Raw genomic sequence first — 129,861 nt, 5'->3', positions numbered from 1 at the left:
ACTCGATACTAATGTCTCTCAATTAGGTCATAGGTTTAGTAGCAGATCTTGTAGAAAATTGTAATATGAAATATGATGAAATATACGATTGTAGTTTCTTTGGTATTATTTTTTATGCATGTACTTAATTCTGTAACCTTGTATGTTCCTACCGTGCTGAGTACAGAAATATAAATATACATTATTTGCAACGCTTAAAAAAGAAAGTGAGACAACTACAACAAATCGAAAATACGAATAAGTAAATAAATAATAAACTAATTTCACCTAGTTAATTAAGAGAAGGCGGGCAGCTATATTTGTAACACTCAATATTAATCAGCATGTAATGTTAAACCAAGTAACCAAAAAGGTACAGTCACGACACTTCTTGGTTGTAACGATTCCATTGAGAGTCAATAAGAGTGTTACAACCCAGAAGTGTGCGTTACTGTACAACTTCATAACCATTATAAGTTGCAAAATATTTCAGGTGAGCACAGACCATCTACCACTCTAATTCCAAAGCAAATGATATTTCTTTGGTGCAATTATCTCAACACACAGCATAATGCGCAAAATACAATAGCCCCAGCTTCAGAAAGGGACCTGCTAAAATTATATGCCCACTTAGCAGCGTCTTTACATGAGCCCTACCTAATAACAAATAAACTAAATATAGCCTATAAGTTTTTTAACTAGAGAATCAAAAATCATACTAATATAACAAATTAAATAATTAATATTTACATAATAAAATATAAAATAAATATTATATTGTATTTATTATTAAAAATATAAAAACAATTAAAGGGGCACGGAAGCTTGTAATGTAGGCAAAAGCAAGTATACTTTAACGTGAAAATCTCCCCCTTGATATCGCAACCCTAAGATTAAAAATAATGTTGGGATCAAAGAACTTGCAACAATAAATTAAGTAAAATATACTAATTCTCATAAAAGTATTGATAATGATAATAATTAATGAAAACATAGAGCCCACAAACATAAAATGAAGCAGATATTACAGCCTTCCAAGCAAACACCATTAAATAATAATTCAAGTACCAAGTAAAATCAAAGAATACGACATATTTTTTCGTACAAAAAATTACCAATCCTCAAAAACGTATACCATACCATCTTACAATAAACATGAAAACCACCAAAAATAATTTTAAACTGAACTATCGACCACAAGGACCTCAATGGAATTAAAAAAAATACATAAAATATTCTTGAACATTTCAACATCACAAATGCCCAAGCAAATCCTCACAAACAAAGAAAAGAGATCAGAAACAAAAGTAAATCTTCTTGTTTACTAATACAACAATAATTAAAACGTAAGTTCACAATTAATACAATAAATTCAAGACTAAATGAAGTTACTAATAAATGCTTACGCTAAGATGCAAGACACCAAAATCTTAATAAATAAAATAATAAATTGAAAAGAAATCCTTACCATAAGTTTGTATACTTTAAAATGAAAAAAGTGGTAGTTTAAACCACTAATGAATAAATATATACTTAAAACTTCATATAATGTCCCCCCTATTTATTGACATTAAAGTACAAATTGCATTTATTACCATTATGTTAATAATAACCAAATTGAAACACCCACTATCAATAGGAATTTAACTATTCAAACAATTAAAGCTTATTTAATTATGAACGTTTTTAGAATCCATATATGGCCTCGTTTCACATCTTCACGTCTGCTTTACGTTTTACATTATTTTGCATTGAATGTTTAAATTTTATAAATAGAAAGTAAATATGCACTATCTGAAATAAGTCTACTTTTAATTTTCTCTTTGATATCGTTAATATTACTCCCAACTTGATGTGCAAAGTGAGAAATGATAAAGAAGTAAAGCATTGAAAGATATGTTTCCAATTAGCGAAAACCAAAGGAAATTATAAATATAGGTACGCATACATTATTTTTTATGTATTATTCGTTATTACTAATGTTTAAGAATACATGGTTCTTTAATTTGTTTGCAGCAAAGACGTTGAAGCGCAATTCAAGCGTCTCAAGAAACCTCGATACTTCGTTACATGATACACCCCTGGTGTGTGGAATTCGCATTCAATGGGTAATGGGATGTTCAGGCAGTGGCAAAACAGAAGACCTTTGTATGAGTTGACGCAGTAGACAAAACAATATTTCAAAATGAACGCTGGCAGGATGTCCACACTGGACACGTCATACGAAAGTATCTGCCCCCAAGTTCAGCCCCGGTGCAGTGCCAATGCACAAGCTAGAGCAGTGAGGTTGGACAGATCTTCCTTCTGCAGAACGCCACGGTAAGTAATTATGAATCTTCATATTTTTACATGTGGTGTTAGTGCGTATTTCAGTGAAAGTTGTTTTTGTTTATATTGCGAAACCAGCGAAAGCATGTGGATGAGCGGTTGAGGTGCAGGTCTCCCCGTCCGGAGGTCTCGGTTTCAAATCCCGGAGTCGACGCTTCAGAACTTGATAATTTCGTCCTCTCAATCACATCGCAAGTCGGCGATGGACAGCAACTGCGGGGAGGGCAAGGTGGGGGCGAGGGCTATCCTTCCACCAAACTGCATATGATCCTCGGGGAAAAGGGGGGGGGGGCAATCTCGTGGTGACGAAATGACGGTAAGAGGTGAATTTCACGAAACGAAATGCGCTAGTGTTGTAATATGGAGATTGCAAAAAATGTCAAAAACTGAACACATGGATGTGCAGTGGCGGCACCAGAATTAATCATCTGGGGGTGCTGAGCGGGTGCGGAATGAAATTTAGGGGGTGCGATGGTGAAAATAAAGAAAACATGAAACACGCATGCAACCTTTAGCCACTGCATCAAATACCAATACACTTTTGGTAGGTATCTCTAATAATATGTCAATGAAACTGAAGAATACTATTGACTTGCTTAATTATCGCTTGATTTTAGCACAGCAACGGCTTGTTTGGAAATTTCAAAGGAACAGCTTGTTGAAGCAAAGACAATGACATGTATAGGTTTTCAGAGAATTGTTTTTTCAGGGAGAGGTAATCAAGGTACTTTTTCGTGTGTGGAGGGGGTGGGGGGGCAAACGAGGCGCATTCGTCCCTAAAACTGTTGCCTTCTGAAAAAAATTATTACACTCCTTCAGTTTGAAGTTTACTTTTCTGTACTGGCGGCAGTCTCTAAAAAGCCTTTTCTGTCTTTCGTCGGCATTGTTGTTAAGAATTTTATCTTCAAGTGATCTGTTTGTGGTTTTCGATAATTGCCTGTAGCCCAATGTTCTTTAAGCATTGTTTATAAACACGGCTTCCCATGAAAAATGAATAGGTCTATTAACCTAAAATTACATACTTCACACAAATAATTTAATTTCAATCACAGTAATTTATGATATTTTTGTAAGTGTTTTTTAGCGGCGGCGGTGGCTCAGTCGGTAACTCGTTTGACTACCATGCTAAAGGTCCCGGATTCGATCCCCGGCCGGTTCAAATCCGGGAACTTTTCTAACGTTGGCACCCAGCGTCGAATGCCATGGGTACCTGGGAGAAATCCTGGGGAGTACATTACATCACCCCCAACCACGACCGGATCAAGAAAGTGTGGGGCGTTATCCCCACACCCCCTATACGCCTTCATGGCGTGGTGCTAAGCACAGGGGAGCACTTTATTATTATTTTTTTTTTACCAATTTGAAGTTATCATACTTCTGCAACGCTCTTATAAAAATATCATAAATTACTGTGATTGAAATTAAATTATTTGTGTGAAGTATATAATTTTAGGTTAATAGACCTATCCATTTTTTATGGGAAGCCGTGTGTATCAACAATGCTTAAAAAACATGAGCTACAGGCAATTATCGAAAACCACAAACAGATCACTTGAAGAAAAAAAATCTTAACAATAATGCCGACGAAAGACAGAAAAGGCTTTTTAGAGACTGCCGCCAGTACAGAAAACTAAACTCGGCTCCTCTTCCAGAGTAGGATGTTGCATACCATAACAGTGGTCTCATATGAAAACCTAAATTCGGAGCTCAATAGGCCATGACATAATATGACACTGTAATTGTGCGTCTTTTCGGTTGAATATAGGTTTTGAAAAAGGATTGCTGAAGGGGGTGCGGAAGGAAATTAAGAGGTGTGCAAGCACTCTTTCGCAGCCCCTAGCGGCGCTCCTGTAATCCTGATGTACCTACATACGATACTTTCTCATTTTTTAAGCAATAAGCCCATGTACAGTTTATGGCTTGAGATAATATTAATATACTGACGGGTAGCAGCTACTTATTATACATAACGTGCGATAAAAAATATGACCGATGTTTAAAATGAGCAATAGGATTTTTTCTGTTTCAACATTGGTTGGTCGATTTGATGTTTTAAGTCCACTTTATGCACAGTAAGTCTAATCGGGACTGGACCTACAGTTTAAAGTGGGATCCGAACCACTGTGTGTCTCCACCAGGTATCGAACCCTGGACCCCTTTCTGTTTCAATATGTTACAATATAGACACAAAATGTAATACAAATAATACACCCTACCAGTGGCGGCGATTTGATTCCAAAACTGCAAGACTGGGGCGGGGGTGTGCAAGTACAGCTTATTCTCCTTGGTAGATAAGGTTTAGCAGAGTGCGAAGGCAAAAGCGGTAAAAGTGGGGGACAACTGCCCCCATGCCCCTTACTCGCTGCCACTGCACCATACAATGTAATTTAATGAAGTTTAGTAAATCACTCTATGAATTTCTTGAGCCGCGGTCAATGACTTTGTTAACTTCAAGTTTCCGTCCAACCATTTGACGGTGCATAGTGGTTATTATCGCAACCCCTTTTCCACAGGCAAACATTTTTGCCAAGAGATTGTTCTTGTTTCGGTGTTTAATATCTGCATATTGCAACACTGTTGTTCCGTCCTTCGCGTGGCTTCATTCAAGCGATATATTCACTTTACTGCTAACACGCCATTCCATTCAAAAACGAGAAGTGAAACCTTGGTTGACCGGGGCTGATGTGACTCTATCGTATTGAAAATCATTGATACTCGAATTTGAACTATAATTAAAACTTAGCCAGTAGATCTACATAAAAACGAGGTACATCAAAATTTAACTTATTCAATTCTGTTAACCAATTTTTTTTTCGAGTGTGTCTTGTATTTTTTATTTATTTATTTATTTTTTGATAGAGCTCAACAGGCTGAGCCCAATTATAGTGCTCTAATTACATAATATTACTACAATTGATTCAGTGTTCCAGTAATAGTATTTTTAAAATTGTATAAATTCATTGCAAAAATATCAATTGTGTTATTTACACATGAAATTATGTTGAAAGAGTTGCACGCTCTCCACACCGGAGAGGTAGAAAGAATTGAAGTTTTCGCTCTCTGGCAATGAAAGATTTTGTGCTTGGAGCGTGTTTTGGAACTGGGAACATTAAACGATACGGCTGACAATAAGTTGGAATCATCTATTATACCGTTAATTACTTTATACAGAAAGAGCAGGTCATTTACTTGTCGTCGGAGTGCTAGTTTGCTGAAGTTGGTCTCTGAGACTAGATTATCGTATGAATCGAATGTTGGATATTCTCCACAGGCTTTGAATTTGAGATATCTAAGAAACTTTGACTGAATACGTTCTAGTTTATGAATTAAGTCTATTTGAGTGGGATTCCAGATTACTGACGCATATTCTAGTTTTGACCGTACGAGGGAATAGTAAAGTATTTTCACTGGATCTATTTTCGTGAAGTCGTGGCTTGACCGGATTATAAAACCTAAGTTTCTGAAAGCGTCGTTAGTAACAGTTTCAATATGCTTATTAAATTTGAGCTTGGTGTCGAAGGTCACTCCGAGGTCTTTAATTTCATTTTTGCGTGTGATTTGTACATTTTTAATACGGTATGGAAACACACAAGGAGCTTTGCGTTTTGTGTAAGTGACTACGCTGCATTTTGTTGGGTTAAGATCCAACTTGTTATGTTTACACCAAGAAATCACTCTGTCTACATCTTCCTGTAGTTTCAAGCAGTCGTCAGAGGTAGTTATTTCGTGGAAAAGCTTAAGACCGTTGGCGAAAAGCAACTTTTGAGAATTTTGTATGCAATTTGGTAAGTCGTTGATAAGTAATAAAAACAAAAGCGGTCCAAGATTGGACCCTTGGGGAACACCAGAATGTGGAGTGAAGGGACGACTTTTGATTTTCCTGTATATTACAGTTTGCGTTCGATCGGCTAAATATGAAGCGAAGAAATTTAAAGTATTAAGTGAAATTTTGAATGATGTAGTAATATATCATGGTCAATTTTGTCAAATGCCTTAGTAAAATCGGTGTATATTGCATCGACTTGTCCTGTGTTATCTAGTACATTGCATGCGTAATGGGTAAAGTTAGCTAAGTTTGTTACGGTAGACCTGTTTGGAGTAAATCCATGCTGATAAGGAGAGATAACTGGATTGACGTGTGCTAACATCCTCTTGTAAATGATTTGTTCAAATACTTTAGCAAGACTAGAAAGGATTGCTATAGGTCTATAATTTTCTAAGCTTGATCTTTGGTGAGACTTGGGGATAGGACAGACTGACAATGTTTTCCATCTTCAAGGAAAAGTATTGGTATCGAGGGAAAGGTTAAAAATTTGCAGCAAGGGATATTTTAAAATATCGCAACATCCTTTTACTATATATGGTGGTATGTTGTCGGGGCCGGTCGTTGATTTGGATTTCAAATTCTTAATGGCAGCTTCTACTTCACTTACGCGGATGTTGCGCAAAGTGAAAATACCAAGTTGTTCGTTAGAAATTGATATTTTCAGATTATTTACGTCATATTTAGCACTTTCGGCTGCGTACACAGAATGAAAGTAAGTTGCAAAGGCATTCGCGATATCATTTTCGTCTGTCAATATGTCTGCGCCGACTTTAATAGCTTGGCAGTTTTGATGGGACTTTTTACTTTTGATATAGGACCAGAATCGCGAAGGTTCGGCACTTATCTGGTCTTCAGACTGTTTCATGTAATTAGTGTGAGCTACAGTTATGTCTTTCTTAACCTGTGCGCGGAGCAGAAGGAATTTTTCCCTATGGTATTCTTTGTTTGTAATACTTTTTTTCCATTTTAACCTGTGGTAAGATTTAGCATTAATTTTTTTCACTATAGCAGGCGTAAACCAGCAAGGGTACGAGGGTCACTATTTATATTTTGAGCCTAACAATGAAAAAACAGGAATTTGGCATTGAAAACTGCTTTATTGTTTTTCGAAGTATTCTCCTTTATGGTCAATACACTTTTGCATTCGTTCGAACCATTTGTCAAAGAAGTTTTTCCAATCTTCTTGAGACACCTCCATAATATGGTTTTTGAACGCATCAACGGCGTCTTCCGCCGACGAAAATCGTTGTCCACGCAATTTATTCTTGACATTCGGGAACAAGAAGAAGTCATTGGGTGCCAAATCAGGACTGTACGGCGGATGACCCATCAATTCGATTTTTTGACTGTTCATAAAGTCGGTTGTTAGACGAGATGTGTGACAGCTGGCATTGTCTTGATGAAGAATGATCCGACGGCGTTTGTTTGTTTTCCGTATTTGACCGAAGACCTCTGGCAAACAAATTGTTGTGTACCATTCAGAGTTGACCGTTCTACGTTCCTCTAAAGGCACAGTTGCCACATGACCAGTTTTCCCGAAAAAACAAGCGACCATTTGTTTCGATGTGCTTCGAGCGCGAACAACTTTTGTTGGATTGGGTTCATCTTGAAACACCCATGCAGTCGACTGCTGTTTTCGTTCCGGCTCATATGCATATATCCATGATTCGTCACCTGTTACAATCTTATATACGTCTCTTGAAGCACCATTGTATTTATTGAGCATTTGTTTGCACAATTGACGCGAGCGTCTTTTTGAGTTTTTGTCAAATTGTGTGGGATCCAACGAGAACATACCTTTCTCGCAGCTAAATGATCATGTAATATTTTATATATGCTGGTGGAACTAATGCCTATGGTTGCCTCAATCTCACAGTATGTCACATGACGATCTTGCAGTATTAGGTTTTGCACAGCATCAATGTTTTCTTGAACAACAACTGATTTTGGACGACCTTCGCGAATCTCGTCGGTGAGCGAATGGCGGCCACGATTAAATTCGTTATACCAGCGTTTCACAGTGGCAAAGGATGGGGCTTCATCGCCAAATGTGGAAGTAAGTTGATCGATGCACTCTTGTCTTGATAATCCACGTCGAAAATCGTAAAAAATCATCGCACGAAAATGTTCACGAGTTAATTCCATTTTATTGTTGTCGCGCAATCTCCAAGGCAACATAAACAACACAAATAAAGCTATTGACAAAACATTTGAAGTACGTTATGGTCAATAATGCCAGACGATTCCGTGCAAACGTCAAATCGCGCCTAAATTCAATCAGTGTTGCCAAGGCTCAACATATAAATAGTGACCCTCGTATGTTGAGTTCTGTATTTTTTTAAGGGGAACGCACTCATGAAATATGCCATACCTTTTATTTGATTTTACGGAATGGCATTGGATCTCAGGTATTATTGAGGGGTGATGTGTGCTTCTGGTAGGAGAGGGTGCAACTCTCTGCTTACATCTACATTACTAACATTCGTTAATATAAGGTCAAGTAACCTATTGTTTACATTTTGAATATTTTTTGCGTTCCTGAGAGCATGGTAAGATATAAAAAGTTGTAGATCTTGACACACTGGTGTAAGACTTAATAAATCTGCGTCTCTGGTAAATTAAAGTCACCACAGAATAGTATTTTGTCTCCTGGTTTAGTATGGGTTTCAACAAAGTCATAAAATTTGTCATATAATGCCTTAGTTGATTTGGGGGGAAGTACACAACACCAATATAGATAGGAAATTTCTTCGTGAGAACAAAAAAGGGCCGGTTTTTAAATTTTTTCAAACGATCGCTCTCTTCTTCCTCTTTTCCATCCCCTAATGCCCCTAAGCGTTGGGTTCCATCATCCACTTCCTGTACACTTTTCGGTCCAAGGCTAGTTTTCGGACTTCCGGCATAGTTTTCCCTTTCTTCTTTCCTATCTTTTCCACATACTCTTCCCATTGAACTCTTGGCCGTCCTCTTCCCCTCTTACCTTCTGGTCTGGCCTCCAGCACCTGTCTAGGCTTGCGATCCTCCTCTTGTAACATGTCCAAACCATTCCAGTGCCTTTCTCTCTATTGTTTCCAATATTGTTTTTTGCTGTAACTGGTCTCTAATGGTGGTATTTCTAATCCTCTCTCTTCTAGACTTTCCTACTACTTTTCGTAGGTATCTCATCCCTACTGCTTGAAATCTGCTATTCTGTTTTGGTAATAATGTTAAGCTCTCTGTTACATACAGCAATGTGGGAATGTAGATTGTCTTGTAAGTCATCATCTTCGTTTTTTTCACTTATTTCATTTTTACCAATTAAAGTGTTGTTGAGTTGATAGTACACTTGGTTTCTCTTTTGTACCCTATTATAAACTTCTTCATCCATTCTTCCATCTGACGTTATGATTGTTCCTAGGTATGTGTATCTGTTTACTTGTTCCAGCTGCTTCTCTTTCCACTGTATATTTAGGGGTGCAGTTTCTCTTTCTTTTGTCACCACCATCACTTTACTCTTATCTATGTTCATGCTCATTCCTTTGTCTTCTATTGTACTTGCCCATTCAATTACCGCCTTCTGTAGCTCCTCTCTATTCCTAACCGCCAGGGCAATGTCATCAGCATATACAAATGATTGTACTTGTACTGGTCTCATCTTTCGGTTTCCTACTTTGTATCTCCCAGTTCTTAGTTTACATTGTTTGACAATCTGGTTCATTAGGATGATAAACAGAAGGGGGCTCAGGCTGTCTCCCTGTCTTACTCCTATTTCTATCTTAAATTCATCTGAGCATTTCCCTGCTAATCTGACTGTTCCTTTCACTCTTTTGTATACACTTTATATTGTCTGTACCAGTGCAGGAGATGTTCCACCTTTCACCAGTGAATCCCATAGTTGTTTTCTTGGTACCGTATCGAAAGCTCCTCTCAGATCCAGAAAGGCCACACAGGTTTCTCTTTCCTTATTTAATGCCTTCTCAATGACTTGCCGCAGTGTCTATATGATATATGATCCTGTGTCTGACGAATCTTTCTAAATGCAGCTTGCTCTTCTTCTAGTCTGTTTTCCACTTCGTTTCGTAATTTCATTTCCAGAATCCTTTGTAGATCTTTATAGCTACTGAGGACAGGCATATGGCTCTGTAATTCTCACACTTGATTGTACTACCATTCTTGTAAATTGGTATTATTATATTTTTATCCCAGTCTGTTGGTACATTATTGTTCTCCCATGCTTCTTTACATATTCTCCCCATCCACCGTATAACCTCCTTTCCTCCATATTTGATAAGCTCTGGGGATATTTCATCTGCACCTGTTGATTATTCAAGCTTTATCTTTTGCCAAGTCTACTTCAAACAATTCAATTCCATGTCTATCTTGGCGCTCACCCTGTACACTCTCTTCAGCATTACCTCTCTCTTCCATTTCTTGATTCTGTTTGAACATTTCTCCATAATATTCACTCCATACCTTTAGTACTTCCTCTTTTTCTGTTTTGATATTCCCTTCTCTATCTTCTATATTCCTTATTCTCTTTCCATATTTCCCTTTAAGGTTTTTGACTGTTTGCCAGAATTGTTTAACATTTCTTTGATAGTTCTCTTCAGTCTCTTTTCCAAAATCTTTCCAAGCTTCCAACTTTGCTTGTTTTACTGCCTGCTTGGCACTATTTCTTTTTTTGTACATATTCATTTCAGTTATTTTCTGATTTATTTCTGATATAGTTTTTCCAATCTTCTTTCTTCTTTTCAATTTCCTCTTTAACAGCATTACCCACCATTTTGTTCTTTTCTTTTGTCCTTCTATTGTGGTAAGTCCGCACACCTCTTCTGCTTTCCTAAGCAGAGTTGTTCTTAACACATTCCATCTCTTTTCCAATGTATATTCCCCATTAATTTCTTCTTCTCTTATGCTCAATTCTTCTATCACTCTTCTTTCAAATTCTAATCTTTTCTCTGGGATTCGTAGTTGGGGTACTTTTATTTTTGTATTATCTTTCTATTTTCTGTCTTCTTGGTTCTTTAAATCCTGTCTTCATGATGAGTAGTCTATGTTCTGTGCTTAGCTCTGCACTTCTATATACCTTAACATCCTGTACTGCATATCTCATTGTCCTAGTGTATGTAAAGTAATCTATTGTACTTCTGGCTCCTCTATTTCCAGCTTCAAAAGTTATTTTATGAATCTGCTTGTGAGGGGAAAATGTGTTACCTATGAGCAAGTTGTTATCTATACAAAAGTTTATCATTCGCTCTCCATTTGTATTTACTGTTCTTTCAGCTCCATGTCTTCCCATACTCCCATGTCCTCTTTCTTCTTCATTTTCTACCCTACCATTCCAATCTCCCATTATCACAATATGCCTTGTAATATCTCTGGCTTTATCCACTGTCTCTTGGAGATTTGTGTAAAACTGGTCTTTTTCAAATTCTTCTGCATCTTGGGTTGGGGCATATATTTGTATAAGTTCTACTTTTTCTTCTAGATCTAAATTTACTCTTATTATTCTAGAGCTTACTGGTTCCCAGTTTATCACTTTTACTCTATAGTTTGCTTCTAAAATAATTCCTACTCCTTCCTTAGCCCTGTTTTTTTTTACTTATTCACGAAGAAAAGTGCGTAATTCTTATCCAGGATCTTCTCCCATTTCCTTTTTTCTTAGTTTCACTAACTCCTAGTATCTTCATATTATATTTCCACATTTCTCCAACTATTTCAGTTTTTTTGCCTTTTCTTTCCTTTGATTTCTCTGAATATTTGTTGTTTCACTCTGGGTGGATTATTGGCCCTACGCCAGGCTATCCTAATGGAGGGGCTTGGCCTCTAGGCTTGCCAGATTTTCTTTTGGGGTTTCTTCCCCTAGTCTTTGAAGATCCTTCTTCCATCTGCAAGGCAGCAGATCCTTACTTTTAAACTCTAGTGAGATTGAGTTGCCTCTTCCGCCATCCGTGCTGAGAGAGTTTCTTCTCCGCCACTTCCGCCGTTGAGGACTTCACCGTAACCCTGGCAAGGGGCCCTTACAAGGTGCTACCATCCGGAGCCAGATGGACCAAGGTTTTTTTTAAAGAGGTATTACTCCTCTAGGTTCCTCCGCCTCCTCAGCCGTTGAGATGACCATCCATCTTCTTCCGCCTTTGGAGCCGTTGACCAGGCCAATAGAATAGGGTAGGAATATTAGAATAGGATATATAGGTAAGATGGGACGTTGCAGAACGCCTTAGTCTGGCTTCTCTTCTGAGACCTGTCCAGCATGGGTGACCCTGCTGGTAGAAAAATCTTTCGCTGGCATAGCTCTCAGCCTCAACAAAGCTCGCAAACCCCTCCTCCCGCACGGTCAGTGCTACTCTAAGACGGCGTTCACTGGAGGGGCGATCACTCTCTTTGAAATTTTATAAATAAAAAACGGGTTGTCCAATCGTTATGAAATTTTAATAGGGTGTAGGCAGAAACATTTTAAAACACAATCATTAATTTTCAAGTTTTCAAAATTTGTAAAAAAAACACGTTCTTTTCAATTTTGACAAACAACCTTTTCTTAGTATTCGCTAGTCCTACAAATACAATCTTAGTCTTGTTTTGAAGCTCTTTGCATCTGCTTTTAAAATGAATTATCATTGTCAATTCACACTTTGAAACAGATTTTTATTGAGCGGAGTAAATCTGTACGTGGAAGGTGGCAACACCGCAAACATTGACTCGTAGCACCCGCTGTTAGTACCCACTGTTCGACGGGTATTGCTATGTGTCGTGTTGCCACGTTGCGCGAACAGCTTTACTCCGCTGAATAAAAATCTGTATAAAATCGGTTTCTAAGTGTGAATTGACAATGATAATTCATTTTAAAGAAAGATGCAAAGAGCTTCAAAACAAGACTAATATTGTATTTGTAGGACTAGCCAATACTAAGAAATAGTTGTTTCTCAAAATTGAAAGGAACGGTTTATTTGACAAATTTTGAAAACCTGAAAATTAATAATTGTGTTTATAACCTTTCTGCCTACATCATACTAAAATTTCATAATGATCGGACAATCCGTTTTTGATTTATAGAATTTCAAAGAGAGTGATCGTTTGAAAAACTCGAAAAAGCCTGACCTTTTTTTGTTCTCACGAAGATAAAAAAATACAGGACACACTCGAGAAAAAATTGGTTAGCATAGGTTAACGCAGAATTGAATAAGCTAAATTTTGATGTAACTCTACTGGATAATTTTTAATTGGAGTTCAAACTTTAATTTTTAAACCGACTTGTCCGGTGTGACTGCCCCGCGTTAGGATCTTTTCAGTACATGTCCCTTCATAAAACGGCTCTTGGACTCGCCCAGCCTCTAACCCTGGAGAGAAAAGGCAGTCGGAGCAGGGGAGGGGGAAGGTGATAGCATCACCTTACTATGGCGAGATCGAGAATGTGCATAGCCGTAGTTCCACATCCCTAAGTGCCTTCATATCGCGGTCCAATGAGGGAATATAACTTTCTTGACCTTTGTAAGCTTTGACATTTTTTTCGTTCATCGTACGGACATGAAATTATTCTAAGCATCTTTCGAAAGTTGCACAACACAAACTTTGTTGGCTTGTAACATGAAAAGGGCTGAGCGGATACCACCATTTTCCGATACCGATCCCAATTCCGATACCTTAACCGATTCCAACCGGTACCGATGCCGATAATAATACTTCTATAATTCAAGGTTAAAATATCAAAGGCTAGTTACTGAGTCACAAAACGCATCACATCACATTATATCAAATACTCCAAATTATTCTCATATAACATTATATCACTTTAGATGTTCTGTAACATTTTATGTGAACTTCTTTCACCCCCAGAGGATGCAAAAGCAGAAGAAGAAGTTTTTGAAATATTGCAAGCATTGTTAAAGTGTTGCAGATACACCGAAAAAAATGGTTTATTATTATAAGTATCCCTGTCCTTATTTCATGATCCCAAATTTCATCATACATGTCTTTAAGGGGAGGGAAAGTAATACTGTGTAAAATAAAATGTGTGTAGTGCGCGCAGGGATGCAAAATAAATACAAATGTAAACAACATTGTTATCGTTTGAATTAACCTGGGGATGGAGGAAAACCACGTCAAAATATGCACAAATACAGATATCTGTATATTTAATTCTCTTCCCGTTTTTTGCGTCAGCTACTCTCTCGTGTAATTTCGCGTCTCTTCGTTTAGCTCCGGCAAGCGCCACGCTCGGCTCAGCTGTAGCGTACAACAGGTGTATTGTGGATGTTGTGTGATGTAGTGGTGCAACCACGGCAGGGGGGAAGCCCCCGTGAAAATATTTGGGCCCTATTCAGTCAATATTGTTTTTAGTTTTCAAAAAATTGGATAGCTCGCAATAAAATTGCAATTGTCATACGTACAAAAAGAAAGAATTAACACGTGCACCGAAATCACTGTGCTCTTCCTGGTTCGGTGCGGTATACGTGTATGTGCGGAAAGTCAAATTGAAGTTTCCACTCGGAGGTTCCGGGTTGCGCGGTTCCGCGGTCTCAGTGTGCGACAAGCTTAACGCCCATTGAGACGCGGAGAAACGCAGCAACAGGAAATCAAATGGTGTAACGTCCACTACAGGGAAACGTCCGAAACCGAAGCGGGAATTTCCGTGCCATACGTCTGCAAGTTATGTTAAAGGTTATCGCCCACTGAAACGCCGGAAACGCGTCTGTTGCGTTCTGTTGCCACCAAGGTGAATTGATTTCAATCAAGTGATTTTTTTAAAAAAAATTAAACAAAATATATGTATTGATGATATGAAGCTCATACGAAAGGAAATGTAATATGTAATATGTAAACACACGTATATTTCTCTTGAAATAAATTTCAATAATTTTTATGGGCAAAAAGAGCAAACATTTTGTGCAGAAAAATATACAAAATACTAATCATAAACCATAAATAGTGTCATTATTAGAGGCTCATATTTTTGGTAAATTAAAAAACAAAAGTTCGGTGCAAAAACAGAGTCGATTTCGGGATCAAAATCGGTAAATAAAATAAAATTTCGGTGTTTTAACGGTGAATAATCACATCAAAAGTGCTATTTAAAGTGACATTTTGGTTTTAAAATTGTGAATATAATCCTAAATGTGATTTAAAATCTGCACTTATTACACAAAATAAACTTATCCCTTCTAATAGCACATTTATGTTGTTACCAGAGTTTCCTGTGTAAAGGGGTCCATTTTTGCTTCTCAAATATTTACAGCAGTATTAATCAATTTTCCGTGAATTGCATAACACACGACCGGATCAAGAAAGTGTGGGGCGTTACCCCCACACCCCCTATACGCCTTCATGGCGTGGTGCTAAGCACAGGGGAACACTTTACCTTTTTTACAGGATACTTCAGACTACAGAAAGTGTTGCGTCGGTATATAAATGGTAAATTTCGTGTTTAAGAGTCTATTTCGCATTTTGCAGTTCATTTCGCGACGAAACAGGGCAGGAAAATGCACCTCACGCCTTTCAGAAACATGAAAAATGAACATTACAGTATGTTATTTCATATTTCGTGTTTTCGTCGAAAACGAGATTGGCATGCCTCTAGTCGTTATCATTAAACTATAAACATAGTAGCTGATATTTTGCAAACTATCATTAAAGAAATTGCCAAAATTCAGCTAAAAAGAATGTAAAAGACATTTTAAGTTACAATTATAGAGCACATCCAGAATGTTTCATTTTCAGTAGAAGAAGAGTTACTGAAATTATTATAGTTTCACTAACACACTCAACAAATATTTCCATAGTAGGTCCATATACAGGGTGATTGGTAATTCGACCTATTCCTGGAAAGGGGTAATAAATACTAGAACACATTTGCAATTAACCCTATGCACCGGGGGTCGAAAATCAATTGGTTTCGAGTTATTGCAGTTTAGATTTTCGTGACATATTCCGACTTCCGAACAAAAATTACTAATTGTGAAAAACTACTACACTCTGGGCACTTAATTGACACGTTGCCAACAGCTGACGAATGAGTGACTACTGGAAAAAAAAACCATGCCCAAAATTCCTATACCCACAGAAAAAACAGTCATTAGATCACACGTCATGTACAAATTTGGAAACTATCGTTTAAATCGAAGAGGATTACTCAAATAATGATAGCACACTTAGCGTAAAAATTACGGAAATAACTTCCTCGTTTCATAAGCTCTCCAAAGAGATATAAATGTTGTCCACTGTCACATGGGTTGGGGAAAAAATCTGGATAAAAACCAAAGGCGCGTTGTAGACCTCTGTGTAATGTGAAAAAAAATGTCGGTTTTGTGTAATAAATGAACTAAAATGAGAGAAGTAATAATGTTATTTACCATTCTCATGATTCCAGGTTGTCAGAATTAACTGTTACAAAATCTACAAATCCTGTTATAATTGCCTCCCCCGGTTACGTATGCAAGCGCGAAACCTACGGCGTACTTCAGACACAGTCACTCGCGTTGACACACTGTCTCTTATGTATTGGGTGGCTGCCACAATTCTGTCTCTCAACTCTTCTTGTGAGTGCACTAGTGTACTGTAGACTAACTCTTTCATGTAACAATTTTTTTTCACTTTACAAGGAGGTCTACAACGCACATCCTCCGCTTTGTATTCAGATTCCCCCCCCCCCAACCCGTGTGACAGTGGACAAAATTTGTACCTTTTTGGAGAGCTTATGAAACGAGGAAGTTTTTTCCGTAATTTTTACGCTAAGTGTGTTATCATTTCTTTGAGTAATCTTCTTCTATTTATACGACAGTTTCTAAATTTGTTCATGACGTGTGATCTAATGATTGTTTCTTTCTGTGGGTATGGGAATTTTGGGCACGATTTTTTTTCTCCAGTAATCACTCATTCGTCAGCTGTTGGCAACGCGCCAATTAAGTGCCCAGGGTGTAGTAGTTTTTTCACAATTAGTTGTTTTTGGTCGGAAGACGGAATATGTCACGAAAATCTACAAACTGCAATAACTCGAAACCAATTGATTTCCGACCCCGGTGCATAGGGTCAAATTTGTTGCAAATGTGCTCTAGTATTACCCCTTTCTAGGAGTAGGTCGAATTACGAATCACCCTGTATATAGTATGAGGAGCAGAAAAATATGTTTACATAACATTTTAATTTACGTTAATAAAGCTGAAATATTTTACAGGGTCGTTTACTAGAAAAAGCCTACATCTATATGTAATGTATAGTGCTGAAAACCATGCAAGCAATTTTAAGTGTTCTTTTAAATCGATTTAAATTTTAAAAAATCATCAAAAGTGATATTTTAAAATTAAAATCATGATTTTAATCCACCCTGGTTGCCGCGTTTCTCCGCGTCTCAGTGGGCGTCAAGCTTTATACTCTGTCCCCGGAATCTGTAGAGCATGGCCGCGCATAACGGCAGAGAAGGGGAGGGGGAGATCGAGTGGGCTGAGCAAAGCAGAATACGGTGCTGCGAAGGTTGGTAACTGCAGTCACTCCCCTCTCCACGCAATCCCATTACCTCTCACGTGTTCACAGGTGGAGAGTCTCGTGTCAGTACTGCTCCGGAGATAACCGAGACAGAGTATAAACAAATCTTACTGTAACTTCAATGTAACAACTAATGCAAAGTCAAAAGAATGTCAGATCCACCACATTATCAACATAACTTTATGAAAAACTAAATATGCTGACCAAGGCAGAAATTTATTTTATTATAAAACAAACTAAACGTAACGTTTCAACCTTCTAGCAAGGTCTTCTTCAGACTCTGCACCAAATACAAATGTAACAAGGTACAAAACAGGACGATATATATACACAAAAGTAACTCCCCTCCAGACTATTAGAAAGTTGTTCTGGAACATTCTAGCAGGTGGCTTTCCCTTGTCAACTGTATTTTCACCTGAAAGGCTAAACATATTTTCTTCCATCTAGAATGTGATTGGACTTTTTATCTCACACTCTTTTTCCTTCACTCTTCTTCCTTCTTCTCTCCTCTTTCTCTGTTGTCCTTTCCACTCTTTCTAACACCTTCTTCCATTCTTTGTTGATCTTCAGTCCCCCATTCCAGTTCATTGTGTCTTCTTCACCTTTCTTCTCTATTTCCTTGGCCTCTTTCCATTTTCTCACTAGTATTCTCTTCTCCCTTCCTATCTGCTTATCCTCGTCCCACTCTATGTCATGTTCTGTTTCTCTCGTGCGTTTAAATATCGCATTTCTCTCTCTCTTAAGTCGTACTTCATCCCTATGTTGTCTCAACCTGTCTTTCAGCCTGTTTTTCGTTTCTCCTATGTAACACTCTGTTGAAATGTAGTTGGCCATTATTTTTACATAATTTTTGCTTCTTAGGTGGTGAGAAACAAGTGATTAGTAACAAACTACATAACACGTCCCCACACTAATCCGGCATTGCAAGAATATATTCAAAACTGTGTTGATGGAATTTCACAGCAAACGTAAAGAGTATTTTAAAACATGATTCACCGTATTCACTTCTCAGAAGGCGACCACTTCCAGAACTTACTGTAAATATTGTATAATAAATCGTTTCCCCATGAGGTTGCGTCCCATTTTGATCACACTGTATAATAATTATATTTTGTTTAGTTTTGATAGATTTTGATGCTGTATTGAATTTACCTAGGTACGTGTACATTGTTTTACATTAAGAAATGCTTTCACTTCATGGTCTCACTCTATAATGAAACGAATACTGTATGTTAAGTATTTTCGATTGGACTTTTTAAACACTACTTTTATGTAGTTCTTTGTTTCAGTTATGATTTCAGTAATTTCGGATATTTAAAGTATGACAGAATAATCCGTGAAACCAGAAGATATGAGGTTAGATGCTTAATTCAGGGTTGTTAAAAGTCCAGGCATTTTAAATGAATTCAAATCCGGTCCAGGAGAGAAAATCAGCAAGCGCAAATGGGTACCGGACCGTAAAGAACCTTTTTATCTGTAAAGTACAGGGTGTGCCACGTCCTCTCACGTGGGCATCTGCCAGCTTAGCACAGGGTAGAAACAATGAGATACCTCTGGGCACAGATCAGAGTGACTAACACTACAAATATATGGGAAGAAACAATAGATTTAACCCACTACGGAGGGTACAATTCGTAATATATTATTGAATAACATGTACAAATACTAGATAACTTTGGAAATCTTTTCATACAATATTTTTTCTTCTATTTTTATTTCTTATTAATTGCAGCCAATCTTCTTCTTTGGGCTTCTTCTTCTTCTTCTTGTAATTACTAAGGTTTCTTCTTCTTCTTCTTATAATTACTAAGTCTTCTTCTTCTTCTAATTACTAAAGCTTCTTCTTCTTATAATTACTAAGACTTTTTCTTCTTGTAAATACTAAGGCATCTCCTTCTTATAGTTACTAAGGCTTCTTCTTCTTGTAATTACTAAGGCATCTTCTTTTTATAATTACTACATACTGTATATGTATATCCTTAATTACAAATTCCTGATGCTACTTACTCCCTCTGTACCATAATTATAGTCTGGTATGCCAAAATGGTAGTACAGGAATGACAGACGAAGAAGCGGATGGAATGCACAATTTGTACTGATCCTTGAGTAATAAAGTTGTATGACTCATTCCCGTGTTTCACGTTCTTCTTCTGTTTACACCAGTGTCACAGTTTGAATATCGGGCAATTATTATGAGACAACAACAAAAGGTGTACCGGACAATAATTATGGGACAGAGGGAGTAAGTTTTTTCATCTATGTAACATCATTCTTTCCTTATTCTTTATTTACATCTTTTGGTTCATTCATTGGTCTTGCTAATGAACCTTTTAGATCCTGGCGGGATTGATTTTTGCTTGCACGTGGATAATTAGATACGCTTTCCTTTGGATCTTTGTATATACTTCCTGGAACGCTATGTATATCTAGGTTCTGCAGCTTATATACACGTTCTAGTTTGGAAACGTCGTGCAATAGACCCAGTGGATCATAGTTGATGATTGGAGGTTGTATAATTTCTCCTCCTTCCCTTTTTCGTCTTGCCAGAATAGATTATCTTGTTTTCCTTCCTCCTCTCTTCCCTCGTTTCTTTCGCATTACCTTATCCAAATTGACGGAAATATTTAGAAAATCGATCTTCCAGACAAACAAAGAGAAAGGGGTTAGTTAAGCATCGCCGCCTGGCCAGCGCTAACCTTAACTTGGAGCTGCAATAGATGCGCCTACCAAAATTGCTTGGGTGCCTGCCGTGAAATGGCGCTACACCTAGGAAAACAACGCAAAAGCCACACGAAATTCTCAGTTTCGTGAGAACCGTAATAGACTCAGAATCGTAATTACAATTCGACTTCTTTACTTTTATATAATGATCACTTATGCTATTACTGAATATTAATTACCATTTCCACCTTATTTATATCCTGTTATTGTACTAAGTTCATATATTTCTTTCATTATAATTAGTATTAATATCTACAATCATTATTTCACCACACCAGCGCTTTCCTTTTTCTCCCTTTACAATGATAGAAGTTTTTTTGAGTGCTGCCATCTCTGGCCCACTTTCTAAACTGCTTTATGCATCATCAAATATAAGCGTCGTTGTTTTTGCATGCTGCCATCTACGATCCTCTACCTCAAACAACAACAATGCAGTTTGTGTACAGTCTAAAACTTTAGTAAGGCCTCACAGAGACCACACCTTTTACAAACAAAACAAACAAAAACTGATATTGAATTGGAAACACTGCATCGTCAATGCTGAAACTCTATGCAAGATAAGGAAGAGCTGCACAGGTGTCAGTCGTGAACACCACACAGAAAAGAATGTTAACCATGAGTCATCAAGGAATTAGCACAGAGTTTCTCTCTGTGGTCATTCGGGCTCAGAAGAAATATTTGTTGTCCATTTTGAGCTCTCAAGAAATCAGATTCTGAGCTGGCGATTTATTTCCTTCATTAATGAAAATAGGTTGTTATTTTTCGTTCTTTTCTCTCTTTTGTTATTGTGGTTATCATTAGCTCTAAAACAAATATAAAAAGAAAACGAGCAAAGAAGGTCGTTTCTTTCGGCACGTGACAGGCATTTGGTAACTTTGCTATTTTTACGACCATATTATTTTATATCCCTTTTGTTTAATTTCAACGATAAGCACAAATGTTGGAGTGACTAGAAAAAATGAACGACCACAATAAGCTCTTAAATATTACCCAAGGTTCGAACATAAGAGGCCGGCCTCAGTGACAGAGTGGTTATCACATCGCGCTATGACGCCAGGCGTCCCGCATTCGAATCCTGGCCTGGGCATGGATTTGTGAGTGTCCATTCATCAATTTCATCATATCGTCACTCATCCCCATATTTGTAACTTAGCCAAAAGTGGCACAAAAAGCGAAGTAAAATAAACAAATCAATCAATCGAACATAGGGTCTCCGGTTTCATAGAGCAGTATGCAAAGCACTCGGTCGACCCTCAAATTGAAATAATACTTGCAACAGAAAACATGATATGAGAGTATTTTAAGAGTTGAAGCAGATCAACATACAATTATTTCACCTGTATTGTGTGATATATGATTTTGCCCTAATAATTGAACGTGCTCTTGCCATAATAGTTACACATTTTCGTCTTGAAACACACAACCTCGACTCGGCACGGAATGTGCATTTCCTTGCCCCTTTTCTGTATTTTTTTCTATTTAGGATATAATATGTTGCCTGTTTGCCTCTTGGTTAATCCGTGACGATGAGGATGAATGACCAATTGATAACATGGATGTGATGATGCAAACATACATCCATGTCTTAATCATGGTTCGAACTTAAGATCTCTGTCTTCAAGGCACGTTACAATTTGCACTCAAGCAAATTGTATAAACAAAGACACAAAATATTTCTATGTCTAAGTTATAAGAAAATGAGGAAATGTCAGTTTTACTCGTTCGTTTTAACTTTTACAGTAAGACATTACACGGAATGGACATATAGTATGGTATTCTACAAAAATAGCGCCAATAAATAATGCGTGTGCGCATCATACGTATATACATATTTTGTGTGAACTGAGCAATGTTGTGATCTCGCCACTGAAGTTCCCAATTTCGAATCCCAGCCTAACGTTAAGCGGGGGGGGGGGGGGGGAGGGAGGTTCTTTATCAGCATCGGTTCATCAATTGCATCTAATCATCACTCATCCTCATCGTCGTGACTAGCCAAAAATATCAGAAAAGCGACGCTAAATGACAAAAATACAAACACAATACAGTGCATAGAGTCAGGATTTGCGCATTTTGTATTTCTATTTGTTTTCTTCTATATTAAGTCACTTTTCCCTCATTTGCCTAATTGCAACAATCAGGATGAAGCTTGATAAGATAAATTTACGGTGGAACTGTCACAAAGTAACACGTATGCTCAAGTCGGAACTCAAATTCGGATTCCTGATGGCAAGATTGCTAATGACCGCTCAAAGAACTCGGCCACCGAGGAGCCAATGTGACTATTTGCAATGTTCTTGGCATTTTGTTTCGCTTGGATTCATCACAAAATGATGTCGCAGGCATTGAAAGAGGTTAATCAATAAGAACGTTGACATATTCCATTCACAATTGACCAAAAGTAGGTCAATGAAATGTAAACGTTTTCATCTCACCGCTAAAATTAAACCACAAGCAATGACAGCACCAGAGAAAAATGAGTGAAGAGTCAGAGATTTCGTGGATATTTTCTAAGGGCAGATACATTTAGTAGACATCTAATTAACACACACAAAATCACATTTATGCTAAAATTGCATTTATGTATCCAGCTTTCTTGTTTTTTAAGGGGTTGCTTGCTCTTTACTCTTGGTGCCTTGACTCACCACAGGCTCGTGATGTACCTGTCCTATGCAAGGATTACTTGCAAGTAAGTTGTGAAATCCAAGCCCTATTCAACGGGTTATAGCGATGCTGGCAAACGAGAGGCATCACTACACAGAGATCGCTCTGTGTATTTGTGAAGTCTTCACGAACACTGCCGGTTGTGCTGCGTAGTTACTGCGAGAAAATGCCGTATACATCTGACGTAACCCGTGGCCGTATTATTGGAATGCACGAATGTGGACGAACAGTTGCACAAATCGCCGCATCCCTTGGACAAGACAAGAAATGCGTGAGACGCTGGATTCGGCGTTTTCAAGAGGAAGGGGAAGAAGGTTTGAAGACTCGAAAAAAATCAGGACGCCCAAAAGTTATTACAGCCGAGCAAGAAGCCGCTATGCTGGAGCTTTTTAGAAACAATCCGTTTACTCCCGCTACAACGGTCGCTCGCCAACTCCATCTCTCGTGCTCTGCTCTAACAGTGAGAAGACGGTTACATTCCTTGGGAATTCATCACAGAGTTCCAGCTAGGAAAGAAGAGCTGAAAGAAGTCCATCGCGACAGTTGGCTTGGATTCGCACTACAATATTTGCCCATGCCCAGTGATTTTTGGAATACCGTGATATGGACGGATGAAAGGTATTTTCCTCCGACGCAGATGGGCAACTTTATCTGTGGCGGCCACAGATGATGCGGCACGATCCACGTTACGTTCTCACTCGCAGGAGAAGTGGAAGGGTGTCGGTGGCATTTTGGGCGTGGGTGAGTGCAGCGGGTGCGGGAGAAATAGTGCAAATCTCATCCCACATGAATTCCGAGGAATACGTCGATGTTCTTGAAGAATGCATGCTACCAACTGTGCGTGCTGTATATTCCCGCGAGGACATGCCAGTGATAAACTTTGTGCACGACAACAGCAGCATCCACACATCAAAGTTAACACGAAGTTGGCTTTCGGATCATCCTGACATCCATCCTATTGACTGGCCAGCTAAATCACCAGACTTGAACCCGATAGAAAATATTTGGGCAATCATGGTTCGAGAGTGGGAACCTGCAGGCGAACGCACAAGAGAACAGTTAGCTGCACATGTCCATGATGTATGGCGCAGCATCCAAAATCGGCCGTCCATCTGTCAAAGACTGGTGAATTCCATGCCAAGACGACTTCATGAAGTCATCGAGAATAATGGTTGGTGGACTCATTATTAAGCATAAATCAGTATGCGAGGGTTCTTATCCTGGCATTTTATATCGCTTGGAACGTGAAGAATTTTTAATGCTTCTCGGAGGAAAGAAAATATTTATTTTGTAAATTTCCATTGTGAACTACTTTCCGTGGCAAAAGCACAGGAAAGCTTAATTTTTTTGTAAAGTTTTGTTTGTCAAGTTTTGTTAAGTTTTGTAAAGTTCGAAAACAATGTTTGATTTTGTATGTTTTGTGAATCATTTTGCTCCTTAAAAGACAGGGAAAACTGTAAAATTTGTATTAACACTTGTTTTTGGAGATGAACGTTCTATTTGGAATCTTTTTAATTTAACTACTGTTAGCTAAGAGATAAAACGTTCTTTGAAAACAACATTTGATTTTGCATATATTAATTATGATCTACTTCCCCTTTATACACACAAGAAAACTACGTTTTTACGTTTTCTTGTCTTTTGTTTTGGTTTTGTTTTGAGCAAGAAATTTTCCTTTTGCACATTCTAACAATGAATCTGTTTAGGAATTTTAGCTTTGCTGGCGACGTATTTCGAACAGATATTCCCGTATTGTTTGCTTGAGTTGGTGTTTTTAAGTCCACTTTATGCACAGTAAGGTTAATTGGAACTGCACCTACAGTTTAAAGTAGGATCCGAACCACTATGTGCCTCCACCTGGTATCGAACCCGGGATCACTTGATTACAAGGCGACGACGTTAGCACTGCGCCATCGGGGAGGTCTCTCGTTTATCATCACGGTTAATTCTACGTCGTATCGAATTAACCTGGCTGATAATCCGAGAACACCTGTTCAAATTTATCTCTTTCTCCATTACACACAGGAAATGTTATGATTATTACGTTATGGTTTGTTTAGAAAATCTAATCTTATATTTCTAAAGAGGGGTTGCTTTCCTATTGCCAGTCGATTATCAAACACCAAAATATATAATCCTTGCGATCCTTACAAGCTTTTATCCCATATTCACTGCGGTTCTGCCAATGAGTGAGAAAGGATTAGACCCATCCCCTGGAAAGTGAGTATTATGCGAATATTACGTATTTCATAAATACGTAGTTTTAATTTTAATAGAACTGCAATGAATTAATTATTACAAGACATGCACATACACTCACACAGAGCCCGGGTATCGCCGCCTGCCTCAACAGGAAAATCATTTCAATGACCATAAACATTTGTTACATTTGTTTAGAGAAATCCATACCCTGTTAGGTTATAAGTAAACGTCGACCTAGTTGATGTCCCAGGGACCCTTGCTTGCACGAAAATCACACCTGTGTCCACAGGATTTACGACCGAACGCTTACTAAAGTAATAGAAATGTGCATCCCCATTTCCATTAATCGTTCACTCTTCGTCTATTTTGAGGTCAGCTAATTCAAACATACTACCCTAAGACAGCTACACTCTGCCAAAATGACTGCAATATCAACAAAGTAATTACTGTATTTTATATATTTTATATTTGGTAATGGAATATTTATCACTTCAGCTTCTTATTTATGTTTGATTTGGTTTATTTTACTTCGCTTTTCTGCCACTTTTCGATAAACGCGACGATGAGGATGCGCGATGAAATTGATGAAGGAACACAAACAATGAACACCAAATGAACACAATGCCAAGGCCGGTGTTTAAGCAAGCTGTGCTAACCACTTTGCCACAGAGGCCGGAATCCTTTTTAATTAGGAAAAATCGTTCCTTGACAGCGAACTCAGAACAGTTACTATACGTCACGTCGGAGTTATATTTTAAATTTCGAACAATCAATTGGGATTTACTCTTAACCATTATTTTGCCTACATCAAAACTTCCACACAGTTACGATCGATTACACTAATGACAACAGCGTTATAGTTTAGAGTCTATGCTTTAAGGAATGATTCAGCACACTATAATAAAATAATATAACGGAAAATAATTCACATGACTATAGTGATGCATTACATTAATTTTAGATCAGGAAGAAATATTGCAAAAAGGCAGGGACACAATGACCAATTGATTTTTTTATTCTACTTCGCTTTTCTTTCACTCTTGAGTAATCACATAGATGAGGATGAAAGGCGTGTTAAGATGAACTTTGTGAAAGAGCAATCACAAACGTATGGATAGGACACAGCCCAAACCCCACAGACCATTAAACTGGCCTTGTGTCTAGACGCCAGATCCTCGTTAGTCTGCAAAATACAGTCCATGGTCACAATGACGTAAGCATTCGTAGAATATATTTGTAGGCCTTCCCGATGGCGCAGTGGTATCGTTGTCGCCTTGTAATCAAGAGGTCTCGGGTTCGATTCCCGGTGGAGGAACATAGTGGTTCGGATCCCACTATAAACTGTAGGTCCAGTCCCGATTAGCCTTATTGTTCATAAAGTGGACTTAAAACATCAAATCAATCAATACATAAATTTGTATGTCTTTTTTTTCTTCTTCGAGAAACGCGAGCTAAGCTTTTGCGCATTCTGTGATATGTTCATTACTTGTCAGGAACCACTCGCGGCCTTCAACTTGTTTATCCTTAACAAAAACTGCTGGTTAGGATGTTAACAGATACTTCCAAGACAATATCCAAAAAATACTGTCACATACGCAGAATGTGAAAAATTTCTACTACAACCCTGACGAATAAAGGCGGCTGGAGCATGGTGCTGATCATATCACCTCCAAAATGGCCGAGGTCGAGAATATGCGGGGCTCTACTACTAAATGAGCCTTCATAGCTAACAGCAATTAGTCGATGCAATAATAATACGTCAAACTTAAAAAGAAACAGGTGTCGGCGTGTGCGTGTGCGCACGCACACACAGAGAGAGAGAGAGAGAGAGAGAGAGAGAGAGAGAGAAAGAGAGGGGGGTAGAAACACAAAATTCTTCCACAAACTGCCCAGATAATGCCTGACAAGACTCCAACAGAAAGCTTTCCGGAAACAAGTTTACGTGCGCATAAGGTAGTGATGGCCTTGTCTGCAACTCACTTCCCCCACTTTCTTATCCAATACAGGAGTAATGAAGTGTTTCCAACTACCTTGCAATCTAACTAAGAGGAGGGAGATCTTTTTTTAAAGTTCGCCAGTGTACGTGACAGTTTGTATACGTGACAGGTGTCCGAATTGAAACGTCTTAATTTTTACTATCTGTAACTCCACATGTGTTTCATGCATCCAAATGAATTATACATTAATGAATATACACAGTCCTAAAGTTTATGTGAGCAAAGTAGTACATTTGGTATATTTTTAGTACATTTAGGACATTCCTACATGTTCCCCACGAGTTGCACGGAGGATGTCCAGCCGATACTCGATTTCCCACCAGGTTGCCTGTAGCGTTGTCCCATGTAATCCTATCACGAAGCGGTACCAGAGTTGTCTCTTTGGTTGAATACACGATGTCCTTGACATGACCCCACAGGAGAAAGATCGAGTGGGGTAATGTCAGGCGTATGCAGAAATGTACTAAATGTACTAAAATGTACCAAATGTTCTAAATGTACCAAATGTACTACTTTCCTCACAGAAACTTTAGGACTGTGTATATTCATTAATGTATAACTCATTTGGATGCATCAAACACATGTGGAGTTACAGATAATTGAAATTAGGGCGCATCAATTCGGACACCCTATGTTTTAATTCGGTCCAGGAACCTTTTTCCGGACCAGTTTAAATAGGATCCAAGTTACGTATTGAAATGAAACAATACGCAACTTGAACAGAATTTAAATTGTTCAAAAAAAGTTCCGGTTCTGTCACGGAACCCAATAAAACCCATTAGAATTTATGGGTTTCTGAAGTTTCAACAACTCTGGCTTAATTGAAAGTACCATCGTCCTTGTAATAAACAGTACGCCAACTATTATTCCTTCATTAAAACTCCGCCTTTCTTACAGGTTCATCTTCAGTGCCTTCAACAATGTCAGCAGAAGTTCCCTACGTCTTGAAATACACGCTGAGTCCCAACGCGTTTCCTCCTTATTCACTAAGGAGCGGAAACGAGCATGTGATCGTAACCAGGTCGACGCAGGATTACAACATCCAGCCTGATGACGTATGCAATGTGGCCACTGGTGTGACCTTCCTCTTCCCCCGAGGCTTCATGGCCACCGACGAGAGCAACTCCCACGCATATTTTCTGCCCTGGACCCTTCCACCAGTCTCTGCGCCCATCATCATCACCGTGGAGAACCGCACCGATGCACCCTTCACGGTCCTCCGTGGAGAGCGTTTTAATGTTTTCCGGATCCTCTACAGGGGTGATTTGGAATTGGAACAAGTTCCTTGATAACTGAACCAGGAGCCCAGGAGATTTATGGTTAATCAAAATGAGTAAGAGGGAATAAAGAGTTCATTCACCCTAACATAGAAGGTATTTATTTTATGCAACATCAACTTACAGCTGATTAGATATTATTGGTATTACAACACAAACGTACACTCACCAGCAATGAAAATGTAACACCTAGATCCTGATATACTCGCTTCCTTGCAAGACGTTATGTGTGTTGCATAACTCTACGGCGCTGCTGCCATTGAAAATGTGCTCTTAAAATCCACTTATCGCCTAGAGTTAGGCAACACACACAACGCCTTGCAAGAAAGCGAGTATTTCAGGATCTAAGTGTTACATTTTTATTGCTGGTGAGTGTACGTTCACAGCATGTACAGGATAAAGACCAATAACTTTTTTTTGGTAACGTTTTTCATCAACAAGGTCTTGCTTCTACTCTGGAAGCCTCACCTGTAATTATGCTGCCACATGGTACCAATAGATTCAATGTTTGCAATAAACTATTTTCTCTCTCGAAAAACGAAAAGCTTTTGCTATGCTGAAATTACCACTTTTGGCTAGTCGCGAAGATGAGGATCACTGATGATATTATGCCATGCCTATAGCGGGATTCGAACCCAGAACCCCTGGCATCATAGGTTATAGCGCGTTGTGCTAACCGCTTCGCTATGGAGGTCGGCACTACTGCATAGTCAATGAATTAGCACATCACCCACCCGAGTGTAAATATCACTGGATAGCAATAACATCGTTTCTTCAAGGGAGAACGTGAAAAATGGATGTGTTACTTTATGTAGGGTGATGCATACCTAATTTACAGAGCCGGACAGAGGTACAATTCCCATAGCATACTATTGCATTTACTATGTTCTCAGACAGAAAAAGTAAACGAAAATAAAAACACGGTTCTTTTACACATGGTTGCATGCATTTAGGATAAAAATGCTGATTTTCTATGGTTCCTGGTTTTGAAATGGGACCTCAACGATTGATTAAGTTGGTGTTTTAAATCCACTTTATGCACAGTAAGGCTAATCGGGACTGGATCTACAGTTTAAAGTGGGATCCGAACCACTATGTGCCTCCACCGGGTATTGAACCCGGTACCCCTTGATTACAAGGTGACGAAGCTACCACTGCGCCATCGGGGAGGCATACTTCAACGAATAAAATGTTGAGAAAGGTGTTCATCATGATGACCTCTACGCTCTGTGAAAGTTTGTCAATGTTCTGTGACGACATTTTGTTAACCATTCGCCCCTTTTGTAGTCGGAACAATTACAGAGTAAAGGTTTATGTGTACCGGCTTCCCGCCAGAAGAGAAGACCACAGTTGGGGGTTTCGTCAGCGAAAACCAACCAGCCACCACCGTCAAGAACAGGATGGAACACAAATCTCTATATGATGACGTCACAAGAAACTGAGTGTGGGGCCAGATAAACTGAACTTGAAACATACCGGGTTGTCATAGCAAACTCTACATCAATCACATCTTACTCTTGCAAATAACACTTGAATGTCTCGCCGCAAAGACCAGCTCCCCCTTTCTTGCATTGTATTTCCTATCAATAGTTCGGACATGTAAAATAATCTTAAGACTTTGCAATATTTATTTAAATGCAGAAAACTATTCTTCATAGATCAGTATATAACAGTAAGTTATTAGGCATGTCAGAATTATTATTAGAAAATATAAAAGCAGGAAGATAATTGCACATCTTTCTGAAATTCCATCTCTAGGAACGTCATGCACCCCAATGATAAACATTTCTGACGCTGGTGTTATGACAGAATAAACATACCCGGAAGAGAAGGCAAGAGGGTCGCAGCGGCTGTCCCCCATATACAATAAATATAAATATAAAATTACATGTTTCACACACATAATTTCATTTCAGCCACAATAATTTACATTAATTATTTTAGACGTTGAAGGAACATGATAACTTCACACTGAAGGATGGCTTTTTGGCGAGATAAGGAAAATATGCCTCGTTTGATCCCCACCGAGAAAAATACCTTGCTGCTCCTGCCTGGAAAAAAATACTGCAGACGTCCATCCTTTTTGCGGATCGGTTAACCTTAAATCATTAAGTTGTGCATGAATAATATTCAGTGCAATACCAGTGTAGAAACTGGATTTAGTACTCTATCCATATTGAGTTTTTTTCTGGAATTTTGGGCAAATCGCAACGATAAAGATGAATGATGATTGTCTTGTATAAGCTCAATAATATCCCAGGGATTTTTTGTACGTGATCACTGCCCCCTAAAATGTTGCAAATGGCGCTGGCGTTATCTTGCAACATGTTCCAGCCTTGTCACAATGGACGTGTCTTAAAGATCGAAGACCATACTGGAAGTGAAAGTCTCAGAGTTCAGTCTCGAAGTCTTGGACTGGAAGCGAGAATCTTTCGAAATGCACCCCGACTGCAGCGCCTAATACGATGCAGATAAAACTAACAACATATTGTTTTTCCCGCCTTATAAACACTTGTTTTCCACCATATGAGTTACACCGCATTTTAGAAGTTCTTATACTTACATTTTCACACAACAGAAGAACTACAATCAACACCTGGCAGACTTTCGACTTTCATGATTTCAAACAAATGAACATTGAGTACATGAGTCAAGTATTCAAGCCTGCAACGATGCTGCGGTCTGGATTGCTGGTCTAATTGGTGCTTTCGAACTGCACTCGGTGACGTCACTTCCGATAGAACCATACTTCAAGCCTTCTTTTTGGACCTTCCGGACACATCCAATAATTACTGTGCAGGTAGGTGATACTGAAGGACGCACATGTATTCAGTAACGGCACCAGAAGGGGTAGAAGGTGAACGTCCCCTCCCAGCAGAAAAGTAGATAAAGAAAAGCTCATTTAGTCGAAATATGCATCTCGCATCTTCTGATGCCCTCACTGCATCTATTCTTACAGGTCGAGACAGCAGCTTTCTTTAACAACTCATACTTTGTCCCATGTATAGGAGTGCAAAGTATACCAGTCCTTATGTATGCAGACGACATAGTCATATTGTCCGAGACAATAGAGGGTCTTCAAAGGGGCATAGATAGCATATATGAGGGGTGCATCATGAAGGATGACAGGACATGGACATACGGGGGGATTTAATCGAGCGGGTTAAAAACTTCACATACCTGGGGGCAACAATCTCCATGACAGGGAGTTGGACACATCACATAAGGGCAAGAAAAACTAAAACAAAATTTTGTTGTTAAATATTGGATGCGATTATCACAAGAGGGCCAAACTACGCTGAGGGGACAATGTTTGGAAATACAGACAAGGGAGGAAAACGTTTACAGCTGGGGTCTGTAAGTGAAAAATATCTTATATAATAGCGGAATGGGTTCGGTATGGGAAGAGGAAGGAAGGGGGGTCATCTCAACAGAAAATCAAATCAGAGACAGGTTACTCGACATAGACAGACAAGAAATAATTGCAGACTGCCAACCAAAGACCTCAATCAGGGAACAGCTAAGAGTAAGAGAATGGGGGAAAGCGAAATATATCCAGGTTGTGGGAAAAAATGAAAGAGGCGCGGTTCAGATTAGGGGAATGGAAACAACTAAGAAAGAGAAACGAAGCAGGGGAAACGATATGTCCTTTGTGCGAGGGGGAGGAGACGGATAAGCATATCCTACTGAACTGCCCTTCTACACGTGACCTAAGGGACAAATGGAAGAAAAACGTAACAGGCAGGGAGTTGATAGAAGTGGTAGATGACAGAATAAAGATAAAGGAAGCGGGCCGCAAGTGGAGAAATACCTGTGGGAAGTAAGAGAACGGCGGGGGAAAGCTATTAGAGAAGGCAACGAAATGAGTGATCATGCTCCAGACGAGCCATCTTTATAGTGTAAGTGTGTGTAAAGCAAAATGTATGAGTTTTTTGGTGAGAGTGCAGGAAAAGAGAAGTGGGGAGAGGAGGAAGAAAGAAAGACTGGAAGAAAAACTGCCGAGGGATGGGAAGAATGTGTATATATGTAGGGGACAAAGTAAGAGACAGCTTAAAAGAAAACTAAATGTAACAAAATAGTGTAGAAAAATCAAAAATATGTAGTGCGTACAACCTATGGCTCGCACAAACAAAAATATATATCTATATCTATCATATCTTGTCACCATCATTTCTATTAAATAAAGTTTCAAAATGCTTCAGCTACGATTTTCTCCCTTGTGTGCCCTGTTCAATCGCAAGATGTTCTTGTCTTTTTGTTATATTCATAGGAAATGTCAGTCATCCGTCCATGGTTTAATTAAATGAAAGTCTAATGCATTCACGTTCTTTGCACTTTATATCATGGTGGGGGGGGGGGGGGGGCAAGGAAGGCAGGGATTTGATGGAGAAAATGCCAGATATACAAAATAGCATCGGAGTTGTCCTGCCTCAGGAAACAAGGAAAAATTATTATCAAATATTATTCTAAACAAATCGATGCAATATTGGAACTATTTATATCTAAGAAACCATTACAAAGGGGGTTTGGGGTTAATAGGTGTGCTAATTGTTATAATTGTTTCGATTTAAAAATTATTTTGCAAAGCACTAAATACAAAATATTTAGTGCAGTGTATTTCATGGCATAGGTAAGTTACATAAACAGGACTTTCATCATAGGCTCATTCATTTTTCTGTATCTAAAACTAAATATTTTGGAATTTTCTCTCTTTAATTCCATCGTAAGTTGTATCCAGTATTTTCAAGCTGAACGAGTTCTCTGCAATATGGAGTCTAGAAACTAGTTCATTGACATGAGAGTGTAGACTAAAAATAACAGCCTGCGTTTGTCACAGGACAAGTTAATCCACGAGAATAATTTCTTTTAATTGAATACATAATAATTGAATAATTTGAAGTGAGCTTTTAATTTCCTCTTTAATACAACTTACATTTGTTAATATTAGTTCTAAGTGTTTATATTAAACTGAAAAACGATTGAGAAAATTAATTAATTGATAAAGAATTAAAAATATGAAATTTTGAATTACAAACGAAGACTGGGACTGTTAAATTTAACCACTACACACGCATTTTGTATTCGTTACAACTAATGTTTGTAAATTGCATGGTTCTTTAATTTGTTTGTTGCAATGCAACCTGTCAAATAATAGTGGTATCACTAGATGCAAATAATAATTATTTATGGCCCTCATATGTGGAATTCGCATTCAACAAGGTATTTGGTTGATAAGAATGTGTCAAAACAAAAGACCATTGTGTAGGTTGACGTCGTAGACAAAACAATATATCGAATCTCAGCAAAGGATGTCCGCAGAAGACACGTCATACGAAAGAATCTACCCCTAGCCCAGCTCCTGTGTACTATAAATGCGCAAGTTAGTGTGAGCAGTCTCCTAGCGAAAGAATCGCTATTTGTGCTCTGGTTCTGCAGAAGCAAGATCTATCCAAGAAGATAGCTTAAGGTGAGTCAATTACGAATCTTCATATGATTATTATATTAATTGCATGTCTTCTTTTTACGTATATCAGTGAAAGTTGCTTTTGTTGCAGAACATACACGAGACATTGTTACTTTTTGTATTTTGCGAAGCACCTGAAAGAATATGGGTGAGCGATTAAGGTCACAGGACTCCCAATTCGGAAGTCTCTTTTTCATATGAACAGACCGGTCTTCTAATTGAAGTTCTATTCACGATTTTTCTGAATGTTGAGTGGTACGCTTCAGAACCTGACAGTTGACGTCACAGAAATTCGGGTTACCAATCTCATTGCGGGTGCAATCTGTGAAATTCCATGTTATCACAGTGAGCAATGGAAAACGACTTCTAGGAAAACAAATTCTTCCACCGATTTCCAAAGGAAATGGGCAGAATAGAATTTTCAAGGCCAACCACGTGACCAAGTCTCCAGTTTTACATGATTTCAGCTGGAGAAACCGGACCTGGTACGGTGGGAATCATTTGGTTTCCCAGGCAGCGGGGAAGTTTTTCCCTCCAGGCAGGTAGGACGCTGTCGCTGGGTACGAGCCAAGTGGTGTCTGCAATGAACACCTGACGCGCTTGAAATCACAGGCAAGCTGCAGAATCGGTTTTTGCGTGTTCACAACACTCCTGATCCTCTTACAGCATTCACCGAAGGGAATTATATGGAGTAAAACACGTTTGCATGTATTTCGAGAGGAATGAAGGATTTATTACTTTCAAAGCACATGTGATTATATATTTTAAAATAATACGATTGTAACTCAACACTACAGTGGGGAATGTCAAGGCAAGATTGATAACGCGTCTGCCAGTAGACCAGAGGTTTGTACGTTCGTGAGTTTTAATCCTGTGGAAAATGATTATTTTTATTTAATATCATCAATTTGTTTTTATGTTTAGAAAGGGAAGTTCATAGATTACACAACGCAGCATTTCAACAAAATCCCCGGGCGGCAACCTGAAAAGCGCTTGTTAATTTCCATTATTTTCCCGAAGTATTTTATTATAAATAGTTAAAATACAAAGCTAGGAGAGTATACATGAAGCATATGCGCGTAATGTAACAGATCAACTTTGCTAAAGGCGAAATACTAGAGTATCTTCAGCTAATAAAATAACGATTCGTTAAATGTTCGATTCTCCCTGGACGAGTATTTTTACGTATTAATTTTACGTTAGTGAACTATTTTCCAAGATGTAAGAAATGAATTATTGAAAACTGAGTTGATTTTTTTTTAAACAACGTATCCTCTCCAGAGTACAGACAGATGATAGATCGTGTGCTTGTTGCTTTCAGACTTTGTAAAGTTACTTCGTAAAAGTAAGCCAGTTGTATTTTGCCCAAAAAGGGACTAAGACTTGTTTATGGAATTTAACTGATTTCGAGAGTTTATTGTTACTTTAAAGAGTAACGATGTTATTCGTAGATAAGCTAAATCTCGTAGAACGTGTAACATGCTTGAGCTGAAGGAAAGCAAGTGAACATTCATTTTCAATAAATTATTATAAACCCCCATGAAAATAGACATAAAATTCAAAGTGAACCTGAATAACCACATCATCCAAAAATCCACGTTGCAAAAACGTATACGCATAATTATTAATTTTTTTAAGAAACCTTTGAGGAAATCATAGTTTTTTTTATTAATTAACTCCTTACAATGGTAGTCGCCAGAAATTTTTGTGAATGGAAGGGGGGTCAGGCAATCTATAGTAGAAATAATATAGAATTGAACCGTTTGATTGAATTGTTGCTTTAATTCCACTTTATGCACAGAATGGATAATCGGGAGCGTATCTACAGTTTAAAATGAGATTCGAACCACTAAATGCCTCCACCGGGAATCGAAGCCCAGACCCCTTGATTACAAGTCGATGATGGGGCCACTACGCCATCTGAGAGGCTCAGAAATATTAATGATAATGATCATCATGGTTATGATTATTAAAAATATCTATTAAATACTAATAAAAATATACCAATTTTATTCCAAATTTATTAATATTAGTATCCACCTTATGAGTGAATGTCCAGCACAACTGACTTCATTATCTTTTTACATTTCCTACAGTTCGTGCACTGAAGTGTACAGTTATGCGTTCTTGTCATTTTACACATCTCGTTCAAGAGAAAGCTTTAAAAGTTAGATGGATTTTACACATACACTGTCTGTTGTTTGCCTTCCATATAACACTAAGTTTTGGAAGGAAAGTGTGGAACCATTTATTCTTAGTATAAAAAAGTAAAGTATGAAAAACATGACCTGGTTACTGCAGGTGCTTCCTCAGGACGTAACCAGTGGCGTGCCCAAGGGGGGGGGGTTATAAACTATCCCCCTTTGGTCCAGCATTTCTATAACAAAAAATACATCTAATGTAGAAAAAGATGGCAAAATGAGGGCAGACTACCAAAAAAGTGTTCATAAACCCTCCCTTTCGAAAATTCTGAGCACGCCACTGGAGGTAACCCTTTTTCTTCTTTCAAAACCCAATGTTTTCGATCTAATGCCTTTTTTCTTTTATTATTATGTTTGAATACTAATTAACTGAACTTTATTTAAAGTGTTCCCCTGTGCTTAGCACCACGCCATGAAGGCGTATAGGAGGTGTGGGGGTAACGCCCCACACTTTCTTGATCCGGTCGTGAGTGGGGGTGATGTGATCAGCATCACGCCCCTGACCGCCTTTACCCCCCAGGGTTTCCCCCAGGTACCCATAAAAAAAAGGAAAGTTCATGCAACTTTGTGTGAATGAGACGAAATTCCAGAGGGCGTCCGTACCTGTTCGATCCCCCCTCACGACGCCCATTCTCTTTACCTGAAAACGTAACCGAGACACAGTTTATCGTTTCACAAAGTAACTATTTACAGTTACTCGAGAAAGTAACTGTTACTTGTAACTCGTTACTTTCAAACCCTGCCTGAATTTGCTTCAGTGAGAGCAAATTTCTACCAACAAACCTGCACACATACACACCTATAAATTTTGGTCAGTTTGGAAATTTTCAATCACTGCCTAGATTATATTATTGGGGAGCTTAGAGACGGTGACTCACAACAGTGTTACATTATGGAATTAAAGAAACTCAAATATTGTGCGTAGTTTAGATGAGGCGCGTGACGCTAAGATGACGTCAACAATTTTGTGTTCACGATAACTGCAATGAGTGTAGGTCCTTTTATCTGGATTTGTTATAGCAGTTGGATACTCCGAAGGATGGTTAGCTATTGGCACACTTTAAAGCATACTTAACATAATTTTGGAATATACACTTGGCGCGTTTGATGCACAGAAAATATATAATTGTCAATGAATTTCTTTGCCCCATCAAGGCCCAGACACTGTTGGTATCCAAGCACCGGTGGAACGCTGGAATTAGTGCATTAGCGTAGAGGAGGATGACATGAGAAATAAAAGTATTTGCTATTCGTCCAAATCTGTTCCGTTATTCTGAAAAACCAAAACTCCAGGCTTGACTTGAATGCCTCTCATAATATCATTTATGATTTGAAGAAATGCAGAGAAAATAGAATGCAACATGTTCTTGTCATTTACGTAATATTCCAATAAATAAAATTTATGTTGAGAAATTTTCATACTTTATACACTAATAGAGAAGACAGATTTCAATTTGCAATAATCAATCATATTTCACCATCAATCACAATCTATAATGTAATTAAGGACAGATTGAACTAGTCTCTGGTTCACGGTTTGGAATCATGTCCTGAACAGGTGTTTTATATGGATACAATTGTGACTAACGAAAGGTGTCTGGCTTCACCTCTCCCATTTGTGACTTATCAATTATTCTTTCCTAACATCGTATCAGGTCTTCCAGATGGCGCAGTAGTAGCGTTGTCGCCTTGTAATCAAGGGGTCAAGGGTTCGATTCCCGGTGGAGGAACATAGTGGTTCGGATCCCACTATAAACTGTAGGTCCAGTCCCAATTACCTTACTGTGCATAAAGTGGACTTAGACACCAAATCGATCCAATCCAATTCTTTCCTGACATCATATCAAAGTATAAATTTCCATCCTTAGTGGAAAATCAAAAGTTAAAAATACCAGGGAAAGAGCCTATCCCGTAGTTAGAGAGTGTCCCCCTCCTCACATGCACCTTCCTGTCATTGTATCTGTTTTCATCTTCTAGATTCTCTTCCGAAGCATTCCTTCATTTTATTGTCAGAAAAGGCAATAAAAGTAAGGTTCGCAGTCCACCAATACAGAACAAAGAATTACTGAAATTCATATAATCTTAGGTGGCATTTCAAAGTGATAACGGAAGTGGAGGGGCGGTGCTTCCCCAGGACGTAACCCTTTTCTTTTTCAAAACATTGAAATAAATTACCATCACTTCTGTAAAATTAATATGAATACGTGTGCGTAATTTTATACTAATCGCAGACTGGATTTCCAGTTTAAAGTGAGACCGTAACCATTATTTGTCTCCACCAGGTATCGAAACCGAGACGACGATGTTGCTGCTACGCCAAACTAAGGAGCAATTTTTAACTGACAACATAAATGGTTTAAAATTATTCCTTACAAATTAGGCTTGACGGCACATATAAACAAGTTTTTATTCAGGTATGTATGTTCAGAAATAATGCAATTATCATAACTTTATGTATAGATTGGATTGATTTGTTGTTTTAAGTCCACTTTATGCACAGTAAGGCTAATCGGGACTGGACCTACAGTTTAAAGTGGGATCCGAACCACTATGTGCCTCCATCGGGAATCGAACCCGGGACCCCATGATTACAAGCCGACTACGCTACCACTCCGCCATCGGGGAGGCCTTTGTGTATAGAGTAAACATGTAAATATAGTTACTGGAAACAACTTGTGCCCCCTCCCCCGGTCAGTCAGGTGTAGTTTTGGGCCTAAGCGAGCACAGTCTATACACCCTCCCTCGTGCACCTCGGGAATACAGTGATTATAGTAAACAACAAAGGTATAATATTATGTTGCGGTTCATACCAAAAAACTGTTTAGCCTTCATGTATACAAATTCTTTGCATTTTGATAGCTACGTGTTCAAGACATTAGAATGAGCGGTAGAATTCAAGTCCAATGAAACACAGATTTGTTTAATTTTTTTTCTTTTAGGGAATCAGTAGTCTATCGTTTTCTATAATGTGTATTTCACAGTATAAAAAACAGAATTTAATGATAATAAAGTTAATAATAATATGAAGTTAATAATTTTCTCAGAAGCGTTTGCTTCAGGGAAAATTATTACCTAAGAGTAAATGTCGAAGAAAGAGCAGCCATAATTTGAACATATTTTACCAGTTTGAATAACATCTCGAACCTTCCATTCAACACGCAGCTCGGATTGGACTCAAAGTCACCAAAACAAGAAGAAGAAACAGGTTTTCAGATATCCTTACCCTAGGTCAATAATCGGTGCTAATAAAATTCACACTTCTCAAAATTGAAATGAGTAGGGAAAGGGAGGAATCAAATTGAGAAATTATATCACCATTATTCGTATGTAGGCGTATATAGAATGAGATGGGCGAAAATGTTAAAAAAAGCTACTAACTTCACTATTCCCTCCCAATGCTTTTTTTTTCATCCTTTGCCAGGTTCTTTGTTCTTGTTATCACTTCAGTAGTCAATACATTTTAATAAAAAAAAAAAAAGAGGCGTCTAGAGTTTCGAACTCAGCATTACTCGAGAAGACTGACCCTCTATTTCGATAATTCTCATTTAGTCTCAATTGGAAACTAATCCTAAAACGCCCTAAATGCAGTATGTATCGGCGCGGTATTTTATACAGGGTGTCCGGCTTAGACCTTTAACATTACAAAAGAGCATAATTTTGCAGAGAAATCATATTTTATTACCAAAATATACATTTTGGTAGAAAAACTCATGCATTTTTTTTGTCCCAGCACCAGCACTTCACACAACCTGGATATAACCCCCCCTCCTGTGGCACGGCAGATGTCGAACCGATATTCCAATTCCTTCCGGTTATTCACTAGCATTTGAGGGGTCACATCGTGCCTGACGAATTCTGTTACGCGGATCTTCCAAGTTCTCGGCGGGCATACTACAGACTTGGTCCTTGATGAACCCCCAAATGAAAAAGTCTGTCTAGGGGGGAAAGATCTGGCGAGCGCGGAGGCCAAGTAAGTGGTTTAGAACATCTTTCTATCCATCTTCTAAGAAAATACTCATCGAGAAATTCTCGTATAATGATAGTAGACCGAGGAATGTTGAGCTCTAAACTTGCACGTCTTATTGATTTTCTTGGGACTTCTTGTGAATGCAGTGCAAATCACTTCGGTGTTTTCGTCTGATACGTACCTTCCGCTTCGCGTACTTCCCGCGCACCGACACAACACTTCCAGTTTCTCTTAGTTGTTTATCCCACTTAGCAACACTCAAATAGAAGTGAACATTGTCGTGACGTTGAAGATTGAATTCACGCCGAAAAGCACGTTGAACAATCTTCATAGATTTGTTTTCTGCCAGTGAAAGAACGCAGAACACTTTCTGCTGAACCGTCAACTCCGCCATCTTGGAATTTATGCGTTACACGCACATGCACGTCATGTCAACTCGAAGTACTGGTGATTCTCAAAAATGGCCACAGTTGCCAGTCCCATACAAACAATAAGTTTCATTTGAAATTGAATGTAACTAAAGTTATACTGTTTTGTAATGTTAAAGGTCTAAGCCGGACGCCCTGTATGATAGTTTCCATGCACGTATCCCCTTGCCGAAATGTGCACACATAATGTGCAATGCATCTGAAACATGTTTTCATTTCTTTCCCGCAATCTTCGCAGTCGGGGCTTGTGAGCTCCACGTAGCGCGATGCCCGTTGTGACGTAGCAGGCAGGTAGAAACCACCTGACTTGGCTCGTCCCCAGCGACAGCCTCGCAGCCACAGCTGTCTTGAAGGGGAAGCTTCCCTCCCCGTCGTGCGGGAATTAGAATGGTTCCCACTGTACGCAATCTTCGAAATTTTGAAACAAAATACTAAAAGGCGGCACCGCAAGCGCCCAAACCGATCACTCCACAACCAAATTTGAGCAGGAAGTAGAAAGGCGCATACATTCGTCAACCGGAGCGGAACGAGACCCACATGAGGTTTCGTAAGTCGGCGGAAAAGCATGATGTCGCGGGTTCCATAAGGAGCTCTCCAATGGGGAACGGGGTACAAACTTTAGGGACACTCCCGTCTCGTTGAGATGACGCTTTCTGAAATTGAGTGGAGAGCGTCGATGTTGTGGCTCTATTTCGACCGATTACACTATTTTCTTCCGGAAATGGTTGCCGTTAACTTGTATCTCGAGGAGCGGTTGACATTTTCTCGACTTTTGCCCCATTTCTCTGTCGAGGTTGATTGATCTTTGAAACCGGGTGTACACAAGGACTTTGGATCGAGATCGGGTGAGGGCCACAAGGGCACATCCGGAGCCGGATATTACAGGGCGCTCAGGGGAAGCCGTTCGTGTTCTCCACCGGAACCGTCGAAGAGGTCGGAAGTGTATCCACCTGAACGCGAAAGTTGTAGATGCGTACGTTACGGCCGCCAAAACTCGAGAAACCGACATGGCGGTCAAGTCATTTGAAGAAAGTGCGCCAAGTTTGGATTCGTTTTGCAGGTAGAGATCTTCTGGTGCCGGCTGACGACCTCCGACGTCCGTCCGTTCCATAGGCTGACCTCTAGGTAATACTTTTTTTGTTCTGAGGTCATCCTGCAGTGGCGTTTTGGCAGTTCCCCTGGGCGTTTGCGAACGGAAATGCCGACAGGAGGGCACACGAGAGGAAAGTACCGGTCGGAGGTCGGCAAGTGGAGCGCTCATATGACGAGCACCCCATGACGTGAGTGGAGGTAGGAGAAAGGGGGGGGGGGGGTCGAACTTGCCCATTTCTTTTTATGGGGTGTCGAAGGATAGCGGATTTTCGGTTCGTTCTCCAGTATACTTTTTAGTAGTCGGCCCTCATTTTTGCCATTTCTCCTACCTTTGACATTCGTTTTTAGGAATATTGGACAAAAGAGGGGTTATGTCCCAATCAACTTCCCTTTGAACACATCACTGAGGAATATTTCAGTGACAAATTTCTAATTGGATTTCATTGAAACCGATTACGGCAACCTCTTTCCCATTCTATTATTCTTATTGCTGGTGTCTCTCAGTGACGTGCACTGAGGAGTAGCTAGTCTAGCAGAGATAGATCAATCAATCTCACATCTCGAATTATATTCAAACCACAATATTTATTGTCTTGTTAAAGCCACCACAGCTCATACGCAACACTTTTTTTTCCACGCGCCTCTCGTCCATCGGTGTTCTCCGCGGGCAAAGCTGGCTGGATACCCTAGCTCGCTCTTCTTCCGCCTGACCAGTTTCCAGGTAGAAACGGCCGGCCCAAGGAAAAGGAAGATTTCTACCTCTACCTCCCTTGTCCCCTCGCCCCCCGCTGCAATGGTTGAAAGCCCGTGCTTTCAGGTCCCCCAGTCTATCTCCTATAGGACAGATAGGGGATTGGTTTCTCATAATTTTTTTTGTAAATCCTCTAAAGAACACAGGGTAAAATTTTCTGCAGTACTTATGTCCTCTGTATTTACACAACCTTTTACACGTTGTACAATATGTGCGTATGTATAATATGGGATGTAGTTTTATTATTTATGAAATGGGAACGTGTTATGTGCAGACAATGATGTTATGCTCTCTTTCTTTTCTTTTTTTTCAAATATGGAATGTATAATGATTAAATTACAAATGCTCAGGCTCTCTCTCGCTCTCGTTTTAGTAGTGTTTTATTTAAATATACTACTCTTGGTCTCTAAGTCATAAATACGGATGTATTTATTTGGGCAAGAGAACGCGTGTTCATATTGTTGTTGGTTTGGTTTATTTTACTTCGCTTTTCTGCCACATTTGGTTATCGCGAAAATGAGGATTGAGTGATAATATGATAAAATTGGTTAAGGGACCTCATATAAACAATCCAGGCCAGGATTCGAACCCGTGATGAGTGCGCATTCTTGTCCTATGTGTTGCAGTGAATAATGAAATAATTTGGAATAAAAATGTATCTCAGAACTCAAAAAGTCAAATGAATATAATTGAATAAACTACAAAGAAGTGTGTTGTGTTTTGTTACCTGTCACCAAATCAACCAAGCGTGGGGGAGCGGTTATCACAGCGCGCTACGACACCAGGAGTTCCGGGTTCGAACCCCGACCCAGGCATTGCGTTCCCTGTGCTCGTCCCTTCATCAATTTCATCGTATCTTCGCAATTAACCAAATGTGACAAAAAAGCGACGCTAAGTAACAAAAATGAAATCAAATCATTGATTGATTTCTCAATTTGGTTTATTTTACTTCGCTTTTCCGCCACCTTTGGTACGACAAAATTGATGAAGGGACACACACAAAGAACACAAATGGCCAATCCGAGATTCGAACCCAGGATCTCTGGCTTAGAGTCAAATCAAATAGTTTTTTTTATTTTCAAATGTGGGTGGGGGTTACGTGTACTTTATTCTAGTACTCATTCATAATTTTGCAATCTTTTTCTGTTATTGACATTCTTCTTTTTTGTAGGAATACTGGCCCTAAAGGGAGGAGGGGTGTGACCCACAACAACTCCCCCTTTGAACACGCCACTGACTGCTACCCCAAGTGTCGACGTCACCGCACGTCACTGGTGTCTCTTCGGTTTTTCGTAAGCAACGGTTTGAAATCTTTTGATTTTGGCTATGTGGAAACTGCTTATTTTGGACTTACTAGCTCCCAGCGTCCATCGTGGGCGGGATGGGAAAATCGTGTAGGGTGGTCATTCCGCACCGATGTCGGACCTTTCGAGTCAGGCATTGATCCACTGGGAGGGCGATCGTCCCTTTCAAGTGCTAATTTTTCGATAATTTTTATTTCGGGATCCTATTCTTCATATATATTATTATGCCTAATATTTTTGAAACCTCAAATGTCCACGTTTATGAGGCTCGAGAATATTGTTTAAAGTTTGATTTAAATCGACTTTATGTTTATGATAAGCCAATCGGAACTGAACCTATTATTCAAATATTATATTTTACGATTGGTTTTCGATTATTATTGCATCACTGCAGTAGAAACGTGCCTTATTCTGTTTTGCTGAATCGTGATTAACACAACGACGTGCTCAAACTTTTCAGCGTCGACTTCTCTTCACCACACAATAAAAGTAAATAACATTTTGTGTCTCGATGATTTTTTTCAATAATCTGTTTTAATATCATGTGCTGTGATTGGCCGTCAGTCTGTCTTGAAAGACTTTCTTTGGAACCGCTTCCATTGGAAAAAGGTCAAACTACTTTGTGCTGAGTCACGTGGAAGCTTTTGCCGACCCCCTCGTGTCGTCTGCTTCACAGCAGAAGCTCTCCATACTGCACTGCAAATATTCTTCGCACAGTGTTTTTTCTACTTGTTTTGAACATTTACTGCACATCTTTCTCATATCCGAACGTAAACCTCTTTCACACCAAGAACCGTCTAGAATCGAACAGAACTTCTACCTCCCACATGTATTCAATTTTGAGTCACATACCACCAGTAAGGAGAGCAAGCCATAATATGCAGAGAATATTGACCCTTTCAACAAGGGTGCAGCAAGGTTTGGCAACAGTGGTGGCCGGTTCGCCGACGTGGTTGATTATCGTTGACACAGCCCTGTACTGTCGTCTGCTCTGCTGGTGAGACGCCGATACAGTTATGCCTTTTGCCCTATAAATGAGAATTCTTGAACGCTAACCTCGAATACATTGGGTAAAGTGACGTGTGGTCTGACGTCACGTCCTTCGATTGTGCTATTCAACGTGGTTTTCGAGCTTCATTCGGTCGGGTCCCTATATGGCTTTAGGAATACATCCAATAATTGTAGACTGTTCTGGAAAAAGCACTTAAGTCAGGAAATGCAATTTTACAGCAGACATCTTTCATGTAAAACCAAACATTAAAGACATAATATACATGTTGGTTCATCACCGTTTAGAATCTTACATTATGTCCAATATATACATTTTTACGTGTAATATTTTCTTTAATTGATTCTGTGACGAAATCGCAGTTTGTGAAGTATGTGCCTTTTCCAGAACACCCTAAAATTTTCAGTCCATATCTTTACGACATGGCAAGGTGAGTACTGCACGCAAGAAATGTCTTGTAAGTGAAGAAAGTAGATATTACAACTTCACTTTTCTTCCAGGTTGATCTTCATCGTCTTCAAACATGCCGGACCGCATACCCTACATCTTTAAATACATGCTTCTGTCTCCAAAAGCTGTCCCTCCATATGCAGTGAGGAAAGGCAGGGAGCACTACATCGTTTTCAGTTCCATCGAGGACTGCGAGATCCCACCTTGGGGGGACTGCAACGTGGACACCGGCGTGGCTCTCGTCTTCTCCAATGGCTTCATCGGCGAGGACGAGAATAATTCGAAGGCATATTTTCAGCCCTTGGACCACACACCAATCTCCGTTGCCATCACCCTAGAACTGGCCAGCTACTCCGAAAATAATCTGACTATCAAGAGCGGAGCTGAGTTTTCCGTATTTCTCATCGAGTACAATGGCCCTTTGGAATTCGTCGAAGTTGGTCACGACTGAACCAAGAGCTGTATCATTACTCAAATGAGTAAGAGTTAATAAAAGTTCATTCGGGCGAACACCGGTGGTATTTATTTCATAAAAGATTAACATACAGCTGTTTAAATGCCCACTGGTGCAACATCAACAGACTTTCAAAGCGTATGTACAGAATTAGACAATAAACTTTTTTTTGTTAACGTTTAGCTCGTCAAAGGCCTCGTTTCAACTCTAAACTATGCAGACATAGTATAGTGAAGATTCAGAGTTGCCACTGAAAGTTATATTTTCTCTGGCAAAACGAAGAAATTAACTACAGTAAGGACAGAACGTAGCCTATAAATGAAAAGAACACCCAGCTGAGTGGATAGCACTAATGACCCCTTCTTTAGTGGAAAGCATGAAAGGGTGTGTGCTACATATGTATGTAGGGTGATACATACATAATTTATGAAGAAGGAATGCAAAATCTACAACGTCACCCCGTTTCCATCTCTTCTGGCATAATAATTCTCCCATAGCATACTATTACCTTCACTATGTTTTACAGCAGAAAAAATAAACCAGTGGCCACCTGAATATAAGGCCTCAAAAGCAAAACTTTATTTGAAAAGTTGTTTGTCTTGATGCTCTTTGCGCTCTGTGAAAGACTGTTGGTCTTCTTAACAATTCGTCCATTTTCTAGCCAGGGTAATTAAAAAAATATATTTATATCATAGATACATTTTTGTCACAACCAGACGAAGACCTCCTGCTCACTATTCAGGTCTCAAGGAAAGCTCGGGATTCCGAGCCGCCACAATCACCGAGGGCAAGCGCTACGTCTCGATGCGAGTTAGCCATATTCAGTATCGCTGCTCGTAAGGTGTCGGCTGCCTTCCCGAGAACGGCTTCCTCTGAGAACCAACGCAAGCTTCGTCGTCCGCCACAGAAACGGAAGACTGTTGGCCGCCGAACCCAGGATTCCTTGAGCTGTCACCTGACATCTGCTTACATCCGCTTGGCCGAGAGGTAAGATGTACAACAACGACATCCCTTGATTTCTTCCACTCTCTGCCGAGGGCTTGTTAGGGAGATTGGATGGGGAACATAAACGTACCGTGCTCTATCATCTGGTCCCTAAAGCGTTCACTAGTTCGATCCCCGCATTGTATGCTCATGAATCCTGTAATCTAAGTTACATTAAACTAAACAAATTCAAGCACTGCGACCCACCAAGCCAACCCTCAACCACTAAACCCCCCAGAAGTTAGCGGAATATTTTTACCTCTCTTTAATAAATACGTATGTGAAATTTAATTAAGGAGATTTAAGCCAGAATAAAACTTTAATTTAAATTAAAAAGAATGTTTCAAATACCTAAGTATAAAATACATTATATAGTTTTGGTAAAAACTCATTCAAGGTCATCATTACTAGAAAATAAGACAAATTCATTGTCATTAGTTTATGAAGGTCCATACAAAATTGTAAAAATGCTAACTGAAAATAGTGTTCTCCTAGAAAGTCCAGATGATAATACAGAATTAAGACGTTGCCATGTAGATCATCAACTGAAATCATACAGCGAAAGTAATTTGTTGAAAACCAAAATGCCATTTGTAATTTCTTCTTCTTGGGGAATAAATAAAAGAATAAAATTATGTTTTGTAAGAAATTAAAGGAAGAGGAAGTTACAAATTAAATGTTAATGGATATTACAATTTTGTAATATCAAGTGAGGCTGGTATTGCATTTTGTTTCCTTCAGGAACATATCCTGGAGATTCGAATTGTGAAATGGAAGAAGGAAGACCGTAGTGAAAATAAAACCTTTCTCAAGGATCGACATTAATGGCAAATTCGACACCTACCAACTACACCATCTGTCTGCGATCAACAATAAGGGCTGGCAAGAAAAAAATACAAAATAATTAATTATGAACCGGAAACAAATTACTGCTTTCAGGCATATTATCATCTTATTAAGTTTAATATGATTCACGTAAAAAAATAGCAAAGGTTATAAAGCATCATAGTAACATAGTTTACCCCAATCATTAACAGAAAGGTTTATTTTATACAGTAACATAACATTACTTCCTAATTTATCTGCAAAAAAATTGTGGACATTTTATGTACGCTACAGCCTATTGCATATGATCACAAAAACAGAATTCTATGAATTAGAAACCTTTAATATATGTAGTACTAAACTCTAAATGCAATATTGCGTTATTACCACAAATAAATATTTTCGTGCAATATTTCATTATTACCCTATCGGATATTCAGCGAAGTGAAAACATGAAACCTGATTGGACACACATAGATTTTTTTTCAACTAAAACGCCTGATATATGGCTCCCAGATACCAAGCCACAAATTATAACTTTCTTCACAAAGTCTCGTGTTGCATGTAAACCAAAAACAATAAAAATTCACCAAAACATTTTTTATATATACACGCAAACATGTATGTATATGTGGTGTGTGTTGGCTGCTAGAAATAATTAATAGTCTACACATATTAATGATTCAGTAACATCGTCATATCTTGTACTGTCGTATTATAATTTCCACAAAGAAGCAAAAAATGGTACACAACATTCCAATTCCTTGTTTGTAAAACAACGGGAAAATATGGTCGAGAGAGAGCTTAACTAGACCAGTTTCAATACTGCCTTCACTGTATTTACTGAAATGTTCTTCCCTAAGAAAATCATAATACCACTTGTCTCTCAAGCCACTCTCCAAAACGCTCCTAATAATGTAATTCATTCTTCTCTTGTATGGAGAACCCTTTGGGATAGGATACGCCCTAAACAGCACTACAGCAGGCTCTTTGAAACATGTAGCTTTTTTTCTGGATTTTTCAACTTGAGGAAGGAGAAGTACTCAAACCTTTCCTTCGGGTTGAAAAAGGCCCACGTGCGATTAATCCCAACATAGGATAGGTGGTCACCTGCATCACCCTCCTCCTCGTATCTCCTGTAAATTGCTTCAATACCTGGATTCGATGAGTTAGCGAACATGTATCTGAATCCCCAGTACCCGCCCATCTTCAAATCAGAATAACCAACGTCCTCTAAAGAATCTAAGTCTTTGTCGTACTGAGAAAAAATGATGATAAACTTAACCAAGGAGCCTTGATACATTGCAATTACTACAAGGGAAAAGTAGACATATAAGAAAATATATGAATCTAATAGTGGATGAGGTTGGAAATGTAACAGCAGATCCGAGAAATATAGCCAAAGCTTCAAGAACTTAGAAATGTATTGCTGTTAAGACGTTAATATATCTTCGAATCATCTGAAATTCCTTGACTTTTGTTCTTTTTACGTTGAGAATATGTGTATTGGTGCTGATGTAAAGAAACTCCCTGAAACTGCTTTTACAACAGCACAAAGTTTGGTGTAGATGTAGTCGATCAGATGGCTCGTAAATTTTCCGTAAAAGCAGCATCGCGAAGATGGCCAGTTCATGTAGTCTATAACATTTTGGACCTAGCCTCTCAATGCATATATTTTGTGCAAGAGTACAACTGGCGAAAATTTTGGTCGTCACTTGTTCCTGATGAAACTTTCTGAAGAACTCCGAGAAGGAAACAACAGAATCCCACAGTTCAATCTACAGATTGTCTCCTATGAGCCTCCAGGAAAACGAAAGCGTCGACAGTGTCTCAAACATCCAAATGCAAAAACAAGACAGGAGACTCATGTGAGCAGTGTGGAAAAGCAGTATGTGGAAAATGAGTAAAAATTGTTAAAAAATACTGAACCAATTGCATTGCAGATGAGGCCAAATAAGTATATTTATTGTTATTGCATGAAATAATTTTAATTTTTATTTGTATTCATGTTTGTGAAAACAAGAACGGGGCCATGTATTTATTTCTGTGAAATTAAAGATGTGTACTGAAACAATTATAAAAAAATATTAACAAACAAAACTATAAATACAATCCACTTTTCCCATGGGGTCAAATTGACCGCTGTCGCGGTTCTAGTTATAAGAAAAAAGCCCGCGGTTCTAGTGTTAAGGTATTCTGGAAACCATACGTCTAGAGGCGTGTCGTGCATGTAACCGCTGTTACCGCAGGTAACAACAAAATAGAAAGAATTGAAGAGCCTGTCATAAAATATTATTACATACATAAACTGGTAATATTGTCGTAAAGTAAATAACTGACATTTTTTCTGACACCGGCAAAGCGAAGAGGAGGACTGTTCCGGTACCCTCCAGAGGCAACATGAGGAAAGTGCCCTGAGCCCACGCAAGGAAGATTCGCGCCGGGACAAAGACTGTTAACCGGGGGAGGAGGAGGCGGGTTATTGCCATGACTGTTTAGCCGCCGCAGTTACCGGTGATCCTTACCGTATACAGATCAGTGTTGCCATATTCAATTGACAGAAAAGAGCTAAGTCGCCTAATCGGGTCTATCTCACTCTGAAGGTGTCCACTCACACTGGGGAAAAGCAAGCTACCAAGTGATATTTTGTATTTACACTTAATATCAACGACTACAAAAGTCCTCTTTGTCCTTCTTAGTAGAGGAGCAAGGCCGGTTCTGCAACCGAAAATGAGGCTCGGTGAGGCTCGCCTTAATGGATTTCTCTCGTAAGGCATGAGCCTCATTTTCTCGCAGTGTTGCCAACTCCTCACCTGAAAAAATCACCAAGGTTTTTGGGTCTAACCTAACCTAAGGCAAAGAGTTGGCAACACTGCAAAGCAAGCCTCAAGCAGTGTTGCCAACTTGTTCTTGACCTATTTTTTATTTTACGACGTTTTATGCACTCAACTAACCTACAATGAGAGTAGAGGAGCAAGGCCGGTTCTGCAACCGAAAATGGGGCTCGGTGGGGCTCGCAGTGTTACCAACCCCTTACTTGAAAAAATCACCAAGGTTTGTTTTTGGGTCTAACCTAACCTCAAGCAAGAAGCTGGCAATACTGCTTGAGGCTTTTCTCGCAGTGTTGCCAACATCTTACTTGAAAAGTCACTAAGGTTTGTTTTTGGGTCTAACCTAACCTCAAGCAAGGAGCTGGCAATACTGCTTGAGGCTTTTCTTGCAGTGTGGCCAACTCCTCACTTGAAAAGTCACCAAGGTTTGTTTTTGGGTCTAACCTAACCTAAAGCAAGGAGCTGGCAATACTGCTTGAGGCTTGTCTTGGAGTATTGCCAACATCTTACTTGAAAAGTCACCAAGGTTTTTATTTGGTCTAACCTAACCTAAAGCAAGGAGCTGGCAATACTGCTTGTGGCTTTACAGTGCATAAAGCAATTTGCCAACCTACTGGTACTTTTGCCATAGCTTTTTACAAAAAAAAAGAGAGAAGAGAGAGAGGGAAGAGTTAAACAACCGATAGTGTTGCTAATATTTACCTACAGCTTTTTTTACTTGGCAAGGGCTTAGCCAAATTTATATACTGGCGTAACATACACTGGGCAAGAGAGCCGGCAACAAATATATACTGCCGTAAAAGAGAGAGAGGGATGGATGGATGGTAGCACAGTATGTGTGTGCGTGTGTGTGTGTATAATATGTAGCATTATTAACTAGAGTGTGTTGGCAACTTGCTTATAACTAAAAAAAAAACAGAGATGCCAATGTTGCTGTAAGATAAAGAGAGAGACTAAGCTGGCAACAGTGGTGAGCGAATACGTATTATTTCCAAGTCCCGAGCGCCAATGTATATCGTGATTTTTGTAAACCTCTTCGCGGGAACGATGTGCTGCACATGCACACACACGTACGTACTTCTTTTATTTCAGTATTGTGGCGCAAACAAACAAATAAATAATTGTTGTTTTTTAGGATGCCTGGCCCCTACAACCTCGCCAGGGTGCGTGGTGCCCAACCAAAAAAGGTTCTAACGGCTGCGGCTCTAGATAATCGCACCTCTGTAGAGTTTCACGTGTTTTTTTTTCTATCTACAATTATATTTTTCTTATATATTTTTTTTATTTTTTTATAGAGTTGATTAAAGCACATATTTGAGGAAGGCAACACCACCCATATATAAATAAACATACCCCGAAAAAAATGCGCTCCATGAAAAGTTGCCCTGTGTGCAAAAAAACTATATCGAGCAAAAATTTTGCAAGACATTGTCGCACCTGCGTGCCAGACAAGCATTTGGCTGCCACCGAACTGTGTTCTGGATGCAATAAACATATTACAATTGCGTATGCCAAAAAACATAAGCTTACTTGTTTAAGCAAAAGTACATCTGGGACTCAACCGTCGACCAGCTCAACCAAGAGGAAGGCAGAAGCAGCCTCCATCAATGCACCACTCGCCAAACGCATCAAGCCTGCGATAAAAGCAGACCAGTCTGCTTTCCAGCGTTCGTTAGAGGACTTTCTTTTTATTTCGGAGGGTTCATGCGACGTGCGTAGCTTTTTGGAGAACGTGCAAGCGCAAATTATTTCCGTCCTCGGCGATGCGCTTGCAACACACTCCGCCAAATTCTACGCATCGTTACGTTGTCAGTACAAAAAGCCGTCTGATGAAATTTACAGCTTCTGCCACAACACCAAAGCGAAAACGCTGCATCTGGCGGATGTCGACAACCTCGAGGTCATCTACAACAAGTTTGTCGAGGAGCTGCTGGTTAAACAAGAAGAACATGAAGCCAAGGGCTCGGGGGGTTCGCTGTGCGGCGAGCCTCACGAACTGGGCGTCAAACTTAGCAAGTTTGTGCCTCTCTTCGCCTCCAGCTACGTCCCCTTACCATCTGATATTGAGGATAAAAAGGCCGTCGTGAACATTCAGAACAGTGACGCCAAGTGCTTTCTCTGGTCGGTGCTTGCAGCGTTACACCCTGTCCACAGGAAAAACCAACCACACCGAGTTAACCACTACCTACCCTACGAGCCAGAGCTGGAAGATGCGATGGCTGGGATCGACTACCCGGTGGCGCTTTCGGACATTCGCAAGTTCGAGACCCGTACACACAACCCTAGGTTGGCCATCAACGTTTATGGCCTCAGCGACGAAAATGTGGTGTACCCTATCCGGGTGAGCGACGTGGACGACGACGGTGCGCAGGAAATTCATCTTCTGCTCATCAAGGACGAGACCCATCACCATTACACCCTCATCCGCTCGCTCTCTCGGCTTGTTTCGAGCCAAACAAGTAAACACGAACACCACAAAGAAGTTTGTCGCAGGTGCTTGTCAATGTTCGACGGACGAGATCAACGTAGTTACCAACATGTTCGAGGTCCCAACATCGCTGCTGAGAAGCTTGCTAACCACAAACTTTATTGCAATGCCAACGAGCCTGGGGTGGCAGACTTGCCCGAACCTGGCGCCGTAGAGTGTTTCCGCATGCACGGTGCCATGGTGGAGCACCCCGCTATTATCATCGCGGATTTCGAGGCCTTTCTCAAACCCCTGTCCACTTACGATCCCGATCCTGAAGTTTCCTCCACCACCCCTTACCAACTCCACGAGGCATCCAGTTTCGCATACGTTGTGGTGCGACGAGGCCAGCACATCGCCCCGGAGCCCTACGTGTACCGTGGTCCCGACGCAGCCAAACACTTCCTCGAGAGGATGGTTGTCGAGGCCATCGAGATAGGGAAGGTGCTGTTGACCCCCAAGTCTATGCTCCCACTGTCCCCCGACGATCAACATAGACACGAGGAGGCTACTACCTGTCCTGTGTGCACCTGTGAGTTTAGCATCAACAACCGTAAAGTCCATCACCACGATCACTTTAACGGTAGGTACGTTGGTCCTTGGTGCGACGACTGCAATCGCTTGGCCCGGGACCCGCGCTTCATCCCTGTGTTTTTTCACAATGGCTCGGGGTACGATTTTCACCACCTGATCAAGCATCTTGGATACGACAATGCAAGAATCAATGTCCTGGCACAAAACGAGGAGCGTTATATTAGCGTCAGCAAGTGGGTGCCGATCCCCAACTCAAAAAGCAGGAGCATCGAGCTTCGCTTCCTCGACTCCCTGAGGTTCCTCTCGGCTAGCCTCGATGCCCTTGCAGGGAAGCTGAGCAACGAACAAATGCTCATTACCTCTGCTAATTTTCCAAACTTGGACGCCAGTCTCTTCAGGCGTAAGGGGGTCTACCCCTACGAATACGTCACCGACTCTACCAAGTTTGCGGAGACGTCGCTTCCTCTTCGAGCAAACTTCTATAGCAAGCTGCGAGGCTCGGGCATCTCTGAGGATGACTATAACCATGCTCAGTCCATGTGGCGCGAGCTGGATTGCCAAAATCTCGGGGACTACCACGATGCGTACCTCAGACTTGATGTGACGCTCCTCGCCGACGTGTTCCAGACGTTCCGGGCGACTGCAATGAACATCTTCCACCTGGATCCCGCCTACTTCTATAGTCTCCCCGGACTGGCATGGTCAGCCATGTTTCTGGTGACGAAAATCAAGCTGGAGCTTCTTTCGGACGTGGACATGATGCTGTTTGTGGAACGTGCCAAGCGGGGTGGAATGGTCCAGGTGTCGCAACGGCACGCGCGCGCCAACAACCATCACATGGCTACTGGCTACGACTCCACCCAACCGTCAAGCTACATCATGTACACGGACGTAAATAACTTATACGGGCACTCCATGATGCAGCCACTCCCCTTTAGAGGGTTCGAGTGGGCTGACCCTTCCAAATTTGACATCAAAAACTTCGACGATTCGGAACATGGGTTCTTCGCCGAGGTGGACCTTGAGTTCTCCGAGAAGCTGCAGGATTCGTTCTGCGATCTCCCCCCTGCACCCGAGTTCAAGTGTCCACCCGATTCCAACCAGAAGAAGCTCGTAATGGATTTCGAACCCAAGAAGAATTACGTCCTGCACTACCAGAATCTCCGGTGGTTGATGCGGCGAGGGGTCACAGTCCACGCAGTTCACCGCATCCTCAAGTTCGAGCATTCTCCATGGTTGCGTCCATATATTGAAGTCAACACTGAACACCGCACCGCAGCCACGTCCGAGCTTGATAAGGATTTCTTCAAGTTAATGAATAATGCGGTGTTTGGCAAGACCATGGAGAATGTACGGAATCGCGTGGACATAAAATTGGTGACGAGGAAAGAGCGATGTCGTCAGCTTGTTGCAAGTCCATTGTTCAAGTCTCGAACAATCTACAACGAGCAGCTGGCTCTGATTCACATGAAGCAAGGTGTGGTGAAGCTCAACAAGCCCATCTACGTTGGAGCCACTGTTCTGGATCTGAGCAAGCTCCACATGTTCAAGACGTACTACGACACATTACGTCCACACTACGCCCACAACATCTCGCTTCTCTACACGGACACGGACAGCTTGGTGTACCACGTTCGCACAGCCGACGCATACGGGGATATAGCCACAGCTCAATCTTTGATTGAGCTTTTCGACACCTCGGGCTATCCCCAGCCGAACCAGTACGGAATCCTGGCTCACAACAAAAAGGTGCCTGGCAAACTCAAAGACGAGAAGGACGGAGACGTGATTCTCGAGTTTGCAGGTCTTCGCGCCAAGGCCTATACCATCAAAGCCGAGGGCAGTGTTACCAAGAAGGCCAAGGGTGTTGGCAGACAGGTGGTTCGGGAGCATCTCACATTCGAGGACTTCGTGGATTGCCTCAAGACCGGGTCGCCGGTTCTAAGAGCAGAACAGCGTATCCAGAGTGTCGACCATGTGTTAACCACCAACAAAGTGAGGAAGATTGCCCTGGATCCCAACGACGACAAGAGGTGCGTTCTCCAATGTGGAATCCACACACTGCCGTGGGGGCACTATCGCTTAGCAGAAAGCAAAACCTGCAACATATGCCCTTCAACAGAAGATTCATAAAAACAAAAAAAAAAAAAACAAAAAAAAATCATTTTGTTAGTCATTAAAAAAAAACACTGACAGTCATTACAAAAAACTTTGACTGTATTTTAAATAACCAGCATAATATGAATCTCTTTGGTTTCCGAAAACAAGCCAACATGGACGCTGTACACCACACGACGACAGATCATGAATTTCTACCTTCCATGTTAACTAAACTCAACGGTCTACTGATTGTTCACCTTAACAGCATTTGGACGAAATTGGATGACGATGTGGGCAAGATGTTTTACGTATTCAACAACAATTTACATTTTTACAAAATTCCGATCGATGGAAAACTTCAAATCACCGTGAATCCGGAAAACGTAGGCGAAATCAAAATATCTACCGGCAAGAACATTTTTCGAATCAAGCACGACAAGATGCTTTCTAACATTACGTACGATGTTTCCGCAGGAGATTACCTGTACGTCGAACTCCTAGGAGATTACGACAAACTCATTCCTCTCTTCGTAGAATTACGAATCGTCTATCCTATTATAAATAACCGTTAACCAAAATGCCTAACGATATTTTCGGCAACACTAAGCGTGTAGACCATGCAGAAGAGATTCTTATGTTGGATGTCCGAATTAAAAAGTTGAGGAGCGATTTGATCGCTTTGCAGGAGACCTTAAACAAAAGTTTAGAGTCGGAGATCGCTACGCTCCAAACGCAATGTCTCGACCCCATTCTGAAAATCGATTCCGAACTGAAAACGCTCATAAAAAATTATGTGGACGTACCTTCTTACGACAACGTTCAAAATATACAGTTGAGCGTGGATAAGCTTCAAAATGATTTGGCCAAACTACAACAATTTCAATCGAAAAATGAAGATTTGGAAAAATTGAAACTCGAAATCGAAGAACGAACTTCGGCAATAGAAAATAATTTTTCTGAACTTCAAACCGTCGTGAAGGATATTGATGTAGAACGTTTGCACGTCGTTGTTTCCAAATTACAAGAAGAATTCGCCGGCACATTGGAAGAAATTAAATCCAAGTTGCAGACTTTGGAAGATACCATGACGAACCTACCATCGTCGGACGAACTGCAGGTCATCGGCAAAAGCGTCGCGAACATAAAAATTCAATTGGAGGCTTATCAAGATTTCGAACACATTCAAACCACCATCGCTACGCTTCAGGCATCTCTGGAGTTGATCAACGAAGAAATTAAAAATATTCACGCTGAAGCGAGCGCGTTGACGAGCATACAAGACACGTTGAGCACGGTTCAGCAGAAGATCGAAGATTTGGAAAATTTGAACGTCGAATCGAATCTTGCTCATTTTCATCACGTACTGGACAACATACAGGCCGACTTGGAATCGTTACGGACGAGCGTACCTTCGAGCGAAGATTTGGAAAAATTGAAAACGGCCGTGACGGCACTATCCGATTCGAGCGACATCAAAAGTTCGTTGAGCGATCTCGAGAGTAGGGTGGCCAATCTCCCCACCTCCAAAGAATTGCACGCTTTGAAAAGGAACATATCACGTATGCTGAAACGACTGGAAACAGAAACGGCGAACGTGGAACAGATTCGAGACGAACTTGCTTCGCTGGTGTCGACGTTGCCCACTTCGCAGAGCGTCGCCGACCTTCACACGCAGTTTACCGAGATGCGAAGCATCGTGAACGATCTTACCGAGAAAAGTTCGAAATTGAATCAAGTCGAGAATCTTCAGAGTATCGTCGTCAACATCAGAGATCAAGTTGGAGTGCTGGAATCCACGCAGTAATCGACGCTGGCCTCTTTCGGTACCAAGCTGCAAGAACTCAACGAAAACTTCAAGCAGTTGAACGTGGAAGTGAAATTCAAACCGTCATTTTCTACTGTAACGGATACCATAGCCGAACATTTGTTGCCCTTACAAAATACACTGGGACAGCTTCACAGCAACCTCGTTAGCGTCGATACTAAATTCGCTAAACTGCATTCTCTGCAAGCCATCGAAATTAACAGCGTACCCAATCAACAGAGAATCTCCACTTTCGTCGAAGGTAACAAACTGTACATGTTGCATCCTTATCATCCGTACTACAAGTTTCTCCTCGATGGCACAATTCAGATAAATGAATTTTCGTACTGGTCTCACGGCAGAAAAGCTAGCGTTCCCACCATGACCTTGATATCGAATCGCGGTGTCCAGAAAGCAGGAAATATTCCTCTGGCACGTTGGAACGAAACGCGCAACATATATGAAATACACGAAGACGAAGATCTCACCGTTTTCGACGTGAGTGCCGGCGATAAGCTGATCATTCAAAACACGAGCGAAGTGCCACCTTCTTTGAATCCCATCACGCTGGTGCTTCTCTTCAAACGTAATCTCTAAAAAATGTCTAGGCAAGCCATCGTCGAAGAATTGCATAAACCTGCGCGCCGCAACTACGAACGTTTGGCGGTGGTGACCAAGGGAATCGACGACCTCTGGCAAAGTGACCTCGTGGAGATGAGTAGCGGCAATCTAAAAAATGTGCATAAATTGAACAAGGGCAACAAGTACCTCCTCACCGTCATAGACACGTTTTCGAAATTCGCATGGGCTCTACCTTTGAAAGCCAAAACGGGAACGTGCGTCACGGAAGCATTCAAGACAATTTTTCGCGAAAGCGGCAGACGGCCACGGTTTTTGCAAACAGACAACGGTAAAGAATTTTACAACGCCGTATTCCAAAAGTTTATTCAAAAACATGACATTCGGCATTATTCAACCTTCAGTCACATCAAAGCCAGCATCGTGGAAAGATTTAATCGAACCTTGAAAACACACATGTGGAAACGATTCACGCTTCGGGGAAATTACAAATGGGTCGACATACTGCCGGAACTCGTCGACACTTATAATAATACAGTACACAGAACCATAGGCATGAAGCCAGCTGACGTTACGAAATCCGACGAGCAGCGTTTAATTTCTTCAGTTTACTGTCCAAAGTACACTCCCGCGACTACCAAGAAGTCAAAATTCAAAATTGGAGACCAGGTGAGGATCAGCAAATTCAAACGCACCTTCGAGAAGGGGTTCACAAAAAATTGGAGTACGGAACTTTTAACGGTGGTTCGAGTTTTACCCGGAAACCGACACACATATATAATAAAAGATAGTAGCGGCGAGATTTTGAAAGGAAGATTTTACGAAGAGGAACTCTCTAAAACAAAACATCCCAACACGTACCTCATCGAGAAAGTATTGCGTAGAAAAGGTGACAAACTATTGGTGAAATGGCTGGGGCTTCCGGAAAAGAGTTGGATCGACGCGAACGAAGTGATTCTATGAGTGCGTGGAATGTCGTGAAACGTCTACCTGATTCGGAAAATCAAACGAAAAAAAAGAACGGCGAGTTGCTTCCCGACAGCATCCGTTGTCTAATCGTAGGCCCCTCAGGGTGTGGGAAAACGACACTGCTCGTGGATAATTTTCTCCTCGCACCGAATTGGTTAGATTGGAAGAACAGGCACCTCTACGTATTTTCGAAAAGTCTCGAACAAGCGAAATACCAGCAACTGATAAAACTGTACGATGGTCTGGACATTGCAACTTTCGCATCTGAAATAAAACCACTCGACGATTGTCGTGAAAATTCAGTCGTTGTGTTCGACGATGTCATCCTGGAAAATCAAAATGAAATTCGCAACTTTTTCACGCAAGGTCGTCACAAAGGAATGGATTGCTTCTTCCTAGCTCAAACGTTTTCCAAAATTCCAAAACAGTTAGTACGCGACAACGCTAATTTCATATGTTTGTTTCGTCAAGATCACACCAACCTCAAGCACGCGTACGATGACTACGTAGGCGGAGACATGAACTACAATCAATTTTCGGAACGCTGCTGCTCCCACTGTTGGAACAGTGACGATTTCGGATTCGCGACGATCGACATGACGAGAAAACCCAACGACGGAAAATACAGAAACAAAATCAACGACTTTCTAAACGTTGCAACGTTGTGAGAAACGACATGTATAAATAACGTTATGGCGAAACGAAAAATCGAAGACGAAAATCTCAAGTTGCGAAACTACCTCGCGAAACGCTTCAAAGGTTGGAAATCCGAGAATCGCGGATTCTACGAAGAGAAGAAACGTCAAGATCAACCTGTGATCGATGCCATCAGCGATCTAGGTAAAGAAATTAAAGGCGTCACAGAACAAAATAAAAATTTGATCAACGAACTTGTACCACTTGCAGCTAAAAGTTACACCGTACCCACGCCTATTTCGAGCATTCCTTCGACACCATTCGAACTGAAGGACGTACCGGCACGACGTCGAGCCATAGGTAGCACGCCGTCGTCTTTGGATAAAATCGAGTTGGGACCTTTGGCACGAGACTACCTGAGCACGGGCAAGTTCGACAAGGATGAAGTGTTCGGATTGTATCCGAGCATGGAGAGTAACGAAGGTGGTGGTGTGGTTTGGAAGATTGGAAAATCGAAAGTTACCTTCGAAGGTAACGACATTAAAATTAATTTAGGCGACAAGGATAGTTGGAACAGGTATCCGGGTACGGTGGGACTGTGGGAACTCGTTGCCAAAAAGCAGCCGAAGGATTACACCGACGAAGATTACCAGAGTTACAAGGAAATTTTGATCATGACGGATGCCTTATACCAAAACAACGACGCTACGCAGAATAGGGTGAAATCGAGCAGCGGCGAGAAGTACAGAAATCTCATCAAACCGATATGGAACCAGGTGAAAACAGGCAGCGGCGTCAAACTCTACAACACCCTGCCCAAAGAGTTTGTGTGGGTGGACGACGTGCGCAAGCTCATAGACAGGTTGTTGGTTATTGCAGGAGAGGAGAATGCAGGCAATCGTAATTTCTACAACGAGAAGGTTGGCATCGTGGACATGATCAGCACGAAACTTTCCAACTTCATCGTGAACGACGACAAGGGCATAGGTTACCTCATCAAAATTATCAACACGCTGCCTCCGAGATTCTGGGACGTTGCCGAAGGAAAAGGACTCGTGAACGACATCATCAACAAGTTACCTTTCGAGATGCATTTACCTGGCTACCAGTACTGCGGACCAGGTACCAAACTCGAGAAAAGATTGGAGAGAGGAGACAAGGGTGTGAATCTGTTGGACGCCGCATGCAAAGATCACGACATCGCTTACAACACCACTCGCTCCGATCTGGATGCACGTCACAAAGCAGACAGAAAGTTAGAGCACGCAGCTTTCGAAAGATTCGTTAGCAGAGACGCTTCGCTGGGAGAAAGAGTTGCAGCACTGGGCACCACCATCGTCATGAACACGAAACAAAAACTTGGATGGGGTGTGTAGAAATAAAAGAATTCTCGAACCGTGAAAAAAATTTCTTCGGTATATAAATAACACTACGTAAAAAAAAACTCCAATTGTGTTTGCCATTTATAAAATGAGTAAACAATCACTAGACGCCCAAGCATTAAAACAAATGCTAAATTCATCAGTCGAATATGTAAAAATTCAGGAATTAGAAGTGGACAAACCTTACACGATAACTTCCGGTTCAATTGTTTCTACCCAGTATGGCCCCAAGGCGCGTCTGTTGCTCAACGCACAATACAGTCTATTTTTACCAGATCGATACGCTAACATGTTATCCGACGAGAAGCTAGCTATTTTAATCGAGAACAAAACTCAAATCGTGTACAAGGGTACAAAGGAACTTCTTGGTAAGAAAACAAAGCATGTAATAGAATTTGTGTAACGGCTCTGCGCGAGTATATCCTTGAAAAAAAATTACACGGAACAAAAAAATCTCAGAACATTTATATATAAATAACATACCAAAAAAAATTACACAAAACAAAAAAAATCTCAGAACATATATATAAATAACATACCGTGAAGATAGCATATAGAGCATCAACATGAAGCCCAAGGGTGTCGTGTACCAGATACCATACTCCAATCTGAAAAATCTAGGTGCCCTCGATGGGTTACTCACCAAGAAACAACGCGAAAAGAAACGTTCTTGCTTGACGAAAGGACACGGAATGAAATTACTTCTCAGCACACCTCAATTGAGACGCTTGCAGCGTTCGCGAAAACAGCAAAAGATCGGAGGTTTCATATTCAGCATCCCAGCCATCCTGGCAGCATTAGGGGCCGTTGGAAGTTTGGCCGGCGGTAGCGCCGCCATCGCAAAAACCGTCATCGACTCGAAGAAGAACAAGGCAGAATTGGAAGAACAGAAACGTCACAACCTGGCTATGGAGAAGAAGGGGAAAGGTATAACCAAAAAACAAAAAAGCAACCTCGATGCTTTGAAGAAATATAAAAAAAAGAAGAAGCCCTGTCCAACTTCGATATTGAATCTCTGATCGAACTGTTGGGAATAAAAAACTTCAGGGGTGTTTTCATGTTCGATTCTCTACCCTCTGCTGTGAAGAAAAGGGAGTATGGCGTGGTCAACCTGGACAGTTACAAAAATCCTGGTACACATTGGATATGCTACCTCAAAATTGACGATAACAATGCATTTGTTTTCGATTCGTTCGGTGGCACACCACCTGCCAGGTTGGTGAAGTATCTCAGTGTTGCCAACCTCTACTACAATGACAAACGCATCCAGGGTTTCACCGATGTTAACTGCGGTCACCTATGCCTTTCCGTTCTCGCATACATGTCTAAAATAAATAACCCCTCGGTGGAACATTTTCAGAAAGCATTGTGGAACCTAAAACACGATGGGCGTGTTCCATCTCACGAGCGAATCTTCAATCTTGAAACTCACGCTGCACGACGACATCGTCTATCCTAAATCCGTAGCTCTGCGTGCATTCTACAGTATGTACCTCATACCTAACGTCACGCAGCACAACAACAAAATTAGCGTCGGAAGCGAACACATTGTCGTCACGCCAGGCCAATACAATCTTTCCACTTTGCAAGCTCAATTACCCAAAGGCACGTACCTTTCTCAAAATTCGGTCACGCACAGAGTGGAAATCCTATCGGCGACGGAAACCATAAACCTGGGTACCATGGGAGAACTTTTAGGTTTCGAGAACGACACCAAACTCGAAGCTGGCATCAAACACACGGCAACCAACATTCCTAAATTTCTAGCCATAGAAACTCTAAACGTTCACTGTAACGTGGCAGAAGGCATGATCACGAAATCCTCGGACGGATTGTTAGGAAGTCACAAGCAGACGGGAATCATAGCCACGTTCAAACCCAGTTCCGAATTCATGGAACCGATCATCTACACACCCTCTTCGCCGATCTATTTTCCAGTATGCCGCAACCGCATAGACGACATAGAGTTGGTGGTGACAAACGAGAAAGGAGACGTGGTGGATTTCGCAGGTGCCACTACGACGGCCATCGTGGAGATCAACGTATAATAAATAACACGCATAGTAAAAATGGAACAAATCGAAAGTTACGAATTGCAATCTTTTCCTCCCAACCGTCGCACGTTCGCCAATCTCAACGAAGCAAACAGGGAGATCGAATACGACGTGGACGTAGGGGATGGGTTCGTTCATCCTCACAGAGCGGACCTCTACCTTCAATTCGACGTGGTGAAGAAGGAAAGCGGAGACGCGTTTCCGCCAAATGCAAATTTGATACTCGTTGACAACTTCGTGCCTCACCTGTTCTCGCAGGTGGAGGTGAGGAAACACAACACCGTCATCGACAGAATAGACTATCCAGGCATCACGTCGACGGCAGTGGGAACATTGAAATTATCCAAAACAGACGCGGCATACTACCAGGCGGGGGGATTCGAAGCAGGGACCAAAATATCGACGACAAGTCACACGGTGCTCTTTCCCATGCGTCTGCTGCCGGGATTCTTCTCGGACTACAAGGAGATCATGTGGAAGGGAGGATTGCGCGTTACTTTTCGAAGAGCAGCCAACGACAACAACGCACTGATGCGATACACCAACTTGAACGCCGACGGCACGCCGATAGCCAACACATTACCCGAAGCAGCCAAGTGCGTCATCCGGAGCATGGAATTGAGAATGCCGATCGTAGAATACGAAACAAACTACGCCCTCAAGTACAAAGCAGAGATCTTGAAGAGTCCGCAGGTGTCGATTCACTTTCACGGTTACCAGTGTGTGCAGAAGATAGCGTCGGGAAGTCACATGGAATTCGACGTGACGACACAGTTCAACAACATACAGTTCGACATGCCAGATTTCGTCGTAGTGCTTTTTCAGACCGGGCGCGATAACAACCAGGAAAAAGATTCCAGCAAGTTCGACAACTGCAAGATCAAGAATGTTTATCTGAAAAATGGACGCAACGAAGTTTTCCCGCGCGAGAATTACAACCTCGACATGACCAAAGACGATTACCTCAAACTTTACGAAGCTTACACGGCTTACAAGCGCGTGACCGAGGGAAGCATGGACATGTACTACACGCCCAGCGAATTCAAAATCCGCAGACCCATGTTCGTCATCAACACATCTAAGAGGAAGCAGGTGGTGGTCAACGATCGAACCAACATCAAGATCGTCTGCGAGTTCAACAGTCCGTTGCCCGAGGATACCGTATGCAGTGTGATCCTGGTCGCCGAGAAGTCCTTCGTCCACGACGTGAAGAACGAGAGGGTCACAGAGCAGTTTTAACAAGTTTTTAACCTCTTTTCTCGCACAATAAGAAATTTCTGTACTAGCACAATCAGTTTCAATAGCACAATACGAAAATTTCACAAGTTCAAAATCAGTTACAATATTAATTTCATCAGTTATGAATTACAATATCATCAGTTTTTGCACTATAGCACAAGACAATCAGAATTTTTGCACAAAAATTTTGTTGTTGTTGTTTTTACATGAGAAAATTAACAATAAAATTCTTTTTTATCGTTTCAGATGCTGTCGAACATCAAGAACACATACACATACACACACACTAGAAAAAAAACATGCAACTTTATTTGTAACACACACATACATTCTCCATCTTCATCAAAAAATATTATAATAAACATAATTATTATTATCTATATCTCACAAAACTCTATATCCAAAAATATTACAACATCATAATAACACTAGAGTCGTTAGTACACGTTGCATGCATTACGGAGGTCCTCTGTAGGGTTTCATAGAAGTTTGGGGGAGAAAAAAAAACACGTGAAACTCTACAGAGGTGCGATTATCTAGAGCCGCAGCCGTTAGAACCTTTTTTGGTTGGGCACCACGCACCCTGGCGAGGTTGTAGGGGCCAGGCATCCTAAAAAACAACAATTATTTATTTGTTTGTTTGCGCCACAATACTGAAATAAAAGAAGTACGTACGTGGGTGTGCATGTGCAGCACATCGTTCCCGCGAAGAGGTTTACAAAAATCACGATATACATTGTAGCTCGGGACTTGGAAATAATACGTATTCGCTCACCACTGTTGCCAGCTTAGTCTCTCTCTTTATCTTACAGCAACATTGGCATCTCTGTTTTTTTTTTAGTTATAAGCAAGTTGCCAACACACTCTAGTTAATAATGCTACATATTATACACACACACACGCACACACATACTGTGCTACCATCCATCCATCCCTCTCTCTCTTTTACGGCAGTATATATTTGTTGCCGGCTCTCTTGCCCAGTGTATGTTACGCCAGTATATAAATTTGGCTAAGCCCTTGCCAAGTAAAAAAAGCTGTAGGTAAATATTAGCAACACTATCGGTTGTTTAACTCTTCCCTCTCTCTCTTCTCTCTTTTTTTTTGTAAAAAGCTATGGCAAAAGTACCAGTAGGTTGGCAAATTGCTTTATGCACTGTAAAGCCACAAGCAGTATTGCCAGCTCCTTGCTTTAGGTTAGGTTAGACCAAATAAAAACCTTGGTGACTTTTCAAGTAAGATGTTGGCAATACTCCAAGACAAGCCTCAAGCAGTATTGCCAGCTCCTTGCTTTAGGTTAGGTTAGACCCAAAAACAAACCTTGGTGACTTTTCAAGTGAGGAGTTGGCCACACTGCAAGAAAAGCCTCAAGCAGTATTGCCAGCTCCTTGCTTGAGGTTAGGTTAGACCCAAAAACAAACCTTAGTGACTTTTCAAGTAAGATGTTGGCAACACTGCGAGAAAAGCCTCAAGCAGTATTGCCAGCTTCTTGCTTGAGGTTAGGTTAGACCCAAAAACAAACCTTGGTGATTTTTTCAAGTAAGGGGTTGGTAACACTGCGAGCCCCACCGAGCCCCATTTTCGGTTGCAGAACCGGCCTTGCTCCTCTACTCTCATTGTAGGTTAGTTGAGTGCATAAAACGTCGTAAAATAAAAAATAGGTCAAGAACAAGTTGGCAACACTGCTTGAGGCTTGCTTTGCAGTGTTGCCAACTCTTTGCCTTAGGTTAGGTTAGACCCAAAAACCTTGGTGATTTTTTCAGGTGAGGAGTTGGCAACACTGCGAGAAAATGAGGCTCATGCCTTACGAGAGAAATCCATTAAGGCGAGCCTCACCGAGCCTCATTTTCGGTTGCAGAACCGGCCTTGCTCCTCTACTGTTCTTCGACATCATGCGCGAGAAGGAGAGTAGAGGGATGGGGATGGTCAAGGGGTCCGCTGTCCTTCTAAAAATGCCAACCTAAAATTCTATATTTCACACATATAATATTATTTCGGTTACAGGAATTTGTGATAATTGTTGAAAGGGCCTATTGAAATTGACATACGTTGTCGCAGGAATGCGATAATTTCGGATTGAAGCAATGTTTTTGAGGTAGCAGCACTGTTTCTGGGTGAAAACATTACTTAGAAACATAATTTCCCGATTGTTATCTTAGCATGCTTTGAAGTGTCAGGTGTCGCAGATTCGAATCCTCAGCAAGAAATGGTTATTTCAATGTTTGTTGTTATTCTTTTACGTACATAATTATAAAAATTAATAATTACATACACAAAATAATAATAATTTTATTTCAATAATTCACCATGAATCCTCATAGTCACGATTACGATTATCCTATAAAGCGAAAGGCTTAAAGGTAGCAAGGAACGTAAAATATACTTAATAGTATTGGTGTCAGAAATGAGATTTCAGTGGATTTAGCGAAACATGGGAGTGGGAGTAGTTAGGAAACAGATGAAGACTAAATCTACTCTACATACGTCTTATTTGAAACGAAAGGTTTCGCGATTTGGGCAAATCTGGTTTCAAAGAACTAAGATGGCAACAGTAGTAGAACTGGACTTCTTGCAGTGTGAGGTTCCGAAGGAAATATTGGCTATTGGCGAAGCGCCGATGCTGAGAGGGGAGGGGGCAAGGAAGGTGCTTCACATGTTACAAAAGTAAAAAACGGTTGGCGGAGGGACTGTGCAGTGCGAGTTTTGTGAGTGGTGTCTTTCGTCCTTTTGTTGTTTTCGGGCATTGTCAATTAATTAACAAGCGGTGCTAATTACTTCGATGTTTCTGTAAGCATCAAATTACGTATTTCTTTATTAGGCTAATGTTTATTGTGTCAACAACCAATGTTAACGATTTCACTTCAGTGCTTATGCCAACATTTTTTTCCTGATTAATAACTTTACCAAAATCTAGTATTCAATTGCAGTCGTACCAGAATAATATTATACGAGCTACTTGGAAGACATGGGAGGGGGGGGGGGGAGGCGGCCAATTCTTACGGCTCCTTCCTTAAATGTCCTACTGATAACCGGTAACCTTTTTAAAAATCCCACGCCACGCCACTGTACTAGGGCAACATTAAGAACTTTCTTTTTTCTGCAGTGTTCCACCAGGAGCTTCATATGGTTGTCAGATGTGTTCTGTGTTTTCAGAACAAGGAAGTGCTTTCTTGTTGAACTCCAAAGTGGCAAATTAACATCTCTATCAAACATGCTTGTAAACCAGCTTATGTCTCCTACGAACCAGATGTGAATATTTGATTTGTAGTCCACAGTACTGTTAAATGTATTCCCTGTGTTATAGACAAGACTTCTGACAGTTTGCGATGATTTTTCTCCAGCAATATATCGTAAGAGTATTGTACGCTCTCGTCAACAATGGTCACAGTGGGTTGGTTCTTCCTTGTCTCCTTTTGAAGCGCTGCAGACAAGCACTGAACAATGATTGGATCGAGGTCTTCATTCTGTTCAATGGTGTTGTTGAGAAGGCAATTGCTCTTGGATTCAAGAAACACCGACACGCAGTGGCGTCTCGTCCCTTGGGGCTTCCGGAGCTTAGCCCCTAAAGAAAAACGGACGTATTGACGTAATTATCAATCACCATAAAGCATAACTATCACACAGTCTTTTAAAAGGCAATTTTTACCCACGTAAATTCATCGTCTGTTGCAATGGATACGACAGCGCTCCTAGCGGCATTGATGTCAATTATCGTCTTCCGGGGCACGTCGCAAAGGAAGGCGTAGCCTACACCCACCTACGCTACAGTGAAGGTCACGTGCTAGCAGAGAGAGATGGGGCTCCACTCCAATAGATTTGAGTGCTGATTCGGGGCTAATTCCTTCGCGTCGCGTTCGATCTCGCGTGTTGTTCTGTAGTGTTGTGGTGGCTTTCATTCGCTCTGTTTGAGTGAGTTTGGCAGGGTTGATGTTCGAACACAAATTGATGAAGGACATAGGCTGTCAATTACAAGACACAATGAATTTGTCCGGAAAAATAGGCATATATTAAATAGAATTATCGATTGCTTAAAATTCTGTGGTCGACATGAACTTGCTCTACGAGGACATAATGAAAGAGAACAATCTTTAAACAGAGGCATCTTCCCAGATTTATTATCCCTTCATAGAAGAGGTAACTTCGTGTTCTTTATTGTAGTGAAGAGTTGAAAACATAAACTCTATCAGTAGATTGCATTCATTTTTTATTTAAAATTATTTAGAGGCTACCTTTTCAGAAACCGTACAAAATGACAAACATAGTTTTAATAACTCCAGTGGCAACAGCTGAATCTGAACGATGTTTCAGCACATTGAAGCGTATTAAAACCTGCTTAAGAAATGCAATGGGACAAGACAGACCAAATGCCTTGGCACTTGCTTACAATAGAGATAGAATACATTTCAAACATAGAGGGCTTCAACGAAAAAGTAATAACAAAATTTGCTGAGCAGAAGAACAGGAGTCAACGTTCGTAGAAAGATATGTTTCACAACAATACCTGTTTCTTTTGTAATCATGTGAACTGTCATTATATTTTAAATTCTTTAAAAAAATAAGTCCAGTTTTGTAGTTTAGAAGAAGATAATACCCGTTTTTTTGTAATTCATGTAATTTGTCATTACATTTTAAATTCTTTCAAAAAAGGTAAGTCCAGTTTTGTAGTCTCTAGAAGACAAAAATTCCTATTTTTTGTAATTCATGTGAATTGTCATTATATTTTAAATGCTTTAAAAAATAAGCCCCGGCCAAATTTGAGGCCACGAGACGCCACTGTGTCGGCGACACGAACAGAAACTGGAACGCAATTGCTCCGAAACTCTTCACTACTCTTCCGTACACCTGAAATACATAGTATTTATAAATGTAATTCCAGATATTACAGTAGCTTGCTTCAAGATTCAAACAAGGCTTTCCGTGTAAAGTGAACAAGCTTGCAGCAAGCATATAATACAGGGTTGGCATGTTTAAAACAAAAGTGTTTAAAACAACTTGTTTTAAACGTTTAAAGCACATGGCTTTGTTTTTTTTTACAAATGTTTAAAACATTTAAAACTGTGTGTTTTAAACGTTTTTCAGACTTGTTTAAAACACATTTTGTTACTTGATGTTTGATAGTTTGTGTTGTCTAACTTTGTATTTTCATTCATTCCGTGTCTTTTGTTTATTCTGCATAAAAATATGTTGAGTGGCTGAACTGTTCAGTTAACAAAGGAACATATAGTGATGAGTACCCGTGGGCCTCTTTAAAATGCCTGGGTATGTTTTCTTTTTACAAGTGTGTAAAAGAAATTGAATACTATGTCTTGTTCCTCACTTAATACACTGCGGACAGTTGTTAATGTCAATAGTTTGTTGCATTCACGAAAAAATGTATTCCGAAAAACAGAGTAGCTACCACGTGGATAGATTGGGGCCTGGCAACTGTGCATTAGTTGAAGCTTCTTGAACAGCTTACATGCGAGATTTAACTTTGAATATTAACAAAAATAAGTATTTTAAGAAGTTAGTCAAGCGTTTACTTTATAACTAGGAACATAGTCCTTCCTTGCATTAGTAACAGATTCCTTATTAATAATTATTCTTAGAAAATAATTCTTCTTGGCATTATGTTTTAAACGTTTTATGTTTAAAACATTAAAACATGTTTAAAAAACTGTTCGTTTTTTTCTTCGAAAAGAACACAAATTTTGCCAACCCTGATAATAATGGCAAGCTGTAATCTTGCACGAGGCTTGAATCAAACCAACTAGATACCACGTGTTAAAATTAAAGCAAATTTGTCAGTGAAAGCTGCATGCTTGATGGAAGCTTGAGAAATACAACTGTCGGCTTGATCACGTTCGTCATAGTCAACTTGACAAGCTACAAGCAAGCTACCGCAAGTTTGCCACAAGCTTTCGTGCTATCTGGGATAAATTTATATAAATGTACATTGTATACGTCATCTAACCACACAACTCTGGAAATCAATAAATTTAGACCGAATATGATATATGATGCTTAGAGAAAACAAAACTATATTTTACACTTCGTATATTAGTAACTTATTTCTTAGAATCCAAGACACCATCGAATATTTGCTTGAGCTTTTCAGAAAGAAAAAAACTCTAATTTAATTTAAGACGAACAAATGTACTACCGTATAGTAAACTTTTGTTAAGAGTGCGCGTTTTTATGAATACCGGTATTTCGGTAAAACCTTGAGAAAAAAACGTGATTGATGAAATTGACAAATACTCCATTCTCTATTAAACTAATGCCGTGGTATATTCACACATATATACTCGAATTGAAGAGACCATGGATTCAAAGGCGTGACTAAATTTTCAACCCAATCCAAAACCTAAAAAAAAGGTGTGCCTTAAATTCGAAGAAATGCCCGTCTTAAGATAAATAATCTTCTAATACCGATAGAACGTGCTATCCATGTGTGCGTTAGTAGATTTCCAATGAAAAGTAAAATTTAATTTGTTTCATTGTATTGATCAGCCTTCTCCAACTGCCCGTCTGTGTGTACAGTATTATCGATTCAGAAACTATTACAGCTGATAAATCTACCAAGTAGGAAACAACGAGAAGAAAAGTGGGCAATCGGGGAAAGGGAAGTCATCCGGAAAATATTAATTAATGGTTTTAATTATAGAACCTCCGGTGAGTTAGGAATTTATTGGTTGTGAAGCCTCGACATCTGATAACGCGAGATATCTCAACTACTCATTTCCCTTTCTAGCTCAAATTTATATTCCAAAACTTTGATACTTTCCACTTTCAGTATTACCCATCTAAATCCGGAACGTATTTTTAATATGTATTTTTAAGACTCAAGCAAAATGTGCTTGCAACCACAAATACTACATTAATGCAAGCTTACTCTGGGAACAAAACTAATACGTATAATTACGGAAAAGCACTAAAACCAATTAATCAACGTAATTAAGCTCGAAATGACTGTCAGGAGTATGTGTGTGTGTTGTGTTGTGTTGATGAGTGTTGAGGTTAGACTTTTGTTCTTGTATGTAACATTTTCTTTGTAATTCTTTCACATAGTTTTTCTTTATATTATAGAGAATCGCGTTTACTTTATTTAGGGGTGTGAGGGACAGAATTTTTTGGGTCGGGACGGGAAAAGTTTTAAATCCCGGGAAATTTTCGAGACGGAAAATGTTTGAATTTTCCGAAGCTCTGGAAATCTCGAATTATACACGTCATTTTCACTTTAAGTGATTGTTTTTGCATTTCTTGAATAAAAACGAATAATTTCCCATAAGTCCCAGAAACTTACAATGCTGATAACGTCGAGAATTAACGACTTTTTAAAATGACCATTCGATATTTCTCGACTGCTCGGGATGCAGAAAAGTCTGGAAGTCATTTCCAGAAGTCGGGATCGGGACTGGAAGTTTTTTTCCCGATCCCGGTCCCGACTTTTCGGGATCCCGCACACCCCTAAATTCAGCTCTTAAATTGTTAATAATATGAAGAACGTTTTTGAATTTGTACTCTGGTAAATACAGTAGAATGAGACATCAGTTGTTTTTAATGAATTTCATTTCAATGTGCATATTCAAATATACTTCACCTGATATTTCTAAACGCCAGTGTGGAATTTGTAAAACAACTACTTCTAATTCAGACCTTCAGACCTTCTTCTGTGTGTGACTTTTAAGTTAAAATGCGTTTTTACTCATAACGAACATAGTATTAAATGTTACATTCTAATCTGTTTATGAAATGATCCTTCTTTCTGTAATGACAGAGGTACCGTGCAGCAATCGTCGCACGCAAAGTTCAACTATTTAAGGCTCCAATAAGAAATATCAGGTAACTGGAAGGGGCTTGTCAACATAATAATATTCCTGATAATGATTGCGTTTCATGCTTTGTGTTGTTGGCACATACTGCAAACATGCAAATGCTATTTTTCTCCAAAGTCAATAAAGAGGTACTCTCATTTTATTTTGACCAATATTTGTTTAAAATAGGCTGCTGTCACGACGGAGCTCCAATTCTCGTAGCTTAACTTCCCCAAAAATTCTCTGTTTGTCATGCATTTTCTTCGGAGGCACATAGTGGTTCGGACTACCGAACAGTGACGGTAGAGGACACCTCATCGAAGGTAGTTCAGAGAAGCGAGGTGTTGGGACAAGGAAAGATAGCGTAACCAGCAGAGGTTACAGTCACCAGCGGAGCCAATTTTTGGCTGACGACGCGAGAGCTTTCGCATTGTGTTGACATAGTTGCAAACATCAGAGAGAAGTGTAATAGTCGTTGGAGAAGTAATTCGCGAAAGAGAGATTTCCCTGCCTACTTGGGAAGAACGAACGTAATATCTTCCCAAATGTATATAACCATTTAGATAGATGCGTCTAGCCATCCAGACTTACTTGTTGCAGATTTCTTCCTTAGGGAAAACATATCCCTTTCTCTCACGCACACAGACACACACGTGTTGTAATTGACGTTGAAAATATTGAAGACATTTTCTGTAAAAAAAAAGAATTGTCTAAATATCAAAGGAATTCGCATCACCAAGAGACTTTGTTCTTTAATATTTGTAAAGAATTACACGGAAAATCTACCATCACAGTTCATTTAGCAGATTATCATATTTTAGTTGTTAGTAACACCGATTGTTGATGTCCCCGTACTGTGGTTGGAAATTGTAAACAGAGCAAGGCGAGAATACCGTGTTCGACTCGGTGTGTCTAATTGTTCAGTGTTTTTCTTTTTTAGTGAAGTGAAAGTGTCCGACGATGGTGTGTGAAAGGAAGGGTAGTGAGCAAATATATAATATATATATATATATATATATATATATATATCACTGGTAGTGAGTGAAGACGAGTGAGATTAGATCTTTATTACATACACCGCTTTCCTTCATGTGACGTCAGGATTCGCACCGGCGCCATGTTAGCGGCCAAGTTGTTTGCCGTCTGCAAGGAAATACCTGCCAGTGATACCCACCACTTACGTTCGTTACACCTGCGTAAACTGTACGTTTGTTAGTACTGTGTAAAATGTCGGTAACATTGCATAAAATTAAGGACAATGTCGTGCCATCTGGAAATAGCGGTAATTTTTCATGTTCAAACTTTTTGCGCAGTCCACAGAAAAAGATATGAAGAAAAAGCGAAGTTTTGCGGTGTAGATCCATATGAACTGGACAATAACTAAATAAAAAGGGGCCTAAAAATTTTTAGCCAACTATGAGGGCTATTCACTGAATGTTTACATTTCTGTGCTTCTCTGGCGGGCGCGGGAACTTCACTTCCGGTTTTGATATGAATAACATGGAGTAAAGGCAGTGTCTTAAGAAAAGACGACAATCATTGTGTGACTTTTGGATACAACACGAGGTTGGGAACAAATATTTTTTCTCGGTATCTGTGCACAGTTTTCATACAGATCCGATACGGAAAAATCAGAGGATTCAGGCAGTAAAGCGAAAAGACTGGACACAAACACGAGGAAATAGGCTGTATAGTTGGCACTACATCACCGGAATAAATCAAATGAAAATATTTTACGTGTTTCGAAGATTATAATTGTCTAACGCACATGTGTTGACTAAATTTAAAAATTGGAACTGTTTATAATCATTCAGAATTCCAAAAATTATAATTTTATGCGAGGTCACACAATATAAACTTTATTAATAAAATTTTTACTAACTTCTAAAGTCCTTTCTGAACGACACCTGCAAAAGTTAATAATAAAATATATTAACTGTGCATTTCAGTACTGTAACTATAAAATGTAAAATAATTAATGTTTTTTTTTGTTATGCTGGATATTCACTCGACTTGTGGATCGAGTAGAATGGAAAAATTATTAATAATAATAAATTTAAAATAAAATTGCATATATAATTAGTTTAGTAATTAGTTATTGTACAATAACATTTATAACCGTCGTAATTATTATTGCTACTATTCCACTTTTATTAAAGGCCTTTACCTCCTACAAAAATTTCTGACGAGGATCTCTTAAAGCCATATGATAAAATTAAAGGGGCTGTGTATTCGAAAATTATACATTTTACTGTTGTAAAATTGAAGTATTTAATTTTTCATAATTTATGTAAGGTTTATTTCAACCTGCAGAAGTCTTGATTCTAGGTAGCTGGGTAAAGTAAATAATTAATAAATACACAGGTTATTCCTCAGTAAACAAAAAATAATCGATCAGGCAATTCGATTATCGATGGCGGGGAAGGAACTTCCAGTTTGACCAAATTCCCAATGTAAACAAGTGCGATACAGATTATCTTCGAGCTTATTTTGTTACGAAAGATCGCATACAGAATGGATCGCTTGAGATTTGAAAGCGATAAAGATGAATGAAAGTATATGGGGAAAAAAATGGGAAATTCTTAGCACAAAACTGTTGGTAGAAGATCAACATTTTCTTGGAAAATATAAGTATTTTGTCCCTTATATCTGCATCTAAAGGATCCGGCAATTTCCCATTTTTTTCCAGATACTTTCGTATAATAATCTGTATCGCACTTGTTTACATTGGGAATTTGGTCAAACCGGAAGTTCCTTCCCCGCCATCGATAATCGAATTGCCAGATCGATTCTTTTTTTGTTTACTGAGGAATAACCTGCTGTGTTTATTAATTATTTACTTTACCCAGCTACCTGGAATCAATTTGTTTTGGTATATTTATTAGTGGTTAGGATTCTGCTTGAAACATTTATGGTTGGTTTACATTGGTCGAGTAGACGGGAGAGTAGCTGGAGCGAGTAGGGTAAAGCGATCTACTCTCCCCGTGTAAACAGCTGGGGAGAGCATTGGCGCCAGTACTCGCTCCAGTAGCCAGGACAGTCGAGTGGGTGTCCACGGAGGACGGCGACTCGACCGAGTAAACGCTTTCTGATGACAGTATAGAGTCTGTGTTGTGTTGTGTCTGCGAGTGTCCATGGAATTTGTGTCGATTATAGGAACAAACAAATTAAACTACGGGTGTATGAAGTTGAAGAAATGAGATTTGATGTATTTGGCGTAGGTGAAATAATATTAAAGATAAGGAATTTACATTCAACCAAGAATGATCGAAAATAGAAAAATCAAAGAAATTAGTTTTTTTTCAGACATGTCCTTGTGCATTATTGTATTCATTTCTCGTGAAAAAAAAAGTGTGTAAACAGTTTCAGAACTTTTTTTAAAAAAATCGACAACGACGTCCATGGGTTCATTCTGTGAAAAGAGCCCCAAACAGCTGCAGCTACTATCCCACTTTGCTGGAGTCTAGTAGAAACCGCGCTTTCCAGAATCCACCGGTGGGGCTGGTGAATCAAAATGGCGTCGTCTGCACTGAAACGTGTTCTGTTTGTTGATATGCGTCCTGTAGGCAATAGTACGGAATGACAACACCGATTTTGTTGCACACAGGGCGAATAAAGTGGATGCAGGCATAAACGACATTTTAAATACTACTGCTTCTTCTCTTGCACGCAAACTGAAATAAAGCATGCCATCAGTGCCGGATCTACAATCCGCAAAACCCCGCATTGCGGGGGGGGGGGGGGCGGCTTAGACAAGTAAGCCTTTAGGGGGCCCTCAGCCATTGGCATAGTACAGGGTTCCTATATGCCCCTACAGGCCCCACATATTTTCGATGTCTGCCATCTTGGAGGTGAGTTGATCAGCGCCACGCTGCGGCCACCTTTACCGGCCCCCGGTACAATTTTATTTGGAGCTGGGTGGGCCCTAGAGCCGCTTTTGCGGGGACAAAGTCGGAAAAATTCCAATCTTATATCACCCACCCAGGTTTCCCTCGTTGCAGTCAGACTAGAATCAAATCGGTCAAGAATTTCACGAGAAATGCAGTGGGGAAAGTTTCTTCAACCTATCTTTAATCAGGAAAAACTTACAACTGCATGATTGTAACAAATGTATAAATTTCCAGGTTAGAGAAGTGTGTCATATATCACATCACCCCTTTTCGATTTAAAAACTTTTGAGTTGAATTCAATATGGCGGACGTCCGCTTGGAACACACCAATGTGGTTCCCCCCTAAGCCTAACCTTTTTTTATCATTACCAATTATACCCAGCCTAACTCCTTTACTTTTTAGGGGGCTGTAATGTGACTTTTGAATCACCCTCTAGGCCCTTATGTAACTTCTTGTCAACATTAAAAGAAAAGAAGAAAGTATATATTTAAACTCTCAAATATGTGTGTGTGTGGTTGTGTAATGGTAGGTAGGTAGGTAGATAGAGGGGGCCTTTGGTAATATTTTGCGGGGGGGGGGGGGCAAGATTTGTAGATCCGGCACTGATGCCAATGCATCAAAACATGCGTCCATCTTCTGCTGCAACATGCAGGAAAGCATCCATTTGCAAAATTCGACATTTTTACAAAAGAATACCACTGAAATTCGTAGTGCACATGCAAAATAAGATGTCGTTAAGTGAAAATATATAATATTTACGAAATATCTTCTGTGATTTAGTCACCATCAGTGATTTTTTTTCCTAATAAACGTGAATATGCGCGCTCATTCCGAATCTACCTTTCATTTGCTGTAGCATAAAGATTTCCGTATTTCACCGAATTTTGACGTCATGTTTTGTGCACCAGTCTGATGCACGCTGGTGAAATCTGGAAAGCGCGGATTGTGTGTAAACAGCTACTCGCCATGAAGGGTCGAGTCGAGCAGACAGGCTAGTAACTCGTGCCAGTAACTCTCCCGCTCACTCGACCAATGTAAACCAGCCCTTACATCCAGTCAAAATTAACTGTAAATTCCAAGGCTGCGCCATTATCGTCTCTGTTTCTTTTTAAGATTTGTTGAAGCGCCGTTACTTAAAATGTTGAGGTGCTCGAAAACAGTAATTTCACTTCACTCCTTGCTTTAACAATTTCGGATATACCGGCCTCCGTGGGAGAGTGGTTAACACAGCACGCTACGATGTCAGGGGTTATGCGTTCGAATCCCAGCCCGAGCATGGGTGTTCTTTGTGAGTTTCGCTTCATCAATTTCAACACATCATAACTCAACCTAGTCTTCACGGTTAGCCAAAACTTACATAAAAGCGAAGTAAGATAAACCAAACCAATCAATCAATTTGGGATACTTTGATAGCAGTGTTTTTATTTCTGATAGTACGCAAAGCCTATAGCCTATAGTATAGTATACTACCGGTGCCTTTTCTCATGGATCGAATAACAATTAATAACAGTTTTTGTTAATAATCAAGTACTCATTTTTATCGTCAAACTTATCGGAAGTATCAGCAGTCAACACCTTTCTAACAAAACACAAGGAAACACTATTACAAAATTAAATACACCAGTTCGATCCATTTGTACTAAAAGTCATAGACAAAGGTGGCATATGAACTTACCTGAGAGGAAATGTGTTCACTGCATACTCTGAAATGTTCGCTTTGTTCATTAATGTTGGCACGATTTACTTTCATCAACCAGACGGCGCGGTATCTTCTGATCAACAATTATAGAGTCCCGTGCCCTGAAGCGCATCTTCTGTTCTTTCTAGGAAAATTCGAGGAAAAACTTGAGTGTCTGTTAAACAACCGAAAACTACACAGTACCATCGTAAACAAAGTTGTAATCTCCCGCCCGCCAGCTTGAATTCCGTATGTTTACAAGAACCGGCCTCAATCATGGCTGCTCGATCCCACAATGCAACAGTTTGTGACGTAGGTGAAACACACCTATACGATATAAAATTAAAAGTTAAACAACTTGGCCGTCTCACGCCAGATTTAAACATCAATTCTACAAGGTGTACAACTTTGCTTCCGCCGTTTTCCCCCAAAAATATGACGCTGGAATGAAAAACATTGCTTACCCAGGCATTATTCAAAGTATTGTCCATCGCTGGCCACTACTTTCTCCCATCTTTCGGGCAGCGTACGAATGCCGCGTCTAAAAAAATGTTCATCTTTGGAGGCGATCCACGAATCGATCCACTTTTTGACTTCTTCATAAGATCGGAAGTGTTGGTCAGCCAGTTCATGAGCCATTGATCTAAACAGGTGATAATCAGAGGGAGCGATGTCTGGAGAATAAGGCGGGTGGGGTAGGACGTCCCATCTTAATGTTTCCAAGTACGTTTTCACCACTTTGGCAACGTGGGGTCGTGCGTTGTCATGCTGAATCATACCCATGGCTTTCAGACGTTTTGAAATGGCTTGCTGTGTCACTCCCACTGATCGTGCCAATTCTTCTTGAGTTTGACGCGAGTCTTCACTCAGCAATGTCTCCAATTCTGCATCTTCGAAAACTTTCTGTCTTCCACCGCTATGCCGGTCTTCGACGTTAAAGTCACCGTTCTTGAAGCGTTGAAACCACTCACGACAGGTTCTCTCACTTATAGCGTCCTCATCATACGTAGTGGAGAGCATTCGATGAGCCTCAGCCGCAGTTTTCTTCATATTGAAACAAAAAAGTAGAACCTCCCGCAAATGGCGAGAATTTGGCTCGTACACTGACATTTTCAATCACGAACAACTTCACGATGCACACACCACTCGACTAATGTTTGAATGGGGTTATCTTGACAGAGGTCCAAGCTAACTGCGTGACGTCTGCGATCTGCTTCTTTCGACCGCTACTTCCTGTTGTTGCCACCTGTCGGAAAACGGCGGAAGCAAAGTTGTACACCTTGTATTTGGTAAATACGTTGGTAAAGGTGACAGGAGGCGTCGAAATTTTAATAGTCGCATTTATTTCCTAGAAACTCTGGCCGTCCTCCATGCACAGCATGCTACGACGCCAGGGATCATGGGTTCGAATCCAGGCCTGGTTGTCGGTGTTCTTTGTGAGTGTCCACTCATCCTTATCTTCGCGATTAGCCAAAATCAGTACAAATGCGAAGTAAAATAAACCAATCTTAGGAATTCCGATTTTTGTCTGCAATTTTAGTAAACGAAGTTCCATTTAAATTACTTCTTTCATTAGATTTCTATGACATACCAGTATGCTAGCGAAGATTTTTTCGATTTCTTGATCACGTTGGCACTACTCATCATACTAGCTCCCAGCCGCCACTAATTTCAACAATATTCACCTGCTGCGAATAGCAAGTGTTCTTATGTGGGTCTGTCCGCTTTTCAACTTATAATTTCATGTACGGTTGAGTGTAAGAAAAGGCCGCCATTTAAAATAAGATGCTAATAAATAAATAAACATTATTTAATTTATGTACTTGCTAAGTCTTTCAGGGGGGAGCCCGGACCCCCTGGAGCCTCTCCCTAAATACGTCATTGACCACAGATTGTATTAAGAATCACTTTGTAGATTCACGAACATGCCCTCCTACTCCAAAATAAATAAATTCCGACGTCTCTATCCTTACCTCTTCTTGGACAAAGAAAAAAAAAATTAAAGAACACAGTTTACAATAATCACTTGCTGTTTTATGGATTTTCACATTAGAATAATCAGAATCAGGGCTGGTGAGGTCGAACTGACGTACAACTGTGTATTTCAGTGATACAGCATGTGATGTTACAAGATATTTTAATGAATTAAATAATTGTGTGGTAATAACTAAATGAAAATTGTTTGTATTATTCATTTCCTATTCTGCATCTTGGGAGGATTGTAAATAAAAGAAATAGTTAAAAATATAAATGTTTTCTTCAAATAAAAACTGCTTACAATTCAAATATTTATCAATTCACATTATATTTACTACCAAACATGGCATATGTATATACAAGTATAACATAGTAATATTTACATTTGCATCAGAGACCCTTCCCATATTAATCAAAATTTGTACATATCTTTTTGTCGTTGCATTTTTTACACAGTGTAGCCACATTTGGGAAGTCCTTATCAATAAAAACTACGACAAGCCTCTTGATTCAATTTAATGATTGGATGTCAGTTTTTGACACTTTTCTACTTCTCTTGGCTAACTCTAACAAGCTGGATGGATGATTGAACTGATGAAATAACAGAACACATTCACATTCTGATGAGTTACCTGATGTGAGCAGAAGAGCTCCTCTGGCTTTGTGATCACCAGACCACCCTCTGGTTCCCCCCCCCCCACACAAACACTCAATTTATAGTATATTTTGAGCAGAACATTCATATTTCAAGTGAGTATTACAAACACATTCATTCCATATATCCCAGATGTTTCTGTATATTTTCTCCGCTTAATATTATTATGTATTGTCTGCTGGGGCAAATGTAATAAAAAAATTACATATATCTGTAATGTTCTGAGAAAATCAACTTTTTAAAAGGACAAATCGATTGGGGAAAATTATACTAATCCAATTACTGCAGAAAGTAATTAAATTCTTATAAATTATTCAACGCTTTTTGTACTGTGAGGGACAGAGTGAAGCATGGATTATTTTTGTAGTAATAACATTTTATTGTATTTCTGGTCTATGTCGCAAACTACCAATCAATTGAAAGACTTTTAAAAATTCTTTTAAAAGAAGAAAGACTGTTTCAAAGAAATTCCATTCCCTGTGCCTTTGCTATTTAGGTTAATTCATGTAAGCACTAGAAAGCAATTGCTGTTTTTATATGTAAGTTGATCTGAATTACTAAAATTTGATCCCATAGGGAATCAACAGAGAATTATCGTCCATCACAGATTTCAAGACTATTTTTTATTGAGAAGAGTGGAAATGCATCAAGAATTGATCTAGTAAAAGTGGGAATCAAAGTAATAGAATAAATGATGTTCATTCATCTTGCATTTGTACAAGACAGAAGACACACACACCTACACATAGCTACTTTTCTACAAACATTACATCAGTACATGAGCCACATTCATTATGGCTGATGCCTGATGTTGTAACATAAGTTATTCATTTCAGTAACTGGGTGAATATTAAAATGATGGAATTGTTACAACATGAGACAAATTGGCAAAGGGACAGTAGTTCTGAAAATACAACAAAACAAGCATCAACGAAGTAAGTGCAAATTTATATCACTCTAAACAATTAGTATTTTTACCCCAGATTTCCAATAAACTTTTCTCCATTTCATTCCTTAAATGATTTCCTATTTCAGAAAAAAAAATTGAAGGAGTTAATAAGTGGAAGCCAATTGCAACATAATTATGGAATTTATGAGAAAATAATTATTCTTTCAAAATCCATATGTGAATTTAGGGATTCAATTAAGCAATTTCATGCCACAGCTGAAATTTTATTTTAAAACAAACAAGTTTCATACATATTTTAACAGCAGTCCAGGCAATAGATTTCACAAGTGTTATTTATTTGAAAAGAAGATAATGTTACCAAATTATGTAATCTATACAAAAAATGTATGCCACTCTGAACAAGAAAAATAAAAATGGATAGGATTACTTTGCAGGGACTAATTATAGTAACAATATTCATTACATTATGGAGTATTGCTAATATATGCTTCAAAATGCTATATGTTTGTACTTAGATATGAAGCAAAATACTCACTATTTATTGCTAATGTTTTCTGATGCAGATTATGCCTAGAAATATTTCTTACCTAGAAAAATAATATCATCTTCACTATATAGGTCAGGTGTCTTACCTGAATAAAATGTCAAGGTACATTCACTCTACTTGATAAATTTCCAAATTTCTGCAACTACAGCTGAAAAATGTAAGTAAACTGAAGATGAATACTGTGCATATTTTATCAATAGAATAATAAACAATGCAAATTAAAGACATCTGCCTGTTATCAAAATTATGTAAATTTACAAACAACAAATACAAGTATATATCAGTATATTACAATTTTTAATTAGCCGAATCAGAAGTAAGAAAAATTGAAAACCACTTTTTGAAATAACATAATAGTGTTTAAATATGTCCACGTCATATGTTTTTTTTTTTGTTTAGTAGTCACTATTTAAACACAACTGAATAAACAGCTTTGTAATCTCCATGAATGACAAGGTTTAGTACTGTATGATTTATAACTATCTTTTTATTTTCTTTTGGTATGCATTTGACAAGTAAAGAAATTTGTATTGCAAACCAAAGAATTAAATTCCGCAATATTATTTTGAAGAATCTTCGAAAATGAGTTATTGTTTAAGTGGGAGGATGGAGTATCAAAGTTTTAACACATTATTGCACCAAAACATCTACACGAGCACTGAAGGAAACAAAAACAAAGGTTGCATCAAAGTCTCAAGACTTCTTTTATTTCAGTCACCCAATTTTGCTTCATTTTATAGATTTAGTTTGTAGTATGTTAAAGTGGTAATAAGTGTATTTCAGTGTTCATGTTATGATGTCGAGGTCGGAGTTGTGAGAAAAGAAAGGAAGGTATTACTTACTTCTACTCTGTTGCTAGGTTGTTTAGATCAAGTTGGTTCAATTTTGTATTCACGGTAGCAAGACCACAAACATACAAGAACTGATATTCAGGGCATACTGATATTCCAAAACATTTTAATCTAAAGGGTTTAAAGGCTGTAAATAAATCTTCCAGAATTTTATTCTTTGGAGACCTAGCTACAAATAGTACAAATTTATACATACATACAACTTATTTGCCGATAGTTCATTCTAGCCATGATCTTAGTGGAAAAATAAAATGTACTTTTGGTGGCTATTGAAGTTTCAACACACAACACTTGTTTTGCAGATTTTTTTAAAGAGAAGATCATATGTTTTGCATCGAAATTTTGAGAGAAGTATGCACCACTAAAAGTGAATAATTTTAATTCAAATGTTAATATATGAAATTATTTTTAACTCTAAAATCATTGTTGGTTCAAACTTACAATGAAACAATTTATCTATATTTAAATTATGCAATTAAGGAAACTTATAAGTAGTTTCCAGCATGAATAAAAAGAAGTCATGGTAATATGTAACACATACGAGTATTGCAGAGGACACCAAACCATAATTGATGATGCATCACACAAAGTGAAAAGAAAGGGTCAATTGAATAGACGACAATTGAAAAAGAAATTAAGATTACAGGCTTACAGTGGAATGTAAAATTTACATAAGTACATTTAATGAATAACAACGATAATACTGCTAAACTTGTTACTATACTACATATAAGATGATGGTACTGTAACACCACAACTAATTATTTATTGTTTATTTTGGTATTTATCAATGATTGTACTTTATTGTGAACAGTTATAAAAATAAAATGCTTGGTATAAGTATATATTTCAAACATCTTCACATATTTTTTAAAAGATAGAGCAATGCAGATTTATATATGTTTAGTCATTTAAAAATAGGAAAGTTAAATGATTAAGTCAGAAAAGTCGAAAGGGGCTGCAGGAAGATGGTAAATTTCATTTAAATCAATGATTCCAATTAGTTGTATTACAGAAAATAAATCTGACCATTTGCTTCCAATCTGCTACTTTAAATTTGAAATCTTTAGTAACATTTACATGTAAGTTTTTTTATCATCACACATTTTCGTCTTTTAAAAATTAAATGTTTTTATCACTACATTTTAAGCAAAATTATGAAAATGTCATCAGCAACGTAATTGAAATTGTTAAATATATTTATCTCCACTGTATTTCATTGTTCTTACACCTGTTATGAACTTACATGAAGCTTCCCTATAGATAAACAACAATTAAAATTAAGATTTTGATGAACACTGAATTTCTTTGTTTCAAATTTTAAAGACTATTGAGTTCCAAATTCAGAAGTAACTATAAATCAACAGGTTCATCAGAACTTCCCCTCCCATTACATTTATCCAATGTAGCCTGCTTTTCTAATGGTCCCGATGTTTCTTACGACAAGACAGGAGAAGAAAACAAATCTATTGAGGTAGATTTGTACATTAACATAAAAATGCTGCATTTTTTTTTACATTTGCAATCCCAGCTGTTTATATACATAAACTGAATGTACAATAGTTATTGTACTTTGGATAACATGTCTCATGTCAGCTAAAGATGGCATTAAAATCAGTAATAGTTTACTAGAAAAACAAGAAATGCCCTTTTCTTTATAGAGTATTTTGAACTCAAAGATAAGTGTTCAAGTAGATTTCAAAGCAATATGGCCAGGTCATTGAAGGCAGTGAATACATAAATACCGAGGAGATAAGATACTGTGAAGCATAATCTCCCAGACTCTGTTCACATCGAGTAAGGATTTCTAGCAGCTCGTAGTTCATCTCCAATTCTGTGAGAAGCCGACTTGAGTTTCTGCCTCTGTTCTCTCTCATTGTGCATCATTTCAAGGCCTCTTCTTGCAACTAGATTATATCTTTGGCTGAGAGTTGTATCGGCACCTCTCAAACGAGGAATATGTCCCGTGTATCCAGCAATTGGTGGAAAATCAGAAGAGACTTTTCGTTCTGCAAAGAAGAGAGACAAATTGAATACTACAGAGATTTTAATTGTGAGACAAAACTGGAGCGTTCATTTTCAGCTAGGATTTTTGTTACATGTTAGGAGCTATAAACAATACTTTAAATTAAACCTCATGGCATAACAGAAGGCCAGTACCTACCATGTAGCTTTTTGTTGGGGAATGTGTGCTCATGTAGCGAATCCTGTGACTGCTGTCATATAGCATTTTGACTGGTACAGTGAGATCCATGAGTATTACCATGCAAATTGTCCGTGACTATTTTCATTAATTTTTCTCTTACATCCTACGTGTTTTTAAGCGATTGGTTTTTATGTATGCTGGTGCAGAAGTTGTCAACAGCTTGTTTCGAGTTTTCTTTTAATTCTTGAAGCTCTTATTGGGTCAAATAAAGTGCACAAACATGGTGATGGACAATTTGCATGGTACTACTCATGGATCCCACTGTACCAGCTATACTCTCTCCTGGGAATCTCTGGAGCAAGCAGTCAAAATCAAATTTCTGCGCAAGTAGTGACTCAAGAGGGCTTGAAGAATGAACACGTGAGAGAGAATAGGAGTGCATGGAGGGGGAAAAACGTCTGCAGCTCCCTGTCATTTGCAGCAGTGTGTACTATTTTGCTCTGCCCACTCACTTTCTTCCCTCCTTGGCCATTACACGCAACCTTGCTCCAGGATTCCTGTGATAGGATATAGTACTTCTTTTCAAGTCGTTTTCCAATTATCCTGATGGTAGATCAACACTATGATCCAAGTCAGGGCTGCACACAGCTACATAGGATACTACTGCAGAGAACATTTGATAACATAACTGAGGTACTTATTAGATTTCTAAATAAAATGGACTGTTACATTCCTTTGTGTAAAGAAGATAAATAACATTCATATATCTGCTCAATTTGTACGCGTATATACACAGATGGAGCCACAAATGGTTGAAAAGCAAACAAGAGCATGGTTATTCATAAAGTAATTGTAGTACTCAACAGATTTTAGTGTTCATCTGAAGGCAATATTTGCCTTTTGTAAGTCAGCTTTGTATGTGCAATTGCTTTTCCCAGGTTCATTATCAAGTACAGTTCTTATAGCAGTGTGATCCATTTTAAACCAACGAAAATGCCAACATGCCACACTGGTGATCTCCAGTAGCTGTGCCCCCCACCAAAAAGGGCCAAAGGGGGGGAGGGGAGGTACACAAAAATGCTCAGAAACTCAATATTTAATGCAGATGGGTGTGGCATGATAGGGCTCCTCCAAGAACCCTTGACTTAAAGAAAAGTGAGGTAGCAAGGCAGAGGTGAATTTAACTACTTAGTGCCCTAGGCAGCAGAAAAATTTGCTGTCCCTTATTTTGAAATGATAATACTGTACAACAACTAACTACATTAATAATAATAATAATAATACATGCATGTTGAATTCACCCAGTAACAGGGTGCAAAATCATTTACGATTGTGATTGGTGGGGGAGGATGATATTAATCTACCCACACATATTTCACATATATAGAATAAATTGTTATTTGATATACGTATTCATAATCCTATTAAATATACAAGTATATTACTAAATATTAAAAATGCACCATTATAAATACATATAAAGGAATAAATTTGTTACTTTTATTGTATACATCAAGCATTTATAAAGTAGCAAACTCAGACTTTTACTAGCTGGTTAAAAATGTCAATAAATTACAAAGGAGCTGAAATTGTTGTATTATGCATAAGTTTTTGCTTTAATATAAATCAACTAGATTTCATAGTTATATTTGTCTTGCACTCTTGTTTTACTTTCATTGTGGTATATTGTTACTTGTGTAGATCTGTTTATGATCTCTTCAAAGAAAGAAAAACATATTTAACACTCACAACCACACTAGTTTCTGTGGTTTCTTTCGATATTATTCTTAGTAAAGTACATATTGAAGTCAAAACTAATTACTTATCTTTTGTTGTCATAACAAAAACTCTCCCTGTCGGAATTTTTTGGTGGGAGGATTTTTGAGGTCAAAATTGTTGGTGGGGGAAATCCCCCTGTCCCCCCCAAGATTTTGCAGTAATTTGGAGTTAGCCACCAATCTATTGTCAGCCGCCATGAATGAATGATATTTCTGTTAAGTGAATTGCTTATGGTTTGTCTGTTTAGCTGCAGTAGAACAAGAACATTTTTACGGGTATATCCTTGTGAAGGTGGTTCATTATCTAAATGATTGATTGATTTATTTATTTCGTCCATGAATCACATTGTTTGCTTTTTCATGCAGTGATATAAGATAAACACTGGTACACATACACTAAATTCCTGGAAATATGCATAACTAAGTAAACTCTCTAGAAAGTGTTTTGTGCTACCACTTGAAGGTACCTTCCAAACAGTGATACTACTGTATTTGTACAAGAATGAAAGAATTGTGTATATTTTTATTTTTACAGAAATAATTTGTACTATAGTTTATATTTGGCTTCACAATGTATTATATATATATAACACAAAACAAACATATCCCCATTTAAGTTTTCAGTACATTGGTACAATGCATAAACCACCTATTGGTCCTACATTGACAGCACCGCCAAGCTCACTGTGGTCCAACAATATCTTCTCATATTTGGCCAACCATCTTTAGTACAGTTAGTCTGATGTTCAGGCAACCACTTTCGCTTACTTGGGACTCCAAGGTTTGTTCTTGAGTGGAAGGTATATGGAGACATGTTACTTGGGAGGTGTAATGTATAATACACAAACATCATATTATTTTCATATATACATGTGTGTGTATGAAGATTATATAATATTTGTGTATTACTTTAAAAGTAACATATGTGTCCATCTAGCTCTCACACGCTAACATTCAGTGTCAGGCACCTCTCTCTACTAACACAGATGATGATGTCTCCTTTTTCTACAAAACTGATAACCCCTCTAAAAAAATGCATAAATGGGATACCATTTAGACAACTCCAACCAAAATCTGCTTTGGAAGGGCAATGGAAACTTATACCACACACAACATGTCTGTGCTTATACACAATGAAAATTATATTCCAAGGCAAAATCTACCTGAAGACTGTGATGTTCCAGAAATGGTTTCTGTTTCTTCACTATTAATGTGTAATACAGATCAAAATAAATTTTAGATTAGAAAATACTGTACATGGGATAGTTCATTTAAAATTACATGGTATGCGAAGTAACTACAAAAATGAAACACTGAATTTGAATCTTTTCTTTTTCATAGTTTATCCCTGTACATTTAAAACTGAATAGATAATAACTATGGTATTTGAATAAACAGTCATTGTACATAGAATCGAGTTATTTTGATTTCATTAAAGGTACATAAAATTAACTTCAATATCTCTGTATATTTCATGGTTTACAGGCATAAAAAGATATAACTGTTTTAGGAATCTTACACTCTCTTTATTATATTGAATTGATGAACACAGTATGGTATTCAATGTGGAGTTTTCTGTTTTATTCTTGTCTATCCTTTCATTTTTCTAAACAAAAACCCTCATTATAACACCATTAAGCCTTGTTTCCATGATATGAAAAACTCAATATGCTGACCAAGGCAGAAATTTATTTTATTATAAAACATACACTAAACGTAATGTTTGAACCTTCTAGCAAGATCTTCTTCAGACTCCGCACCAAGTACAAATGTAACAAGGTACAAAACAGGACGATATATATACACAAACATTACTCCCCTCCAGACAATTAGAAAGGTGTTCTGGAACATTCTAGCAAGTGGCTTTCCCTTGTCAACTGTACATTCACCTGAAAGGCTAAACATTTTCTATCATCTTTAATGTGGTTGTACTCTTTTATCTCACGCTCCTTTTCCTGAAGAAGACCTTGCTAGAAGGTTGATTGAAACGTTACGTTTAGTTTATGTTTTATAATAAAATAAATTTCTGCCTTGGTCAGCATATTGAGTTTTTTAAAACCCCTCATTACATTCAGAGTTGGCACAGACAGGAAATGTACTATGAAGAAATTTCAGCTAGAAAAGTGGGCTCAACCAGGACTCAACATCTACTGTTTTTCGAAGTCAACAGATACTATTGCAGTAGCACTGACAGAGAGAATTCAAAACAGGCAAAACAGCAACCACGTAAAATCAGGCGAAGCCACGACTGGTTCGCTGGGTCAGTTGGTAGAGCAATGGCATGGTATGCCAGACTTGGTCAAGCCTGCATTTTTTGCTGAAATTTTTTCAACAAGTTTGAAATTTTGCAACTCCAGATTCTGTGATATTTATGAACACACAATTCATTTTATATCACATGTGTTGGGTAGTTTCAGAATTCTGTGTAAGCTTTTACATCCATCTGGAATTCCATAATTAATTACTGCAGCAACAATTATGCAATTCATCCAGTTGTTATCGTTATCATTTTCATTATATTTTTCAAATAGTTGCATCCATAAATACTTCATCAAAATGTTGCTGTAAGTACTGTTGGGAGCTGAGAAGACTGCAAGGCTGAGGAATGCGAAACTGTTGTCGCCGTGCGCAGCCAGCTAGTCTTCCTTTCAGGGTGGCAGCGGCATAAATGAAAAAGGCATGGTACGAAAACGCATTGCAAATGAATGGAAGATATTACATAGCAACAAGTGAAAGCAATACTAATAATGGAGGAATTTTATTTTGATGATTAAAGTATTTGTACAATAACATGCTTTCCACTCACCTTTCATCAGTCATCGTCACTATCTGATAAGGTTTGTGCCAATTCCGATCCCGAAGATGAATCGCTGTCACTGATGTTGTCGTCTTCATCACTGTCAATACCACCTAGTGAAATAACGATTCTATCCACAGTGTCCTCCATCAGACCATCTTTCTGCCAGTAGTCCTGTTCGACAGTGATGACATGCCTGTCATATCCTTCCCAGTCAGCTGGCGTCACAGAGTCCACCGCACTCTTTGTCACTTCCTCCAACCTTGACAACGTCAAATCTCCTGTTATATTTTTCTCCCTCACAAGTCGTTTTATTTTAGCCCACGCTAGTTCAATGGCATTCAATTCGCACATGTAAGGAGGCAACCGAAGCACTGAATGGCCATTCGTCTTCAAAAGTTCGTCCACACGAAAAATCTTATCTGGCGGCCTGTACTTTTCGATCAATTGGAATAATTCAAATTTTTTCATGCTTTCTGAAAATGGCACTTTGTTTAGTCTTAACCAGTCTATCATCTCCTGCTTCACAGAATATTTAGTCGGAGGCTTATTCACCTGTATGTTGTGGTAGGGAGCGTTATCCAATACACAAACACTTGCCCTCGGGAGGGCCGGCAGAAGTTTTTCCCTCACCCATTTCTCGAAGTTAACGGAATTCATCTGTCCATGATAGTCTCCGGTTGCCTTTCCTGCCCTAAAAATCAAGTTTGATACATTTATGAAGCCGTGCTTTGAACCAGCATGAACTAAAATTAACCTATTGGAGGAACTGGTGTTGGTTGACACTCCTTGTACTGAATCACTTTGCCAGCATTTCCCAAAGGTGAGATTGTTGTCGACCCATGTGATATATACTATCACACGATTCTCCGATCTCAATTTTTTAATTGCCCTTAGATATTTGGCACGCCAATGAACAATATTTGGACGTTCTATGAGAATTTTTTTGTTGCTTCTGCATTTTTTCCAACTGAAACCCATATCATGAAGCAGACGACGTAAACTATGCACTTTCCACGGAAAATTAATTTTTTCGCGAATGGCTGAAAGAAGTTTCGGTGCCGTTGGTATTGTATTTTTCACAAGGTAAAATTCTTGTATTACGTCTCTGATGACCCTTCGATCGAATTCGTCGCAATGGAATCTGTATTGCTCGGCTCGTCGTCGTTTCTTACCCGGTGTAGACAGTGACGTCTCGCCCGCTTCATGGGCCTCTTTCCTTATTTTTGATACACTCCGCACAGATACGCCCGTGTAATTAGACACACGCAAATTTGATTGCTGTAGCAAGTACTTTAATTTTCCTTCTTTGGCCTCTTCATCACACTGCTGTATCACGTTTCTTATTATCTCCCTAGCTTCACTGTGAATTGTCTGTCCCATTCTTCGCGAAGAAGACATACTCGCACTGCAACAATGGAACAAGAGCACTGAAGTTAGCAAGACGCACACACACAGATCCAAAATAGTTGAGAAAGTAGCGCAGTCTTCCCTCCCGAAGCTGAAAAAAGAGGGTCGTGGGAGGTTCCAACCCTGACGTCAATCAAGGGACAGGGGTGACGCTGTCACTGACCTTTCCGCTTGTTATAGGATCTGCATTTGTGCGAGGGAACTTGAAAGTGCCTTGTGTTTCCTTTTCTGTAGCTTGTGTGATAGTGGGGATGTTCTTTTTTTTTGCAACAACAGTAACACTTCAGTAAGATGCCGCGCAATTGTGCTGTTGCTTTGTGCCAGAACAACGCAAGAAATATAGTAGGTGTAAGCTATTTGCTCCCAAAGCATAGGGGGGTTAGGGTTCAAGCCCCCCCCCCCCCCTACCGAAACTTCTGGCATGTTGGATTAATGCGAGTTCAGAAACTAAAATTTGTAACATATTTTTTTAAAAATATTCGCAGTTGCACAAAATACAACAGACACACAATTCTGAAATGATCGAGTTGAAATTTTCAAACATTTTGAATTCTGAAATTTGAGCGAAATGGGTTTCATTCTCAGAATCACAGCCCACCCGCGACCCCTTCATTTTCACTTCTGCTGTCCTCTTTCCAGTGCTGTTCCTGGATCAGACTGAAAATTCTCTTGCGATTGTCCCAAAATTCCAGTTACAACTTTTAATTCCCTGTTCCATAAGGGTTTAAATGCCCCTTCATAAGTGTTCAAACCTAGAATATCCTGCTTCATAGCGTGTTACATTCACTATCCTTCACCCAGAAGTCGATATACGGTAGTACATACTGTACATTTAACCTATATGCGGTCCTATAAAGCACATACTTGTATAGTGCATAGTGGTTGTATATAATGCTGTTTGAAAAGCATAGGAACAATATGAGCGTCGGAAAGTGGGATCGAACTGGTCTATAGAATATACATCGTTTATTGCAAGTTACAAAATAGCACAATGTTTGTTAGTTTCATTGTTAATAACTGAAATAAAGTCCAGTTAGTTAGTATTCGAACAGAATAACCGAAGAAAAACAGCGTTAGATATAAAAATTGAGGTTACAATGCAGGTACCAGGTTATGTTTTACTATTTAAACCAAAGAATTACTGCTTTCGACAGTTTTCAAAATTCCAAAAATTAAGTTTCGTGTGAATGGTCAAACAACATAATTTTTATGACTAAAGATTATGCGACGCCCATGGGAAAAATTAAGAGTGAACCCCCTCCCCAACATTCTTCCTGCCTATGGCCATGTCCCAAAGGATCCGATTATGTGCAAGATGTGGGTTTCAAAGTGTAAGAGATTAGATCCTGTTAATATCAAAAGAGCCACAGTGTGCTCATCGCATTTTCTGGATGCCGATTACAAACGAAACTTAAAAGCAAAACTGCTGAGCAATGCCTGTAGAACGCAGCTTAATAAAAACGCTGAACCAAGTTTAAATTTACCTGGTTGTGTGGTGAATTGTAGTGTGCAACAGCCAAATTACATAATTGATCGAAGTGGACGTGCCAATAAACGTCAAGATTCGAAAGCGAGCAGTGGAAAACTTGAAGAGTCATCTTCTTGCAAAAGAATTTGCATGGCACACAATAATTCAGAGACTTTGAGTACTGGAAATATACTCAATATACCCAATCTCCAAGAATAATAGTGAGTTGAAACTGTGAAAAAGAAATTAAAATGTGCTGAAGAACAAGTAAAGAAACAATGCAATCGTTTATTACATAAAGTGAAGAATGTTCAAATTAGCAATAAACGTTTGAGGCAACAATTAGCAAAACTTCACAAATTAAAGCAATCTGCTTCCAACGTGTCTAAGAAAGTAAGGGTGTGTGCTTTTTGTGTATTTCCTAGCGTCTGTTAATGCTTCTTCGCGAGAGCACCTGACACGGTCATCCCTCGGGAAAGATGTGAGCAACCGGAGACTCCCGATTCCATTATCAGATTCTCACCCTTTCCTACAGGAATTTCTGTATGTCTGGCAACACTGAAAAATTGAACACCAAGTCGAAACTTCGCTCCCCACACTTCCTCCCCGTTCACCCCCGAACCTCACCCCGCACTCGCAGTCTTCTCAGCTCTCAACAGTACTATATTCATGTAATATATGATGTTTGGCATTTTTTAACTTGGAATCATTTCCTGAAAATTAATCAGCATTCTTTTGGCTCACTGTATCACTCACCATCTCTCTCATGTACCTCAATTTTCCTTAGTGCTCGAGGAGTGTACCCACCGTAGCCGACTATAGCAGGCAACCTTATTTTATATTCTGTAAAGAGAAATAAGTATAACGGAATTATCATTCTAAGAACATACTACTATTACAATCCATCCAGTTTACTAGTGATGGTCATGAAACATTACTTAACTGAATGTTTATGAATTAAAACTTTGTAAACATTTGATAAAATTGTATGTGGATTTTTCTTAATAGTACTAAATTATAACTGCTATAATCTCTTGGCTATTGAAAATTATAAGTAACAGCTGTACATCTGAAAAATATGTACTATTAAAGAAGAAATTTTAAGATAAGAATAATATAATTTATATGCTAATTTTTTCCATGCATGTATTGATAGTCTCTATACATGTGCACCTAGATAAGCTGCTAGAAGATGCAGTGTTCTCAATACTACAGTACACATACAGGTTAATGGTGTAGCAATTTATCTAAACCTACCTTTACTTGTGCGATCTGCAGAAGCCTGATATTCTTTGTTTCTCTTCTGTTACGATGCAGTGCTTAGTATTGCGAAAAGAATTGTAAAATGATCCTTGAATCCCCAGCATTCCATGCTTGCCTTGTTTCATTAAACTGTGCTGGACAACATGCTTTCGTATCTTACTGTAAGAGAATTAATTTCACAATCCACTGACAATGTGCACAGGTGGTCACATGTTACTTTCTTTTATGAAATGAGTTTCAACTGGTCAGTTTCTTTGAAGAACTCATGTATGTATGACGTAACAGAAATGGTTTCTTCATATGTTTTTGTAGCTTGAAGGGACTACTTCTGTATTTTCTTGATGTAAGATGAAAGTGCATGCCGTAATAAAACTTGTACATGCATTTTAAAGAATTGCTCAGCTTAACTACTTATTATAAGCTCTATCCATAATCAATTTCCTTATAAAAAAATAATGGGTTAACTAAATGCAGCCCTTTGTAGTTTAACCCATCAAGCCAGATTCTACATTTTCTATATATCAGTAACTACATGAAAGCATATTTACGAAAAATACTGCTCAGTTGTGCTTGTCGAACTGAACATTCACAAGCTTCACATTCTGTTCATTCTGTCTATTCCCTGGCAGCAAATTTACAAAGAAAGAAAAAGCTTGAGAAGTTAAAAACCAACACCATTTTCATCAAAGCAAATGTTATCAATGCAAATCAGTATCGTAATAACTTGTCGTGCTATTTGCTCTGCATTGTGATTTGAGTGAATATCTACTGTACTACATAAGTTTTTGTGTAAGTTTGATGGATAATTGTTTTGAATTGATGTAATTTACTTTGATTTATCTTTAGTGCACGTACATTTCTCACTGTGTGTGTCTCATACTAGCCTCAAGATTCATCTGGTTTTACACTCACCATATTTTGTTGGTGGTGATTCTTTTCTAATCGGTGGGAAATGACCTGTGTAACCAGCTAAAGGTGGGAAGTCTGTTAATGTTTTCGCTGAAATAAAAATAATTTTTACAAAATTTTATTCATAATTAACTTACATTTTTTATTTCTTGCATGATTTACACATGAAGGGATTTCTCCCGGTAAAGTTGTTTTATTAACTCAGTAATTAACTGAAAATACTGCAATATTATAATTCATATAGTTGCAATTTTAGATTGGTTGTTATGTTGTACAAAACCAAGAAAACAGAAGCAATGGGATTCAATGTTCTGATCACATGTCTTTCAACATAATGATTCTTGGAAGCCTTCAAATGAAACTCTACTATTGTTGATACAACATAATGGAAGAATTTATTCTGATCTCTGGTTTTATTGTACACAACTTATTTTGTAATACAACGATCTTCTTTAGGAAGATTTATCATGGCTGAATGTTATTATGGGATGGTGTTGCTTCCTCCATCAGACCCAAGTTTCATCAACTTTCCCTCCCCTTAAAGAAAAGCCAGTTTGATCCGAATGTTCCAACAACCATAGTGAAGTTGATGATTTATATATTTGTTTTTCCACTGTTCCGCATTGTGATGGTTTAATGAGTTAGGCTTGGGACTCCTGCTACAAGATGAGTGAAGGTTCAAGTCTCCCAAGGGAAGCGTAACAACTTTTCTTCTGAGATTTCGGCCTTTGTGTGGGACCAGTGACCACCCATCATCAAGAGGAAATTGGGAAGCTACGAATGAGTTGGTACCTCAGTCAGAGAAAACCTACAACTACTGGGGATTCATCGTGCTGACCACACATCACACTGTAACTGCTTCGATGATCACCTACCTCTGGTAGGAATGACGCCGGTGGTTGGTAGATAGGCACTGGCTGTTATGCCATGATGTTATGTTTTTCCACTAATGAATTTTCCTTGCTTCATGGGACAATTAGTAAGATCCAAAAGCTTCTTCTATTCAGTGACAGCAGCAGAAAAAGGGGTGGGGGCAGAGAAGACATTTAATGGGGGCCAGCCACATTTAATGTACTCCAAAATACCATGCAAAAGTGCATTTTTTGACCAAAGAGAATTTATTTATATAGTTTCTTTTTGTTTTGAGATGGTATGGGGTGGTCTATGATGAGGATGACTGATGATATGATGAAATTGATGAAGGAACACTCACAAAGAACACACATACCCAGGCTGAGATTCAAACCCTGTACCCCTGGCATCACAGCGTACTGTGTTAACCACTCTGCCAGAGAGGTTGACTATTAATATTGTAAGTATTATTATTATTATTGACCATCCATCTGGCACACAAATAAACAAAATGACGGCTCCGCGCGCACTACGGTCCATAGTTGATAGAGACAAAAACGCCAATAAATCAATTAAATGCATGTTTAAATGAGGCAACATAAAAAACAAATAGGACTATTGATATGACATGTTCTACCTGCTGAAAATGATGAGGAATACAAAAATTATGGTAATATTGAAAACTATGTTTTAACTAGCTCTGTGGTTACAATCATTTCTATTTTCTCAAGCCAAATTTACATTTTTAATCATCGTTTATTTTACTTATTTGTGTGTTGAATGAAAGAAGAACAGTTCTCATACTGCAAAGAAATTGAACCTAAAATGTGAGCCCAGAAACTTGCTTGCTTCCCCCTTCACCTAAAATTCCCCAGGCTTCACAAATAGCTTACTTAGCCTAAAGTACTCAATACAGAACCCAAGTAACCATACTGAAAATGGTTGGCCCAAATAAAAAAAAACATCGGTAATTTTGACCATAGTTGCAACATTGGCCCTACGCATGGTTTTTATATTGGGCCAACATATGGTTTTACATTGGACCAATGTATGGTTTTACATTGGCCCAACATACTGAAAACTAAAGAATGGATAGGTTTGTGTTCTGATATATACATAATTTATTGTGAGACCAAATGTAAACAATAGTACAAATTATTTATGAAAATAAAAGAAATACACAGCACTTTCTCAGTCACATGGTATCATTGTTTTCAAGGCACTGTATCTTCAAATGGTAGCACAAAAAGCTTTCTGGAGTATACTTAGTTTTCCACCTTTCATGGAATCTAGTTTGCACATAACATCGTTTAACCACCTTCACACCTGTAAGAATGTTCTTGTTCTACTACAGCTAAAGAGACAAACAATAAGCAATTACCAACACAGCTTTCATCCATGGCAGCTGACAAAGGACTGGTGAGTGACTGCAAGTTAAAAATAGCTTCTACTTTTATTAAAAATATATTATATTTCCAATATGTGATGTGACTGATCGAAAAGAAACACTGTTACATGTCACTTATTTTACACTTTAGAATTTACAGCATACTCCTGACAGTTGTCTTAGCATGAAAAAGTTGTTTTTAAAACTAATTTTGACTCACATAAATTGAGATTATTTGAAAATAAGATCCTTAGGAAAATATTTGGACCTAAAAGGGATGAGGAGACAGGTGAGTGGAGAAGGTTACATAATTTAGAAATACATAATTTGTACTCATGTCCAGATATTATTAGAATAATTAAATCAGGAAGACTTAGGTGGGCAAGCCATGTGGCACGAATGGGAGAGGAAAGAGGAGTTTACAGGATTCTTGTTGGGAAACCTGATGGTAAGAGACCTGTAGGAAGACCAAGACGAAGATGGAGGGACAACGTTGAGATGGACCTAAAGGAAATCGGTAGGGATGGAAAAGAGTATATAGATCTTGCTCAAGATAGGGACAGATGGAAGGCCTGTGTTGCTGCAGCCATGAACCTTTGGGTTTAAGAAGGCTAGAGAGTGAGTGTGACTCACTTTTCCATGGTTGGGCAAACGTTGGCAACCACCGTTGGCCCAACGTAAGACCAACGTCAATTTGCCAACCAACATAAAGCCAACCTTTCCCACATAAAAACTGACGTTGGCCCAACGGTTGTGGTTACTTGGGAATGTAAGACTTTTGTCAGAGTATAAATGAGCATAACTGTTATCCCATTGTTACAGTCAGATAACTTCATGGACATCTGCAGATTTTTTCCCATGAAAGGCAAGCAAGGTATTTTTTTTCATGGAAAAAAAAGGCATATCCCCCACTAATAGCGGTCCTCTAAAAGAAAACACTCCCTGAGCTTGATGTTATCATGTTCCTGCAACACTTGTATAATAATTAACATAAATTACTATGACTGAAATTAAATTATATGGGTGAAGTATATAATTTTAGGATGGCATTCATTCTCCGGGGGTTCCGAATATTCATGAATAACTTATACACTTCAATAACACATTCAAGATATTTGTGATTGTGAATGCATAATTTCATATATATAAAACTCTTGGAATTAATTTTCAATTCTCACCTTTGAACTTCCTGATGGAATTTTCATCATTGAACTGCTTGATGGCAGACTTCACTTCGTCCCTGGATCGAATGGAGACCATTTTGGGGGCGCTGCTTGCACGTTGAGCTCGCTCTGTTTCCCGTCTGGCCTCTTGGTCTGCCACTCGCCTACAGAACTCTCCAAGACTGTCGTCTGCTGCTCGGAGGAAGGATGTGCCGTAGCGGAAATTGAGCCCAGGAATATACCCTGAAAGAAAATTAAATTTGGATTACAATTTGAAGTTACTCTAAAAAGGAAATAAAACTTGCAATAGCAAAATGTATTGGAAGACGATGACAGTGTTTTATCAAATGTGTTTAGGTTCTTGAGAAAAGGACCTTTTAGACTGTTTCTGAGGAAGGCCAATGTTTTAGACTATCATTACCTTTTTTTAATGTGTTGTGCATGTCCTGTGCAGGTCTTTTACAACTTGAACTTTCTCAAAGGGCTCTTTATATCCCTTTTTAACTTTAAGGTAAGGGTTTTAGATAATGGGATATTTCCTTGTATACTTAGAAGGGTACATAATGGCCATACCTGCCGAAGCACCCAAACATTTTAACTCAATCAATGAATCATTAAGAGTACTAATACATTTTTTGTCACAATCTCAAACTTTTTTTTATGAAAATAAAGGAGTGATGTGAAATCTTCATTTCTATTTGTGTTTTACTTACATTCTATTAGCATAATTGGATGCGATAACAGCTTAAAAAAACGTTCTAAGCGGAAATTCCCAGCATGGGAATGCTTCATCGAGCTTAGGAACAGGTTGTGAGATGCTTGTATAGTTCAAAATGGATACGATGCAGTAGGTGGAGGACAGTTTGTGAAAATTTCTCTAACTGGAAGATAGCACTGGCATTAATGGAGTTTAATATTTTACACACTATCATTGTCATGTCATATATATTTTTGTACTTATATTAACACCATGTACCATTGTGATGGTCCTTGGGAAACAATACAATGGAAAGAGGCGATATTCAGACCCTAAGCGTAGTTCCACAAAATTTATTCATGGCCATCAGATTTACACAAATTGCCATTACTTATGCACCACATTTTATGTCTACGTCTTGAATGCATCATGCAAATACCTCCATTGGCGTCGATACATTTCTATTCTACAGGTGCTTCCAAAAGTTCCCTATGACATCCTGATTATGTCCTGTGGAATAATCGATTACCTTTTTCAGATCCACATTACCCTGTAGCCACTAAAAGGAAAATTTTGCTTGTCAGATATCTCCAAAGAAAATAGTCTAGGGCTGTCAGCTCTGGAGACCATCAGCCAAGGAACATCCCTAAAGCTTGAGATCAGTCAATTTGGAAATAATGCCTTTTTCTTGGAGGTCTGACACAAGAAATTGCGAATCAAGTCTCCATACTGCTCCATTTCCAAGGTACAACCCACGTTGCACAATTATAACATCTTTTCCGTGTACGTAGGCCTCTACAGACTGAATATGCACCTGTAGTGGCCAATGCATACAAAATGCCATTGTGTTCAGTTTGATAAAGACAGGTGGTGCCAATACACATTCCTATCTCGAGGGTTGTCCTTGTCATTGTACTATTTCCCGGGGAGCCCCTGTATTCTCACTAATATTATGGTGTGTTGACAATACAATGGATTCATGTAATCCTTGAGGCAAATAAATCAATTCAGTATAATAATAAAAAGGCTGTGATAATTTCAACACAGAGCAGCAAACATCTAGATTACTTCTGTCAAGATCCATGATTTTCAAATGTAAGTTCTACTTTGAATGTAAAACTAAGGTTTGAGAAAAAATGTGTGATTCCAGTCACCTGTGTAACCAAGTATGTATCTTCTGTTTTTGTCTGCAACTATCTTGGCGGGTTCCTGCGCCCTGCTGGTGCCCGAAAGAGGTCGATGCAAAACATTGAAATTTGACTCTTTCAATGGAGGACGATATGGTTCGTGCCTTTTCATCATGCCCTGCTGACCTCTCTCCTGAGGAGAAATAATAATGAAAAATATCAATAGCAGCAGCCGATTATCTCTAGCATAATCAAACAATATGTTGCTACTATAGCCAGGCCGGGAGTTACAAATTTTTAAATACCCAGATGCAATGTTTGGAGTTGTAAGAAAGTTCTATAGGTAGTGCTTTCTGAAGATTACAATAGGGGCAATCCATATCAAATGGTCCAGAAAATTTAATTGATCCTCCTATGACAGTTTTCTAGAAAATTCATTTTCGGTTGTTGTAAATACTATGTGGGCCTGCAAAGGCTAAAAGTATCGGAAGCCATGAAATAAAAATGGCTGCCATTTTAAAAGAATGTCTGTTTGAACTACCTTTGCACACGGGTTACAACAACAACAACAACAACAACAAAAAATATATATATTTTTTAAAACAATGGTCAAGCAACTGGCGTTGGATCATTTGGAATGGAGTTACCCAGTATGGGCGAAAGTTTTTTCTACCATAAATATAGCATCCAGGACTAAGATTATGATCATTATTTTGTTAAATTTACTTCTAAATAAATACTCTTTATTACTTTGCTCGCCAGGTCCTTGGAGAATAACAAAATACTTGTAAATTTAAATAAACCAAGTTACGTCTGTGGTCCTAGTTGTTGTAGTTATTTAAAAGTGACAACCGATGGAGAAGGATGTTATGTTCTCTGATTAAATAACTCACCTCTTGTATATCCTTTGTGTTGGCGCCATATCGCTTTCCAACGCGGAATTTCAGGGTAGGGCAATGCCCCGTGTACCTGCAAGAAGAGGAAACAATATAATGGTACAAATTTATGCGAAGTCAGTGACGGATAAAATACCTTGTCTTTTGAGGCCATAACCCTATGTGTTTATTTGGTTTTTGAAGAGGAGTTGTTAGTTTTATATTGTAGAGGGTTTGGAGGTCGTCATTACGTTAATCGACGATATATTGTTGATTTGAGGCGTCTCTGAGGACTGTCACAGAGGACCCTCCTTTCCCCAAACAAGCACAAAATCCATGTCGTTGCCAGAGTGTCGGGAGAATTCCTTATTCTAAGTCACCATTTTGCTAAGAAAAACATCAATAATCAATCCATTGAATCGTCATATTTGAAGGAGGGATTGGGGGGAGGGATACTCCCTCTGATTACTGCATCGCCCCTTAGGTTAGAAATCATACATGACCCTTGTTGAACGTTATATATCATATCCTGATGCTTCAAAATACCACACTGATGGTAAAACAGCAACAGATTAAAACAACCCATTTGGGCCATTCCAAGATAGAAAGAATTGCGTTTTCAATGTAATGAAATCGTATATATTCCCTCCCTTTATCGGACAGTGATACATAAACGAACAAGGAATATACACTCAGTGTTGTATATGGACGTCCGGAAGGGGGGGCCAGGCGTGGCCACGCCCCCCCTGGAAAATGAAAGTCAATAAAAAAATATATATTTCACACACATAATTTCATTTGAGCCACTATATCATCATGCGTTAATTATTGCACGAACATGATAAATTCAAATTGAAGCAATCTTTTCTGAGAGGACAACACTATTGTGGGAGAAAATGTGTCTTGTTTGCCCCCCTGCAAAAAATACCTTGCTTGCCCCTCGCTGGAGAAAATCCTGCAGACGTCCATGGTGTTGTATTTCATTCGAACTAGAGTATCGGACGTCTGATCAACAATGCCAACAGCTATGCGCGAAGCTTAGATATTGGGTAATAATGCCCAACTGAAATTAACTGATAACAAGGTAAGACAATTACTATCTTCCCTTTAGGCAATACGCAGGGGAAAAGTTGGGAGCTGCTCACGTCGACCATTAGCATTTTCTGTAAATAAATATGTGCTTTTCCGCTGTCGCCACCCCGCCCCCTTTTTACAAAGACAAACTGTGCCCAGCGGCCGTGTCGAAGAGCGTTATACGGTGATTGCTCGTCATGATTGTTCCTCCACAACATTTCTTCACCTACTCCCATTTTCAACTTCCGGCGAAACAGGAAATTGCTACTACGCTGTACTTTGGAAACACAACTGTTTTCTTCCTTTTTATTCCATAGCCACGTTCCAGCTTTTTTTCTCTCCCGACTGCCCGATGAAATTTCTCTTTTTCAGGGCCGGCCCTAGGTGGGTGCGGAGCTTGTGGTGTACAATATACGCGGGGCCCCAAAACCAAAATTTTTTCAGAGGTCTGAAAAAAATAATTTTTGTTCCTTATTCTCACGTACAGGCATCCGATATAATCACAATGTAAAAATTATTACAATGAATAAACAATTAATTTATTATTTTGTATTATTACCTAAGAGCAACAAGCAGAATGCCTTGAAGGTTAAAACCAAGAATTATGGGAGGCTATTAAAAGTTTCCAAACTGTTGTTTCTTTTGATTTCCGTTACGCCACTCGCGCGACGTGTAGTTACAAAACTGGGTGTGTTCAATATCAAACTAATTATCTTACGTATCGAATAACGTTCTCTATCATAATTACATTTATCATTACCAACTTATTTCTAGCTAAGATCACTAAACGTTTGTCAAAAACGGTTGTTCTACCAAGCAAGTAAGCCGTTAGAGGGCGGAGAGTGGGAGCGTGTTACCTAATTATCCGGAAAATACAAAATGCATTGTGCATATGGAAGATATTGGTGTATATTAGCTATACATGACTCCCCCATAAACCAAAGGTAACGACACTTACCGCTGCCAAGGAATTTAATGTCAAAATACATAGAAAAAGACAAAATTTAACAAACAAAAGGTTTTAAGTAGGACTTGAAGCTTTCCTGGCAACGAATGATGAAAAGATTCTCTCGGGCTATCGACCAGGTGAGTTGTGGAAATGATTCCAAGCTTTCGAGAGTTAACGTCACTCTCATCTTCAGGGTAGAAGTGCAGTTCTGAGTGTCAACCCGGTGTATATACGTTTGTGGAGGGGGGGGGGGATCCCGGTGAAGACGCCACATACAGGAAACTTCCCCGAAATCCTACAGCAGCAGTTGAAAGAAAGACCAGAGCACTTCTGAAGAAAACATCATTGCCGAAACCCACTCAGGACAAATTGACACCAGGCGGAACAATACCACCACGACTGTATGGACTGCCAAAAATACACAAGACCGCAGTGCCATTAAGACCGATCGTCAGCGCCATTGGATGCCCAACGTACAGACTTGCCAAATTCCTGACAGCCCAGCTTCAACCACTGATCGGCAAATGTGAACATCGTGTGACAAACTCCACTGAATTCATCAAGACACTTCAGCAGATCAGATCATCATCAGATGACATCCTAGTCAGTTTCGACGTAGTGTTACTCTTTACCAAAGTGCACTTCACACCAGAAATCATCAGTCTGTTCAAGCACACACTGACGTCTACCTACTTCAGCTACGGTGGACAGTACATTGAACAAACCGACGGTGTGACAATGGGCTCCCCACTCTCGCCTACCATAGCCAATTTTTTCATGGAGAACTTTGAACACGAAGCGCTGCGCACAGCTCCGTTGAAACCCACCGCCTTCTACAGATACGTCGACGACACCTTCGTCGTCTGACCGCAAGGTAAAGACACTCTTCAGACATTCCTAGATCATTTAAACAATCAACACCCAAATATAAAGTTCACCATGGAGACTGAGAAGAACAACAGCCTGCCGTTCCTGGATATTCTCATCAGACGCAAGCCAGACGGATCCTTGGGACACAGTGTATAACGGACACCGACTCACACAGATCTATATCTCAATGCCAGCAGTTTTCACCACCCGTCTCAACGAGCTTCAGTTCTCTCTACTTTATTTCACCGGGTCATCTCCATCAGCGACGCGGAGCATCTATCAGAAGATATACACCATCTTCGCACAGCTTTCAAACAGAACGACATCATCAACATGACATTAAAACGAGTACTGTCCAAGAAGACCAGCACACCAGGGAATCCAGACACACCAGGGGACACGGACAAAGCTGACCAGAAGATAGCCATCCTTCCTTACACCTGAAATCTCTCCGGAGTTAACAGCCGAATTCTAAAGAAACATAACATAAAAACCATTCACAAACCACCTCCGAAGATCAGAAGCCTACTACGTAACCCCAAGGATGAGTTAGGACTCAAAACACCGGGAGTCTACAGTTTGACCTGCAAATGCGGGAAAGCATACATTAGGCAAACGGGTAGGACAATAGAACAGCGCTGTAAAGAACATAAAAGCTCCATCAAGTATTTCCACCCTGAAAAGTCGGGACTAGCAGAACATTCAATCAACGAGGGACATAGACCAAATTTCAGCAACACAGAAATCATAGCCAAAACTTCAAACTACTGGGACCGTATTATCAAGGAAGCAATAGCCATTCATGAAGTAAAAGACAATCTTAATCGCGACACGGGGCTCGAACTGGACACAGCGTGGTTGGCGTTAGTTAACCAGCAACGCGCACGTAGCAGCGCTCAGTACTTCTACCCTGAAGATGAGAGTGACGTTAGCTCTCGAAAGCTTGGAATCATTTCCACAACTCACCTGGTCGATAGCCCGAGAGAATCTGTTCATCAAAAGGTTTTAAGTTTCTACTGTTTGAAAGCGAATTTCTTTGATTATTACTTTTATGTATGTATTGATTTTTTAGGCACTCTCCATGCAAAACAAATTCATCCCAATTGAATCTTTAACTTCGTGTACACTTCCGTTCAGATAAAGTGGCACATTCATCAACTGTTCAACATTATAAAGTGTACCATTTTATGTGAACGGTAGAGTACATACGACGGAATAAATATAGTTTATATTATTATAAATCAAACAGTAAACAGATGCTTACTTTTAGTGCCTTGCAAATCTTTTGTGGGGGAGGAGGGAGCTGCTTCCCCGTAAATACGTACACGCAAATCCATGCTGATCCCTCATCAGCAGCCGCCATCTAAAGGCGAAAAAGTGGGGGTAAAAGCCCTGAAGATGAATTTCTCAGTATATTACAACTTAAATTCTGCTAAGGAAGTAAAATTAATTACCACTATACACTATTTAAGACAAAACATTTGTTGGATTTAATGGGGCTTCAGCCCCCAGAGCTCATCCACTGGCTACGTGCCTGCTAGCAAACCACGAGTACATTAACTCAGCCCACACATAAAAGTTTAAAATTTCATGTTATTACAGTTCCCGAGATTTCAACCATTGACTCGCCACTTAGCAAAACTTTCACCGACTATAATACTCCATTAAAGATCAAAATTAAACAAAAGAGAGCGTGTGAATTTGTACTCTTCTTTTTGCATTCAAATGGCAGACATCGCAGTAAAGCAAATCAAGTAGACACACAGACGACGAAAATAAGATCGTCTGCAATTCTAACGGATTCTTATGCTCATTTTTACAGAATCCCTTCGTGACTTTCCAACTACTTAACGAAGCGCAACACAAACATTCCTTCGCACAGGAAGGTTGGTTGTTTTTTGTGGCTCATTACACTTCACTGGAAGTCGACGTCTTCATGTGAGCTTAGGACAGGACGAAGACATTTAAGACCCTCGCATAAAACAAAAGTAGGTTAGGCGTTTACTTGCTTCTATGCAGTAGTTTCGTTGCATATCTTCCTAGTTCGGCGAGTTAGGTTTTATAGCAATAACTTTCTTGTACCACTTACGAATCCGCACAAAGATCTGCTCTATAATGATCCGACAATTTGTGAACCTTCTGTTTTACCTTTCCCAAAATTAGCGATCTGGGAAAAACATTGATTCTGAGTAGTACGAAGAATTAATTTGTAGAGTTTGCTGTATGGAGTAACTAACGACCGAAGTCGAGCCTCTGTACCCGGGGCAGGGTGCGAAATCATTGAAGATTGGTGCGGGGGGGGGGGGGGAGATCTTAATCTACACACACACACACACATATAAGCTACACAAATATATAAATATTTGTACTTATAATACATATTTATAATAATAAATATAAAAGTAAATTATGATTTAAAATACATTGTTATTATTATTATTATTATTAAGTATATACATATACTTTTACATACATCAGATATTTAAAAAGTAGCAAACTAATTCCTATACTAACTGGTTAAGGATGTCCATAAATGACAAAATAGTTTAAATATTTTTTTTATCTTTTACATTTTTGTTTAGTTTTTGCTTTCTATTAGTATAAATCAATTATATTTCATACTTATAATTGTCTTTCATTGTTATTTTACCTTTGTTATGAATTTATATATTATATCAATATAACATTTGTTATGGGTGTAAGATCTGTAAATAGTCTCTTGAATGCGAGAGAGAGAGAGGGAGGGAGGGAGGGAGGGAGGGAGGGAGGGAGGAGAGAGAGAGAGAGAGAGAGAGAGAGAGAGAGAGAGAGAGAGAGAGAGAGAGAGAAAGTATGCAACACTCACAATGTCAGAAACACATACTTTGTATGTGTTTTCGATACTATCCTTAGTAAAGGATATTTGAAGTAAAAAATAATTGCTCGCCTTTGGTTTTTATAACAAACCCCCCCCCCCCCCCCCGGATTTTTTTGTTGAGGGGGATTTTTGAAGCCAAGACTGTTGGTGAGGGGAAATTCCTCCTGTCCCCCCCAGGATTTCTCATCCTGACCCGGGATAAATATCTACAATTTTCATGTTGTTAAGAATAGCCGTGCGCATGATTAGGTGCAGTTAGTTATCCCCCCCCTTTATGTTTTTTTTTTAAGAATTTTAATGTGTAGGAGATCGAAGTTCCAACTGTGGCTGACACATGTCATAACATTTAGATGTAAAATCGAAGCTAAACGATTCGTTCAAGGGATTTTGTTTCGGAGGGGGCTGGAGTTGTACAGATGGATATTCGTACATAGTTGCGTTCTCGGGGAAGGAATTCAAAATAAAATATTTAATAATTACCATTTTTGTTCTTCGTTCCAAAGAGTGTTGAAAGACAATAGAGGTAATCGGGGTCATTTTAAGGGTTTTTTAGTTACAACTTTTTTTCCGAGTTATTTATTCCTTTAACTTGATAATTCGGATTGGATAACGGAAGTATTTGTAGAATATCCGCGCAGTGAAATAGTAGAGGAAAAGGTCTAAATATGGGCCCCTCCTTTTATGTTGTCATTTTCGGAGGAAAAAATATATTATATCAAGCACCTGCCTTTAAAATGCATATCTATGAAATATATACTTAAAAGTAATAGCATGATAAAGTATAGAAGGTTTCTATTTTTTATTTTAAAAAAAAAGCAATTTCCAACAAATGATAAAGTGATGTATTTCAAAATTGTGGTCTAAATATGGGCTACAAGTGACAATATCACAAAAAGCAATTACATTTTTTTTTAAAAAAAAAACAGTCATTTATCCCTAAAACATTATAAAATTCATATTTATGAATAATCTGTTGTTTTGAAAAATCTCGCGAAATGGGAAAAATTGAAATTAAGAAAAACATCCAAATATTTGTTGAAAATGTTATCTCAACATTAGACATCATGTCATAGCCCATATTTAGACCATAACGCTATCTTTCTTTGTCAATTTATTTTTGCTCTCTGTGGTACATATTTCACAAACAAATCATGACCATATAAAAGCCCACATTTGTTTTATGTACCGCTAATATCATAACCTATACAAAGGAGATGAGAATTCAGAAAACACTGAGTTAAAACATGCCTGCAAAAAGTTTTGAAAGGTCGCAATTCTATAACAGCGTCCAAGGCCGAAACTAACCACCACTTTCTTTTGCGAATTGGCGCCGCAACCTTTGTCCTTGACAGATAACCAGTTCCAATAGCCTCTGCCAGACTGCAGCATCCGGGAGCGCTGATAACTCCAAAAACCATATTTAAACCTTCGCCCATATTTAGACTTTCTCCTCTAATATGGTGGATAGCGCGTAAAATGGATAAATCATAGGACTATCCGGATGTCCAAACATTCCGGATAATCCGATTATCCAGATACCGGATATCTGGATGATTCGGATAATCCGAATATTCAGATAATCCGGACAATTCGGATATCAGAATATCTGATATCCGGATTTTTGAAACTCTGATTGAAAAATATCCGAGCTATCCCTAAGCCAAATGTGGCTGAAACGTGAAGTAAAATAAATCAAATCATTGACCAGAGGCGTGACGTGCATGTAACCGGTGTTACCGCAGGTAACAGCAAAATGTAGAGAATTAAAAAGTTGTTTCAATAAAATAACAACATTGTTAAATACGTTAATGAACACCATTGCCGTCGAGTAGATATTGCCTAGAATACTTTTTCTGCAGCCGACAGAAGCGAAGAGGGAGGCCGTTCCGCTACCCTGAAGAGGCAACAAGGGAGAAGAGGGCGCCAATGCAAGGGAAGAGCGGGGAAGGACTTTGGGGCATAGTGTGCTCTGGGGTTATTCATATGCCTGTTAAGGGGCCCTATTGCCGTTCGTACCTACCGGATCAGCCAGCGTTGCCACATCGGATTGGCAGAAAAGAGCTAAATCCCGCCTAAAAATAGGAATTACCTTTTCTGTGAAGCAACCAGAGTAGACTGCAAAGCCAAGGCTGGATTGAACTACAACTGAGACCAGTTAGGTAATAGACGAAAATATAGTTCCTTGGTGTGATTCGTGATTTGGACAAGCCTTACTCCAAAACACTAAGTTGGCAACAGTAGTACGTACAGCTGGGCTTCCCTTCCACAAAGGAGCAGAGGTCTGTCGTCTGCTCAGTGCTCACCACACAAACGTCAAACTGACCCGAAAAAAGTGTGGTGGTTCTTCTTCCCCTTCGCACCTCATTGCAAAGAAACAGAGACAGATGAAGAATTGACAAGGGTCGACCACTATTCATTCGATTTACGTGGTAACTGTCTCATGAGTGGTAGTTCTTTCCAGGAGTGTTTGTGGCTAAATCACTGTGCTGATTGCAAAACAAGAACGAAATGAACAAAAATCTAGATCGAAGACATGTTTTCTTTACCGGCGGGGATGATAACGTGTAGCAAGCATAATTGTCGTACTGATAGCCCGTAACACTTTTGAAAAAGTCACGCCATGCCAATGATTCATTCGTTCATTCTGGTGCTAACGGGTACCATTTTTCTTCTCGAGGAGCGTGAGTAAGAAAGAGAAGTAGTGACACAATAGGCCTATTTTTTGCAACAATACATTCATATGCTGACAACACGCGGCCAAATTTCAAGTTTTCTATTGGTTTCCGTACTACGAAGTTCTGTACAAACTTCCAAGATTGACGACCAAACGAATGAGTTAGCAATGTGATTTGATCAAGCAAAAAAAAAAAAAAAAAAAAAGGAGGAAAAACTTAAGATTCCAGTCACTTCTGAACTTTGAGAACAGTTTTTCTTTAACCCAGTTAAGCCTCGTTTCGCTTTGGACCGCTCAGAGCCACCGAAGCGATGCCAGCGCCGACTTCCGCAGGAGAGGGAACTAGTGATCTGCGACGAAAGCCACGGGCTTATTTCTCGGTTGATCGCCGGTGCTGGACAAATCGCACGGACCAAGATGATCTCTGTGCCAAGCACTTGCCTGCCCTCCAATCAATAAGCACCACGTGGACGATATTTCCGTCTAATTTGCCTGCGCATCTAGCACTCTGTTCGCAGTTCATCGATTTCTTTGTGTCGTGTTGTTACCTCGCGTTTGCAGCAATCGTGCAATGCCGCTGAATTCGTTAAGTTGGTTGCGTAATTAAACACGGATCGACCGAAACTATACTTTCCATAATTTCGTTTCCTCGCCCATTCGCAGCTGACAAATCCTTGTCGTGCCTGTAACTTGTTTTAAATGTTCGGCACATCCTTCTTGAATGTGCGGAATTTGCTTTCCTCAGACACACTTTTAACTTTTCCAACGATTTATCATCCCAGCGTTTAAGCACTGTCATCATCTCCCAAGGTGGAGGGGAGAGAGGGGAGCTTCCCAGTATATGTGATTTCATTTCGCGAGTTTTTTTTATTTGTATGCAAATTTCTGTAAGGGGTTATGAAGTGAACGTAAGGAGAAGGTTATGTTCAGTGCGTGCCCAGGATTTTCGAAAGGGAGGGTTACGTGCACCTTTTTTTAGTACTCAGCGCTTATTTTTGCCATTTTTTCCTGTCTTTGAAGTTCTCTTTTTTTTTTTTTAGGAATACTGTGCCAAAGGAGGGGTTATAATCCCCTCCAACGCCCCCTTGGGCACGACACTGGTTATGTTATCTTTTTTAATTTTAATAATTACCTGTAATATTCTTTTCCCGCATTTGACGTTCTATATTTTGGAAATATTCGAACAAAAAGGGTATTATGGAGCCTGCACCACCCCCTCACTGAACACCCCATTGAATATGTTATGTGTAGTTTCAGACATGTCCACCCAAACTAAACATTACAGTCACGCATCGTCACTGCAGCTACAACAACAATTACCCACCTTCCACTTCCGTTTTGCGGTCCCGCGTAGCCAAATGGTTAGCGATCTCACCTTTGGTGCGAGCGGCCCAGGGTTCGATTCCCGGTTTCGGCGTTGAGCCAGCGTCGTGAGGACAATTGAAAAGAAGAAGTGGCGGGCTAGGGTCACGAAAACCAGAAAATAGTGGTGATGGGATCCGATGCGCTGACCACGCGTCACCCAATGAAAAGTCGCTCTGGCAGGTCCTGGCCCTTCGAGGGCTGTTGAGCCACGTTTGTTTTTACTTCCCTTTTGCAGGGTTCGAAAGCAGAAATCACCAAGTTATTAGCATAGCACGCTACGACGCCAGGGATCCCGGGTTCGAACCCCTGCCTGTGCGTGGGGGTTCTTTGTGAGCGTCCTTCAATCAATTCCATCACCTCATCCTCATCGCGATTACCCACAAGTGGCAGAAAAGTGAAGTAAAATAAATCTACCCTTAGTTTTGGTCCAATATATGCGTCTAGATGGCAACACTGTCGTATCGATTAGTGGGGACGCTTCCACGTGCATCCTACCAGCGTGGAAGACCTCTTTTGTTTGGAATTGCGTTGCGTTGGAATCTGCACATCATGTAAGCGTTCTTCTGTCGCCACAGCCCGGATTTCTGGACACTACAAATGCCCAAATAAGGAGCGAAAGGACATGTATGGTACTATGGGCGTAACTTAGTACCTAATTTTGGATGCTGATTGAGGTTTAACTGTAATAGCGTCCAGAATTATTTCATAAATAACTGTTACATTTGAGAAATCGCAATTATTATTCTTTATTACTTCGGTCCTCAGGTCCCAGGATATTAATTATATTAAAAATCTGAAAATTGAAAATTTGGGATGGGAGCTAGTGCGCCCTCATGCCCCTACCAAGTCACGCCCATGTATGGCACCAACTTGTAATTTTGTAAATAATACAAAAAATGAAAAGTATAATATTCAAAATCCCACATGGAAAATGTTTATCACTTTTGTCCAGTCGCGGCGATGAGAATCAATAATTGATTTGGTTTATTTTACTTAGTTTTTCTGCCACGTTTGGCTAATCACGAAGATGAGGATACGCAGAGAGTTATCCACACATCCCTCACACCCCCTCCAGTGACACTCCCACAAAATTTCACGAAGACCCAATTCGCTCGAAATTTACCCTGGACAATTCTGGATGAACCCCTAAGGATGAGTGATGAAGTTAATGAAGGAACACAACCGAAAAACACCCGTGCTTGGACTCGAACCCGGAACCTTCGTTGATGGTTTTATGTCTGAACCGACTACTCGACGCGATTGGCCAAGGCGGCTCATAGACTAAATCGATTGTATGAGAAAACGACGCGCGCACTTTTTATAAAGCGGGCATTTCAGAGGAGGAACAAGATAAAAGAAGGGTACTTCTGTGGCTTCTCCTCCTGCTCTCAGGAAATGGAGAAAGCTGAATTACGAGATAAACGTTTTTCCTTCACAAAAGCCTCTCTCACGTGACTCCTCGCACTGCCTGAACGGAATCTCCTCTTTTTGTACAGGGAAAAATGGAAAAATACCTCCATCTTACTTCATGGTCACGAATTAGGTTCAGTGTTGCCATCCTCATAAGAGATATTCAGCACTATTATTTCCGTCATTTCTTTTCTGGAGTAGGGTTCGGCAATTTCATGATGTAAAAAGGCTAAGAAAGTGACCTCTAAAATGACCTTATAATTGTACAGTCACGTACACTGCCGGCTTGTAACGATTCCATTGAAAGTCAATGTATTCATTACAAGCCGGCAGTGTCCGTGACTGTACATATAACAATTCCTTCAAATTATGTAAAAATTTCCTACATAAAAAGTACTCCCCCTGTCCCATAATTATAGTCCGGTATGCCAAAATGGTGACTTTTTATTTATGTTCTTTTGGATACTTGATCGGCCAATTTGTACTGATCCTTGAGTAATAACGTTGTATGACTCATTCCCGTGTTTCATTTTCTTATTCTGTATACACCAATGTCACAGTTTGAATATCGGACAAGTATTATGGGACAACAAACAAAAGTGTACCGGACAATAATTATTGGACAGAGGGAGTATTAAAATGTAAACTTTATTTTTATGAATGACAAATGACTTACGCCCTTGTATGCTGAATATCAACTGAAAAATAATTGTTGTTGATGCTTTGATTGATCGATTTAGTTTATTTTACTTCGCGTTTTGTACCTCTTGGCTAATTTGCGAAGATGGGGATGAGTGATGAAATGATGAAATTGATTGATGAATGGACATTCACAAACAACCAAGCCCGAGCGGGATTCGAACCCGTGACCCTTGGCGTCGCAGCGCGATGTGCTAACCACTCGGCCACAGGGTCCGGCTGTTGTTGATGCAAATGATAAAATGAGTCTCACCAAAAACACCAGGATTCTTACACATTCAAAAACATCCATTGCACTCTCGTCAGATCAGAAGCAGAGTCAAAATCACGTGACATGACCTTCCATCGCTCATGCTGACGTCAACAGTCTCGTTGGCCAAGCCTCCGAGTTGTCACAGTCTTGCTACCGAAGGCTCGGGTTTGAGTCTCGACACGGATCTTCCTCTTTGAGTGTTCATCAACATAATCTAATCAACATTCATCTTCTTCATCCAGAATAGCAAAAACTGATGGAAAATGGACGCGAAGTAAGAAACCAATACAACTTTTCCCTAATTACGTTTTTTTTTTTTAAAAAAAACAAAAACAAACGAACCTGACCATCTTTAGGAGCAATTGCTTCTGTTGAACTTCAACTCGAAATAAGTTGAGTTTGTTTTTAAGTTCGCTTTGTGCACAGAAAAGGCTAATCGCGACTGGACCTACACTTTAAAGTGGGATCCTAACTGGCGGTATATACCTTCACCGGGTATCGAACCCCTGAACCCTTGATTACAAGGCGACGACGTTACCACTGCGGTATCAGGGCCTATATAATAATAATACATTTTAACACGTGAGATGGTGACCAAGATTCCTGCGAAAACCTTCCTGCAAAATCCAATAATCACCGTGAATATCCATTCAGAGATACGTAATCTTGTCTATGAATATGATTCTAAGCGAATCCTACCGAATTTAGAAACAGTTTTTAATTTTAGGTGGCAACACTGCTTGTGTTCCCCGTTAGATGCCGCTATTTATTCAATAGCACCATCCCTTGATGTTTCCTCACGTTTGTTTGCCCACTCGTGACCATAGTAGCGACACCAAAGTTAACAACGTCCATTAACCTCGAAACGGAAAATGAGTTAATCCACTTCCCACATTCCTTATGCAAATCCCATGTCCCTGCTCGTCAGATATTGTTCTGTCGTCCAAGAATAGCTCATTGTTTCACGATTTCTCAGTGTAACGCAGACGCTTTGCAGTGTCAGTTCTAAGGAAGAAGAATGCTTTTGCTTATCAAGCGCTGGTTCTGTTATGCCCTTGTGCCCGTCTTTCGTTGTTTTCTTTGTGCTCTTGTGTTAGGAATCTTGCACGCCAAATTGACACCTACCTGCACTCACGGAACATTTCATCTTTTTTTGATCATGAGGAAGCAAATGGAAGGTTTCACATTGAAGTAGCGTAGCGCTCAGCTCAGTGGCATCGCAAGAGAATTCGTTTGAGTGGTTTCAACTTGGTGGTTCTTATGCTTGTAGATTACCTTTTTCCTCTGTCCTTCTTTCTATTATCATTTCTCTTTTCTATTCATATTTCTCTTTTCCTTCCATCGCTGCTCTCTTCCTTTATCTTTCTCTCTGCTTTTCTTTCTCTTTCGGTCTGCTTCTCTCTCTGTGTGTGTGTGTGTGCGTGTGTGGTCGCGCTAGCGCGTCTTCCTCTGTCTATCTTTCTTTGTCCTTCTATTTGTACCTTTCTATCAATTTATCTCTCTGTTCTTACATCCTCTCTTTCCATCACCCTACCTCCCTCCTCTCTCTGTATCTTGATCTTTCTCATTCCTCTTCTATTCTTTACTTTTATCACTTACTCTCTTTGTTTCTTATTCTCCTCTCTCTCTCCGTGCATTCGTCTGCTTCCTTCTTAGTTTCTTTCCTCTTCTATTTCTTCCTTTCAATCACATTCTCTGTTTCTGTCCCACAATCTCTCTCTCTCTCTCTCTCCCCCTCTATCCTTCCATATATTTCTTCTACACTCTCCTATTCTCCCTTTCTACATATCGCATTCTTTCTCTCCCGTTTTCTTCTATCTCTTTATCACTGTGTGTGACTCTTGGTCTTCTGAAGGTTCGCCATGCAGGCAGGCTATTTGGTGGGCAGGAGAAGACTTTTCTTGGTGGATTAGTCGCCCTCCCACCGACGACTTTAGATCGCTTCCTCGTGATTTAAAAATGAACTGAAGTGATTTTTGATAACACGTAGAGTCCACTTACGGTCGTTGAGAAACCCACTTCCCGCATCTCGTTCTCGTAGTCAAAGCTTTATACTCCATTTTCACAAGTGGAATAATACTACTCGCTTAGCACTTGTCGCTTTAATGTTCTTTAATGTTAAGAAGGATCTTGGCTAATTTATTAACTACAGCTCATGAAAACAATGTTCCTTCTATTATACCGTAGAGCCAGGGGTTGGGAAGTTAGTTAAAAAGTAATGTGTTTCAGGTACGGTCTTTTAATCAAGAGGTCCCGGTTCAATCCCCGGTGGAGGTGCACGCACAGTGGTTGTCACCTCACTTTAATCTCTACGTCCAGTTTCCATTATCATATATGAGCATCAAGTAGACTTAAAACAATCTTTCTTATGTACATACGCTGCACTCTCTCTGTCACACACATGGTCACATCATTGTCAGTGACGACGCTATAGTCGACGCGCTAGCTACGTTAACGACAGGCTGGCTTTGACGTCCACGGAGCGCGCCCGCCAGCTCCAACAATCATGTTCAACGCAAAGTGTTGCCGCACATCTGCTCTACGCCACCTTGTCCCTCCGCGCACAAGAACCTTCCCACGGTCTCCACATTGAAGTTGCAAAGTACGGCAACAGCCTATCCGCAGTCATGTGACAGACTCCACGTGGAGTAGACGAGCAGAATGACAGCTGCGCCCATTGGCTGAAGGTTGAGTGTGATTGGACGAAAACAACTCGCCCGCTGTTTATTTCCACCCACGTTTGTGGCGGCGAGTTTCTTTAGTCTTCGACGTTAAGGAAGTAAACGCGTCTACTATAGTTGTTTTTGGTATAAGACCGTCATTCTTCTCTTGTTCTCTCGAATAAATGGCTAAGACTACAGACTTTATTGCTGATTCTAATCGCATATTGAAAGCGGTTACACAGACACTACAGTCCAATGGATACAGTATTTATATAATCGTTTACACTGGTTACAATATGCAGTTTCAGAACTCGTGCCGCCTCGATGACCAATGGTTTGATTGGTAGGTTCACTATCTCGCCAACGAAGGTTCCAAGTTCGAGTCCTCGATAAGGTTGTTCCTTATCGAGCCAATTCTATCCAATCATTATTCATTCTCATCATCGTCGCATGAGCCTAAAGAGGCAAAAAAGAAAGAAAGAAAGGGAAAAACAAGAAACGTTCAATTGCATATCGAGAACTCGTGCAGTTTAAAGCTGTCATGGTCAATGCAGATCTGTTAGTAGCAAATGTTTCTTGGTCCCAAAAGTGATCATCACTTCCACGTGGACAACCCTGTAACAGCAATGTCGCCCAAGAGAGATTGGCGCGTGGGTTCGGGATCAGTATATTCCTCTGTGGAGTATTTGTTGTATGCGGTCAATATGCGTTTGAGATTGACACTTCTTCATCTTATCATCACTCATTCCCATCTTCGCAAATTAGCCAAAAAGTGGCACAAAACGCGAAGTAAAATAAAGCAAATCAAATCAAAATCGTTTCCATTGTTACAAGAACGGTTCGTTCTCCGTACCATCCCCACTAATGTTTTAAACAGAAGTTAGAAACCTGTCATAGCGACTGACCCATTGTTTTCGCGGAACTCTACAGGCTGCGAGACACCATCATCAAACAGAATTTCTAATTCAGTGAAGAAACATCTTTACTCTTATGTTCTGGCTGCTTAACCATTTTGCGAAAAGTTTCACTTCATTACGTCCAATATTATCGTACGCTTCCTTCACTTCACGTCGCTTGCAGAAGATGGCTCAACTAACGATTTTTCACCCTGAAAAGGGCTGCTCTGTCGCTTTCGCGGGGGAGCGCTATTCACTTGGCTCCCTTTGTCCTCAGCCTGGAAGGAAACATCACGATGGGATCTTCTCTTCCGGCGAGGATGGAGCAAAAGACAGTTTCAGATGGCGTTAGAACAGCGAATCCTCCGCAGCGGCGACGCGCTTGTGGTTATTTCAAGTCGCCTACCTCGCTAGGTTAATAAGGATGCTGGGGGAAGGGATGATATGAAAGATAACGAACATATTTCCTCAACTGCGATCAACCCTACCTTCTAGTGATATTTTGCAACATTTCAAGCTGAAGAAGAGAAACAAGAATAAGAGAGAGAGAAGAATGGAAGCAGTGAGGGAGAGAATGAGGAAGAAAGAAAGAGAAAGAAAAATGAGATAGAGAAAAGAAAGAAATTAAGAAAATGAGACCGGGAAAGAATGAGAGGGAGATAGATGTAAAGGTAGAAAATAGAGAGAGAATGAGAGAGAGAGAGAGAATGAGAGAGAGAGAGAGAGAGAAAAGAATGAGATAGGGAAACAAAGAAAAATAATAGAATACGATATAATTAGAGAGGGGGAGTGGGAAGGAGTGTCACAGAAAGAAGGGAAATAAAAACAACCAGAGAAAAAGAAAGGGCATGAAAGAGAAAAATGAAACAGAAAACAGAGAGAATGAGAGAGAAAAATGAAACAGAAAAACAGAAAGAAGGGAAATAAAAACAACCAGAGAAAAAGAAAGGGCATGAGAGAGAAAAATGAAACAGAAAACAGAGAGGATGAGAGAGAAAAATGAAACAGAAAAACAGAGAGGATGAGAGAGAAAAATGAAACAGAAAAACAGAGAGAATGAGAGAGAAAAATGAAACAGAAAAACAGAGAATGAGAGAGAGAAAGAGAAAAAGGAAGAGAATAAGTCAGAATGGAAATGCAAACACACATACAGACATACAAGAGAGAGAGAGAGAGAGAGAGAGAGAGAGAGAGAGAGAGAGAGAGAGAGAGAGAGAGAGAGAGCGAGAGAGAGTAAAACTATAAATCGTATTTGCTTCTCTTGTCGCATAAATACGATTCCTTTATATGTTGAAGGTAATTAATTGATTAGAATTAAAAAATAAATATTTACTGCTGTGTCTTATGGCATTCATAAAAACACCCAGAAAGAACGAAACCTGGGTTCAGTTCCCAGCAGAGACCCAAGATTTTGTGTGTTGACCCAGCATCGCAAGTCCTTGAAGTCGTAGAAAAACGACAAAAGCAGCCGTTACTCTGACCCAACTAAAAGCAGCGTAGCAGGCCTTGTCCTGTAGCAGCATGGAGGCTTCTTATTTATATCACAAAAACAGAAAAAGAAACTTCAACACAAAGGAAATTGAGAATTTTTTCTCCTTTGTTATGAAATCGATGCAAGGCAAGTCACGAGAAGCGGCTGAAAAATTCAAGAAGGCTAAAGGATTGGATTTCTCACGACATGTCAACGCAGCCGATCTTCAAATCACGAGATGTTTGGCCATGAGAACTTGGCAAATGTTTGCTTTGAGTTTTTAGTCTTTTTATCAAAAGGTATACGGTGCTCTTTTGTTGGCGGTACGCAAAGATACGCCGCACCGGTACCTTTTTATAAGTGGGAATGAAACTTAGTCTACCACCGTGGCAGAGTTGTTAGCACACTGCGCTTCGACGCCAGGAGTTCCGGGTTCGAATCCCGGTCTAGGCATGGATGTTCCATGTGAGTGTCCCTTCATCAATTTCATCATATCATCACTCATCCACGCTTGTTTAAGTTTGTTTGTAAGTTCACTTTATGCACAGAAAGGCTAAACGGGACTGGACCTACAGTTTAAAGCAGGATTGTTGAAAGTCCAGGAACCGATAAATTCTAATGGGTTCTATTGGGTTCCGCTGCAGGACCGGAACCTTTTTTTTTGCGCAATTTAAATTCGGTCCAAGTTGCGTATTGTTACATTGGAAAAAGGTTCCTGGACCGAATTTAAATTGGTTCGGATAAAACGTTCCTCGACCTCATTTAAATTTATTCAGAAAAAAAGGTCCCTGGACCGTATTTAAAATCGTTCAGGAAAAAAGGTTCCTGGACCGTATTTAAATTGATCGGGAAAAATGGTTCCTGGACAGAATTGAAATACTTTACAGATAAAAAGGTTCTTTACGGTCCAGAACCCATTTAGGCTTGATGATTTTCTCTCCTGGACCGGAATTGAAATTATTTAAAATCCCTGGACCTTTAACAACCCTGGTTTAAAGTTGGATCCGAACCACAGACGAGACTTGGTGTCCGAGACCTTCGTGTCCTTCCAGATTTAAGAACCACTATGTGCCTCCAACGGGTATCGAACCCGGAACCCCTCGATTACAAAGCGACGACGTTACCACTACGCTATCGGGGAGGCACCCTCATCTTCGCTATTCGCTAGAAAAACGAAGTAAAATAAACCAAATTAACAACAACAAAACTATAAAATTATTTTATTTTAACGAATGTGTGTGTGTGTATGGATGTACAATCATTTATGAATATACAACGTATTGACTAGTTCTTACGATGAACACAGTAAGGGAGCATTCAGACCAAAGCGACACGTGCCACTTGGAAACAAACCCTTACAAATAAATGCTACCTTTCGTACCAAGATGGCACTACAATATGCATGTGCTACTTGTGCATCGCTCGCACTGGGTTGTCTTTTCTTGCGTACACCGTGTCGCCTTGAACGGTTGGCAGCGTAATCACAGTGAATGCTTTTCCCGTTATTTCGGTGCGAAATCTCAGTGTCGCTTCGGTCTGAAAGCTATCTTAGAAACCAATTTGAAGAGTACTAGGACCTTTCTTTCCGAAAAAAAAAAACGAATTGAAGGAGAAACGGGTTGTTTCCATGGTCTCTGAATGAATCACAGGGAGTTAGCGTGAAGCAAGTAGGTCAAAGTCTTATCTCGCTCTCAGGACCCAATCGATTCGATTTCTGTGTCCGTCCCTGTGCGGTATCTCGCATCGTTGCCATGGTTACGGCGTCGCCGTGCCTGTTTTTAGATTGTGGCGGGCGAGGCTTCTTGTCACAAAGGCATCCCGGGACCCACAACTCCCGAGTATAGGGATAAAATCACATGGGGAAGCTCATGTCAACAACTTTTACATGGCTTAGCCGATACCACTTTCAATCTATACCAATGCTATTGCTCGATCGTCTAATAGTTCGCACGGATGACGCTAGATGGCTTACGGAATTTACTGTTTCTTCGCTCGAGCGAATAACGCTCGAACATTCAAACGATCGGTAGACGCTCGAAGCCCAGTAGTTCACGTACAAGAGTAATTTGTCTGTAGTAGTGGACCTTCAAATATACTTCATGAAGTGAAAGACGCAGTGAAATTGAAACTAAAGTGAACATAGTAATCATCTCAATGTTAAAATGTAATTTAGTCTATCTAACCAATACATAGCAATATATGAAAATGAATAGATGATTATGGGCTGAATCTACCAGCATGAATATTACACATATTTGTACGATTATTGTCACATTGAAATTATATTTGATATTCTATATATTCGAGCGAGCGAAAGTGGTTCAATGCAGTACTCTAATCACTGTACAGAGGCGCCAATTTAAGAAACTTTCTTTAGGGGTGGCAAGATCGGCATAAACAATACTTTATATACAGGGTTAGTCAAAAGTATCGGGACAGGCCAGTAATAACGAGATGCGTGGACGGAGCAAAATCACATGTTGCAAGTAGGTATTGGTGCGGAAACTTCATTGAATAGGGGTGTGGCCATCATGGTAGCCATATTGGATTCTGCCATATTGGATATCACACAATATTTTCAAATGGAAAGAGGTATGTATGACACATCAATTTAGGCTAGAATTGTCCCACAAACGACAATCCGAACTCATTTTTGACCTATCGCCATTCCTGGAAGAGACAGGGTGTGCTACGTTTGACTGCAAAAAATTAGATTTGTCTGAGAGAGACGTTTGGACGGAGGACAATCACATGTTGCAAATTAATATTGGTGTGGAAACTGCAATGAATGGGGGTGTGGTCATCATGGCAGCCATCTTGGATTCCGCCATATTGGATATCACACAATATTTTCAAATGTAAAGGGGTATGTATGACACATCAATTTAGGCTAGAATTGTCCCACAAACGACAATCCAAACTCAGTTTGGACCTATCGCCATTCGTGGAAGAGATAGGGTGTGCTACGTTTGACTGCAAAAAAATGAGATTGGTCTGAAATTATTGTTTACTGTATTCTTGTGGGTAACTGTACACTGGAAATTACAGAGAGCATGAACAAGAAAACATGACATTGAGTTACAGAATGCATCAAAGCAAGTGCTCAAACTGCTTCCCGTCGACTGTCTGACAATATGCCAACCGATCGTAAAAACTGCAAAGTGCACGTTGCAGCATATCCCGAGAAAGTCCTCTTGTTTCGTCCATAATGCGACTCCGTAGATCATTCAGGGAGGGTGGTTTGGTGCGATACACTTTGCCCCCATAGAAAGTAATCCAGGGGTGATAGATCGGGAGATCGGTTTTCCTCAGTTCCCCCAGCCGAATGCCAGGATGGAACCTTACTTCGAGGCCGTGACTTCTACTTCTCTTCGTTTCTTCCATTTCTGCCTCTAGTCCTTTCCCTGGTTTGTTTTGATAGTATGTTGAAAACAACATAATATTGCAAATAACCGAATAATGCCAGTCTAAACAATCCTTCCTTACAACAGCGTAACATACTCTTTTGTAGCTAACAATCCTATTCGACGAATTAAGAGCATCAGGTACGTGTTTGTTTTATTTTCCCTTCCACGGACAGCAATAACAGTGTTCGTCTGGATATGGACTCTACCTGCACACATCCCTTGTAGATTGTAGTCAACTTCCTCGAAGGTCAGTTGCATTTGTTATCATCCTTGCGATGATCCGTCGCTCTTGTTGGTGAGTGTTGTGCCAAAGGAAGGAGATTTGTGTCTGTGTCAGTGGTCAAAATGGAGCTCAGTGAACGAGAACGTATTACGTTATTAATGATGCGTGGCTATGGAGATCGCAAGCGATCGTATACCGAGGTGCGACAGTTATTTAATGCTACGTTCCCTGAACGTAATCCAATTTCAAAGTCAACCGTCGAAAGAACCATTCGACGTTTTGCAGCAAGTGGAAGTGTTAAGGACCGTGTGCGATCAGGAAGGCCGAAATCGTGTAGCAACGAGGTAGTTTCTTTAGATGTGTTACAATCTTTTGTGGAAAATCCGCATACATCGACAACCAGCGTTGCGAACAAGCTGAACATTTCCCAGAGTTCAGTGCAACGAATTTTAGTGCGCAGTAAGTTTAAACCCTACAAAGCGAGTTTAGTGCACGAACTGACGGAAGATGATTTTGATCGCCGTATTGAATTTTGCGAAGTAATGATGCGAAATGTAGATAACGATAGTATTCAACTCAATGACATTGTATTCTCTGATGAAGCGACATTTATGTTAAACGGGCAGGTGAACCGACGTAACTGTCACTATTGGAACGATGAAAACCCGCATTGGATGATGGAACAGCATACGCAGTATCCACAGAAACTGAATGTTTGGGTAGGAATGATGGGAGGCATCATTCTTGGCCCTTTCTTCATTGACGGCAATCTGACAGGTGAGAAGTATTTGACAATGCTTCGTGAACAGATTGTCCCTGCCATCCAAGTGTCCACACAGGACTTTAATCGTGTTTGGTTCCAACAGGACGGAGCGCCGCCACAATATGGACGGGATGTTCGACAATACTTACATGAAACCTTTCCACAACGATGAATTGGAAGACGAGGTATGATTGAATGGCCTGCAAGATCTCCCGATCTATCACCCCTGGATTACTTTCTATGGGGGCACATGAAGGACAAAGTGTATCGCACTAAACCACACTCCCTGAATGATCTACGGAATCGCATTGTGGACGAAACAAGAGGACTTTCTCGGGATATGCTACAACGTGCACTTTGCAGTTTTTACGATCGGTTGACATAGTATTGTCAGACAGTTGACGGGAAGCAGTGTGAGCACTTGCTTTGAGGCATTCTGTAAGTCAATGTCATGTTTTCCTGTTCATGCTCTCTGTAATTTTCAGTGTACAATTACCCACAAGAATACAGTAAATAATTCTTTCAGACAAATCTCATTTTTTGCAGTCTAACGTAGTACACCCTATCTCTTCCACGAATGGCGATAGGTCCAAACTGAGTTCGGATTGTCATTTGTGGAACGATTCTAGCCTAAATTGATGTGTCATACATACCCCTTTCCATTTGAAAATATTGTGTGATATCCAATATGGCAGAATCCAATATGGCTACCATGATGGCCACACCCCTATTCAATGAAGTTTCCGCACCAATACCTACTTGCAACATGTGATTTTGCTCCGTCCACGCATCTCGTTATTACTGGCCTGTCCCGATACTTTTGACTAACCCTGTATATAAATATACATAAATTGTGTCCTACGTGGATTTGTGGGGTGGGGGAGCAGAAAGTGCCTTACATGTCAACGTACCAGAGTTTTGTTTTAAAATATTCAAAATTTACATCACAATATAAAAATAATACCTGTAATGGAATCACAAAATACAGTTTTTCACACAATATTGATGCGAAATTAAGGAAAACTTCGAATTTTGCATAATTTCCATGATAATGAGACTCCGTGAAATTGTTGTGTAGTAATTTTGCTGACTCTGCGAACGATCACAACGCCGGAAAAGTGTCGGTAAGATCCAACCGATATTTTCTGATACCCATACATCGGCATCGGCTCAGGAGAGGAGTAGACGGACATGCCGTTACGTGTAATACCCCCTTTAGATATGGAAAATAAGGCGAAAACTCTTAAGATATAAATGTGATAAGAATGTACGTACTACAACAAATAGCCAATCCTGTAGCAACTTCTTCCGAATATTCCGAACACACATAATCTCGTCACCGAAGGATCTCAGTTCGAATCCCCGCTCGATATTGTCTTTACATAGTCACTATACTCTCTCAATTTCCTAAATGTTACGCCAAATTTCAACGTACATGACTGGCACGAGAATTGAACCCATACTTCTTACTAAGTAACTGCTAATGTATTTCATCCACGTTCATTTCCTCGCATTGTATTAATGGTTTGTGTTTTAGAGAAATATAGTTTCCGAAGTATAGACATTCGGTATCTTTTTAGAAAATTAAATCTGTTAGAATTTTTACTTGGACGAGAATAGTTTCACTGCTGTGAGCCTATTCGTGATATGACATCTGGCGAGATATTTTGGAACTACTCTTTTTGGAAATGGCTTCGTCATATGGACGCCAAAGGAGAAAACACAGAAAATGTACTACATTGATTACACTGGGGAACAAAAAAAAAGATTTTATTTTGCGGCATAAAGTTTAATAACAGTTTTAGCACACAAAACAGCTGTGATTGCCAATTGTATGATTGGTTCAGTTGAATTGACTCCAGTTATAAAAAAAACACACCATGGAAAATGTAGGAGGTAAAATTACTCTACGCTTTTCTCGGTAATATCAAAATTTGATAATGGGCTGAAATTCCCATTAAGAAACTTATTTATTTATTTGTAAATTGTTGCTAGGCAACTTATGAAGCATTGCTAGGCAATATATGAGACACTCAACATAGCTTAAGGAAGAATACCAAAACATAAAAATGGTTTTAGAAAAAAATTGAATATGCTGAACATAAGTGGCTCGTGTGTGTGGATTTCAAGATGGTGAATTTTTTACTAGGACAGCAAAGTGGGTACACAAAGTATCCCTGTTTCCTATGTTTGTGGGATAGTCGTGCTAGAGAAAAGCATTGGACGATAAAAGTTTGGCTCCCAAGGGAAAATATTAGTGGGGAATGCTATCATGAACCGCTGATAGATAGGGACAAAATCATCCTTCCGCCACTGCATATTAAACTTGGGTTGATAAAACAGTTTGTCAGTCCATAGATACAAGTGGTGATTGTTTCAAATATATATGACACACTTTTCCAGGACTAAGTATTGAAAAATTGAAGGCAGGAATATTTGATGGACCACCACAATTGCGTACACTTATAAATGATGCCAATTTTACAACTTCGATGTCTTACATCGAATCTGAGGCCTGGCTGAGCTCTGTGTCCGTCGTCAAAAACTTTTTGGGGAATCACAGAGCAGAAAAGTACCCCGATATAGTTGGAAATATGCTGAAAAATTTTGAGAAATTGGGAGCTAATACGAGTGTGAAGATACATTTTCTACATAGCCACATTGACAGATTTCCTGAGAACCTTGGTGATTTTAGTGAAGAACAGGGAGAAAGGTTCCATCAGGATATAAGGATAATGGAAGAAAGGTACCAGGGACGGTGGGATCGCCGCATGATGGCCGACTACTGTTGGAGCTTACAGAGGGATTGTCCTAAAAAGCAATACAGCAGGAAATCGTATAGAAAACGTTTCACACAGTTTGTTACTTCATTGTGTACATATTTTCTTAATTATTATGAGCATAGGCCTATATAAATTTATTTTTATAATAATGATTGTAATCACAAAAAGAAATATTAAATTGTTGTTGGAAGTTCATTTATATGTATGTCTTATGTCTCCACCATTTTGGTTTAGTTGCATTTATTTCATAAATTAGAGCCAATTCAGGAAATATATTATTATATCATTATTCAGCAGCATGAAATTGCGCTAAATTAGCTCTCAAACACCGTGCCGCAATTTCACTGTTCCCCAGTGTTATTGACCAAGTGCTTTTGCCCACAGAATACTAAAACTAACGACAGCTACCCAAAGACTCCTGCGTCATTTTTCCATGTCATCAGCATATGCATATGGATATTTGAAACAAAGGTTAACGATAAGGATGAATCGTACAATGTGACAAGCAGCGTTACGCCTCGCAATAAAACTTTCGAGATTACAATCCATTGAGATAAACTGTTTTGATTGTAATACGTCAAGCTCTGCAACACAAAAGAACTCCACAAAATGCACCCTTGACAAGTCGAAAATAATTTGAAGGCTGTATCCGTAAGCAGTAGCAGCAAAAATGTCTTCACCACATAACAGCTTATAGCCTGCATAGAAGAACGGTGACGAAATGTTTCATGTATCGCCTGCTAGAGCTTTCCATCATCAAATAAATTTGTTTAATACCTATGTCGTCCCGAATATCTGAAGTTATAATACGAGCTATGAACAACAACACTATCTTACAATGCATACGGACTTATTGTGACTGAATTTTTCATATTTCTGCTCATAGTGGTAAGTAAAAACTGCACGAATCATGCTTCCAACCAAGGGGCTGAGATTTCCGGAATGAGTTAACGTAATTCGATTGGTGGAATTATAGTGATATTTTACGAGAAAAAATATTGTTTTCTATGGTTTACAGGCTATAAGTTACAGCAACTATTATTATTATTATTTTACAGCACTCTTCGGCATGTAAAAACATGGATTAGAGGTACCATGAAGGACAGTAGATTAAGTGGTCTCTGACTCTGATTGATATCTGTGCATTGTGAAAGAGTACAAAAAGAACTGTTCGTTCATCAACAAAGTGATAGATGCTTATTGAAAGGAAGCAAGCGAATCCAGTTCCTAACTAAATAGTCAACTCCAGTCCAGGGTGCGAAATCATTGAAAATGGTGGGGGGGGGGAGAAAGTTCATCTACAAACTCCTTCCCCCACAAACATGTGTAAATAATACGATATACATATTTGTTGTGTTATTAAAAGTAAAAATAAATTACTCAATTAAAATATATTATTATTATTATTAATTACATAAAGGAAATTAATTTTTTACTTTATACATATCAGATATTGCAAAGCAGCTATCTAATTCCTTTACTAACTGGTAAAGATGTTAATAAGTTATGAAATAGTTCAAGTGGTTTTAAAGTTTCATTATGTGTAAGTTTTTGTTTAGTTTGTGCTTTATGTTAATATAAATCAATTAGATTTCATAGTTACTATTGTTTTGCATTCTTGTTTTTCTTTTATTGTGCGTATTGATGTAGATTTGTTAATGATCTCTTGAGAGAGAATGCATTCATTACTCACAACTACACTAATTTGTGTGTGTTTTCGATATTATTCTTAGTAAAGCATATTTGAAATTAAAAGTAATTGTTTCTTTTGTTTGTTATAACATAAACTCTTCCCCGAAAATATTTGCTTGGGAATTTTTTGAGGCCAACATCGTTGGTGGGGGGAATCCCCCCCCCCCCAGGATTTCGCACCCTGCTCCAGTCTAAACTTGTATACAACGCCGAAGTATTTTCAATTCAATTTGAATTTTATGATTTGAAAAGTAGTAGTAGTAGTAACTAATACTAATTATAAAAACAAAATAATAATAATGAAAGTTTCATTGACTCCCCCTCTCTCCCCGAGAAAAATCCTGCGAGCAACTTCTTTCCACCTACCTAAGTTCACATTGGATTCGCAACACACGAAAACATTCCGCAAATTCCCAGTTGCATCTATTCTGAACAAATCTACCACGGATCATATTGTACAGACAAACGTAAACAAGAGCTGGATCCTACTACTTCCAGCGACCATAGCCACAATGATAATTTAAATCGCGAATTAGCTACACGAATATTCTCTCAATTAATTCATGCCGGTTCGGTGGCTGAGGACGCAGGCGCGGCTCGTGCATAATTTTCCTGGGGGTTCACCAAAATTATGCAAAGTGGACTTATCTAAACCTTTTGAGACACTACACGCTTTAGTTCGTAGAGACAGTACTGGGACAATTATCAAATTTTGTCCGGTAGATTACTGACAAAGTTAATTTGCTTTATGTTCAGATAACAGTGACAGCACCAAGGAGTGTGTGTGTGTGTAGGGTGCGATCATTTTAATTTAAGATTTTCGTATGGTATTGTATTTAGGGGTATCTCAATTCAGAAAATATTCTCGCCTCAATTTTGCCTCTTCCACTCTTGACAACTATTTTCTGGTCCCACCACTGTCAAATAGACTATATTATTGGAACTGGATCCTGAACCTACAGTTAAAAATACAAATCTCTGCCTGCTAGAATGAGTATGTATCATTAATCGAACCCAAGACCCCTTGATTACAAGGTAATTCTTGTATAACTATTCGAAAGTATATCGCTAAATCAAAGCGATTCCATTCTATTCTATGCAATATGTTAACTTCTCGCACAGCAACAACTACACTCCTTCCAATACACAATCCACCTCACTTCACTCAACGTATCACTATGCCATATATATTTCAATCACCAGCCACGCACTTCAAAACAAACTAACAAGTATGGAGACAGTGACACGTAACGAAGTTAAATGCGCGCGTCCCTTCGAACACCCTCTCGCGCTAGAGTATAACTGATCGCACGAAACCTAAACAACTTTTTGGTGTCTTCTGACGTAAGTGCGAAATGCCTTCATTGTTAGGTTACGCTTGAATAAATAGCAAATATTACATTTTTGGTCAAGCACGGTAAGCCCCGAAAATTGAGTGTATGTATTCTAAGACAACTAAACCTAAAAAGCCTAACATGTCAACGAAAGCATTTAGTCTGACGTAAGAAGACCAAAAGGTTGTTTAAGTCTTGTCCGATAAGCGACCACTCGCCCTCGCGCTATTTTTGACTTTTCGGCTGCTTCCACCTGAAGTGTTTCCATCTTAAAGATGAAAACTCTGAATGTGTAGGCAAGTTGTTTTCTATCATATTTATCTTATTTGTCCCATCATCTTTACTTCTAGCTTTCGTTCGGTGTTACCTCTACATTTATATTACACCCTCTTCATTAATCTAATAAGTCTTGTAAAATATAAAAATACAAAGAGAATGCCAAATGAATTCAAATTGAAACACATAGGGCAACACTGGAAGAGAGAAGAGCGTGGTTCACTCCAGCTCGCTGGTGATCCTACGAACTGCGCATGTCCGTTTTGACTAGACGACCTTCCTCAAGTCTCAGACTGCATGTATTTTCGCCATATGTACGCGTCGAGCTTCTGCTAGCCGCCCTAAGCTTTTAGCATGGTAGGGGTTGGCTTGCGGAGGTTCAGCGGAGACTTTGCACGAAACGGAACTAGAGGGGAGCTGAGTGGCTCTGGCCCGCGGTTTCTCCTTCTCACTAAGAGAATTTGCCACTCTACGCTTATGAACATCTCAGTTATTGTTTATTTTGTATATTACTGGGGGTTCACTGCACATTTGCGCTATACAGCCAACCGCGCCTGTGAGGACGTTAAGTCATCGACTCTTAATCTCGACACCGAAGTTCGAGTCCCTGACTGGATATGGGTCTCGTTTGTGTGTGTCCCTTCGCCATTTTTATCTAATCATTCTCTACCGTTCCGATTAGCCAAGGTGGCACAAAACGACGCTAAATAACAAATACAAAATAATCCTATAATGACCTAGCAGTATTTCTAAATGGCTCCGATACTCAGAATTTAGAATAATCAGAAATAAGGGACTTTTCGAAAATTGTACTCAAGATTAAGCAGAATCTTAATCAATACTCAAGTCTCATCTTTATAGCTCTATTAGTTTATGATATACAGGACGATCCCTCTTTCTGAGCCATCTAAATCAGACACTAAACAGGTTAATAAAAAGTAACTACTCCCTCTTTTTCCCGTCTAAAATTAGGCAAATGCTCGCCCGGAAACGTCTTAAAATTAATAACAAATCGTCGATTGTCATTGAAGTAAATAATGTCATCGCCTCCTATCTTCACTAAGGTCTACTACATCTTCATTTAAAGAAATCATGAGATATATGTACAGTCACGGACATTTTTGGAATGTAACGATCCCATTCAAAGTCAATGCTATTGTTGCAATCCAAACATGTCCGTGACTGTACATAAATATGTAGAAAATATGTACGTGTATTAAAATTTGTAATATTTATCATAAATCTCCGACCATTTCCTCAATTTTTGTGTTACGTTTTGGTGTCTTGACAGTGAAAAATATACTAAATTAATTTCTCATTATTATATTTCATTTTAGACAGTTATTTTATAAATAATAAAACTTAATGTGCTAAATAACGTTAAAAAGTTCACAATCATGATAAATTGATTGACAACAATGTTGGAAACAGTTCAGCAACCTGACCTGGTCATATATTTTTCACCGCAGGAGGTGCGTTGAAATTTAAGGTGAGTGAACTGCAGCAATTAGAAAAATTACCGAGATTTTGGACAAATATCTTTTTAATTTTTGTCTCAGAAAAATATCTGCATTTATCAGTGAAAACAAGAGAAACGGAACTAACTTAAAAACACAAATACGCCACTGAGTGGAAATCCTCCCCCATCCCCTCCCCAAAGCAAAAAGCTAAATTCCGACAGTGGTTATGAGATCAGTATTATACACTCACCCTGGCACCAGCGCCTCCGCCGTCTGCGATAGGAAGCCTGACCTCTCTTGTCCTGTTAGACCCACGAACATCTCACGCACCATCTGCCAACATCGCTGGGAGCTCCATGCACCTCGAGTTGCTCTATCAGCGGCCCAACATGCACTGGCAGCCAAGGTTAGCGCGGGACCAAGTGCAGAACGCGAAGATGCGCACGACGGCCATGTTGTTACGTGTTGCCAACCGTATAATAATTTCACCAACTAGTGCGAGCCACAACAACACGATCCTGAACTTACACCCAGCACCCCCTGAAAAATGCATCGTTGCAGAGGAACAAGGAGCAGCTTAGACTCACAGTCAGGAG

At 39.5% G+C, this 129,861-nt stretch overlaps 1 protein-coding gene across 4 annotated transcripts; it reads right to left on the bottom strand.

Moving 5' to 3' along the window:
• Window positions 1-79,610: 79,610 nt before the first annotated feature.
• Window positions 79,611-129,652, bottom strand: LOC145991141 (ciliary microtubule inner protein 2B-like). 4 transcript variants are annotated; one of them, XM_083126924.1, is made up of 7 exons: window positions 129,516-129,652; window positions 100,165-100,240; window positions 99,299-99,464; window positions 97,463-97,690; window positions 94,049-94,135; window positions 92,630-92,716; window positions 79,611-84,283 (listed from the first exon to the last, which is right to left on the bottom strand). In XM_083126924.1, the coding sequence occupies exons 1-7, from the start codon at window positions 129,596-129,598 to the stop codon at window positions 84,063-84,065; spliced, it is 948 nt and encodes a 315-aa protein (XP_082983050.1). In that variant the 5' UTR covers window positions 129,599-129,652; the 3' UTR covers window positions 79,611-84,062. The 4 variants fall into 4 exon arrangements, with proteins under 4 accessions (XP_082983050.1, XP_082983053.1, XP_082983051.1 ...); XM_083126927.1 differs by lacking the exon at window positions 129,516-129,652 and adding an exon at window positions 104,304-104,387; XM_083126925.1 differs by lacking the exon at window positions 94,049-94,135.
• Between the last annotated feature and the right edge of the window lie 209 nt (window positions 129,653-129,861).

The sequence above is a fragment of the Lepisma saccharinum genome, chromosome 8 (genome assembly GCF_977018435.1).
Source record: "Lepisma saccharinum chromosome 8, izLepSacc3.1, whole genome shotgun sequence".
In the NCBI taxonomy this organism is placed as follows: Eukaryota; Metazoa; Arthropoda; class Insecta; order Zygentoma; family Lepismatidae; genus Lepisma; species Lepisma saccharinum.
The sequence above is the reverse complement of the archived record's forward strand: the minus strand, read 5'-3'. Positions and strand labels throughout refer to the sequence as shown.

Excerpts from the sequence above, each read along its gene's own strand:
- LOC145991141 (XM_083126924.1), bottom strand. The coding sequence starts at position 129,598 with ATGGTGCGTGAGATGTTCGTGGGTCTAACAGGACAAGAGAGGTCAGGC. Across the intron at positions 100,241-129,515 it reads GCGGAGGCGCTGGTGCCAGG|GTACACGGGGCATTGCCCTA; the intron begins GTGAGTGTATAA and ends CTCTTCTTGCAG. Across the intron at positions 94,136-97,462 it reads TTCCATCAGGAAGTTCAAAG|CGAAAACATTAACAGACTTC; the intron begins GTGAGAATTGAA and ends TTTTTATTTCAG.